At 39.4% G+C, this 144,179-nt stretch overlaps 1 protein-coding gene and 1 pseudogene across 1 annotated transcript; one reads left to right on the plus strand and one right to left on the minus strand.

The window, feature by feature from the left end:
• Nucleotides 1-903: 903 nt before the first annotated feature.
• On the minus strand, nt 904-51,911 carry slco4a1 (solute carrier organic anion transporter family, member 4A1). The gene is made up of 13 exons (XM_066671435.1): nt 51,798-51,911; nt 20,823-21,438; nt 18,958-19,333; nt 16,602-16,692; nt 13,115-13,236; nt 12,752-12,863; nt 11,475-11,629; nt 9,427-9,676; nt 7,491-7,653; nt 6,501-6,676; nt 6,329-6,393; nt 6,015-6,163; nt 904-4,702 (listed from the first exon to the last, which is right to left on the minus strand). The coding sequence occupies exons 2-13, from the start codon at nt 21,234-21,236 to the stop codon at nt 4,535-4,537; spliced, it is 2,241 nt and encodes a 746-aa protein (XP_066527532.1). The 5' UTR covers nt 21,237-21,438; nt 51,798-51,911; the 3' UTR covers nt 904-4,534.
• Nucleotides 51,912-55,693: 3,782 nt separating this feature from the next.
• Nucleotides 55,694-57,764, plus strand: LOC136696475 (perforin-1-like; annotated as a pseudogene).
• The last annotated feature ends 86,415 nt before the right edge of the window (nt 57,765-144,179 follow it).

Genomic DNA, 144,179 nt, shown 5'->3' on the forward strand with positions numbered 1-144,179 from the left:
GCTTGTTTCTCTTTGTTTGTGTGTGAATACATTTCAACAAATCACATCCTCAGAGCTCAGCGCCTGCTGTATCCATGGAAACAGTCTCGCTCCTCAACTTCAGACCCTGAAATGATGCCCTTCATTTTCTGATCACTGATTCTTACCTTGAATCACTTTACAGTTGTTGAATGTTGGGCTTCATCTTATAAGTATGACTAGTTTTGCTCCTGTAAACATTTGTGATGTTTTACCAGAAACTATGGGATTAGGTTAGACTATATGTTGGACATTTTCTGTAAAGATTTGACTTACTGAAAAGTTGTGATGTGAAAATGCACCATAAGCCAACAGGCAGACACTTAGCATTGAGGATGTTTACTCCAGGGTTATTTGCCACTGCTACTGTTCATCCTATTTCATTTCATGCTTTTCTGTGGGAATTACACAAGCTGAGTGTTCTCAGTTAATCAAACAGGCAAGCACATTAAAGTAGCAGAATTTCACAAACAGCAACTATGTCATTACATATTTTAAGTTATCTCTATTATTAAAGGAAAATTCCAGTGTTTTCAGCCTAATATTTACCACTGACTAAAATCTGATGTGGTTCCCTAATTATTAAAAAAATTATTATAGTCTTTGGTGTAATTATGATCATTTTGTTTGGGGACTTACCTTGACTAGACTTAAATTTGACCATAACAATATTCACTACTCCCCCGCTTTATCCTTAACTCCTAAAGTCTAATCCTAAATATAACGTCTTCAAATAAAAATCCTAATAATTTTCACACACACACACACACACACCATGTTAAGAATCAGGACTCAGACTCAGGTTTTTGGATTCAGCTGTTGCTTGTTAAAAAACACTTATCGAAATGTTTGCATCATAAAAGAGATACCAAACAAAAGTACCAAACCAGAAATGTAAAACCCTACCTCACCCAACACCACCCACCCCTTCCCCATGTAAGGTGGCAAAGAATATGATGGCATGACATCACGATTCAAATAAACTAACATCAGTTACAAAGAGATACACTGGTCTTCACACTCACAAGTGCTTTTGAAGTAGGAAAAATGGGTAGAATTACAGAGATGTTGAAATTGCCTTGTTTTTACAGGTATTTGAGAAAAGAGAAAATCATCCAAACATACTTACATTTTGAACTAAACAACATAAAAATTCTTCTAAAATCTACTGTAACCCCTCATAGTCGTTGTCACATTTTTGTTGACATTGTGCAAATCCCCAAAAAGTTTCTAAGTGCATTTGTTTTATTGGGGAACAAACCCAGCAAAGATGTGATTTACTGCACACTTTCACTTTTTCAAAAGCAGTTATCTACATTTAAAACATAATTTTATCAGGAATGCATTAGAGGTGTAAAACAAAAAAAAAAAATAAATAAACAACCTTTTTTACCCATCTAGGTTGGTAAAAACAAAGTATAAATACAATTTTAGGAATACACCAAATAAAGTGGCATTTGCGAAGTGCATTTTGGTTTTTTTCATGGTTCAGCAATGCACTACAACACTCAACTATGAGGACAAGACACTATGGAAATGAGCACTGATAAATTAGTCCTTTCTAGACTGGCGTTAAACCGCCGTGATGCGCTGTAGCTGTTCTGTCTTCAGCATATTTCTTAATGAACTGTTCATCTTCAATATTTTGTCACACTATTGTTCTCTTCAGGTTAAACTGCTTTCATAAAAAAAATGAATTTAGAAAAGCAATGCACCTTGTCCAACACAATCACAAATATTGTGCATTTGCTGTTTTATATGTTTTTCTTGTTTGTTAATTTACATTTGGCTAACAATTCACCTCTGTATATTGTTCATAAGGCTACATGACCTGACCTAAACCTACATAAACATTGTTAAATTTAAATGTTAAATCTTAAACATTTTAGGATTTATTTCAACAAATGTCAGTTGTCATAATACTTTCTAGGAACATTTCTGATGGCTGACGCTCACTGAAATAAGCCTTCACTGAAGTTTTTGTCGGTTTATGTCAATTGTCATGGCAGGCTTATGTAGACTTATAAATGATAACCAGTAATGTGTAAAGTGATACCATTTTTTTTAAGATTGACATTACCAAAGCCATTCTGCACAATCCTGAGGTACAGTATTTTGGCACGGCTGGTACTCCGTTTAAAATATAACATCAAAATACAGGATTTATACATGTCTTATTTGTACTTTTAAGTTTGTGATAGGAAAAAAGCAGTGATATCTCATGAAAAGAGCCATGTGTGTAGAATAGTAAAGACTGACTGAATAGCTTATATGACAATATTAATATTATGGCCTATACAGCTGAGATATATGGTCATCAGTGAAGAAAGAATTTGATTTCAAAGTGCAATTAGAGGAAGTGGGCTAATGAGACTGAAAGCAGATCTAGTGATACGTTTGCTAACTTTATTTGTAGTCTATTAAGGCACTGCCTATTGTTGCAGTCTTATCCTTGCAACCTGCAAGAACATCAAGACAATGTTTGTGTGACTTAGCGGCAATTTACTCACTATCTGCTTCCATTTTCCAATCTTATTTACATATCATTAGTGCTGTATTAATACTTATGTAGATATTAAGTGATTTTAAATAGGACAGGCTTTTCTTTAATAATGTATGAGAAAATTCTGTTAAATGTGTAACTATTAAAAATAAAAATCTTTAAACTTTTAAACTCTGATTATATGATTTCTGGAAAACTGATAGGCTTTAATAACTTTTGTCTTTGTAACTACAATCAGAGCTACAGTACAATGTAACTGATTTCCTTTAGGAACGATGGCAATCTGAGCATGGATTTGTGCTGATTAAAAAATAGCATTGCATTTGAAGTGAAAGTTCATCTGCAATACCTCAGGTTGTCAAAACAAAATCCTAAAAGCCTTTGAAAACCCCACATTAAAGGCTCTTTTGCAAAATATCTGGAAGCTTTTAGGTTTTACTAGTGATTTTTGTGTGTGCAAAAAAACAAGCAACAGCAAATTTGGCATGTCCATAACTTTAGCAAACACTATGTACCCATGGTGTGCCTGAGGTACATGCAAAAGTTTCATACTGTATGGCACACATCCAATAATATTCTGAAGGTTTTAGGATTTTTGAGAAAAAGAACTCTATAAAACAGTTGTCACCAACACTGTAGATAAAGCTTGCTGCAGGTTTCACAAACCCCAGTCTAACACACTATTCTGCTAATCAAGGGCTTCTGAAGGCAGAAATAAGTAGGTATAGGAATTTTAGTCCAATTACAACTTTAAAATATTAAATCATCAATTTAAACAATAGATGGAAAAACCAAAGCATATTTCTTGCATATATTCAGCTAAGTTTTAGTGCATTTTAAGTTGAGGACAAACTGTTCAATCATTTCAAATGTGTGGCTTTTTTTTTTTTTTTGTCATGAACTTGAAGCTTTTGTCTGTTAGATCTATACAGGTTTTCTAATAGAAGCATCCTGCTCTATATGCCAGCCTTGGTTCTTCACAACAGGATTGGTTCATCTCAAGGTTTCTTACTCTTACTTTGAGACAGATTTTCCTTGTCATTGTTGCCCTTGACTTGCTCTTATGCAGACACAGATCTCTTTAAAGCTGCTTTATGATGACATTGGTTGTGAAAAGTGCTTTAAAACTCAAACTTTCATTTTACTGTTTTACATGATGGATCTACACAGCCCTCTTTTGGAGGTCCAACATCTCAAAGTTTTAGATGTAAAGCGCCTAATTGAATTGGCTTCTAACCCACTCACATTTATCATGTTGAAGATTCTCCACAAGGAGGCATGCAAGCACATTTTGGTCCTTGAGAAAAGTGACAATTCTATCAATGACAGTGTCCTTGTTAAATACAGAAACCTATAAGCGCATATGTGTATACTTTATATTCTTTCTTTCGACCAGCTTTACATTTTCAAAATCTGATTCAACCCTAATCATCTGGGGACAGCTAGTGAGTAGTCAATCTCAGGATTCAGGTTGGTGACCACTGTTTTAGAAACACAATATTGATTGTAGCTTTATTCCTGGTTAAGGTGTCAGTATGAACACATAACTCTTGTGAAATGTTCCTTTTGCATCTCCCAAATGTGCATTATCACTACTTTGAGGAAAAAAAAAATATTCCTCTCACATTTGAATCCAAGAGATATTTACAGTATCATGATGAACACCAGTAAAATTTATCCCACTCAGAAATTTGACCTTTGGGTCTCTGCAGACATGCTGTAGTTCAGGTAGCAATTGGGTGAGGAACTTAAGCCACATAGCAAGTAAATGTGGGTATGTGTGTGTTTTGGGGTGTTGCATGTATGTGGGAGATGGTTCCGTTGCTTTCACACAGCGTGCAGTCACAGACAAAATGAAACAGTGTTGTTACGATCTGAGGCTTTGATTAATGAACGGATAAACATATATGGATAAATATTAGTCACAAACACACACACTTGCACATACTCATGCACATGGGATGAAGTAAGCAGGGGTGTGTGTGTCCATGGTCTCAGGAAGAGGTGGGTTTGTCACAACCTGGCATGTACATTAGCTATAATCTCAGGGGGAAGGTCTTTAATAGGAAAGTCTCCACTGTCTCCTGCCCCCTGATCTGTGCTCTCACAGCTGCTCTGAGGAGACTCTGGAGGAGGCTGATACAAAACACTCGCCAACAAGAAAAATATAGTGCCTAAAACCTGAGAGAGAGAGAGAGAGAGAGAGAGAGAGAGAGAGAGAGAGAGAGAGAGAGAGAGAGATTGATTAGAAGAGAATTGGACAGGAAACATAACATTGGAGTATAAGAGAGAATAAAGCAGTACTCAATAATGATTTTTTTTCAATAATGCACAATGCAAAAGTGAGTAAAGAATATGGGTCAGTGGTCCTAAAGCACTGGTCCCCATCTAACTGTAAAAATACTATTAAATAGAAATTCCACCATTTCTATAAATCTGAGTAGTTTAAAACAAATCTACTGAACACTTCACCACAATGGTGACAGAAACCAGACATCTGAAGAGTTTAAAGCATCAAAAAGCTATGAAATATGAAATATAAATGCACACATTGCCTGATCAAAAATACATAATAAGACGATCCAAAGCTCCACCTCTTTTAAGGTGTAATGCTTTTGAATGTTTGGAGTTCTATCCGTTGTCTAAAAAAAAAACGACAGATTTCTTTTCTATACTATAAGCATTGACAGAGGAAGCCTAGTATACCGGAATGAGACAGTTTGTTTTTTACTCATTACTGATGCTGGGGCTTCTTAAACACATTAGACTGGTTTGGAGCAAGCAAACAGACTGGAGAGCTAGCAAGTGGTGAGGAAACATCTTCTGAATGTTATAAAAAGTGTTTTGTGATTGCAATCATAAATGTCACCTTTAATACAGGCATGGTGGAGAGGTATGAGGGAAGGCAATATAGTCCCTCAAAACAGCAATTTTTAGATTTATCACTATTTTATCTTCATCAGCATTTCATTTACAAACACAAGCAGTTTCACTAGTTTTTTTGCATAGTGAAAAAAGAAATGTACACAGTGTAATACTTGATACACATCAACCCGCTGTAAAGAAATCTACTCTTTACAATGGACTGTTTTAAATAAAATCACTAACACTTATTTATTTATTCAGAATTTTTTTTTTTGTTTTATTAAGACACCTTCATTGGCCTACCACAAGAATAAAATGTTGTGGTGCAAAATAAAACTACTTTGTAAGTGGACTTATGGTGTTTAATACCTATAATAATTGATTAACTGTACTGATTAACAAATGTGAATTGTTTAAATTGTGTAATTTAAACAATAAATTGGAATCTAAGTAAATACATTTGGTCTCTATGTTTGAACAGCAATGTGGACATTCCAAAAGACCACTGTTACTCGATGTAGTCAGAAATAATAATTATAAAAAAAATCTTACTATTTTTATAACAGGATAGATGTCATGCTGTGTGAGTGTGCTGTGTCTTAGTAAATATCCATGTATATTGTGCTACCTTGTAGATGATGCCAGCCATTAGTGTGTACTGGCTCATTGCAGAGTTTTGGTAAAGGTAACAAGAGCCATGCTCCCCACACTGCTCCTGCCACAGCAAACACGAGAAGTCGATAACAGACCCGAATGCTATTGGACCTGGGATGCCACCTGCAGGACATGAGTGGATATTACATATTTTAAACTGTTGTAGAAATTTCTTACACTTGTGGAATTTTGGATTTATATTTATTAATGCATTATTTCTACATATATAAATTTGTGCAGGTCTTGAAAACAAGAAACCAATCAAGGTATAACAAGATTCTAGCATACCGAATGTCCGCACCACAATCCACTGAATGCCCAGTCCAAAAGATCTTTGGCTGTCAGGAACACACCTTGAGGCAGAAACAGAGAGCTTCAGATTTAGCTCTACTCACCAGCCTAGGCCACTAAAAAAACACTACATTATAGTTATGTTTCTGCATTAAAGTATTATACTTGCCTGAGCGTGGCTGTGAGAGCAGGAATACTGCACAGGAAGGTGAAGGAGATGACGATGAAGAGGAAGGTTAGGAAGGTAGGCATGTGATTACAGGAGGAGCTACATTTTCCTGATACAGCCACACCCTCCTGACCCCGTGAAACATTCCCCAACACACAACTGCAGCCCGTAAACATCTACACAAACACACACAGACACAGACTTAAATACCGATGTGTAAGCCTTCACAGATATTCAGTTTCAATTCTGCATTGGTACAATACACAAAGTGATGTTTATTATTAAACTTCATATGCAAATACAATGATTTAGAAACAATCAAACATAACACAATCCATCCATCCATCCATTATTTGTAACCGCTTATCCAATTTAGGGTCGCAGGGGGTCCAGAGCCTACCTGGAATCATTGGGCGCAAGGCGGGAATACACCCTGGAGGGGACGCCAGTCCTTCACAGGGCAACACAGACACATTCACTCACACCTACGGATACTTTCGAGTCGCCAATCCACCTGCAACATGTGTTTTTGGACTGTAGGAGGAAACCGGAGCACCCGGAGGAAACCCACGCGGACACGGGGAGAACACACCAACTCCTCACAGACAGTCACCCGGAGCGGGAATCGAACCCACAACCTCCAGGCCCCTGGAGCTGTGTGACTGCGACACTACCTGCTGCGCCACCGTGCCGCCCACATAACACAATCGTTATTTTTTAATGTTAACATTTGAGCATATCTATAAACGGTGGTTTTGTTAAGGGAACTAATTACTTCCAGTAATCAAGTAATATTCCATATGTAATCTTTCTCACTCCCGTTAGGATGCTGCCAACTAGTGCAGGTTATGTGCAAGTGTGTTTTGATGCCTGTACATATTCACAGATGTATTCCTGAGTGAAATGTTAGTGAAGAACTATTAAAGTATTGTGAGGTTAATCCAGGTGATATGAGTAGTGTGTGTACAGTATGTGGAAAGTGTGAAGTACCTGTCTGCCTCCGTGGCTGAGTGTATGGTTGACTGTGCTGCAGCCAGCGTGACAGGGGGAATAATACATCACTCCATCAGCACCACACACTGGGTTATAGTGCTCCTTTACACAGTGGCAGTCTGCATTACAGCCCACCGTCAGATTATCTCCAACAACAAAACTGAGAGCAAGAAAGAGTGGGAAAGTACAGGAAGTAAGTAATAAAGGGGAAAAAAGAGATGAACATGAAAAGATGGGAAATGACAAAAAGACAAGGAAACAAATAGAGAGGAAGATGTGAGAAAATTAAGATAAGTATTGCCGACTGAAAGCTGTGTGTATTTGTGAAGGCACCCAGAATACTCAGTATATAATATGCTGCTTAGTTTGTCTCTCTCTCACACACATACACACACACACACATACTACTTTAAAAATCTTCGAGTTGAAACAAATTAAGATTCCCACTGTGCTACTGAGCCCAGGGTGCTACATGGTGGCACACAACCAGCAAGGAACAAAAACTAATGAGAAACTAATACTCATGGTGAAATAAATACTCCACAGGGACTGGTTCAACCTCCCAAAACCCTCACTAGGGACTAGAAATAGAAGCTCCAGAAAATTCCAGGAATACAAGATCCTAAATACAAGGTCTGGACTTAGAAAGCACTCAGAAGAAAAGGGGGACCCAGGAGAAAACTCTTACCCAATTACAGAACCTGCTTAGCCAGAGTACTCTACAAAGAGAAAAGAAGACTGAGCACTAGGCTGTGAAAGATCTGACCTTAAATAGGTCTACAGGTACTGTCCATTGGTCTTAATCGCTGAAGAGGAGTTATGTGTTTTCCTCTGGTGGATTGTCTGGTCACAGACACAGATTGTCTGGCCTGTGCTTACAATGAGTTTATTGTTCAGAGCTTAAGCACGCTTATATCAACAGCCTTTTTTTTTTTCGCTTTGAATAAAAGGCACATATGGACAGCACAATCACTGTACTTTGTGGCTTTTTTTGTGTAGTTTGATGAGCGGTGACAAGGATATTATACATGGCCAGTCAGGGAGATTATCAGTTGTAGCCATAGTGTGTGGCCTGGAATCGGAATTCAATGTTGAGTTTTGAAGATCTCTGCCTTTGGATTTATCGATTATTAAGTGTACCAATTTTCCTTTAATCATACTGCACAATTTACCAAAGAATTTTACAATAGTTTTTCCAAATAACTAAGAAAAAAAATTCAGCACACCCTAAATCACAGCATTTAGACCAGAGTGATCCCTTTGCTGTTATGTTTGTTTACAGCAAAAGTCACACCATTGATATCAAGTTCAAGTTCCACACTTGGGCATGGTGAGTGATCACACTAGTGGTGTACTGTGCCTGAGTTCAACTGAAACATGCCTCTTCAAGTGGACTTTTTAAACTGAAATTTGTGGGCACAGTAAATATCGTGTGGTGTGAGTACGAAAGGGCTTGTTTGGGTGCCTACACTTTAATTCTTCATGCTCATAATTACATACCATATAGGCATAACATACAGGTAAGTTGTTCCACAACAGCTACCAAAACCTATGTGTTACTAAAGAATGACATGTTAAGGTGATGAACTGAATTGTTTTCCAGCAGTTTGTGGGGCTAAGGAAATAGTAACATTAAATAATTTAATATTTGACAGTGCCATTTAGGAAAAGAAAAATAATATCATGGTACTCTTTATAAGGTTAAAGGGGACATATAAACAAAAATGTATTTGGAGATCTGGAGCTCCTACCAACCTACACCCTTTGAAATAATACATCTCTGTCAGTTTTTTTTTGTTATCAGTTTGATACAGCACTAATTAACAGTGTGTTCTCAACAAGTCTTTTTGATTCTGATATATTTGGCCCACCAATATAGCATCCAGGCCCTAACGCAAAGTGATCAACTGAGTGGTGTGTTGTGTGGTAATACCTGGATGATTGTGGATGATTGTAGAAAGAGACGTTATAGTGGCCCTGTGTGGAGCTGTTGTGATAGGCGGCAGTCACTCCTGCCATGGGCACATTAGGGCAGTTCAGGAGGAAGATGAAGATGGCCATTAGACTGACCACTGCACAGAGCATGCAGAAGCGTATGATGCCCCGACAGCGCAGGTTCAGCTTCTTCACGATGTAGCCACCGAGAAAAGTACCGCCACCTCCAGCAGGCACCACCATGTAGCCTTGTGAGGAAACAAGAATGACACAGGGACTGTTTTGCAAGTTTACTTACAGAACTTGTTTGATACGTGTGTATATGAAAGCATGAGCACACATTTTGTGTGTAACAATATTCTTTTTTTTTTGTTTTTTTTGTGTTTTTACAAAGGTTCTATATTCAGAAGCCCGTGATGATGTGGCATTAATATTTTTTGGGAAATAACTCAATGCATATATCACTATGCATATTGTGAGATCTTGGCCTGTTAGCACATAAATAACAATTCTTCCATAAAAAGGACAAAGGGAAATGTGACAAAGACAAAATAAATACACAAACCTTGTAGAATAGTTACAAATATTACTATGCCTTGGCTATTAGCCTTTTTTTTTTTTTACAAATACTGATTTGTGTGGGCCTCATTCATGAAACATGAGCAGAATGAATTTGAGTGTAAATCATTCATAAAACACAGTTTTGCATAAATATCTGTACTCATCAATATGTATGTAGTCTCAAAATGTTTGTAGGTACAACTGAAATTTACACCTGCTCCTGAAAACACGTAAAAGTGGACGTTATATCTGAAAGATGCTGAAAATATCATCTGGCCTGGTTGAAATTTAAATAAAAACTAATAATCATATTTTACTTATTATCTAAAAGCACTTATCCAGTTCATGATTGTGGGTTAATAAAAATGCACAAATTAAATAAATAAATTAATTATCTAATGAAATTTCACAAATCAGTCCTCTTCCTAATACAGCCTATTATTCACAGTAATGTCCAGTAGCTAAATCACATTTGCTTGCTAAATTATTTTGTTACTCGAGTAGGCAGACAGTTAATTAATGTGGATCATTGCAATATTAGAGTTTTTGGTCTGTACCCTGTGTAATCAGCTCATGTTTAACTTTTGACCTTTAATGTCTTTGGAGATGATAAAGGCTTATGGTTTATTAGCTGAGTGATGTCTCTCTGGTCAGTTCACTATCAAGATCCAACATTGCAAACCTAGAACCCTGTACTATTTCCAAACATATGCAGGAGCTGTCTGTGTTTGGCTTCTTGGACACAGGAACATTTAAAACATGAATTTTTAAGCCCTCAATCATTCAAGCATCATCCCAGGAATTCTAAGCTATGTTTATGTTTTGGCATTCACTAACATACACACATTCTACTAAAAAATCAGGAATTTCAGGAATTATCATTCTTTCATACATTCATTTTGTATATATTGTTTATATATTGTATATATTCATGCAGGATAGCAGCAGGAGAGAAAAAACCTTGAGTATCAATCTTTTTACACGAGTATTGATCAATACCAATACCAGCATTGGTATCGATATTATCAATATTTGGATCGATCCACCCACCTCTAGTATTCACACTGCTTTTTTATCATAAGTTAATGTAAAGAGAGGCTATCCCAAATAATTTAAATGTTTCTGGTTAAAGGAAAAAAAAAGAATAATAATATTTAAAAATATATCAATTAAAAACAAAATGCAAACTGTTTTTGAACAGTGCAAATGTATTTAAATACACTAAAGGCTTTTGATGGTGCTGCAGGTTTGGTGCAATGATATCTGTAAATGAGTCAATTAACAATACACTTTTCAATCAAATTTTATTAAAAGAGATTTAAGCACTGCAAATAAATATGATCTACTCCCAGTAAAACAGGGCCCATTTTTGCAATACAGGCCATTATGAGCTGTCATACATTGGAATCATCAGTAATTCTCAATTTCTGATTATAATACACTTCAGACACATGTAGTGACATGCAGAGAGTGAAGCTGCCTTACCAAACCAGGTGGCTGCTTCTGAGGCACTGAGACTAAACTGAGCCTCCAGAAACTTGGGCCCAAAGGTGGACATCCCAGCTATGAGAGTAGCCTCTGTAGCACCAGCCAGACACAGGAAAATAAATGTTGGGTTCTTCAGCAATAGCAACACTGATCTAGAGAAAGACAGAAGACATTCTTCATATATCAATTCTCAATTACAGTTTATTTGTTGAAATTAAGCAATGGCATTAGCACAGTTCTGCATTAAAAAAAAAAAAATCCTGATTGTAGTGCTTGTTGGCAATGCTAAGGTTTGCCAGGGGACTGTGTTTTAAAGCTTGACTAATGCACTAGTGAACTGCACAAGATTTGGGAAACGTAACCTCTGGTGGCTTGGTAGGTGAACAAAAATAACACAGACAGACCCTACAGTTAATTTGACTAATATACCTTTAAATATATATATTATCATTAAAAAATACAGTTACTTTAATAAAGAAATCAACAAAGATAAATATTTGACCAGAACATCACAACATGTCATTTACACACTGTTGCATAATATAAGAAGTTAAATTTTCAAGGGTTTCAGATTAAGACCTCTAAACTGCACTACATTATTTTTATACTTTGATGACCAATTAAAAGCAAAAGTTGCATAATGAGAGTCCACTTACACAGTCCATTATATAAGCTGATATAAAAGCTGCTGCCTTGCTTTTTTTCTGTAATCCCTGTTACCGTAGTAACTCAGTCCATGCTCCATGGACTACACTTAACCTTATCCAGACTGTTTCTCTGACACCCCCTGAACAACCAGTGATTGTCTTGGCCAATTCTTTGTCAAAATAAACCCTCTTTCAGATGATGTTTAACAATAAGGCCATTTAGAGTCCAGCTCATTCCTAAATAAACCTATTGTCATACGCCACCTGCCCTCTGTGTGTGGTATCATCCTCTGCTGACCTTTTGTTTTTCTTGTCTTTTCTCCATCATCTCTTTCATGTTATACCCAATTCACTCTTACAGCTTTCCCTGAATACAATTCTGTCACCCTTTTTGACGTTTTGTCATTATCTGGTCCTCTTGCTCTATTTTCTCTTTTGTTTCACTTTTCTTTGATTGTAAATTTATTTAACATTTTTCATTAATTGTTTTTACTAAATTACTAATTACTAAATGCTGCCAAATACAGGCATAAGCTTCTTACAAAACATGTGAATCCATTTACTGCATCTTCCTTAAATTCAGTAAATAGCTAACAGATGCCTTGTGATAGGTCAGGATGCTCATACCTGGGCATATCCTTCACAGTTTTGCCAAACTGAGGGTCAGCAGCCGTCACTTGACTGCCATCCTTCAGCTGATGAGCCTCAGACACACGCATGGCCACATAACGCTGAGAACCTGTGTCCAAACCGTACATTTTAAGTCAATCAGCACAAAACAAAGTTTGAACAAAGATAGCACTGCTGACTTTCATTTTACCAAAACAAATGGAAACATGTGCACCATGAGAAGAAGCCATCTTATCTTTTAATAAGAAATAAGACATTTTTAAAAGCAGTTTTATTTTGGGTCCATAAAATTACTGAACTTAAATACTCATATGTAGATCCTGGTGTTTTGTTTGTTTTTGACTAGTACATGTCTTGTACCTGGTAGCTGGGAAGGGTATCCCAGAATGGGCAGAGCGGTGATCAGAGCTGCAGCCCCTCCAGCCAGAAAACCAATCCACCATGCCCCCACCCACAATGGATTCTCTGGAGTCAACTCAGTTCTGGAATAGCGGACAAGGATAAACTGATTTTCATACAGTTCAAAAACTGGGTAAATAATGGCAGACCAAAATTAAAGTTTTTGAGATGAAAATGATACCTGAGACTGAACTATTGTCTCTCTCTAACCTTATATAGAACCACATTAAACCAATTCACAATATCATGCAGGGGACTTTGTATCTAGAACTATTTGCCATTCAACTTGAGAAATTGTAGCAATCTGAACTCCTTCAAAATATCGACTGAAGTCCATTTCTTGTCACACCCATTTATTTTTTGTATCTCCACTACACCACTAATCTTGTTCGACCCCTTTATTCAGAATCTCTATTCTTGTTTTCCTGTACATTTTCTCTGCATTTTCTATTATTTCTCTTTATCTAAACAACTATCTAAATGTGTATCTAATTTAAGTTAGACTAATGTTGGCAAGTGCCATTTGGGTTTTTTTTTTGTATTTTCCCTGCACATTTTTGTTTAATTTTGTTTTTATTTTTGTACTCCAATATTTAAATCTACTGTGCAAATAAACAAATAAATAAATAAATACATTTAAAACAGCAGCCAGTGAAGAAATGCTGAATTGTAGTTTACTAATATCATGTGTTGGGAGAGTTAAAGCTGTATGTATGAATGTATGTATGTATAAACTGTTGTATTATACTTGTAAATTTCAAGTTTAATATTGGATTGCAGTATCTGGTATGAGTTTGTGTTGAAATCAGGTACTAATTTGTATGGCCTTTAAAAAAATCACTATTTCAAAAGGAAACTCCTTGGCGGTAGGGCCCCGGGGGTGGATGAGGTTCACCCCGGGTTCCTCAAGGCTCTGGATGTTGTGGGGCTGTCCTGGTTGACACGTCTTTGCAACATCGCGTGGACATCGGGGGCAGTGCCTCTGGACTGGCAGACTGGGGTGGTGGTTCCCCTTTTTAAAAAGGGGGATCGGAGGGTGTGTTCCAACTATAGGGGGATCACACTCCTCAGCCTCCCCGGTAAGGTCTATGCGGGGGTACTGGAGAAGAGAGTCCGACCGATAGTTGAACCTCGGATCCAGGAGGAACAATGCGGATTCTGCCCCGGTCGTGGAACACAGGACCAGCTCTTTACCCTCGCTAGGATCCTGGAGGGTGCATGGGAGTTTGCTCAACCAGTCTACATGTGTTTTGTGGATCTGGAGAAGGCATTCGACCGTGTCCCTCGGGGTATTCTGTGGGGGGTGCTCAGGGAGTATGGGGTACTGGGCTCTTTGTTACGAGCTATCCAGTCCCTGTACAAACAGAGCAGGAGTCTGGTTCGTATGGCTGGCAGTAAGTCCGACTGGTTTCCAGTCGGAGTTGGACTCCGTCAGGGCTGCCCGTTGTCACCGGTTCTGTTCACAATTTTTATGGACAGAATTTCTCGGCGTAGCCAAGTGGCGGAGGGTGTCCGGTTTGGTGGTCTCAGGATCCCATGTCTGCTTTTTGCAGATGATGTGGTCTTGTTGGCTTCATCGAGCCGGGACCTCCAGCTCTTGCTGGACCAGTTTGCAGCCGAGTGTGAAGCGGTAGGGATGAGGATCAGTACCTCCAAGTCCGAGTCCATGGTACTCAGTCGGAAAAGGGTGGAATGCTCTCTCCAGGTTGGAAGTGAGATCTTGCCTCAAGTGGAGGAGTTTAAATACCTCGGGGTCTTGTTCACGAGTGAGGGAAAGATGGAGCGTGAGATTGACAGGCGGATCGGTGCAGCGTCAGCAGTAATGCGGGCTCTGTACCGGTCCGTTGTGGTGAAGAAAGAGCTGAGCAGAAAAGCAAAGCTCTCGATTTACCGTTCAATCTACGTCCCAACCCTCACCTATGGTCACGAGCTTTGGGTAGTGACCGAAAGAACGAGATCGCGGGTACAAGCGGCTGAAATGAGTTTTCTCCGCAGGATGTCTGGACTCTCCCTTAGAGACAGGGTTAGGAGCTCGGACATCCGGGAGAGACTCGGAGTGGAGCCGCTGCTCCTCCACGTCGAGAGGTGCCAGTTGAGGTGGTTCGGGCATCTGGTTCGGATGCCTCCTGGACGCCTTCCTGGAGAGGTGTTCCGGGCATGTCCAACGGGGAGGAGGCCCCGGGGCAGACCAAGAACACGCTGGAGAGACTATATGTCTCGACTGGCCTGGGAACGCCTCGGTATACCCCCGGAGGAGCTGGCGTCGGTGGCTGGGGAGAGGGAGGTCTGGGTTTCTTTGCTCCGACTGCTTCCCCCGCGACCCGGACCCGGATAAGCGGTGGATAATGGATGGATGGATGGACTATTTCAAAAGCAAGATGTAGGTTGTTGAAGGCTCTAGGACAGACTCGTGTATTCACGTATTTCCTAAAATATGTTTTTAAAGTAAGTGGCTATGCTTAAAATTACAATTAAACTGAATAATGACAACAGTTATAAAAAATACAGATTTGATTGTTTAAAATTCAATAGAACAAAGAACTCAAGTGGGAGAAATATGATAGTGTTATGTTCTGTGGAACAAGTCACCAGTTTCCAGGACAGGCAGAAGATACAAGCTCATTCTTTACATGGAGAAACTTGTTCAGGAATAGCAGCTTTTAACCCAAGTACTGTTACTGTGGTAGTACCATCAAGGGTACAAATTCTGTACCTTTAATTAAAACACATTATTGTACCTTATTCTATTATAATTGCAGATTTAAAGAACGTTGATTTCATATTATGTTGTTTTATTTTACACAGTTCTATAAGGAAAAGTTACACATATCCTTCTCTCCGTTGGGAAAAGAGAATGTAAAGTATCCTTAGGGAACACAACTGGACCCTAAGGCCACATTTCCTCTGTTTGTGACAACAATGTACCTCTACCGTAGCATTTTCTGAGAGTGTATGAGGTTAAGATTTCCAAATTAAAAGTCAAAGAGAATTTGGTGTGGGGTAAATATAATAAAATTGGATTTTCTAGAGAGGCATTTGAAATCTAGGCATATTCTTCAATTATTTAAAAGGCTCCCAAGTTTGTTTGGAGTGAGATTTTAGTGGGTTTTTAGGCTAATTATATAAGAGAAATGATCACATGTCCATTGTGTCTACTTATTCTTTAAGGGAAATATATAAATGTATATAAAACAACTACATTTCATAGGGTAAACAACTCCTTAGAGGACTAAATATATGCATAATCTCAAGTTTTGAAATGCCATTAGATGAAAACTGAATTCATGTTTGAGAAGCATTACTTATATACCTTTGGGGAATTTATATATTTTTTGTTGCTATGGTGTTGTGACTATTTCCAACTGTTTCTACTACGACCTTGGTGAAACCATCTTAAACCTCTGCTGATGCCTTGGGATTAAACCTAAGAAGATACAAATGGACTCACGATTGACCGATTTCTGTGTACATGTTCAGGAAAAATCCACCGAGCAAGTATCCAGCTGCCGGGCCCACAATGGCTGCTGTGTAGAAGATACCTGTGAAAAGAGAAGCCATTTTAGCTTAGCATGTTAGCATGTGAGGATCAGTTTTTTTTCTCATAGATCAGGCCATTTCCCACTGAGCCTTAGCGAAAGAATTTTTTTTTTTCATTGTTTATTTGCTTCCACTTCGCCCACATCTGTGTTGTTGTGTTTTTGATCGATGGTGCAGAGAGTGAGTACTGAACCCCTCTTCCAGGCAGTTTGTATGGGAGAAAGGGGTGACCGGGTTCTCAATTGTATTCAGTGGTCTTTGAAATAGTGGGAAGCCTGAGAAGCAGCACAATTGAAGGACGCTTTATTGATGTTGGAGGTGGGAGCTAGCGGATAAGGCTGATAAAAGCTCAGTAGGTACCAGCGGCGATTGCTCTAAGATTGCAAAGGAAGCTCAGCTTCCCCTAAAATGTAAAGAAAATAATTGATCAAATATATACTGTTGTGTGTACATGTCATTGAATAAATATGCACTACAATGTGCTCAACTTTTGTTCAGAATCTGCTTCTTATCACTGGTAAAGACATGGCTTTCCTCTCAATCATTCCCGCAGCACAGTGCTTTAAACAGCGTGGACGTCCACAGAGTTCAATAGTGAAGCAGCAAAGTGCAGCGAAACGAGACGAGTCATTGGATAAATGCTGGGCTTTGTCCCGCCCATCGGACGCTCAGCGTCTCTGGGGGTCTATGGGGCAGTGGGCTGGACTCGGCTGGCCTGGACGCTCAGCTTCTGCATGATGATTGGATGATCTGTCTGAGGCTGAATCCCTTTTTGATTGAAAGCGAAATGAGCGAATCAGCGATCCTTTGGTGTAAAGATCCGTGGGAGCACAGGCAGACACACTTCACATGGGCCAAGGCCGTTTAAGCAGCCTGGCTCTGCTGGCCATTGAGAGTACACTAGTCAAGTCCCTGGAAAAGACGCCTTGTTGGTACGACAGGGTCACAGATCATTTTCTTAAAAAGGAACAGAGGGTAGAATTTACGTATAAATAACCCGACACATTTTATGATGTAGGCAGAAATTGAGCTTCCCCTCCTTGAAAGATCAGCATCCACCACTGGTAGGTAAATATTAGTCTCAGCAAAATTACAGGGCCTTGCAACATCAGTTTTTGCACAAGTGATTTGCTAACATAATTTAAGGCTGTACACCTCATGAATCACTCTCCACTTCTAGAATATCACAGCATGAGGATTTGCATTTTGACCACATCTTTAATGCCAAAATACAAGCAATGCTACACTAGAGCAAGATGTCTCACCATTTCCACGTGTTTCTACATCAATGTGCTGCTTGGCCCATTTATGTGTAATCTTGCTTTACATGACCTTTCATAATCTTTCATAAGAATGTCTATAATGTCAGAGTAACAAAAAGTACAAATTTAAACAGTAAAAATACTTTTGTTAATGTTTAAAAAAAACAGAAAAATTTTTGGCTAGAGATAAAATCACCTGCTTGTGCTAATGTAGCAGGGCATATAGATTTTACATATTCAGAACAACAGAGCATGTCCAGTTAAAAAAAAAACAGAAATAAGGAGCTCTACCCACACACACACACACACACACACACATCTGTCACATTGGCCACAAAGTTGCAAGTTGACCATACACTTTTAAATAAATGGAAAATAGCCAGCAATGACATTTAGGTTATTAAAAAAAAAACAGATACAGCTTAAATAGTCATCTTATCATAATTTTTACATCATTTTTTCAGAGAGGGGGTGGGGTGAGCGTGTCTTGAATTTTCAAGATGACAAATGACGTTTATCAAACAATAATCATATTCATATTCGTGATGACTTCAAGCTGTAGTTCATCTTTTAAGAGAACAGTGCTTTAATAGGAGTAATTTGACATACAATAACCCCTTCAATAAGTATGGTGCTTTTATTGGAGGTTCTGTGCAGAAATAAATCGCAAAATCTGAACCTCCATGGACAAAGCATAAAATGAAATGGGACAACCTGAAGAAGGGGCACATGAACATGGCTCAACATGCCAAGCTTTGGGCTATGAAGAAGTGAAACTGTTCTCTGGGGTGAAGGAACTCCATCTGATACCTCTGGGATGAGTTGGAGTGACATTTGGGATCCAAAATGGATGAAGTCAGTAACTGACCTCATTAATGTTGTTGTGGCTGAACGCAACCAAATGGTAAATATTTAACCTTAATTATTCTAATACATTATCATGTCCAGCCTGAATAAACCTATTGATCAAGCAAGTATAAAGTCACAAACATGACACACACTCACCTATATAGACTGGTGCATAGCTGGACTTGACATTTTCATCCAGGTAAGTGACTCCGAGAGTGTAAAGGGGTGTAGCCCCAACACCATGCAGGAACTGACCCAGCATGAAGACAAAGCGATAAACAGAGAGGCCACTCCCTTCGCTGTCCCCACATGTCTCTGTGTGATTGGCCGAGCACAATCCTGCATGCTCCTTAATCTTCACCTGATAGGGAGGTGTAGTAAAGTGGGGAAGTGCAAATACCAGAGAGCCCAAAGCCATGATCAGAACCCCCCAGCCTAGCCAGCGAGGCTTATGGCCAGTACCTCCAAAATAGCTGACGAACGCCAGGCACAAACAGGCAGCAATGTCATAAGAGCTAGCAATGAGTCCCGCCTGTGGAAACAGAAGAAAACAAAATAAACCATTCATTCATGCATTCATTTACTCATCCATCTTCTGTAACTACTTCATCCACTTCAATGTTGCCATGGGTCTGAAACATAACTGAAATCATTGTGCGCAAGGCAGGACCACTGAAGAGGGCGCCAGATCATTAGAGTATCACACACACACAAGCAATCCTTTATATGCTCAAACCTATGGGCAATTTCACACAGCCAGTCCACCTACCAATGTGGGCTTTTGGACTATGGGAGGAAATGAAGAAGACGTAAAACTCCTCACACACAGTGAACCAAAGTGAGGATTGAACCCAGTAGCTGTGCGAGAGCGACAATACCTTTTGTGCATTAGTGCTGCCCTTGTGTTCTTCTTTCACAGCAGATTTTATATATCAGAAATATTCTTCCAGCTTAATATGTAGCATAAGCTTTAGGCAAGCAGGGCATATTCCAGGACATTAGTGGCTCTATTCACCCATACACTCACTCTGACATTACCAGGAGTCTTGGAGAATAAAGTAATAATGTCTGCGTACAGCCAGGGACAAATATTGCGAGTGTTTGTGTTTACACATACAGCTACTACGGGTAAACTCTGGAAAACTTCTGGGGTACAGTGTGACCATGTGGATCATGTGTGAAAGGGGCTTTAGACAGCTTTGGCTGTGTAACAATTATGGGATTGTTTCCTGGGCAATCACAGTTTAATTTTACAATAAGCCATTTTTACCAACAAAAAATAGCTAATAATTTACATGAAAATTATTATACACATTTTTTCACATTGCCTTGTGGTCAGTTAAGGAACTAGTTTATCCTCCATTAAGTAGATCTACACATGGGATGTCCATATTTAAAATAAGCTTACGACAGAACCTCTAATACCCACATCCCACTATGGATCTGAAAAGATGTGTAGCAGGGAAAAAGTCATTTCTAAAGAAGGATATAGACCTTAAAAAAACAGAAAGATTCTTAATTCATTCATTCAGTCATTGACTGTAAGCACTTATCCAGTTCAGGGTTGCAGTCAGTCCAGAGCCTACCCAGAATCATTGGGCACAAGGCAGGAACACACCCTGCAGGGGGCGCTAGTCTTTCACAAGGACACACACACTCACAAATTCACTCACAAACTCACACCTACGGACAAATTTGAACCCCCAATCCACCTACCGACGTGTGTTTTAAGACCATGGGTGGAAACAAACACCCAGAGGAAACCCACATGGACACTGGGAGAACACAACTCAAACTCCTCCCAAACAATCATCCGGAGCAGGACTTGATCCCACAACCTCAAGATACCTGGAGCTGTGTGATATAATTTAATAAATATGTATTGTAAATACTACCTGCACATATGTGTTCTGCTTTTGGTTGACACCAAAAAGCCAGATTTACTTTTAAAAAATGTATATTATTAAACAAATTATGAATGGTATTTTACTTTATCTAACTGTTGACTTAAAAAGACAGACCTGGTAGCTGCGCAGATCGAAACGTCTTTCAATGGAGGTGATGACAGTGTTGATGAAGCCATTGATGATCATGCCTTGGAGGAATGAGGCTATACATAAAAAGAAAAGCATCCAGCGAGGAGTGTTGAAGGTCTGGACAAAGCTGGGAGTTAGAGCCCCCCATCCACACAGGTTCTCAGAGTCTGAGGGTACAAATTTCACCCCTAAATGTGGCTCTGTGGGATCTGCCCCTTTCTTTGGGCTCTTGACTGTTGTGTCTCTAGCTGGACTGCTTGGTATGGAACCAGTAGGTGTTTCTCCTTGTGACCCCACTGGGCTTGGGGTGTCCACACTGGGAGAAAGAGGTCCATCCTGGAGGTCCAGGAGCTCCTGCTTGGAGCTGAAAGAAGTGTCATTGTTCAGCAAATGGGGCATGGCCCCTATAGGGGCTGTCCAAAAGTTGTGTGTCTGTTATATTCACCAAAATGTTGGTTTTCTGACGACGTTCTTGTTGGTTCTAGATGTCCTATCGCAATATTATCTGCTCAAGGTGTGATGGGAAATGTAGTCCAGATAACCGTGCTAATCTAAATCTTGAAGAGGCATCCAAGTGCTCTTGAAGCAGGGAAATTTCATTCTGAAACAGATAAAAAAACACTGTGAAAACTGTGAGAAAACACCCACATATATCTCATGACTTATTGCTCAGCTGTGTTTCTTCATAGCCTGAAGTTAAAAGACCTATATCATCTCAAAGAGTTGTACGGTCCACATCCTGAATTCATCTGTTTATAAAATGTCACAGAATCAGCACATTTGAGTAAATCTACCTTTTAAGCCTTCAGATATTTAGTCACAAAATATACAATGTGCTGGTTTTGTGACACTTTATAAATAACTTTATTTACCAGTAAGTTTTGTAATGGTAAGGTAAAAAAAAAATACAAGCTGGACATATGTTCAGTACTAAATATTGCCAAAAGTATAGAAAATATAGTTACAAGAATCTCAGAGCAACTGCCCTGGACTGACCACAACACCCCTCTTGCCAAGTGTAAACATAACAGCAGGCCTGCTTACAGGAACTCAAGCAAATGAGCTGCAGTACTCTGATGATAACAAAAGCATGGCATCATGTAGTAGGTGCCATCCGAGCAATCACATTTATACACTTTTTAAAAAAATCCCATTTCCTTTTTAAATCTTTTTAAAACTTAATTTGTGTATCACAGAAGTACAGAAGTAACTCTTTAATATAAGCTACATAAGCAAATGGCTCATATTCACTCTTTTGTCTATTCAAAACTATAGTACAAAGCAGGACACAAGGCAATGAGCAAAGACTTTTTTGTGAAAAAGAAACCAAAAGTATTTTGTCATACTTTAGCCATTTGCCATGAACTTTTGATAAATTACTGGAACTGTCACAAAATAATTTAAATAAAAAAAAGCCATGACATAACTAAATACATAAACCAGAGCAGCTATTCCCAGGAATTAACACAAGGCTAAGAATAACAGCCACATATGCAAATGAAGAGCAGAGGAACATTATTTTACTATCTCCTAGAATCGATGCAAATTTTTTTTAACAGCGGAACAAAAGGAAAGCAGAGAAAGGTGATTTACACAGCGCCTGGAAAGGGCAAGTGAATAGAAACATATGGACATTAAAAGCTGAGGTAAAGAAGGACACAGGTTTAGAGCCACTGTCTCCACTCAGAGTGTGGCAAAGGAGGAAACCCTATTATGGGGATTAATAAGAAATAACCGTGGCTAATAATGAAAGTGATTCAACAGCTTTACACACAAAAACACATCCTTCATCTAAAGGCATGTGTAAAACAAAAATATACATTCACAGAAATACTCCCCATGGACTTCCTCAAATCTCAGAGGAAACTGTTGCATAATTCTTGAAATGAAATAAAATACATTCCAAAATTAGTAATACTTACAAAGCAGTACTGACAAAGGCTAGCAGGATGACATACCATAAAACACAGATGATTACAATGCTGGATTCCACTGGTTAAGACTAGATCTACAATATGAAAATTTGACCTAAAACATGACCAATTTTCCAGAGACAATAACTGCAACAATAAAACACATAGTGATTTTGTTCATGTTCTCTGAGAGAATGTGTCAACATGTCAGAAGGAAGACAAAAGTACAGAGTGGGACATGGAGGAGTGCAGTGATTTTTGAGAATACCTGGGGTACACTGAACCAAAATAATCCTGGTCATGTGAATGTAATGTGAGTGATGAATACAGCAGTAGAACCTTAAATAGTATTAATACAAATTTGAGTAGCCCCATCATTGTAGATTCCCAATCCTTCTCAAGCTCTGAAATCATTAAACACAAAAATGAACATACTAAGCTTATTAGAGTACACTATGAATTTCTGACACCTACTTTTTTCAAAGATTGTCTTGTTGAACATAACTTTTTCACTATTTAAGGTAATGTAAATGTCAATTACACGCTAGACGGCTGCGTAATTTTTTTAATTCATTTGTCATTTTCAATTATTTATTTTAAAAAATAATCTTTGTTGTGCTTGAAGAAAATAACAATTCATGTTTTTGGCTTAAAAAATAAAAAATCTGTTTTTAGTCACTTTCTGCCAGTTTTTCATAATGATAAAAATCCTGATCTGGAGCTTATAAACAGGTTTTTATATATTCTGCATCACAGTGCTTCTTACACAGTGTGAAATTAGGTGGCAAGGCTACTGTGATTTCAGATTTGGAAACTTTGTTAACATTGCTGCACTCTGTATAAATAGATTTGGGTGAAAGCCTGTAGTTGTTTTCCAGGCCTATAACTTGTAACAGTTAACTGTTCGACTGACATGCTCTACCGTTCAGCCAAACAATACAAACCTGGGCAAAGAAAAAGATTAAGTTAGATCTGGCTTAGATACATAATTCTGGTACTGGTATTTCCTTTACTATTATTCACTCTACATACACTGAACAATCACTGGATTACAAACACCTACCTTGCATCTATACTCACTGTCAATTTTATCTGCTGCATTGACCATACAGGAGCACTTGGTAGTTTACAATTATAGACTGTAGTCCACCTGTTTCTCTGCATACATACTAATCCCCACTTCACCCTGTTTTTTCAATGATCAGGACCCCTACAGGACCATAACAGAGCAGGTATGATTCTCAGCGCTGCAGTGACACTGACATGGTGATGTGTTAGTGTGTGCTGTAATGTTATGACTATACAGCAGTGCTGCTGGAGTTATTAAAGCCTGTAGTGTCACTTATAGACTGAGAGTAGTCCACCAACCAAAAATATCCAGCCAACAGCACCCTGTGTCCATTGATGAAGAACTAGAAGACGACCAATACAAATTATGCAACAACAGAGGCAAGTGCCAATTTACTTTCAAGCTCCAACTGCGTTCTGGATACTGTTCTCTATAAACTTGTCAAGGACTGTTTTCCAGCTCTCTCTTCACCCATTACAATGATAATAAACTACTCTCTCAGTTCTGGCTCAGTTTCCCAAATACTTTAACTGGCTGATGTCACACCCACTCTCAAAAAAACCTGGACTCGATTCTTACAATATGAGTAATCGTCAGCTCATTTCTAATCATCCTTTTCTGTCAAAAATACTAGAAAATTTTGTTACCTCCCAACCTAAAGTTCACCTTATCTCCAATAACTTGTTTGACCAATCTGGTTTCCACCCACAACAAAGCACAGAACCAGCCCTTCTCAGAGTTACCAATTACCTCTCTTCAGATTCCTGACACATCAACATTCTTATCCTCCTCAATCTCACTTCAGCATTCGACACTATTAATCACTATTTTTTTCCACCTTGAATCCTCTCTCAACATCACTGGTACTGCTCTTTCCTGGCTACGATCTTATCCTAAACACTAGAAGCATTAATATCTGCACCTCTTTATCATATCCAGAATAGATTATTTCAACAGCAATATCTATGGCACACCATCCAAAGTCCTCAAAAAATCCTCCAGTATATTCAATTCTTCTACTTACTCACAAAGCCCTTTTCAACCAGGCCCCGTCATATCTAACTGACCTGCTTTACCATCACAATCCTTCCTGAAATCTTTGCTCCTCTGATGCCAAATCATCTGCACCTCCTAGGACTAAGCACCGGACCAGGGGTACAGAGCATTTTCTGTATCTGGTCCATCCCTTTGGAACTCTCTCCCCAAATACATCTGAGACTGCACTGACCTGGCCATTTTAAAATCATTACTCAAAACTCACCTTTTCAGATCTGGTTTTCAAATATGAGCTAATGTTGTTCATTTTCAAAGCTTAGATTTTCAGATTGGCAGTTTATTGTTTGATATAGAGTTGTGTTGTAATTTATTTTACTTCTCTTATTTGAACTGCATTTTATAGCCTTTAATGTTCTTATGCACATTGGTTCTCCCTGATTTATTATGTATTTAAAGTGACTTTGAGTATCTTAAACCATTATATTAATAAAATGTATTATAATTATTATTCATTCATTTGTTATCTGTAACCGCTTGTCCAGTTCAGGGTCACGGTGGGTCCAGAGCCTACCTGGAATCATTGGGCACAAGGCAGGAATACACCCTGGAGGGGGCGCCAGTCCTTCACAGGGCAACACAGACAAACACACACATTCACTTTTGAGTCACCAGTCCACCTACCAACGTGTGTTTTTGGACTGTGGGAGGAAACCGGAGCACCCGGAGGAAACCCACGCGGACACAGGGAAAACACACCAACTCCTCACAGACAGTCACTCAGAGCGGGAATCGAACCCACAACCTCCAGGTCCCTGGAGCTGTGTGACTGCGACACTACCTGCTGCGCCACCATGCTGCCCATAATTGTTATTATTATTATTATGGTGGCATGGTTGCACAGCAGGTAGTGTCGCAGTCACACAGCTCCAGGGATCTGGAGTGACAGTCCCGCTCTGGGTGACTGTCTGTGCGTTTGGTGTGTTTTCCCTGTGTTCACGTGGGTTTCCTCCCATGGTCCAAAAACAGTGATAGGTGGATTGCCAACTCAAATGTATCTGTAGGTGTAAGTGTGTGATTCACCCTGTAAAGGACTGGCACCCACTCCAGGGTGTGTTCCTGCCTTGCGCCCAGTGATTCTGAATAGGCTCCAGACTCACCGTAACCCTGACCTGGATAAGCAGTTAAAGACAATGAATGCTGAGTATTATTATTATTATTATTATTATTATTATTAAAGGTTGGCACTTTTAATATTTGGTAAACAAGAAATCTGAGATTTCATTAATTCATTCATTGTCTGTAACTTCTTTTCCAGTTCCAGAATCACTGGGCACAAGGCAGGAACACACCCTGGAGGGGGCGCCAGTCCTTCACAAGGTGACACACACACACATTCACTCACACACTCACACTAATGGACACTTCTAAGTCACCATTCCACCTACCAACGTGTGTTTTTGGACCGTGAGAGGAAACCAAAGCACCCGGAGGAAACCCACATGGACACAGGGGAGAACACACCAAACTCTTCACAGACAGTCACGCAGAGCGGGGCTCGAACCCGCAACCTCCAGGTCCCTGGAGCTGTGTGAGTATTTTTACATCTACCATGTTGTAGTAAGAAAAGTTTCAGGGACTATTAAGAATTTTCTGTCCATGTAGGGCAAGGCCAGAAACACTATTTCCTGTTAAATGAGTATGACCTTTGAGCCCTCACACAGCACTGCATGTCTTGCTACTGACACAAATATAGCCACAGGGGCTAGAGAGCACTTTATAAATATGTTTTCAATTAATACAGGCCACTGAAAATGGGTTTATAATATTTAAAATATTAATGTTGGAATCATTTTAACAATGAATGCAGGTTTTATTTTAGTAAGGCACACTAGAATGAAGGTAGGGGTGCTTGGGTCACTGCTTAATGCCTCTCATGGTCCATTGTTGAGTCAGCACTAGTACAATCTGTCTCTTAAATCCTGCTGAGAGAGAGACAGCTAATCTTATTGCTTAATGATAATGTGTGGTAATGTGTTCACATTCTCTGTCACAAAATAATCACCTGCCCCTTTTAATGTATTTACTTGCCTTATATGTGTGTGTGTGTGCGTGTGTGTGTGTGTTTGTATCTCTTCTGAAATTTACACTGAAAGTTATGTTATTTTTGTTTTCTCCCGAGAAGTCACATCAAGTATACAAGGTTTTGAGGTTGTTCGGTAAAGCAGAACTATAGTGGGTTACAGCTGAGTGGTTGCACAAACATATTATGTGGTTACACTTGGTGTTCAGAGAGATAATATTCTAACAACAATACCACAGCGTTGACCTGACTCATGGTCTCCGTCCTATCACACCCAATTAACATACATCGTGTCAGAATTTAATGGAAAATTAGAGAAGAAGGACATATGGCTTAAGTGTAAAACAAAACAAAAAAAAAAACACTGGGAAACGGCATAAAATGGAAGGAAACAGAGATGGAGGTGCGGTTTGACTTCACCAGTGCCAATGACTGGCTGAGGCACTATGAACGGTACAGAATAGCAACCGAATTACACAAGATACCAGACGAATTTCAAGTCAATACTTTCATGTATGCTTTGTGTGACGAAGTCGAGGACTTTAAAATGTGCTGCTAAAAAAGGAGCAGAAAAAGGTTCACACGGAACCATTTTGTGAGTAAGAAGTATGGAATTTTTAAAAGCACACTTTTCAACAGAAGAATCCAAGATCTGAGTGAGAGTATGGAATCATGTATTACAACATGTATTACACGTTGGCTGAACAATGAGTTCATTGTGTAATGACACTTTTCCACTGCGCAGAACCTACATGACCCTACTCGACTCAGTTCTTGCTTTTCCACTGGTCAATCCTAGTAGCTGGTCCCTGGAACCAGGCACTTTTTTCAGCCCTTGCTCAGGCCAGGTTTCAACCATGCGGAGTAGGTACTAAATTGTCATGTGTAAACCCTACAAAGATTATCCAAGAAAAACTCAAAGCAGACCCAATATGCACACAGTTGATCAAGTACTGTCAAAGTACTGTCAAACAGTGGTCAGACTGTCAAATAGCCTTTGCTGACCACCCCAGTCTAAGCCAGGTCCTGGCAAAGAGGGGTGACGGATGTAGCTTACCTCAATGTCACCACTATGGTGTACATTTTAGGACATCCTCAGATCTAAGCGTCAGTACTCAGGCATTTAAGAGAACAGTAGCATTCCTCATACGAAACCACTTCAAGTCTCGGGAAAACCATCATCATGGTTTTCAGAACTTGTGTAATTAAAAATCAGGCTTCAGAGCAAATGGCCTCAGACCAAACTCCCTTAGAAAAAAGGCTTCAGGCCAAACGGCCTCAGCCCAAACTCCCTCAGAAAAAAGGCTTCGGACCAATCTCCCTTGGAAAAAAAAGCTTCAGACCAAACTCCCTCAGAAAAAAAAGGTTCTGACCAAACGCCCTTAGTCAAAATCCCTCTGAAAAAATCAGTCAAACCATACACACCCTCAATTCTAGGGAACACAGAGACACACACACTTAAGTCACAACACACACTGACAGCCGCAAACATGCACTTGTGACCAGTGTGCCATATGTGACTAGGTCAGGACGTTTGTTAAACTCTCCCAGATGAATGGATTTGTAGGTGGAGGAAGAAGAAAAAAGAAAAAATATATATCAGAATGTGGTGTAAAGATATGGGGAAGAGTGTTAGATTCCAGTAAGAGAGTTCAGAGCAGAGATAACTGTAAGTATGTGTTACTAAAAAGGGGAGGTGTTTTGAAAAGCGGAACTATAGTGGGTTACAGCTGAGTGGTTGCATGAACACTGCTACGTGGTTGCAAATGGGGTTCAGAGAGAAAATAAACAACCAACAGTGTTGCACTGTTAACATGACTCTCTCTCAGCCCTATGACACCCCAGTAACATAACAAAAGTAAGTGATGTTTATCCAAGAAGAATGGGTGTACCTTGTAAATCAAGATTATTCAAGCCATCACTATACAGTGGAAATATAAATATTTAGTTCCCCAATCATTAAGCATAAGGTACATCTATATACAGAACAATATTAATAAGATTCTTCAAAAACCCTGCATTTATTTGGTATAACCTTTGGTAAAACAGTGTAGGTGCTTCATTATTATACTCTGCTCCAAGTAGTTTGAACTATGAATGAAAACTCCTATGAATATGTATTGAATAATACACAACCGTAAAAGATCAGGGACTGCCCCGTTGATGTAATTATGAACACTAATTGTCAATAATTACTTATGAAGTGACTTATGATTAATGATTAAAGATTTTGTTCATGCAAAAACATGTGAGAGATGGCAATGTTGAGCCTGACTCACAGGCAGTGACACAGTGACTAAGGCACTGTCATCATGTGCAAACACCATTTCCAAAGAATTGGTTAAACCAAGAGTTAAACCTTTTTTATTTAACCAAAAGAATTTAGTTTTACACTTTGCCTCAGACCTTTTTAAATGAGCTTGGGCCAAGAGAAGTTGGTGGTGTTTATGAATCCTGTTTGTATATGGTTTAGCTTTTTTTTGTATTTATGAGTTATAACTTGTGTTTGTGGATGCAGTAACAAACTTGGTTTAGGAAGTGTTTGTGAATCCATGCCATGATTCCCACTCGAGAAACATGTCTGTTTTTAATTCAGTGCCACTTGAAGCCAAAAAGATTGCAGGCAGTCAATACTGATTAATGGCGATGTACACAAAAAAAGAACTGCGTTTATCCACAATCATAGATATTCATAGCTTTGTACATTTTATATAAGATTTCTCCAGATCATTTAATCATATTATGTAATGCAGATGATGACATTTAAAAGTTCTTTACCATTTAAAGTTAAGGAATGTTATTTTTGAATTACTATGAAACGCTATTTTTTGTGCAGTCTTTTATAGAGCTGTAAAGCCCTCTCCATCTTTATTTTTGGAACATGATACTGCCATCAAATTAGAAATGGGCAAACATCTTTTAGAAAATAATAAAATTTCAGTTACAGTTTCAATATTTAGAATATTGACTTTGTGCTGTTTTCCTTTAGGTGTAAGTTTTAAATTGCATTCTGTTTCTACTTTCATTTTGCGCAGCGTCCCTACTTTTTTGGAAATGGGGTTTCTAAATAATAAAGTAGTATTTGAGCACTGTATCTAGGTATGCACTGACATTTGTATTTGGCAGCATCTAAGCAAGAGATTGGATTGTTGCCTATACAAACTAGCTTTGGATATTTTCTGAGTAAACAGTGCTTTAAAAATAGCACTTTTTTAGTCATCCACTAAATGACCCAAATATAAATGTAAAAGAACTGTATCAGCATTAGCATTTTTTTATATAATTTTATATACCTATATTTTTATAGTATGGTCTCTGGAGTATTTGGCGAAAAAGGAGAAAGCCAAGGTAAAATTGGGAGGGCACAAAGGTTAAACTGGAAGAGTAAACATTAATTCCAGTAACATAAATGTAGGGTATGTATTAATTTAATACTAAAATACTCAGGACTACATACAGATTTTTTTCTGGATTTAAATGTATTTAGCCACAAGAACATTAATGAGGTCATATACTGATGAATGATGACTGGCTTTGGATCAAAAGCCTCACTCATCCCTAATAAATTTATGATGCTCCATAACTCCAGTGAACATGGTCCAACATTTTGATTGTATGTGTGCACAACAGATACAACTATTTTCTATATTCTCAAAACTAAAAGAATATCTACAAGCCTTAGAACATACACTGCAGTGTGGGAATGCACACCTATGAGCTTTGAGGTATTAAAAGTATGGCATTTTAAAAATAGAATAGGAAAGTAAGGTAAGTGGTGAGAAAGTCCTTATTTAATGATATGGTAAAGTAATTAAAACCATGCTTTCTATTTTAATGAAGCTTGCATAACCATAAAGACACCATTAGGGACGAATACTAAGTAGGTGGCATGACCATCATTTCATAAATGGAGGAGGGGCAAAACTGGGATTGGACAGATTTTGCTCTGTGGACACAAAGGAATAAATAAAGCCAGTGCCTGTTTTTAGCCTTCAAAAACCTCTATTATTTGTTATTGTGTTCTGCGAGCTGTGTCTTTTCTGAATTCAAAGCATGATCAAACGGAGGGAAGCCAGGATCAGTGAGCAGTGTCTGTGTGTGAGAATAGTCTCAGTGTTTTCTTTGGAGTTGTGCTTCTTTTGTCTTCTTTGAAGCACGGCTGGGTGCTAACAAGTGGAGGGCATGTACAACAGAGTGCAGGAAGCCACAGGGCCAGGCACTTTCACCCAGGACTTCTAGGAAGGAAGCTCAGCTATAAAAGCTTCTATTTTCATCATCTGAGAGAAAGGGTAAAGGAGGTTGTGGTAGAGGGTAAATGTAGATAACTGTGTAATCCAGGTGGAAAATACTGCTTTAATCATGAATCTATTTGAGTCTCAAAACAACCTGATAATTACAAAGCTAAAATGTAGATGTACACCAATCAACCATAACGTTACACTACACTCATAGTATATTCTCTCAGCCCCTGTTAATACACACAGGACCAAACTTGTAATTCTACAATTCCAGACCATAGTCCACCTGTTGCTTTACATATGTTGTTCACCCAGATTCACCCTGTTCTTTAATGGGCAGGACCCTCACAGGGCCAATACAGAGTAGATATGTGGGTGGTGGATTCTGGTCGGTACTGCAATGATTTAGCGTGTTAGTGTGTGTTGTTCTGGTAACAGTGGATTCGACACAGCAGTGCACCTGGAGTTTTTTAACACGATATCCACTCACCTACCTCGTTGGTCCACCTTATAGACGTAAAATCAGAGACACTAGCTCATCTTTCACTGCACAGTTTGTGTTGGTTCTCCTCTAGGCCTACATCAGTAGACACAAGTCACAACCAACAAAGTGCTTCTGTCTGGTTAATAGAACTGAGAGAATGGACAATGAGTGTAGATGCAAGGAGGTGGTCAAAATGTTATGGCTGATCAGTTTGATTGATTGATTGATTGCAGTAGTAGATTGTACAGTTTCCTTAAAAACGTTGGAACGTCTATTTGTAGCCAGAAATTTGTGTAGAGCCTACCTTAAATCATTGGGTGCAAAGGCAAAAACACAACCTGCAAGGCACCAGTCCATCAAAGGGCACCACTTACAGTCACAGTCACTCTCTCACACTTTTTCACAGCTAATTCACCTATGAGCATGTGTGTTGGGACTCTGGGAGGAAACCCATGCAGACACAGGGAGTACACACTTCTCACAGACAGTGACCCAAGGTGGGTTTTGAGCCTCCAGGACCCTGGACCTGTATGAGATACCTGTATGAGAGTGACACTAAGTGCTAAGCCACGATGCTACCCATGGAAAGAACACAATACAGAGGTACGATTAATAGTACACCATTGGGAAGCATTAAACACCATAGAAAGGTGTGCGCCTTTTTTGGTTTTAAAACCACAAGCCTTATGAGACTTTTCCTTTAGAGCTTAATGTTGATGATGGTAAAATAGTGGTAAAACAAAAAAAAATCTTCCTAATTTCCTGTGATTCTCCAACTTGAAAGGATTTTTAAAAATGCTTTAGGCCAAAAAATCATCTTAAATGTATCTCGTATAACAGCTTTCTGAAAGAAAACTTTTACAGAAGTTAAACCCTTCACGTCTTTTTCCCTCTCAGCTTTACTTTGGTAATTTCTGGCAAAGCGTAATTTCTGACAAAGTGTCACTCTAATGCTCTAATTTCATAACAAACCACTCTAAATTGCAAGAAGTAAATATGCAATTCATTTAGTGAATGTTTTCAACAACTGAAACATTTCAAAGAAAAACATATACCAGCAACTTTGCATTTTCCCATGCTTTGTATATCCATTGCTAAGACTGGACAAGCAGCACACAATGACACCTACTCTAAGTGATTTACACTTTCAAAGGGGTAATTCATTTTCTGTGATGTCAACTGATTAAGGGTCACGGTGGGCCCAGGGCCTACCCGGAATTTTTGAAACACTCCCTGGACAGATGCAAGTCCACCACAAGGTATCACCATATGTGGAAAATGATCGGACATCATAAAAGAAACCATATATCATACAGCAAATCTATCATGAAATAGCACACATTAACGGTTCACTCTGTTTTTCTTCCTTTAGTTGACTGTCTCATTATGAACATAAACTTTAAGATGCTAATCCTAACGGAAGAGTTTTGACTGATGAAAGTTCACATATTAGCTTATTTGTTATCAATGCTAATTAATAAAGGGCTTTGCTGGTTTTTTCATTATGAGATTTCAGCAATAATCATTTAAACAGGTTTAAACTGATGTACATAGACGTACTGTATTCATGCAAAGGTATTTTCATGTTTCCCTCTAAAGCTTTAAGCCTCTTGCCATAGAAACTAATGTCTATTTTAGAAGAATTCAGTATTCAAGTATAGGAGAAATCCTCCTCTACTACACTGTAGTAGTCAGTTTCGGTCAACTGCTTCTCCTTCTGTCTCCAACTTGTTTGTTTTTATGTTTTCACATTATATTAAGCTTAATTCTTCCTTGGGTGCCTCAGGCAATAAAAAAATACACTTTATAATAGAAACAAACACCATAAATTCTCAGTTACCACTGCCATGTGTTAGGAACTGTCCAATCCCTGAACATGCCCATATACAAACAGACAACGAACTGCCAATGGATTTAGGTGACTTACAAACTGATAATTATTTAACATTATCTACATATAAGGCTAAGACAAAATCAGCATACTGACTCTCACATAATGTGGTTGGATTAAAATATATGGCATAATATATAGTTAAATCTTTTATTGGCTCTACTCCAGTATAATGACTCCTGGAAATAGTATGCCCAAAAACCTTTTGTCTGCCGTATGAATGAATATACCTTAAGGAACACATGTTGTTTACACTATTTGCAGTGTTGTCGCTCACTGGCTGTCATACAACATGTTTCTAAAACAAATTCTTTAGTATGTGTGAAATACCTGGCCACTGTTACTTAATGGGCTCATCAGCGTCATTCATACTGGCACAGATACTAGGGAACACACTAGAAGTTGTAGTAAGTGTCTAATTAGAGATTAAATATTTCTGCCCATTTCAGTTTTCATTGGGTGTAATATAATTGGTAGCAATTTCTGCATTAGTCACTCGAAAACATAACATTTCACTTAATACAGAGAATACAGCAAAACAACCAAGGCAGAAAGTGAAGGTTCTATTGTCATGCTAATACCATCGACAGCCTCAGTCTAAAAGAAGTCTCAACAAGCCAAAATGCAAAATATATCTAGAAAATAACAATGCTACAATTGCATTTCTATTCATTACACATTCACTTCATATTTTTCTCCATTCTACAATAAAATGTTCATTGGTTACATTCTGATGAACTATTTAAGGAGGAACAGAAAATGTATTTCACAAATGTAATAAATCTAAATAGTGTACAATAAATATCATCTAATCAGGTTATGATACAACCCAGTCTCACACCTACTCGTGATACAATCACATATAAAGGATACTGCAATTCGTGACATAGTCACATATTTTCAACATTTTATGTGACAATATCACAATTATAAGTGTATGGGTAATTACCATACAAACACTCATATCAGTGCCTCTGTTATGTGACAGTAACACGAAAACTCCTACTTATTACAGGCGTTATTACCATCCGTTAATACCACTGTCTTATTTTTATTTATGGACAATATATAACATTACTAATTCATTATTTCCTAAAATATCAAAGCAAATAATGGCTAGAGAAATGTCCTTTTCAGAATTAACCTTTTGGAAATTAGACAAAATAACGTTAAGTGGAAGAAATATTCTTGTCAGAGTTAAAGCTAAAGTAGGACACCAATAATAAGCACTGCTTAGGAGAAATAGTATAATAAAATACTTTATGCCTATGATATGTAATTTGCATTATGCTTTTTTCTATGTTATGCGTAATGAAACCTGTAATGAGGAAGATGTTTTGTGTTACTGTCACCTAGTGTTTGTATGGCAATTACCCTTACACTTATGATTGTGATATTGTTGCATAAAATGTCAGAAATATGCGACTATGTCACTAATTGCAGTCTCCTATATATGTGACTATATCACGAGTAGGGGTGAGTGCGGGTTGTATGATAAGTGTTTGACAGGCACACCGTACATAGAACTGTTGGCACAGTAACATAGTTTAGTGGTTCCTAACCCAAGTACTCGAGATTGCACTGTGCTCTCCCTGCTCAAATTCATAACACATATAATTTAGTTTCTTATATGAATACAGTGAGACGAACATCATGTGCTGGGCCAGGGTTTTAACTGCACAACAAACACAACCTGACTAAGAGTGACCTATATAATTTGGTAGAGGTGTGACAGACAAGAAAATAACAAAGTGAGAGGTGAACTGTTAGGGAGTCCATCTGTGGAAGTACATGTCTGAAACAGGCATTTGTGGTTCTAAGGAAAGCTCTTAAATGCTACAAACTACAAGTCACACCAACAACAGGAACAACACTCAGCATCTTACTAGTGCAATACTATGGTAAGCTCATAGTATATTGAAATATATACAGAAAAAGACTATGTCTAAAAATAGCGACAATGCATATAATGAGCCAATCTGAAATCTAAGATATACAAATACAAACAGTCTGTTTACATTCAGTAAAAATTGTAGCCTACTCACTTTGCTTTTCACTTCACACTGAAGCACATTTGTGAAAATTTGGTTAGCTATTACAAAAAAAATTCTAATAAAAGTATTAAATAATAATTAATAATAATAATATTAATTAAGCTATCTGCAGTAGTATTTTCTATGCATTTTTATCAGGTTAATACGGAATCTCTACAGAAGATTCCATATCTGATGTTCAGTCAGGTCATGGACTTCTTACAGACCATGAAATATTAGAATACTTGAATTTCTACAAACATGGAAAATGATTTGGTGGTCATAACAAACATTCAAAGATTCTAAACCAAATGTAATTCTGAGAGTGCTGTTTGGCTTAATGCAGAGAAAAACTTTTCTACATTATGGAAAACTTCACAGCAACACGAAAACATAGCAACATATGCGTTTTCTATGATTAAAAGTCATTTGATTGTTGTTGGATTTCAAAGACCAGTTACAAAATTTGAAATATCTCTATGACTGCATGTTTTCTTCATCGGATTCCTTCTAGTATCATTCAGATGAAGTGTGCTAGCATAGATTAGTAATCCCAGACTGACAGTGATACAGGTATCCACCAATAAGTTAATAATGTAAAAGCAGTACCTTATGACAAAAGCCCTTCTCCACTGTGTTGAAAAGGAAGAACACATCGCATAATTAAAATAATGACAACCCAGCGGACTTTATACTTAAGACTGACTTCATTTGTTTACCTCTGCTATACTTCCTGGTAAGCACTGGGTAAGAGGCAGATAAGCACAGAGTTAACTAGCTGACACATCTATTACCAGCGGTGTGACTGTGGCTTGCAAATCCAAGTAAACCATTCAATTTTCATCCTGTGCCAAGGTATCCTATTTAATATTGCTTCTGATGCATCTGTGTTCATTTTACAGAAGAATTAGAAACTTCTACTAAAAGCTGAATATGGCATTTGTCGATCTCATGTAAATTTTCCAATACTTTTTAAAAATCAATTCGCTTTCACACCCATATTATTAAGCATATCTAGACTGTGTCACACAGTGGACAGGCACATAAACCTATAGCGTGATCTGATTTGACCAGATTTAATATGGCCTCTGACACAGTAAACTCTTTCCACTGTATTAAAAATGATGTAATTTTAGACAGCCAGGTGATGACTGTTCATTTGATGCCAACATATACATATATGATAATGTGTGCAGACTAGGACTGGAACCACTATCTAATACAATTAAATAAAGATGACCAAACCTTCTCTCGTTATAAAGTGCTGTGGGCTGTTCTCGCCTGTTAATGCAGTAGGGAGTTAACTCCAAAGGAGTAGACTCTTTGACTCAGAACATGTCTAGATCAGTCCTATTTATGAATCAGCAATCATCTGAGAATCACTACAGTATGCAACAGAGTGCCAGTCTTAGCCCAAAACAATTATTATGATCACACACATCCACACATTTCAAATTTTTTGCACATCTCCATTCCTTTACATCATGGAAAAACCTTCTGCTTATAATGAAGAACATAGGAGTACATCCAAAATGTGTCCACAGGCAGTCATTACCAAAGCATATAAGTGGAGAACTGAATCTTACTGACAAGAAACTGAATATGGGAAGAAGACATAAAAATCTTTTAACAAGATAATGACCTCAAACAAACTTTGAAAAGACTCTTACCAAGTGCAACAAAATGCTAATTATTTATTATCAGTGATGCCTGAGCTGGATATATACAAAAATCAATAATCATAAGTGTCAGAGTATTTGTGTGCTCCTAAAGTATGTGTACAAAACACATACTGAGCATAAGTATGAAATCATACTTTGAACTCTCAAATATATTAGGCTTTCTGTTGTTTATATGATACCTATAAACATACTATGATAGGCTACACAATATCATTCTTCAACAGCACATTACATTAAACTCCTGGCTTTTTCAGAGACTGAATAACCATATAAATTAACCCGCCTCCTCTTTCAAGACCACAGCCTAAAGTCCATACTCACATGCACACTCGTGTGCCAAAGCAAATCCAGTGGCCTACTTCTCCAGGGGGCGTGTCTGCTGTCTGGCAGCCTCTTGTATTCTTGGGGAGAGCAGGTGAAACAGAGTGGAATGAATGACCTAGAGAAGCACCCAACACCCAGTCAGCTCACAAAGCCTGGGGTGAATGCAGATCATTATAATGAGATGGTTACTAATGGAACTACACGGCTCTGATCTCTAACATGAACGACTGGACCCTCATAAAATCAACATGATCTGGGCTAGGCAGCACAGTGTAGCATACAGCCCTTAGTTGGGGTAAAAAGGGCCAAAAACAGACCTGAAAAACACCCTATTTAGGACAATCATAAATGAACTGATAAATCAAGCCCTGTATTCTCTGTAGAGATAGACTCATTCATAAAACAATAGGGACACCCAGATCCAATTCAGTGAGTTTCAGTTACTGCAGCAAAGGAGAGAGAAAGTATATAATACCATCTATAAAGTTTTAGAACACAGAACCGAAATATGTACTTCATATGCAGGTTCTAAGCCAATGGTCCACACAGGGTTCATAAACATCCTCATACTCCCTATCAAGCAGGCAAAAGGCATTCATTATTGATGTCAGAGACATTATAAAAGAGGAAACCACTCACTATTTGAAAAACAATATATACGTGAATGCTTATTATGGTCAAGGAACAACCGTTTACAGGGAAAGTCTATACACAAAGAGAACCCGTTTAAATTTTTAGGTATTCAAGGTATAAATGGAAAAAAGCACTCATTTGTTCTTTTCATATTCAATTGAGAACACAAAAATTTGGATTTTACGCTCTAGTCAAAAACACAAAATGAAAAAAAAAAACGATCCATGGGATCAGTGTATTTTCTGGTCATTAAATTTTACTTTTAAAAACAGATATTACGAAATGAAAAACAGATGGTTATTTGATTTTCTGTTCATACTTCAAATACATATAATGTAAAAACTAACAATAACTTTTTTTGTTTTTCTTTGAAAGCAAGTTCATTCATTATTTGTAAGCGTTTATCCAGTTCAGGGTCGCGGTGGGTCCAGAGCCTACCTGGAATCATTGGGCAGGAATACACTCTGGAGGGGGCGCCAGTCCTTCACAGGGCAAGACAGACACACACACACACGGACACTTTTGAGTCGCCAATCCACCTACCAACGTGTGTTTTTGGACTGTGGGAGGAAACTGGAGCACCCGAAGGAAACCCACACAGACACGGGGAGAACACACCAACTCCTCACAGACAGTTACCACACAGACAGGGAATTGAACCCACAACCTCTAGGCCCCTGGAGCTGTGTGACTGCGACACTACCTGCTGGGCCACCGTGCCACCCTTAATTTGAAGTGAAAATTAATAATAAAAAAAAAAGTACAGTGTTAATTTTAATCCAATTTATTATTGCATACATTGTGATGTATTAACAGAAACAGTGCTCAAACATGGGCTTCTGATTCTCTTTCTGATCTGAAGCAGATGTTGTGTTCTCTGTAATATAAAACCTATACCTGCATTTGGATGTGAAGCACAGATTGCTTGACCGTCAATTTCCAAAGCGCCCATAGCTTGAACATAGTGAATCACCTCGTGGAAACTCCTTGTCCATAATAATTCGAAATAGCCGCAGTGCTGTAGAAGATAGTCCCCTCTTGCTATGTGTACAATTGCGTGGTTCTAAAGCAAACCTGCTAACTAACAGCTCTGAAAACAGTAAACTTACAAGAGCATGCATAAAATAATAAAGTGAATGCTTTGTATACACATGCCTTGAGTTCCCTTGATGATGGTGTTAAACTTCAGTGTGAGAAAAATAAAAAGACAGACCATTTTTCTGTTTTTTATCTTTGCAAATTTATTTTTTGATTTCAAAGGGACAAAAAGAAATATTGCTTGTTTTTACATTGTATGGATTTGGAGTATGGAATCAAAAATTATCTGTTATTAAAATGAAAATTGAATGACCAGAATGTACACTGACCTTGTGGACCCCTTTTTTTTTTCATTTTGCATTTTTGATTGGAGCATAAAATCAAAAGTATAAAACACAAACTGTCATTTGTTTTTTGGTATCGGATTCATAAATGAATAACAAAATGCTTTTTCATTTTCTGGTTTTGAGTTTTGAATTGAATATGAAAAAAACAAATGATACATGGATTGGCATGTTCAGTCAAGTTTTTTCAGTGTTTACCAGTGTACTGAGTCTAGTTTCAGTAGAAATATTTGCCAAGATGACCATCAAGTTAAAGGGGACATATTAAAAATATTCTCTACTAGGTAACAAGGTTCTTAATTATACGTCTGTGATTTTCTTTGGCCAAAACAAAACAAGGGTCAAGCACCACAGCAGCATTTTCACTCTAAATAACAAGCCCTATTCAGAATCACCAGTTTGAGCACCTGCTCCTATAAAAGGTAAAGGGTCACTGTTCACCCCAATTCAAGCACACGTGAGTGAGACTTGGAGATGGTCTGGTTTTTAGCCATTTTTTGCTTTGTTTTTGTTATTCTCCAGTCTCATTTTTGCCATTTTGCTCAGTGGTCTTTTTTTCCTGGGCTTGGTGTCTGTTTTGCTCCATTTAACCTTGTCTTTGTGCTCACATAAATGCAGATTCAATGCTATGCTTCGAGATATTTAGATAATGTGCTGATACAATTCTATAGTCTCTGCAAATGGTGGCAGAAATTAATCAAAATCAGAATAACTTATTTTATCCCATGTGTTCTGACAATTTGTTTCATATGTATTTAAAGTATTAAAATATGTATTAGGATTGATTTAACTCTAACATCATATTCTGGATGTTAGTTGTGTTTTTCAGACATTATTACTGAGCACGGCCATGTAAGCTTACGTCTCTAATGTGGATAACACTTAACCCACCAACGCTTGCATGCATGTATTTGTGGACCACTGGAAAGAGATATGGAAATCTGAAGAACAGCTATAAAAAATGACAGGAGTGAGTCGAGTTACCATTTTCTTGGTTGCTGTCACTAAAAAATTATTTATACCCAGCCAGGCAGGGTACAGAAAAAGTAATTTAAATATAAGCAGTACTTTAAATAAGAGAGCAGTGCAGGACTAAAAACTAATTCACATAAGGACAAATGGCTGTGCCTCCAGAGCACATGCACAGCCTTGTTCTTTCTCAATATAGCTGAGTCACTATCCTACTCTCTAACCAACAGCAGAGAATTAAAGCAGGCAGAGAGAGAGAGAGAGAGAGAGAGAGAGAGAGAGCAAAAAAATAATCAAAGGAAAGAATGAACATTATTTTGAAAGCCAAGTAAAATAAAGGCTTCAAATGTCTTACATTACTACAGTGAACTACCAACACACACATCCACAAATACACAGCTATAGCACATAGATGAAATGATACAGTTCCATATATGCTCATTTTAACCTACTGTACTACAATAGAACTGAGGTCCTCACATACCTGTGCAACCCTTCGGAACCAGCAGCTAGAAATTAGGCAGCAGTAAGCAGGAGATTCTTCTAGCTGCTGCACTTTAAGAGAGGCTTAAACAGCAGGAGAGACATCATTAAGATGGACAATTACTGCAGGATTAGCAGATGGGCATCTTAATGACAGGAACACATTAAGACACATGTTTATTCTAGAATCCAGAGAAGCGGAAGATCGCTTGGCAAGAATCGTGGGAGATGGATGTAAGTTGTATAAAGTTTTAGCTTGAAGCAACTTATGGTGTTCCTCCAACTCCACAAAATCTTGGACAGTGGGTAGGTGAAGGTACAGGGGTTGGCATGCTAAAGCATATATCCTATCAGCTTGTAAGGTTAGGTTTGTGCGTGAGGGGGAAAATATTCAAGAGTGTGCACATGCTATGAATATTGGGGTGAAGCATGAGATTGGAAATTGCAGGTGGACGTAAGTAAAAAACTGCAGGTCCCAGAGTTCATTATGTTAATTACACTGAGGCCAGACATGGTGCTCTACTCTGAAAGTAAACAGATGTTTATTTCATAGAGGTAACAGTTTCATTTGTTGATGCAGTACAAGAAGCATTCGAAAGGAAGAAGCTGAAGTACACAGACTTGGTGCCAGAGGCGAGGGAATGCAGGTGGCAGGCCCATGTAAGACCAGTGGAGATAGGTGTTAGGGACTTGGGGGGCAAATCTCCCACATCCCTGTTTGTGCAGTTCGGCATTAGGGGCCGGAAACTAAGGGCAGCTGTGAAGGAGTTATCAGAAACAGCTGAAAGGTCTAATCAGTGGTTGTGGATAAGGAGAACACAGACTAGTTGGGGAAATGTAGGTGCTGTTATGGTGGTTGGTGATGTAGCCCGTGTTGGGCAAGCTACTTGTAAAATGTAGTGAGTTAAGCTATCAGTTACTCAACAATAAATTAAGCTTCATTACACAAACGATACCACTAATAGAAATACAGCAAGCTAAGTTACACAATTATGGAAAAAGTACCTTAGCTACTCAGAAACTACTTCATGTTGTACCAACCTAATGCATACAGCCACTGATTAAAACATTTATCACATATTCTTTTCTCTGACGATTCGACAAGTGTTTATATTTATGCAGATAAGGTCATGTTGTAATGTCAGTGGACTGCTCCACTCACTCTCCTCCTGTCTTTTCCTCCATCCACTTGTAATGTGTGTGTGCTGCTCTCAGGCCGGTCTGCTGGTTCCACTGCTATGCTCATTTGCATGTTTTGATAGACAGACAAGCAGAGTAGAAGCTTGCACATGAACATGCTTTATTTCTGTCTGATTGTTGCATTTCAAAATCACACTACCGAACAAACCTCTGTTTTTCCCAGATATGTCCTGGAAAATGTAACTTTTGTGGATGCTATGTCGCTACTTGATCAAAAAAAATAACGGAACTAGGGTTGGGCAGTACAAAGATAATACCATATACCACGGTACTTAAAAAATGTGGAGGGCGGTATTTATGACGTGTGTGTAGTGTGTCAAATCTCAGTTCTGTGTCAAAAGTCGGCTAAAATGATCATGTGCACTTAAGAGAGCCACAGGGAGGGGGCGCTGTGGGAGCTCAATGACTGCTGATGTCACGGTCTGAAAACGGGTGGAGAAAACTTTGTGCTCAAAAATATAAAGCTCAGCGCAGCCTGAAATACCGTATACCGAGATAATATTTTGAGTATTACTGTATGAAAAATGTGGATACCACCCATCCATAAACTGAACTACTGGAAGGTTATTTGATTCAGAAATCAGCTATACTATACAGAGATGTCATTAACCCTCTGCTAAGGACATTTTCTCAACTCACATTTATAGGCACTTCATCTACATGTTTATGATTTTATATCATGTTATATATATATATATATAAACTCTTTTGGGTCTTTTTCTCAATTTCTGCAAATTTTCTTAAAATTCACCTTCACAAAGTACATGGATTATAATTATATTGCCCACATGTTTTATATCAAAATGTTCCTAAAAATCTCAGCTCACTCATTTAGAGATACCCATGTGACCTAGAGCATTGTATGAAGAGATAATCTGTCTCTAACACTGAAAACTTAAATCCAATTTTAGTGAAAACATCCCTTTACTCGTGTGGTTTAATTGTATTGTGATTGAAATGGTTTTATCAGAGTCTTTGAGTCACAAAAATAGGGTATTGTATGAATTAAATACTGTATAAATGTGTAATAAATATCTAAATTAAAATTTAGTATAATCGTTTATTTAGCAAAAGTGCAATCTCTTACTCTACAGGACAAAATGTTCATTCAACTTTGACAAAATTAAATATTAGTAACACTTACGTTACTGTGTAAAAGGTTGTCTGTCCATAAGTATATGCTTCACTGTGTAAAAACTATAACCAGCTATAAATTTGTTTACCCTTCGTCATGTGCATAAAACCCCTCAGTTTCTGAAACTCCATTCTCCTTGTCACTGTTTTTTTTTTTTTAATGCACCGCATCAACTTCAGTGCATGTAAACTTTTTCAAGCCATTACTCTGACGCTGACTGAATAAAACAGACTGGAGGGTAACTGAAGGAATGGGTAAGTCCTTCGTGATTTCTTGATAGTCTATTGGTCAGTTTCAAACAAAAACACTGATGGATGCACAAATTCACCACTTACAAGAGAGATGCAGATGACGGACAAGAGAATTCACACGGCCAGAGGTAGAGGAGGTCTGCCTCAAGCTTTTTCGCAGGCTCGCAGCTCTACACATTCAGAGAGTGTTTGAAATGTGCTGTTATCGCTAATATATTAATAGAAACATTACAAAATATTATGACACGCCAGCGCGTTCTTCAACGCCAGAGTGTTAAAGTGAGGTGTACACTGGGCTATTACAGCCCAATTTTAAGCCTGATATGGTCACAGCCTACTGGATTTCAGGATCGGCCTGTACTTTGGCTAGATTGGCTTACATTCCACATGCAGTGTGAGAAGGGTAGCGACCTCTGATTGACTATCCAAGTAAGCTCTGATTGACCAGTCAGGTGATCGGATGGATTTCTGACATGTCAGAAATTTTGGCACCTTGTCTCATGGTGTGCGCAGTCTTGCAAGCTGGTTTCTCAATGTCACAGCCTGTTTTCCCAACAGTTTTTGCAGATCTACTCCATATGTCAGCAGGTGTCAACAAATAATGGTGCAAAAGCAAAGCGTTGTGTGGACTGAGTAATTGGAGGCTAGCCCAGTGGAGCTTTGGCAGTATGATCTGTCATCAACCTCCTCCATGACAGACATGCATGTGAAAAAACATGGCAGGAAATAGCCGGTGTTCTTAAGTTTAAATTTTGCTGTTTTAGGTTGTGCTATGCTGATGCTATCGATGCCACACTTAGTTTATATAAGCATCTCCTTCTCTCTCTTTCTATCTCGTGCTGTGTGTGATTGAGATTGATACACAGCGCGTTTGATATACAGTGCACCAGGTTAAAAAGAGTGTATGCAAACAGAACTGTTCCCAAGCTGCAATGTGCAGTGTAAGCACCCACGTTTGAGCACGTAAATCACAGGTGTTATCCGTACACAACAAACGATTCAAACGTGCAGTGTGAGTTTTCACCAACAAACACTACTTTCAAAATCGTACAGTGTATGCCTGGCTTAAGATGGACAATTACTGCAGGATTTGAAGATGGGCATCATAATGGCAGGAACACATTAAGCCACATGTTTATTCTCGGAAGATCACTTGACAAGAATTGTGGGTGATTTAAGCAAGTCGAATTATGTTTTTGCTTGGAGCAACTTATGACGTCCTTCCAACGCCACAAAATCTTGGACAGTGTGTATGTGAAGAAACTAGTTGTAGATTAAGTACAGGGGTTGGCATGCTGAAACATATTCTATTAGCTTGTAAGATTAGTTTTTTTGCAGGGGAACATATTCGAGCCATGTGCACAGGCTATAAATATTGGCAGACGAGGTGAAGCACGAGATTATAAATTGCTGGTGGACATACGTACTACACAGATGATCCCAGAGTGCATTGCGTTAACTACACTGAGGTCAGACTTGGTGTTCTGAAAGTATAGTTACTGATTAAGTATAGTTTACTGGATGTAGCACGTAAAGATCACATGGAACTGGTGGAACTGAGCATGCATTAGTTGTGCCAGTGGGGCTAGGTACAGCCCTAGTCACCAGAAAGGCCAGTGTGGATTTATGATTGTTGATGCTCAATGGTAAGTTAGAACTATAAAGCTAGCTTGGAGGGGGATGGGTCACTGTTGAGCCTTCTGGAGGTGTTATGGGCTTTATTCAGCGAAACACTGATGAGGGGAGGTGCCTACCTGATGACCCCTGTGAAGAGCTAGTGATGAAGTGGGTAGTTTGGGTACTCATGGGCTGGGCTCAATGAGTAACCATAGATATTAAGGGTAGCTGGTTGGCATAGGATATTTTACATGTTATCTTGTGTATGATTATAATTACTTTTTTATATGCACTGTATATATGGAAATGTATTGTTATGGCTGACTTATGTATTTGTATTTATAAACATATGCATCAAAGTGCACAGAGGTTCAATGAAATGCCTTCCAACCTTCTCACACATAGAGGAGGGAAATACATTCATTCATTATCTATAACCACTTATCCAGATCAGTCAACCCGGAATAATTTGGCACAAGGCAGGAATACACCCTGGAGGGGGACCCAGTCCTTCACAGGGCAACACAAACACCATTCATTTTGGATCATGGGAGGAAACCAGAGCACCCGAAGGAAACCCACACAGACACACAGAGAACACACCAAACTCCTTACAGATAGTCACCCGAAGCAGGACTCAAACCCACAACCCTGAAGCCGTGTGACTGTGACACTATCTGCTGCGCCACTGTGCTGCCCATGGGAAATTCTTTTGAAGAGAATAGCTCTGTATACCTGTGTCTTATACATTTATATGTATATATTTGTGAATATGTTGCAATGGCAGGGCAACACAGTGACACAACAGGATTGTCTCGTTCCCACACCTCTGATCGTGAGGAGTTTTCATTTATTGAATATATTTATTCATTCATTCATTCATTATCTGTAACCGCTTATCCAGTTCAGGGTCGCGGTGGGTCCAGAGCTTACCTAAGGCGGGAATACACCCTGGAGGGGGCGCCAGTCCTTCACAGAGCAACACAGACACACTCACACCTATGGACACTTTTGAGTCACCAATCCACCTACCAACGTGTGTTTTTGGACTGTGGGAGTAAACCGGAGCACCCAGAGGAAACCCACACGGACACGGGGAGAACACACCAACTCCTCACAGACAGTCACCCGGAGCGGGAATCGAACCCACAACCTCCAGGCCCCTGGAGCTGTGTGACTGCGACACTACCTGCTGCGCCACCGTGCCACCCCTGAATATATTTATGGCCCTCATAATTAATAATTATTTATATTTTTTAAAAAATGTATTAATTAATAAGAGTCAGCATGTTTAACAGCTGTTGGGATTTCAAATTAAAATGTTTCAAAATATTAATAATACAATTTGCCTAAGAAGACACATAGAAAATCACATAGATCTAGATAAATTATGGCTCAGTAATGTGTGACTCCTTTTGAAAATAATTTGATATTTATTTTGAACTTTTCAACATGATTCAGTTCAGCCCTGGTTCTTTAATCAAGATTTCAGTGTCAGATTGCCCTTAATAGGTCTGGCAATGGCCCGGCAATGCAGAAACTAAAAACCAGTCACTGATTCCAACAGAAACAAGTCAACAGAAAGCTGGGGCAGTGAAGTCTGTTAAGTATGCCAAGGGTGGCCAATAAACATTATTCACCTTTTAGCACTTTGAGATTTCCTTGAAATGTAAAGTGCATTACAAATAAAATGTATTATTATTATTATTATTATTATTATTACCTGTCAAAAACAGGCTATTTTTTTGCATTTGATGGTAGATTAACTTCAGTTAGCCAAACCTGTACCAGGCTACCTAATCATAATCTACACAGCTTAGGCTAAAACAATGTGAGCTCTTTATATCACTGCATGCTATCTAACAATTACCATACATTTTGTGCAAAGAAAGGACATGAGAATGCAACGTACTTTTATACTATATATAAGCTATTTCGTGCTACATGAAATTATGCATTAAGTTTAAACTGTATTTTAAAAAAAGTAGATTTATTACAGGTTTCCTGTGGGGTCTGTAATCACCTCCCCAGCATACAGAAAAACAAAATATAGTCATCTGTTCAGGCAGGAAAGCCAATGCTAAAGAATCCTGTGCAAATGCACCATTAAAATGTAGGCAGACTTTGTGCACTGAAAAATCCAGTATTCAGGGTAAGTATTAGAAGCAGATGCAGTATTAGAGAGCATTCCTTTTAAAATCCTTGTAATAAAACATCCATCAGTGGCGTCCACTAGACACAGCAGGGGTCTAAGGCTAAAATGTTAATTTCTGCAATGTTCAACATCTGTAGAATCTTTCGCTTGAGTGTGTGTGAAAATGTATAAATCCCGTGTAGTACAGAGGAAGCAATATCTACTGATAATTCATATTTTTCATCCTGTTCTATTTAATACAGAAAGAAAAAAATATTTTAGGTGTAAAATTGCTGGCACAATGTTTCAGTTCTATAAGCAAATGAAAGTAAACCATAAATTAATAAATTAAAAACATTAAAAAACATAAAAATGCCAATTGGACTAGTAAAGCATAAGCATAGAAAACTCTCACCATTTACATATTATAACTACTTTGTACTAACCTTGTCTTACTACCACACAAAGCTTTTTTTAGTTAGCTTTCTGGTAACCACAAACCAGAATGCTCTCTCTCTCTCTCTCTCTCGCCTGTGGACGCGTTTTCGCAGGACAACTTTGCCATGAACCTACTAACCCCCCTTACTTTCTCCTGCCTCTCTGTTCCTGCTGCTCTCCAGGTGTTGCTCCAATCCAATCCCCACCCCTATGCATCCTGGACAAGATCTTGGACTTGTCTTATCTAAGCTTGGCCATGCAAGGATGCTGTTTAATATAAGTAACTCTGCATCTTCTTTTACCCTCCCACAGAATCATCAACCACAGAAACCTCCTGCTTCCTCATACTGACGTATAAAGCCCTACATGGGCTCGCTCCTGAATACCTGCAAGATCTTATTTCCTGTTACGAGCCACCACAATTTGTCAGATCACAGAGTACTGTCTTTTTAATAGTTCCCAGAATTCAGAAGGCCTCAGCTGAGGGAAGAGCCATTTCTTTTAAGCACCCCAGCTCTGGAATTATCTTCCAGAAAATGTTCCAGACTCAGACTCATTTGTTCAGTTTAGTTTTTGGTATTTAATGTTCCCCCTTAGATAAAGGTGGCAGATCCAGGGGGTCCATGGACACAGGGAATTATAGTAAACTGAGACGCTGGTGCTGTTGTCCCACCACTGGCACCCGATCACTTAGGATTGTCAATGGTGCAGCAGAGGGATGCCAGTGTCTCAGGGTGCACCTGTGTCTGTGTGGCCTTCTGGTTCTCTCCTTTTAGTTAAGCTGTTATAATCAGATCTGCCAGAGTCTTTAGCTACACTCTGGACATGTTCACATTCTTTATTTTACAAACACTCAAAAAACTACTTCCATCTCCCTACCTTTCTTCTGAGTAACGACTGCCCACCTTTCAGGATGAACACTGATAGAAGACTGACTGTCAAGCTCCTGCTACCTGCTTCAGACCAGCTGTCCACACTCCAGCTACACCGGCACTCGTCTTGGACTAGCTGCCCACCACTATTAATAATAATAATAATAATAATGTCATCATCATTGCTTACATTATATATACTATGATTGTATCAGTACAGATAAGCATAGCAGTACACATGATAATAGATCCCTCTTTGTGAGCCTCGGTTCCTCCCAAAGTATCTTTCTCAGCTCTGAGGGGGATTTTCCTTGCCATTGTTACACCTGGCCTTGCTCACCTGGTGCTTTTATTATTATTATTATTATTATTATTATTACAAAAACATGTTTTTTTTTTGTTTTTTGTTTTTGTTTTTTAACTGCTTTGTGACAACATCATTTGTAAAAAGCGCTATACAAATACATTTGATTTGACACACATGTATCACTAATATTTTACCTTCACATTACTATAATTCATTTATTTCTATCAGTTCACTTTTACTTATGTTTTGTTATCTGATGTGATCTGCAGTGTCGACCCGAGGAGGATGGGTTCCCCCATATGTGTCTTGATTCCTACCTCATGCACTGAGGAAGTTTTTCCTTGCCACTGTTGCCCTTGGCTTGTTCATAGGAGGCTTGGGCCCAGATCTTATAAAAAGCTGTTTTGTGAAAAGCACTATATAAACTATTTCTGTTGTGAAAAGCGCAATATAAATAACATTTGATTGATTGATTGATTGATTGACCATATAAAGGCAAGCTGCCCATGAATAAAATAGCCTTATTCAGGAGAAGAATGAATCAGCCTTTGAATATGTGAACAGTCATGGAAGTTTTAAAAAGCAGAATACTAAATTAGGGGTTTTGATATGCAAATTGGATTCTCTGCTTCATTTCATTCATGGGCAGTCTGAACTCTATATCCCAAAGAGCTGTGTAAAGGCAGTCATTTTAATTTTTGGTTTAGTAAATGAAAAGCTACTGCATATGAAAAATGGAACTAAAAAGTCTTTATCATGTACTAATAGTTTAGACTGAATCTAATAAATCATTTTTGTCATGTAGTTAATTTATCTAGACTGTTATCAGCTAACTGTTCTCCATCTAAAAGTCACTGGTCATCTACAGCTGATGTGTGCAATATAGTACAGTATGTGAAATGCTGACTGGTGTATGTATTTTTTGGAAGTTGCTATGTCTGGGGTGGTGTGAGGCTGAAAACTGCATCATATATATGTATATATATATATATATATATATACACGCGCACACACACATACTTACACACAATATGCACTTTTTTAGATTTAGAAGTATAGTATATTTAGAAGTGAGGATACATGGCTAATAAGTGGCAAGGAACACGATGTATGTTCAGATAGTACAACCAAAGAAGAGGCTGACAGAAGGTTAAGAGATGGTTAAGTGAATTATAATCACCAAACAACAAGACAAACTAACAAGTAAGGTGAATGAGTAACATAGAAACATGGAAAATGTGATAAGCTAATATCTAGAAGACAAAATGTGGACAGTACAAAAGAAAAGATCACATTGAAACAAAACCAATCTAGGATTAAACATATATATATATATATGTTTGTGTCACATCTAAAAAAAATAAATAAAATAAAAAATAAAATAAAAAAACAAGCATAAAAAGAAGCTACTGAAAATTGTATTGCTCTGAACATGCAGAGTCTAACATCTGTCACATCTTTCTTGCTACTACCACTACTAATTTCATAATAACTGTAGTAGTAATAATTATAATTGTAAATATTTTTTTCCTGCTTATTAAATAAAAAAGGTTCTACGAGTGTGGTTCTGCAGTTTCAGTAAATGGGGTATGTGATTGCTACAACATCTAGCTATGACAATATGTCATGGCATCTTCTTTTGAAAAAACTAAATGACAGTTGGTCCAGTTAAAAAGCAAATTTATCATTTATCTGGCAACTTTGATAAATAGGAAGTACTGATACTTTGGTACAGGTACTGTTGTGCTACCCCCCCAAAAGACTGAGCTTTATGAATCAGCCATAATCCATCAGATTTGGGACTATCATCAGGAGATTGCAAGTCCCATTTGACTCCTCACCCTCTTTCCTGGGGTTGGTGGTCTTGTGTGAGACTGAGGAACTTGGGGAGTCTATCTGGCAGGTAAGACAGGTGTAGACTAAAAATTGGGTAAATAAGTAAGCAAAAAACTTGGGTTGGGGTAATAAAATAAACGAAACAACATAAGTGGACCTTCAGGTGATTAATAAAATACCAGAAAGTGCCATTATCATGATTATTGTTATAACCACCTCATCTAGGGTATAGCATAAGGTGGCCCACCAAATATGAAGCATCTCAGATGAGGCTCCCTCTGGGAATTTATATTACCTCCTGGCACGCTTCTTGCACATGTTCACTGAGCCTTTACAACTTAATCTCATTTAGAAGTAGTAGCTAAAAAAGGAATGCCAACCTTTACATAACAGAAGCACTGCAGTCTAAAATCCTCTGCTTTCATGTAAAGACACCTTTAACAAAAAATGCAGCAGGGGAGCATTTTAAGGGAGACATTCATTAACAGTCTCACCGAGCCTTTGAAAATTATGGGTCTGTAGTCGTGGACACTCCAAGCAGGGGCAAATCTTTTATTGTGGACTTCACTAAAGACGACACGCCCCAAAAAGACTGTAATCAACGATCTTAGAAGCTGACCTAGCAAAGCGTTGGCTGTGTTAGCTTAGATTTCAGCTTCTCAGCAGCAGTGAAGGGCTTTATAAAGGCTAAGTTGGGTTGATGGGCTCTGTTGTGAGGCATTGCTATAAAGAATGCCATAAAAACTGAGTCATGGCCAGCGGCGTCTGCTCGTACAGTAACAGGTCTGCTGACGACTCGTTATAGATCCATAAAACAAAAAAAGCGCTGGGCTTTCTTCCGCAAACAGAACCTTAACGTTAAGCCTAGGCGCATCTAGCGGCTGCAGTGATGTCGTTATTCGCCTGCGTTGAAGGATGCTGCTATGTGCTGCAGCTACTGTACCTCACCAAACCGCTGAGGAAACAAACACGAACTGCGTCCAAAATACTCACGTTTTATCCGCCGACGTCTTCCTTGGGAGTGTTCACTGTCAGTGAGACAGGTGTGTGTCTCTCCTGCTTCTCGGTCTCTCTCGGAGCCTGGGATTGTGAGACGCTGCTGCTGACTCGAACGGCTTAAAGCAGCTCATCCTTCCTCGTCATCCAATGAGAGTCCGGCCCTCATGGCCCTATGCTGCTCAACCAATAGATGCCATTCGACCTGGGCGCGACACACCGTGAAATAATGCCGCCCCGAATCCCCAAGTTCAAATTTACGATATCAGTGGTTTAAATACATTGTGATATATTATTGATAATTACTGTTGTTCTAATCATTATTATTTAATATGTAAAGTATTATACAGTACTGCACTGTGACCCAATTTAAGCTGCTCAGAGTCTTTTTCAAGACTAATAAATGGTTTTAACGCGGTTTAGCGAGATATATTAAATGATTGTAGGCTAATGTGTTGTGTGGCATAAAATGTCTTACATCTCTGAGCCCTTTTCACCTTATATATCTAATTGAGCATTAAAACCAAGCCTGTTACTGTACAAGTAGCAGTATAAAGAAACACAAATATATATATATATATATTGTCAGGTGGTGAATATCATGTCTGAGGTTGTCTAAGAACACATAGTTGTTTTTCATTGCTTTCCCATTTTCCAGGTTTTAGGAGCAAACCAGCTCAGCTGTAAGTGCTATTAATCCCAGTGATGCATTCTTCTTCTTCGTTTGCTAACATTTACAGATTAAGCAGACAAGTTTAGTTAATCTTTGCTCTTTCTGGTGAACTCACCAAGGACTAGTTACATCAACAAGATGTGCCCCAGAATGCTACCTATAACAGGTTATTCTTTTGTTTTACTTATAAATCCAAAAATGTTCATCTTTAGCCCAATACAAATGACATACTACCAGCATGTTTATAACATGTTGTTAAACATTACTTTATAAATGTAAAAAGCAAAGTAAAAAAGGCAAAATTGGTACTTATTTATTGGTAATAATTTTGAAAATAGTGTCACAACATACAAAAAAACACTACATTGTAGACTAAGTACATTTTTCATAATGAATGCTCTCAGAATGAACCAGCTATATCTAATAAACAGACATAAATTCTCCTCTCTGAACTCCGTTGCGTGGGTGGTTAGATGCAGCCTGTAAGACTGTGCATGGTGTGAGTCTGGCCTACTTCGTCTACCAGTTGTATCTAAAACAACTTTCCTCAGGAAGTGTGCTCTGCTATTCTCAGAACTTATTCAGCGGTAACTTACACAGCACACTACAGGTGCAGCAGCGACACGGGTTACAGTGACAAAGCAGTGAAGCATATTCACTGCATTTTCTTAGGAGGTAAAGTTATTGTTTCTCTGAGTTGAATGCTGCGTCTCGTACTGAGTATGTTTAGATTTTCTTGCAGAGTCGGATTTCCTCCTTTTGTATTTTACATTTAATAATAACCGCAGTCCCACCATCTTAGTGAAGTTATTTAAAATGCTGAACCATTTCAAACCTATGCTGGACAAAGCACATGTTGGACCACTGACTTAAAGAGTACATGTAAACCTGTTATATAGATGGATCAATGTAGTTTCATTGATTGCTTCAGGACGTGTATTTAATCAGTTTAATCAGTAGAGGGTGGTGTTGGTCACAAAAATCACTCCTCAAACAGCTTTGAAGTTGTCCTGTGGAATGTGGCACAAGATCCAGCAGTAGATCCATGGTCTCCACAAATATATTAGGTCTACCGTGACTTCTGGCTGAATGCCTTTGTGAACAATACTGAAAAACAGGATTTAAATCCACAGGATCCTTTGAGTTTTTTTACTGTCTGCCAAACATTTCTACAGTAACACAACAGGCACCGTGTGAAAGCTTGTGTTACAATGCTGCAACAACTTTAAAATGCTGCATTAACTGAACTAAGCTGGAAATTCACCATTTCCATCAGTCTTGACATAGACCAAAAACATCCTGTAAGAAATAAATAGAAACTTTAGCTAGAGTGTACTGGAGTCTGTGAAACTTTGAGAAGTAAATCTTATTTTAAATATTTATAAACTAGGCTTAAGTTTTAGTGTGACCTGCATGTGTTGTGAGATAAAGAGATGGTCAGATATGCCACAATGAACAAAGAAAACAACAGAACAATCATTACATAGCACCTTTCTAGATACCTAAGGACACTTTTACACTCGACACTGCTCAGAACGCCATTCCATTCAACACTCAGTCCACATAGCGTGCCAGTCCATATCTGGACATACACACATTCACTCCCACATACACTCATTCACTCACATTAGAACAGTTATTAAAGGAGCCAATTCACCTGACGTTCATGTTTTTGGACTGTGTGAGCAAACGGGAGACCCCGGAGGAAACCTATTCAGACACGGGGAGAATATGAAAACTTCACCCAGATAAGACTTGAGCCCAAGTTCCCAGCCCTCGGGAAGTGGACATGCTAACCACCAAGCCACCGTGCTGCCAGATCATGTTTGACTGATCTGCTGACCACATTTCTCTGCAAAATATACCAAACAAATGTATCATTTATTGCTTAAAATTATTATTATTCATGTGTTACAAGTTGAAGTGAGCATAAAAATCAATGGTAGCAACTCCTCACAGTCACCCAGAGCAAAACTCGAACCTATAACCTCCAGGTCCCCGGTGCTGTGTGACTGCGGCACTGCCTGTCGTGCCACCGTGCCACCCAGTTTTGTTCAAATTGAAAGGCAGTTAATAGACAATTCAATTTACACAAGTTATGCATTTCAAGTTTTATTTTTTTCCAAAATGTTAAAACCCAACAGGCTCTCTGCTGAGGATGTGTGATCATTTTAATTTCAGTAACCCCACAAAACATATTAGTTTCTCCTGCATACCTCTCAAATCTGTAATAAAACCATACATCAGGTTTTCACAGTGAAACTATAACAAATCATAATTTTTTACATTGCAGTGCCAGGGAACTTTGCCCAGGAGGAAGTGTGACCCACTGTTTGCACTTATATTGCTCTTAACTCCTTTTATTCTACAAGCACTGACTAGACTTTCTTTCTATATTTGAGCACTGACTAGATGCTGTGTATTGCACTTACTGCGATTTGTTCTTTCTAGGACTCATCATTGGCCCTTGTTATGGCAGCATCTGAGCTCAGAGGGAGATTGGACTCTAACCTATTTGTACTGGCTAGGAAACACATTCTGCCTGAACAGTATGCACTTTTGTGAGTCGCTCTGTATAAAAGCGTCTGCTAAATGGTGTCAACGTATATGTAAGTGTCATACATTATTAAAGGTGGGGAGATCAGTGAATTGACTAAACATGTAGCTGAAGCCTGTAGACAGAATTTAAAGGACGGAGCAGTCAGCTTCAAAGAAAGCTAAAGGTAAAGAAAATACATAGTGGAATTTTGTTTTATAATTTTTTTTCTATTATGAATATTTGTAGTGAGATACATCAATATATGAGCTGTATATAAATTCAGTTGATGTCCTCATGAATAAAGTATAGTAAATCTACACAATATTCTCTGTCATTTTACTTTTTTGGGCCAGTATCCTTGGTGGTTGTTAACATAATTACATTCAAATATAATGTATAATACATTCTCTTTGCATCACAATTTTATTTTACATCATTTAAAATACCTGCAACTCACATTGTGTGGAATATTATGATGAGCAAACTAGAAATAATGGAAATGAGAAATTAATTTTACGAGGTTCCTTTTTTTCCACAATGCAACGTTTTATTCATGAAAAAATTCATATCTTTGCATTTGAGGAATCCTTTTAAAATGTAACACAATAAATTCCATTGCAGTTGTTTTACTATTTATTGAAGTTATTTATTTATTTATTTTTTGGGGTAGGTGACATGTGAATGACCAAGAAAAATACCAAGAAACTGGTCTGTCCAGAAGATCTGGCACTATTCTGTGCACTTGTCTTAATCTTCTCAGGATGTTCCATAAGTTGCAGGACAGTCAGCCAGCAGGAGTGTCTAGCTGCTCTGTTTGTTCCTGGTCACAACTTGGTTGGTGAAGGCTTTGAAGCGGTGACACCAGCATAAAGCTTACGTCAGTGATACGCAGGCATTTCTGACTCCTACCAACTCCTGCACTTTGTGTGAGAACCCTTTCATGAGTAACCAGATTCAGAAAGTCCCCCTGTGCATGCTGGACTGGCGAGCAGTTAACAGGTTCAACCTTCAGATTTCCAGTGTGGTCATTGTGAATGACTGGAAGGTAGGACTGAACCTGCCTGGTGAGGTCAACCTTCAACAGGGAGGCAGCAATCATTTGCAATAACCAGAATCAAAGAGGACAAGACTTACTTCCCCACACACCAACTGAGCTGCACTTACTACAGGTTGTTATTTCACCCTTAAATATAATTCTAATATTAAAAAAGAGAAGTAGTAAAGGATTTTCTGGAGAGAAATACAGAGAAAAGCAGAACTGCAGAATTTATCATCAAGCCTTAACTTGTTTCTACACGAATTGTCCATTTTCTCCACTGACCAAAGAGGTGTACTCTAATAGTATTTCTACTATTGCAAACTGTAATCCAGTTATTACACTGCATACACAGGGCCACCACACGGAGTATTATCTGGCAGGTGGATGATTCTAAAGGCTGCAGTGACACTGACGTGGAGTTGGTCTATTACTGTGTTCTGGGCTTTGAAGAAAAAGACTTTTGTAAACGTAAAAGATGGGCTGCAGTCTGTGATTTTAGACCTACAAAGTGCACCTATATGGTTAGTGGAGCTGATAAAATGGACAATGAATGTAGAAACATGGTGGTCATTTTACCATTATAGCTGGACAGTAGAATATTTGACTTTTAAATATATATGTGTAATTCCTACATCTCCCAGAATTGTTGCACTGTTCCAATAGGCAAGGACATGGTTATATTCAGACATCACACACATGGCCACACCCTCTCATAAACTTGAGTCAATCAGAGTTGCAACGACAGTTAACAGTTCAAAAGTTCATGCTGCCATCACTAACCTGAGCTGTGACGAAGCATGTCATTTGTTCCAAGAAATGTTCATGTGTTCAGAACACCTCAAATCAAGATTTAAAATTGAGAGGGATTTAGATAGGGGGCATAGACAGGGCAGTTAGGACACTTCTGACTGGTGATTTCTATTTTTGGTTTATTTTAATAATGACATACACAATCACTAAGAATAATAATTTCAATTTGACCCTAACTATATGGTTGCAGTATAATAGGACGTTTTTATGAATGAACCTGGCTTGTAACTATTTAAACTCCTTTTTTTTTACAGTTGATTTTCAAACATCCCCCCTCTAAAACCAGAGTTCCAACAGCATCTTCTCTCTCTGCCAAAAAGCAACCCATCCGTGGCTATGCAGGAGTAGCTCTGCTTTTTGATGTTTATGTAACCCACTACATTCGCCAAGTCAATCTTGGTGGGAAGTTTAAAAGAGTGTTTCAGACAGTCAGGTGAAGGACTGTTCGAACATTGGCCTGAAAGTTGGACTTGGGCTTGCTGAAGCTTCCACTGCAGATGAAAACTGTAGAAATATCTTGACAAAACAAGACGGTATGATGAGCTTCAGTGAGGGCTTCATGAACCACATGACTTCAGTTTCTGGAGAAAATGGATGGCCTGGAGAGATTTTGCTGATGAGAAACAATTCCAAAGTCTTTTATACTTGGCTTGGCAGCCTCCAACATACACTAGACGTCAAATCTTACTCAGTGTTCCCGCTGCAGGACCTGGTGAATGAGTAGTGAGACGAAATCTCAAAACCACAATTTAAAAAATACATTGCCAAAATGGGCAACCAAAACAACAACCTTTAAACTGTGGAGGGAGTCAACCCCTCACACCCCAGTTACCCCCAGTAACTGCTGTCTGTCCACCACAGCGGGAGGCTATGGGTGACTGCGATACAGGCCTGGGGTCTTAAGGGTGATGCAATGTCTACTGGCCTGATCCACAGACACTAAATGTTACCAAAAAAATTTTAAATACAACTAAGCTCAACAGATTCGCTTCTGGCACTTTTTATTTATAGGTAGAATATTTTACATTATTTAAACACATCAGCTGTTCCTTTACCAACCAGGGAGTACCACTGAGAACAGAAAATGTCTTTTACAAGAGACACCTGGCCAAGACAGCAGCTGTTGAGACTCACAGTCCAATACAACACATGTGACATCAAATAAAACACATCCAACACATTTCAAAACAGCTACTTAACATAACAATGGTATGTTCATGTTCATAATGATGCACTTAAACTTTTTGTTTGTTTGTTTTTCAAATTATTCCAAGTCCAAACTGCATAACAAGAAAATGCATTTTCCCCAAATCTGTCAAAACCCTGGATACTTTCAAAAGGAACAACCTGGAAGAGTAGCTGATAAAACAGAAAAGAGTACAGAGATCAGCTGGGTGTTTTTCCAGAATTACTTTATAGATTAAAAACAAACAAACAAACAAAAAAGTGATCCCAATGCTGCTGTCTATGGGTGGTCAGTGATGTCCAGCCCACTAAATATACTGATATAACTCCAGGGGCACAGTGGCGCAGCAGGTAGTGTAGCAGTCACACAGCTCCAGGGGACTGGAGGTTGTGGGTTTAATTCCCGCTCCGGGTGATTGTCTGTGAGGAGTTGGTGTGTTCTCCTCGTGTCTGCGTGGGTTTCCTCTCCAGTCCCCCCCCCAGTCCAAAAACACATGTTGGTAGGCAGATTGGAGACTCTGAAGTGTCCATAGGGGTGTGTGTGTGTTGCCCTGTAAAGGATTGGCGCCCCCTCCGGGGTGTATTCCCGTCTTGCACCCAATGATTCCAGGTAGGCTCTGGATCCACCTTAGAGCCTCAGATCCACCTTATCCTGAACTGGATAAGGGTTACAGATAATGAATGATATAACTCCAAATACAGAATGATGTAGCACTGTGGCTCCCTCTAGCGACCAAAGGTCGTCTAATATTACAGTTTCTCTTACACGTGCATCTATTAGCAGAGTAACTGAAGATAAATCTATAAAATATAATCATAATTGTACAATTATGCAATTAGATCATACTTAAATGTCCTTAAGTAAATGTATCTACTCGCTATGTCTCAACTCTTGATAGGTGTAAGTAACCCTGTTGTGTAATTACATAACCTAATAGTATTTACCCTACAACATAGAATTAGTAATCAGTGTCCTGTAATTATAACTGTGTGTGCAATACTTTTATTTATTAGATTTGCCACGCTGCAATGGGACAGCTATGTAAAACCCGATCTTATGAGTAGAACATGTAGTCAGTGATTCCCCTGTTTGGCTCTCTCCATGTCGTGAAACAGCCAGGACAGTGCTTTAAAAGTGACAGCCTCACTCACAGTCGATCATTTTTCTAGACTGAGAGCAATTTACCAACAGGAAGAAGAGCGGATGTGTCAGATTATATATATTACACCTATCAACCAAAACGCCTCCTCCTACACCTCCTTTCTACACTCACAAATAGTTCTTGCTCTCACCGAGCGGAGGTACACTTGTGGTGTTCGAATCGGATGTTTGCTCTGGGCGCTGTGGTGGTGCGTCCCACTCGTGTTTCTCACACGGGGGCGGTGTTCCAGAACTTCCTCTGTGAGTTTGCTGTGTTTAAACAATAATTCATCACAGCCGTTTCACAAACTCTAAAAGCAAATTTTACAGAAGAACATTTTCTCATCTTTTAACATTAATTCATCTTACTTCTATGGGTCTATTTGTTACAAATTGTGATAAGAAAAAACAAACAAACAAAAAAACAGGTTTTAATTTTTTCCAACAGAAAGGATATATTCCAGTTTTCCCTCAGTCGCTTTGGAGCATTTCTCAGATCAGAATTGAATTTCCACGTCATCTCCACGTCCACGTCCACGTCATCTCGTTACGTCATCCACGTCATCTCGTTACATGTCCACCTCATAAAAGACGTTTCTCTCACTTTAGACAAACAGCACATGCTAGGGTTAATCGTACAGCTGTCTGCTCTTTCTTACATTATCAGTTGCTTTTATCATGTTGGCCGGAATTTATTAGACGTGTCCTCTATTGAACATTTCAAATCCGAAATGTAGATCCAGTTCTCAGCTGTGAATCATATTTTTACATTTCTGTGTAATTGAACTGATGAGTAGTTCTCGGGTGAACCATGACTTTCGCTGATAAAGGAGAGTGTTCATCCACTAGTCCTCTAAAGTAGCTCAGAGGTGCATCTCATGAATCTTCAATTGGCAAACATCTGTAGACAGAGCACAACACAGTGTTAGAGTTTCTGAGAACAGAAGAACAATGTAATAACCAGGGTCAACAGCCCGAAATAAGTAAGAGGACAGCCACATACTCAGATGACCTTGCTGGCTGCTATGGATGCAGCATGTGAGGCCATCACAGCTGATGGCTATTGAGGCTGGATAAAAAGTTCAAAAATATTCGTCCCACGCTGCATTGCTAGGAAAGACATCAGATGTGGTGCCGATGAGAATCTGTGGCCCAACAGACAGGAGCGTCAGGAGGTCCAGAAAGACTCCAGTGTAATTCCCCATGCAGCCCTATATGTACATCTCTGCTGATATTTCTGATTTGTCTGATTTTATTTATCTTTTTTTATCATTGGCGCTAAACAGTCTTGTCTTTCTTTTCTGTATCATAACGACGTGGTCTGTCATTGTTCTACAGTAAAGAGCATGAATGTGAATCTGATCCAGTCTCTTTCAGTAAATCTCCCACATACACATTCCGAAAAAAACTTACAGAATTACTGATAAACTGACAATGTGGCTAACATTCTGACTGTCTGTTCATAATCAACGACACAAGGTCTTGTCGTTCTGATGACACTGACATGTTGATTGACATAAAAACTGCATGTTGGGACATAAACTAAATTTGGGATTTTGAGTAAGATACAGGCATTTTCCAGTAATCCAGGGTGTGGTGCTGTTTGTACGAAATGTTTTGAGGAATACACATAATGTTGTGCAATTATAAATTCTTAAATAAAGATTTAAGAATTGCTTCAAAGCGACCGAGAAAAAAAACTGTAATGTGATTATTTTTTAAAGTGTAACCATTTAAGTTTCCTTGCTTTGAATTATATTAAAATTAACTGAATACCAGTATGGAGTAACATCCAAAACTACGGAATACATCTAGTATGACGTTTTATTCAGTCAATAATCTGTAACTGCTTCGTACAGTTCAGGGTGTGTATCTCCCTCTGGTGGCTGAGGCTGGCATATGTTTTTTTTTTTTTTTTTTTTGTATTTGTCTTTAAAGCGTCTTTTTTTCTATGAACATCTATCCTGCTTCTGTGAGTGATTTGTGTACACACAGATAATGATGAGACTGTGTTTATTCTATTTTATGTTACAATATTTTAAATTCCACATGGACTGATGTGGCAAACAAATTGAAATAAACTGAAACTCAGGTATCCCATATTCTGAGAAATTGTATCATTCTTTAAAGAAGGCCTGTGACACTTCAGTGGTTGATTTCATTCATTCATTCATTCATTCATTCATTATCTGTAACCGCTTATCCAGTTCAGGGTCGCGGTGTGTCCAGAGCCTACCTGGAATCATTGGGCGCAAGGCAGGAATACACTCTGGAGGGGGCGCCAGTCCTTCACAGGGCAACACAGACACACACACACACACACACACACACACACACACACACACACGCACACACATTCACTCACACACTCACACCTACGGACACTTTTGAGTCGCCAATCCACCTACCAACGTGTGTTTTTGGACTGTGGGATGAAACTGGAGCACCCAGAGAAAACCCACACAGACACGGGGAGAACACAGTTGTGAAAACTAATACCCATGATTTAGACTGTGGACTGTTATGATTGTTTGTTACAAACATATTTGTATATTGGTTTGTCAGGTTTTTGCTGGTCAGTCTATGAAAAACAGCCATTTTCCCAATTCTGACGACGTAAACATGTTTAACTCTCAAACTCATAGAAAATAGATTTTATTTCAAGGTCATTTGGCTAAAGTTGTTGACAAGTTGCCAGGCTAAGTATAACCCAACCAGACTCCCCTAACAGCTGAAGAAATAAACAATCATATTCTTGGGTTTGTTCCTGTGAAACAGTGAAGGAGTAGATTAAAAACATGGCTTTAAGACCTCTCCAATGCTGTGGTTGGATATGACCATGCACTTCACTAAACAAAAACTTTCTTTGACTGCTTTGCTGGCGTTGCGATAAGCATTCTCGTCCTCCACAAAGAGATGGCCAAGCCAAACAACCAGAATATGTCAACACAAAACAGCATTTACAACCACACATCTTTCTCCACATGACAAGAGTTAGCCTGGACTTTAAACTGAAGATCCTCCTACTGGATGAAGGGCCTGTGAAATGAAGAAGTGTCAGGTATCACTGTGTTTAATGCCTAAGCACAACTGATTCTATACATAGATTTGAAGTGTCAGGCTGTATTTATATTGTTATAGAGCATTGTGATCATAGATTTAATGCGCATGTTTCTTTAATAATAAACAATATAAACACACACACATACAAAAAAAACATGCCCCTTGATTTTCCTTAAATTCTTTTTATTGAACATGGTGTTTTTCAGCAATACACATAAGGCTTTTGATGCTATGGTACCCAGATTGCTTTCAAAAGGTCAGCATGGTTTAGGATTGTGCCAGGAGAACCCTGCACTCCTGGTATTTCATGGTGATCTCTAAAAGTGCTAGAGCAGGCCCGGAAAACAATTTTTTTTTTTTAAATAAAGCTTGGTACAAGCTGTTTATGCAGTTGGAAATAATGTGCTAAAGGGAAACTTTTTAGAGGCCTGTTGCGCTCCTTTACAGTCAAATAAAAACTGAGTAGGTTTTGTCCAGTTGAAGAGTGACCTCTTGTGACACAAATCTGAGCTGCAGAAGAAAACCTACATAAACGTACCTTCAAAAAATATATCTCTGAGTAGGAGCTGGATTAAATGGGCCTTTATTTTTGTGTTCAGCAGCAAATTATAACCATAAATATATTCCTACTCATTTTAAGTGTTCTATTTGAAATGCATTAACATTTTGGAATGTTTCAGTTGATTACACTAGGAGACAGTGCTGGGCGATATGAATGCAAATCAATAACACGATTAATTTAGCATTTTACCACAGTTACAATGAATGAATGGTTATTTTTTATTTTTATTTTTTTGACCCTCATAGTTCAGTGAAGAGGCTTTTACTTTAAATGTCCTCCAGTATTAAATATTGGATTTGTTTCTTTCTGGTTTATTTCCCAGCGTTTACATCTGATTGAGTTATAGTTAAACATTGCAGGTCCAAACCACAGATGCTGTGTTTTTCTTTGATACAAACTGCTCGAGTCACTAGGTCGGCCTCAGCATTTAGGTTGCTTCCATGTTGCAGACAGAGGCAGAATCACGTGACTACAGCTTGGTAGCGTGATTTTATAGGTACTGTACATGAACACACAGTGGGGACCTAACAGAATAAAAATAATCGATGTGGTGGAGAAAATAAATACAAGAATTAAGAATTGAAATCTAACAGAGCATTTGCAGTCAGAGAGTAGTTTATTAACACACAAGAGCACAGAGTACTATGTGAATGTGGACAAAGAAGATGTTTTCACAGAGAGTTTATATAGTTAGTTTATACGTCATATGCGTAAGATAATCACTTTATATTTCTGCAAGCTTAGTTTCCTTAGATACATCTCAGTCTGATATACAAGATGAAGGACAAAATGTTTTGTTCTGACCTCAAACTGACCTGACATACACTTAGTTTGTGGGTTCTGTTGACGGTTAGAAATGAATATACAGTCAAAACAAGCAGACAGGGTCCTTTAACAGAGACATATAAAAATTTCCATTACAATCGATATAATCGATATAGACAAGATTTTGTCGATTAGATGTTCTGAACGTCTATGAGATTATCCAAGTAATTCAGTAATAAATTGCTTAAAAATCTCCATTCTAATTGGGTATTTAAAAAAGTTGACTTGGTAGTGATTGGTGACTTGCCTTTCCTATGCTGTGGCAATGTGAGAACATTTAACTGGAGTCTAACCAAACAGCAATGTGGACATATAATAAAGTACAAAAAAGGTGTTTTGCAGTGTGAAGAAGGCCAAATTATACAGGGAGTTCCAAAGGTCTGGTTTAAAATTTTGTTCGGGTGATGTGTCTGACCTCATGTGGTCCCAAGAAGATAAGCAGTCTTAGGGTGAAGAAGGGGACATTTGCTCAGGAAAGAATGAGCACAATGAGAAAGAAAGAGAGCTGAGAGAATGGGAAATAAATGGGGGTTTAATCAGGTTTTTATATTGATTTGTTGTGCTCAGAGTCTATATGCATTCATCTTAGTCTAAAGCTCAGGAGCTTCAGTGTCATGTTTAATGTTTGCGAGTGTGTATGTGTGTTGACTGAGAAAATAACAGCTCAGCTTTGTTAGCACTGGCTTAATGTGACGCTAATATAATTGTGCTGTGGCTGTATAAACGCTGTGGAATCACACGGCACATGTTCTGGTTTTGTGAAAGTGAGCTGCTGCTAAATGAGTCTAAAGCTAAATCCAAAAGCTATTTTTGGTTCTGGCAGAAATCACATCCACATTAAATGCAGAAGGCCCTGCAGATTAGTGTAACACCCTTTAGCTTCCACAGGATATAAGAGTAGAAGACCCACCAGAGTGCCTCGGTTAACACCATGACATCAGAGCCCTTGCCTCATCCTGACTCATGTGGATAAAAACTGGACCCTAGAGGACTGGTACCAATTGTTTCAGGCCGATAGTAGAGTTTTTGTGTGGCACAGACTCCATGAAGCCATGGATCCCTTCAAGGCACTCTGTTGGGACTTCTGCTTCGATATCCCTTGGAAACTACAGAATGCTGCACTATGTGCGGGATGTGCATGTGGGCCTTCTTGCAATCACTGTTACATATGTGACACTGTGAATCGATGAATGTTAGATGCCCACACAACTTCACAAATGACATGTCCTATCCACCTGGCACCCGCTCTCATCCTATCCTCGAGCTCTGATAATTCATGCCGTCTTGCCATAAGCATGCCGGTCAGTGTTCAGCTTTACTCACATGATACAGCCTCACGACTTACAGATGTTGGTGTTCCCAAGGTGTCCCCTAAGATAACACTTCATTAACCAAGGTACTTACTTCTATCATAATCAGTTTACATTCAGCTATCCCATTACATTTGCCATGTTCATGTATATTTAATATTAGAACATGTGAAATAAAGGTTGACATACTGGATATTAAGTATTTTTTGAATAGCGATTATTTAGTTGCAATGCCACATTTTTAGAAACATTCCTGTGAATTGAACTGTAAAGTAATACTTTATTCAGAGTTATCGTCAGCTACCTTAATTTATTTTAACAGTATTGTAATCTATATTGAAGGTATATAACCGTAGAAAAACAGATATTTATGGTCATTTTACAGTAAGTGCCAGCAAGTGGCTCTACTGTAATTTAACAGTATATTAATGTATATGGTATAACAGTATAACAGTAGAATAACCTTTTTACAGCAGTTTACAGTATATGCCAGCATTTTATATTTAATTAAAAACGTGAATTATTCTTTTAATTCTTATACATCCCCACAAAAAGGTTTAAATCCAGAAGGACAGTCATTTTTGCTATATATATATATATATATATATAATTCCAGTGCGACCACAAAGAAAATTAGCAGAGTCTTCTCTTACAGCTGAGACACATCATCCAGCTCAGCCCGTAAAGCTCAGGAAAACTCCAAGTTTGTCACTAAGTAAGCATGACCATTTTGTGCAGGAATTAAACATAATATAAAGAAAAACAAAAACAGAAACATTAGCCTACAGTCATCAGTACGATGCTGATGGATATTGACTGGACTTGTAAAGAAAAGATGGCTCAAGTTTCTACAGCTTGACAGAAAATACTGTATTACACTGGTAAATTACAGTCTACATTTATTTGTTAATTGCTGTTTATTTACATTTGAAATATGTTTATTTAACAGTAATTTACAATTGTTCTAAAATACACAGTAAGATGCTGTTGTAAATCCACAGCAAATTTACAGCAATTTTTTACAGCGTATGTATTTTGATCATTTTAATATCACTTGTTTTTTTTTTGATAATGAAGGCTTTGTGGGTTTCAGTGATTTTTTTTCTTGCTGGGACATGAGTGTGTGTGTGTGTGTGTGTGTGTGTGTGTGTGTGTGTCTGCATCATTGAGTTCCTGAAGTGCAAACTCACTTGTTCTCTTAATTTATCATCCCCAGCCGTACTTTCAGAAGTGGTAGCAAATTTCCCCCTCTGCACTCATTGGTTAGTCCCCAATGGTAAAACACTGCTGACCCAGAGCCACTTCATGGTTTTTCTCTCATGTGGAGGTCAGAGGCCTCTGTGTCTGATTTTATATTCTGTTCAGCAGAAACCTTGAAGTGTTCATTTCCACAAGCAGCTCTCAAAGCATCTGACACTGTCACGGAACTAGTCGCTAAAACTTAATTATTAATTCTCAGGTTCAGATGAAGTCAGGTTGTTACTATTTTATAGTCAGGATCTTTTTGACCTGTACATGTATACACACACACATACAAATTCACAGACACACAAAGACGCATGCCCATAAATGAATGGACAGTGAATATGTGTGTGTGTGTGTGTGTGTGTGTGTGTGTGTGTGTGTGTGTGTGTGTGTGTGTGTGTGTGCTGCATGGTCTTAGTGCCAAAATATGTTTGGTGTGTGAACGAGGACAAAAGGCAAAGGAGAGAGAGAGAGAGAGAGAGAGAGAGAGAGAGAGAGAGAGAGAGAGAGAGAGAGAGAGAGAGAGAATGGCTGCTGATCAAGCGTTCCACAGTGAGAGAACTGCCTAATGCTGTGGCTGTGATGGAGAATATTAAAGTTTGCTTATCCGTGAACGAGCTGCTTCCCGAAGGACATTTACCATTTCCATAACAATCAGGAAAGCGTATGGGTGCAGAAGGCACGGTGCCACACTGACCCTGGAAGAAATCATGGTCAAAAGTTTGTGGCCACTTACTGATCCAATATTACTGCATCAGTTTGCCCTTCTTTCATTCATTAAAAGCTTGTACTCTTTGAGAAGGGTAGAATGGAAAATTTAAATATATTTGAATATTGTTATATTTATATTATTTTAAATAAAGGGGTAGCTGGTAAAATGCTGGTAAAAACAGAAAGTGGTGATTAGCAAATTCCATTTAATTAAAAAAGTACAGTTTTCATGTTTGATATTAAAACCATGCCTGTTTGACATGTAGGTTTTCTTTTGGAAATATACTGTGGAGACTCAAAGAATGGTGCAGAGCTGGGGGGTGGGGAGGTGAAGGGGTGGAGCTCTGCAGAGGTGCTAGCGTGCCCCACACCCCCAGTTAAAGCAGTGCTGTTGTCTTGTTGTTGTGTTAGTAGATTTGTTTACAGTGATTTTGCTTCAGTATGTTTTGTTGGTTTGTTAATGCAGTGCTTTTAATGCGGTTGTCTGGAACTCCACCGTCCTCGTACATCACTCCCTAAACAGTTACTCACACCACCCTGTGGTTTTTGGCTGCTGAGTTACGGGGAATGGTCACAGATTTCCTTTTTAAAAACTGTTGGTCAGTAACACTTCAAACAGTGCGTTTTATATATATCACAAATATGATGCTTACAGCACATTCTAAAAAACTGAGACAGGAGAATCAGCATCACATTTCCTTTTAATAATGCGTAATAACCACTTAGGGAGAGAAGGCGCCAATTTTGAGCGTCTCAAGTCTTCAGCTGTACTGGCCATCATCAGCTATGTTGTTGACAGAGATTTCTTGAAATTTCTGAATTCATAGGATATATTACAATCTGTATTGTGTATAATAATGAAAACCCCTGCACATTTAAACGGTTAGATTGTCCATTGGAACATTTTTGGTAAAGGGAAGTCCCTCTGAATGAGCGAAAAGTACAAAAAAAATTAATTTATAAAGAAATTATTAAAAATCTTTTTAATAGTCTTTCTGTTGTTGGGTTTAAGAAATAGAAATTGTGGTCTGTTCCCTGGAGTCAGTGCTTTCTGTTTTATTTCTTATTGTAATAAATTAAATTTAAAAAGTTTATCACTGTTTTGCTCCAAAAATAAAAGCTTCCTAAATAGTGAAAATGAGACACTCAGTTGTCGATCTGAATACACTCTGAAAGTCCTGGTCCTGCTGACTGTGCTGTTCAGACTGAGTAGCAGTAGATGGGTTTATATTAGGTTTGTGGCAGCGCAGGGTGGATATCTGTCAGCCATCAATCACTCTAAGCCTGTGTGTGTGTGTGTGTGTGTGTGTGTGTGTGTGTGTGTGTGTGTGTGTGTGTATGCGCAGGGGGATCCCTACCCTCACAGCCCACCCTCTCCATTTCCCCTTTTCCATTTTCTCGTCCTGTATCACTGTCTTCTCTCTCCATTTCACTCAGTGTATGATGCAGAGGTTGATGCTGCAGAGTTCACTCCATAGATCCACCCTTTTCTCTTTTACCTGCATCCAGTTGTGCTCTCTCTTTCCTTCTTTTCTTACTTTGTCAAACTATGGCCATCTCTCTCTCTCTCTCTCTCTCTCCTCATGGGTCTCAAGGGAGGCGGAGTATCAGAGGTGGTCAGCTGAAGGACTTGAAGCAGGGGGAAGTCTGCAGGTCGTCTCTGTGTTCGTCAAGAGCGGAGAGTTAAAAGGACTTGGCCCATGTCTAACTCTGACCAAAGCTTTTTCTCTCTCCACCATCATATCCACACTGCTACAGGATGACCTGTTTTACTAAATCATTTGACATATGACACTAATAAAGTATGCATAGTAACCGATCTGTAATTAAGAATACAACCCAATTAATTTCATTACAAAAACACACAAGGTACACAGTGTTCACATAAACCCAACTACTGCAGCATTCATATACACTCTATGGCCAAATAAAGAGTCAGGAATAATGAGTATAATATGAACAGTGCTGTATTCATATAATTTCCTACCATTGGCAGTGAATGTGTTGCTACTCTAGAGTGTGGCCTTCTACACTTAATGCTCTCCCGTGCATTATAGAAGCTCAACATACGTATGTGTGCACTGTTGCTGCACCATATAGCCAGTTTTACTAATTATAATACTGGACATGTGTGTATAAGACTGTAGGGACGTGCACTGCTGAATCCTGTGCGGTCCTCTCTCATATAGCTGACGTTCATTATCTGAAACTCCACAGGGAGTTTTAGGCCATTTCTAACAGAGGGCACAGGGACGTCCTATATATAACACCTCCCATGTGCCACAGAGTTTCGGTGTCGTCATTTAGAATTTGTCTTATAGGCTCGAAATTGGATTGATTTTTTTTTTCCTTTTATCTTTTTTTGCATTGTCCTGGGTTTGCAGATAATATCACTTACTTGATAACATTTACATGATTGCATCTATTCCTGTGCTGATATTGGGCATGTGCAGTAGAGGCTACAACTGTTTAGACATTTACCCACTAGAACCAGATATCGGGAACAAAGATTTTTTTTTTAAATAGATCTTTTTGCAGTCAGTATTGTGGTAGTTTTATTTAAAAAGTTCTTTAAAGAATTACATACATCTATAAGAGTAATAATAATAATAATAATAATAAGAAGAAGAAGAAGAAGAAGAAGAAGAAGAAGAAGAAGAATACTGGCGTTTGTGATTTATCACTTAAACTATTAATTTCTGCATTACCTTTACACAATTTATTTAGGCTCCTTGTTTGTTTTAATCATTAGTTGTTGCCAAATCCAGCCTCTAGCTTTCTAGGGTTCTACCTGTCATGCACAATCCCACTGACCAAGGTCAGTGAAAGTAAACGTATCCTCCCTTTGTGAAACCAGCCACTGCTTCTTTTTTAACTGGAGCGGACAGCAGGGTGTCATCCTAACCTCACAGAGAGCAAGGCCTGTGGTGCAGGCTAGGAGTTCAAGACTTGAATGGCTAATTAATCTGCAGTGATCGAACTGGTATTATGGTGATGATAGTTCCAATGCCACCCTTAAACACATACTTTGTTTGACCCATTTAATAATGTATTTAGTATTAAAATCTACATGCAGACTCTTCAGAATAATCATTGGAGTGCTGCTTAATGAATATTTGTAAATCAATGAGCAGCAAACTAACAAAAGCAATAGTAAAATGAAAAGCTCCAGTGTAATAAGGATACTGTATGAATTACAGCAGGAGAATGAATGAATAACATTCATTCATTATCTGTAACCGCTTATCCAGTTCAGGGTCGAGGTGGGTCCAGAACCTACCTGGAATCATTGGGCACAAGGCGTCAGTCATTCACAAGGTAACACACACACTCATACCTATGGACACTTTTGAGTCACCCGGACTGCGGGAGGAAACCGGAACACCTAGAGAAAACCCACACGGACATGGGAAGAACACACCAAACTCCTCACAGACAGTCACCCGGAGCAGGAGTCGAACCCACAACCTCCAGGTCTCTGGAGCTGTGTGACTGCGACACTACCTGCTGTACCACCGTGCCATGTTAGAATAACATTCCTAAGAAAAATTTCCCTTGGGTACATATGCTGAGGGCTGCATGTCTTCCCACAATGCCTTTCAATGTTGTAAACAAGTTGTAAACCTTTGTAAACTGAGCATGATAGTGTTGGTCTTTATATGACCTTGATATGACCATCACTTTGAATTTGACCCCCCATGCTACATCTCCTCATTCCCTTGTTCATTTTCATTTTAGGCTTAATTCATATGGACTCCAATTAACATTCACACACACCACACACAAACACAAAGGCCCTAATAAATTACACTCACATACATGCAGGTCCACAATCCCAGGCTAAGTGAGGTTAATTACAGTAATATAACCAGCAAGTTGAAGGAAACATTAACGACAGTGATTAAAACCAGGGCCAAATGCAAAGGTGGCCTATTGTTTACTCTCATGTGTTTCATTCAGAGTGGTCCCCTCCACTTTAATTTCACAGCACAACCTTTTCCTTGTATCTTGTCTATCCTTTTACATTGTAATATACTCAGTGTTTCCCCAATTCATGATTTCCAATAAAAGTATTTGAAGAGCTGTATTTTATTGCCTACATATTTGTAGTGCCACAAACTACAAATATGTAGGCAATAAAATACATAATAGGAATATACTTTTTACAGGCTTTAGTGGCATTTATCAATCAGAGGACACAGTGTATCTAAAAATATCAGCAGAATATTGCTTCTTTTTTTACAGTAAGAGAAGACACAGTAGCATAGGAAATTTTATTACATGTCAAACATCAGCTATGAGATTTAAAACTGTTTGGCATTGGTCTGTGGTGCATGAGCACATTTGGAATGAGTTGGAGTAGTTTTGTCAAACACAATAAGGTCCCGACCTCACTAATGTACTTGTGGCTGAATGCCACAGAGGACCACAGTGGAAGCCTTTTTATTTTATCTTCAAGGATTGAATGCTTATAATGACTGCTGAATCATTAAATAAGTTAAATCAATCAATCAATCAATCAATCAATCAATCAATCAATCAATCAATCAATCCAGCCATCAATTACTCAATGTAAAACCATAATAGAAGTGTTGAAAATGCTCCTTCAGGGTGAACTACCTTTTAAAACATTTCATTTCAGAAGAAATTTTGGATAAGCAGGTGTCCAACAAATTTTGGCCATAAGTGTAAATGTGTGTGTGTGTTTTTGTGTGTCTTGATGCATATCCAGGTACATACAAACTCAATTTCCTTTGGCAAAAATGGACAATAAAATCTCTTACATTTACTAAGAAAAATGGATGTGCTGACACATCAGTTCAATAGAGCATCATTGCCATCGACTCCTCCATCTACGGCAATATTGCTGTAAACTTTCCGCTGAATTTTATGAAGATTAGAAAATATTCGGAAGCGTTCCTGCATTGCTGATTGTTAGTGCGGCCGAGTTATGAAGTTGCCATGGTGAAACGTCCGCTGGAAAAGACCTAATTTAATCCCGGTGTATAATAACTGCTGCCGAGGCTAGTGGTGAAAAAAAAAACTTGACTGTGTCCCAAAGAGCTCATTCAGCAGATTCTCCATAGCGTGCGGTTTGACCAAACAATATCTGTCCTAGGAGCATTTTTTTTAAAGCCATGGTCATCTGTTGTCATTCATTCAATTGGGATGATCTTATCAAAGGGTTCTAGCTGACCAGTTGTGACCGCAGACTCATGAAGTCCAATATGAAATCACAGCCGTTATTAAATTCGGATATTTGAGTGTCAGCTGAGCAGTTGTGACAAGGTTAGAGAATACAGGACAGTAATTATTTGTACCCAAATGCCAGACAAACTCAAGAGTTTCAAATATTTGTTTGTATGTAATAACACCTGACTACTCACAACGTTTCACATTAGCATTTCTATTTTAGTGTTGAACATGATCATAATCAGAAAAACAAACAAACCAAACTTGTATCCACAAAAGGGTCACTGAGATATAATTAGAAAGAAATATTCCACAAACCCTTGAGCAGAGGTGACCTCTCACGTTTTATTCTATGTTCTAACATTGCATAAATCTGAAGACGTGGAGCTCCAACCCCCACACATACTGAAATGAAAAAACACAGCCAATGTTTGGTGATACCCAAGTCTGAGAACATGTTGCGATACAAAGACTGACTCTGATTTTGTGCCGCACCTTATGCAGATAGCATACCCTATACATATGTCCCACCTTCCATTCTGTGTCTCTCCCATCACAGCATTACACCCACAGAAATAAATGTACTGTATAAATAAGACAAAAAAAAAAGAACTGAGAAGAAAGAAAAAAAGCAAAAGTGGGTAAAGGTCCACACTCCTCACTGGTGGGTGCCTTAGGTTTGGTTTACACAGAGGTTCTCTGTTGTATGTCATTCTGAACAGGACTGTTCAGAGAGGGCATAGTGCTGTTTTGTTTGACCCTTGTGATATTTTGACCAAAGCATTGCATAGACATTTTGTTAGAACCACAAGGATCTGTACTGAGCTGTATAATATGTTCTTTTTCAAAGAGTTTTTAATCTGATCCATTTCATTATCCATTTACCAGTGAGTGAATTTTTCAGTGAGTGAATCAAACTCTTTACATATGTTTTTGAGCTGGGTGTCAGGTTTGGACTGAAATTTAGTTTGGTTAATTTTAGAGTTGGACTGCGGTCAGAGAGGTTGTATTTCAGTTTACTCTCTGGCTTCACCCAGCCTCTTCAAGTGTGAGTCTGTGCATGTGCGTGCATATCCAAGTGAAATGGTTAATCACCATTTGAAATACTGCAGAAAAAAAAATGAATCGCCCACTCCAGCTTTAAAGGTCTGTGTTGTGTCTGTCAGAGATGAGACTGAGATGAGTTGGCTCTGTGTAGGCATTTGTGCTAAGCTAAAACTGTGTTCTTAACCTTTCTGAGAGAATGGGTTCTGTTCTCTGAGGCTGGGGCATATCTTGCTTAATTGCTTCATCTAATCGCTTTAAAGCTTTGTGTGGCTAATTACGCAGTGAGTATTTCTTTTCCTTTTCCCCCTGAAATCTCTATTGTCCACATGTGAGAGAAATAACAGCATTAATTCTCAAACATTCAGCCTCTGTAGAGTAATTTTTAGTTTCTTTGTCCATATGGCAAACAAACTGATCTGGAGGGTATAGACTTCACAATGACTGTAAATGGCCATTGCTGGAAGAGCCCTTTATCTTTTCTTTTGGGTTTGAGGAAACATCAATATGTGTAAACCTTAAGATCTAGATGCCCACACTGAACCACCACTTCCAATATGCTAACTAGAACAGTGATAGAGAAAATATCTAATTCTGATTGTTTTTTGTTTGTTTGTTTGTTTTAAAGCAATAATGCAATTGCTATTTAAAATGCATTAAATTCCAATCAATTAAAGTCCAAGTCTTGTTTAAGTAAGAAAGCATATATATATATATATATATATATATGTGTGTGTGTGTGTGTGTGTGTGTGTGTTTGTCAATATAACTGGTATATTACTACTATGGCCCTCATGTTATTGTAAAAGTATTGTGTGAGTTTTCTTCACTGGAAAACTCACTCTGTGATAAATGTAGTCTACTGCCTTCTGCAGCACTGGCCTGGAGCTGTTGATCCATCAATCCAGTGTTAATGAGTGGAGTTATATTGGATCAGAGCAAATGCTGCCTTAGATCAAAGGCTTAATAATGCATAATTACCCATTAGATATTGGATTTCACTAATTCATTTGCATCTGTTTGCAAAGAGTTTTCAGACATGAAATATTAGGCTCCAGGGATGAGTGTTTATTATCACTGAATATTCGGACAGAGGCGCATTTTCGGAGAATCTCTTTTCTGGTCATTTTCTTTGGTTCTGTGTGGTTTGTATACCTTCACCTCGCTATTCAGTGTGTGTAAATATTTGATGATGTGCCCTCTTGTTGCATTAATTACAATGAAACTTAAGTTGATTTTCTGTGAACTGTACCTAATTGAAAGACTCTAAAGGTTTGTTCACACTTGGCAAGTTTGTTTCATTTAAAACAAGCCCTGGATACAATTACAAAAGGACAGTAATTGCCAAAAGTTCAAAAGCTGGTGTGGACTAATAAAGTAAACTAAGACACAAGACCTTTGTGTGTGTGTGTGTGTGTGTGTGTGTGTGTGTGTGTGTGTGTGTGTGTGTCTATACTATGTGGGAGACCTGTTCACCCACTGGCTTTCTCTCTGCTGGCTGCAGTGTGTCAGATAAGCTCAGTGGATTAGAAATGAAAAACACTTTATTTATGACACAGCAGATGAAGTGTCACTACATTTTTCTCTTCTTTTCAGAAAGGACTTATTGAGGAAAAGAGAGAGTGAGGGTCAAACATAAATCAATATATGTTTACAGAAAATCCCACTGCTGACACGTCTCTCTCTCTCTCTTTCTCTCGCTGGCTCTCTTTGTTTCTTTCTAGCTGGGGCAGCCACGGCCTGGTGGTTAGGGAATTTGGTTTGTAACTGGGAGGTTGCCGGTTCGATCCCCAGAACCGGCAGGTCATGACAGAACCTCCCTTGAGCAAGGCACCTAATCCCCCAACTGCTCCTCAGACACCGTGGCTAGGGCTGACTAGGCATGTGTGCTCACTGCCCCCTAGTATTCCCTAGTGTATGTTTCACTGCACAGATTGGTTTAAATGCAGAGAACAAATTCATCTCTCTACAAGCACATTGCCCAATAAAGTGATTCTTATTCTAGTTTGACAACTGTCCATGTCCTCCATGTCCCTCTCTTCCCCACCCCTTCCCTCATCATCCAGTTTGAAAGAGGCTGATAAAAGCTGATAAAATGTACAGCAACTTGAATTTATTTGAAAAGTCCATTTTCTTTTCAAATACACTGCTGTTAATCTGGAGATAATAATGTGAATCATTATTGTGTTATCTCCCACATAGTAACACATTAGAGGACCAAAAACACTCTATTTATTCTGTATCATATTATTCTAGCTATTTTATTACGTTATATGAATAAGAACAGTGTCTATGTACAAGCTGTATTTGTGTGACTTTAATGACCATGTTCATAAACTAACCTACACACAGTTAGTCGGAATGAAGAGCAAAACCTCATCTAGTCTGATCCCATAGAAGGACTGATGGAGTGTGTCCATGGGAAGGCAAGACTAAAGAGACTTTACGTGATGTTCTGTGTGGAAACCTTGGGTCATGGCATTCATTCTTTTGTTCATTCATCGTCTGTGACTGCTTATCCAGTTCAGTGTCGTGGTCGGTCCGGAGCCTACCCAGAATCATTGGGCTCGAGGCAGGAACACACCCTGGAGGGGGCACCAGTCACTTCATGGCAGTGGTGTTCCCTAATGACAGTAGCCTAATTCTGTATAACTGTGCTCCCTGCCACTGAAAAAAACAGTTGAGGAATGGCTTGAGGTACATGACGTTCAAGTTCCCCAGATCTTCATCTGACCACATCTGTGGGATGTGCTGAATAGCAAGACTGATCCACCATCAGAGGTCTCATGGAGTCTGTGCTTTGAGGTCAGAGCCGTTTTTATGGCATAAGGGGGACCAACACAAAATTAATACGTAGTTCATAGTGAATGTTATGGCTGATTTTATATATAAAAAAAACAGACAGCTACCCTGGGGACCTTTCCCCATGTTATTCTATTATATTCTACATTTTTTACTTAAATAATAGATACATTTAGACTTCTGTTTTTGTAGCAGATGGAGTTGGTTTGTATTGGTGGCCAGAAAGAGCAAGGGTACTGAGGTAATGTCATTTTACTGCACGGAGTCATAATGGATAAGAAATCTTGGTGTGAATAACAGAGGTGGGAGTGGCTACTTTGTTTATGCATGTGCTAAATGTGTGCTAGTGCTGTGCCATATCGTATTGTTCACTATAATATTGTTAATAATTGTTTAAACGATATATAAAATGTATATAGTTATAATAGTGATATTCTGACTTGTTTACATAATGACATTATGCAGTTACCCATAATATGGCCTACATTCTTTACATGAGTCATTTAGGCACAGTGAAGTATGGTGGAAAGTGGCTCTGAGGCGTAGGAATTTGCTCCAAAAAAAGGGAGTGATTCAGTCAAACGGAGGTGGTTTGGTTACAAAATAACTGATGTACAATAAACCAGGTTATTGTGTCAAATATATTTTATTTAATATAATTAATAGTAATTCAACATTTATTTTGTTGCAATAGTGTGTTTTTGAAATTAATAAAAGTATTTTTCAGTGTTTTGTTCATATCGCCAAGAATATTGTTATCACCAAAACACCCTGACATATCGTGATGTAATTTTATGGTAATATCGCCCACCCCTAATGTGTGTTCACATGTTTTTCACAAGGAAGATCAGACACAGCAGAGCTACTGGAGATTAAACTGTCACTAGTGTCACCAACCAAAAACATCCAGTCCTAAATTACCTCATCTCTAAAATCACTTCTAATAGAGGTTCTTCTACAGCATTGCTCAAAGAACCCTTTGCAGCCCTTTTTATGAGAGTAGGAAAAAGGCTCCTGAATCTTTCCGGAACCAGGAGCACACACTCTGAACAAACAAAATACAGTGGATATATGATATATTCCAATAATAATTATACCCCATTTGCACAGTACCATCCTGTCCAACCAGGGCTTAAGTTACATGAGAGTAAATGTGTAACACTTTGCATATGTGTGTGTGTGTGTGTGTATCTTTATAGTGTTATTGACCGGTGTCACTATGAAAATCATGAATGTGTTCAGACATCAATACAGTGTGAGTAACAAGGCTAGACTCTGCATGTTGACCATGTTTGTGTTTATTTATTTATTATTATTACTATTATTTTTTTTTACCCCTCAATCTCAATATTAAAATGTCTTCCATTGTTTTATGCGGCTTGGCACGCTGCTTTCTTATCCCCCAATGTCACCTGCAACATAAATCCACCTTCCGCAAAGGACAGCCTTATCATATCATATTATGGCTGAGTTGCAGTGTGTGTGTGTGTGTGTGTGTGTGTGTGTGTGTGTGTGTGTGTGTGTGCTTGCACATGTGTATGTGCATATGTGTATTCCGCTGTTAGTGTGAAATATGCTCTGTCTTGTTGTCTATTGGACTCTTCCAGCAGAGCTTCACCTATATTTGTGAAAAGCTGACTGAGTAAAAACCTGAATGATTTACAAATGTCCAGCGTAAGAGCACTCATTTGAGCTACAGCCAGAGATTTCCAGACTGACCCTGGGTGTGCTATTTGAAGGCATGTTAAATAAGAACAAATGAGAAAATCCAAAGGATTATTTTTTAAATGGTGTCATTTCTGGTTCACACTTGACTGTGTACACTTCATGTACACTACCTTTTCAAAAGTGTCCTTATTATTAGTGAATTCGGCTCCACTGTGGGGATCAATGTTCTATGGAGTCTAAACAGCTTATAATCTCTGATGTGTGTGTGTGTGTGTGTGTGTGTGTGTGTGTGTGTGTGTGTGTGTGATAAAAGCAGTAGAATTGGATGAGTATTTGTGTTAGAAATAACTGATACATTTCAGTAGACACAAAATGTTTAATGGATAAAAAATTCTCACAGAAGATATCCACAAAAATACCAGCTCATCGCTTAAAGTTAGATGAATAACCACCCTTTTGATCCTAAAGAATACAATACATTCATGTTTCTGTGAGGAAATGTGTACAGAATCAAATCTATTCAATATAAAATAATGTTTAAGAAATAGAATAGAAGCCATATGCCCTGGAGGGTACCAGCCCAGTGATAGTTCAATAACTTTTTTAATTTTATCTGTTGGCTGTATGTGAATTCTAGTACTCTGTGTTAAGCTGCTAGTGAGCAGTGAGGTGTGAAAGAGGACAGGTGGAAATTCCCTGCTTTAAAACAGTTCACACCTCTCCAAAAAGCAAACAGAAAACAGAAATAATGCTGTGTTCAGATGACAGAGAGCATCCCACTGTCTCCACTTGTACAGACCACGCTTTTCCAGCTGTGAGGCCTTACAGATATTATCACCACTCGTAGACACCACCCAGCAACTTTGCTTCTTCTCTGCATGCAAAGGTTGTCACTGGCAGGTAGCGCATGGCTTGTTTTTAGCAGAATACAATCCTCAGAACACACCCCAATATAGACACATCTGAAGCTTTCTTCATATCTAAAACTGAAAGCAACTGCAATTTGCTTTTACTTGTCATTGCACAATGTGCCTTCTGCGTTTAACCCTTCTGTGGCAGTGAACACACCCATACCTGCCCATACATATTTGTTAATTATGGTCTAGCATTAATGGATAAAGAATGCATAGCTCAACATATTTGGAACTGCCAAAATATACTAGGCTAATGTGGTGTTTGGAGACTTGCCGAAGAATTGTATCAACGCAGCACTGTATGCTAATCCGGGCAGAGATGCACCTAACACACCACACCAGCCACTTATTCAGATGGTATAGTAAAAAGACCACAATAACTGTAGACGTGGAAACATTCATTCTGCCAGCCCATGGCACAATGTTACAAGTCTGAAGTTATTGTGGTCAGTGTTGTAAAGTGAGATAGGTGCCGTTTTACTGACCCTAGATATTTGATATAGCATAAGGCACCCCTGGTGTATCTGTGTGAACTATTTCTTTCACTGTCAAAAATCAGAAGGGGTTAAATTTTCAGTGTCTTGGATTAGAATGAATGGCCTGTTGACTCCCTGTAGCACACCTGCATCAGCATCTACTGGAGCATCCAGTTCCAGCGCTAAGCCATCCATACATTTCTTGTCTTCTGCATTCTTCCGCTCCATCATGTCATCCTGCCCGCTCCTGTCGTCCATGCATCCGTCTATCTTCCCTTTCTTCCCACCCCCACCCCTCCTTTTCCCCATCAGGAAGCCCACACTTCAAAGCAAAAACCACTTCAGCACTTTATGGACCTCAGGATGAGCTTTTATTGATCAGACGTGTGCATTAAGGATCGCGACAAGCCAGAAAAGGAGAGGAAAAAAAAGAGGGGAAAAAAGGAACGATTGCTTTACTTATTCAGCAGCCTGACGTGTGGCCCTCCCCCTCCCTCCTGCTCCTGCTCATCCCTCCCCATCTCTCTCTCTTTCACCGGAGAGACAAGAAATCAATGGGCACCCATAAAGAGCGGCTGGCCCATATCGCAGTGACAGTGATTTGGGTTGAATACATAATCAGGGATTATGGCTCATAAATAGCAAAAAGGCATGACATGGGTAATACTCACCCGGGTTTTAATAACCCTCCGAGTGTTTAATCATGTTACTAGGCATCGTAAAGACTGGCTTGAAATGTATCAGATGGCTGTTGTGGCTGGATCAGCAACTCCATGCTGTCATGCTCCCGGGGTGGGGAGTCAAATCCTGCCAGAGCGGGTCAAGAACCCCGATGAGAGAGAGTGAGTGTGTCTGTGTGCCTATAGGGGCAGGTCCCAGATCTTCTCCATTTATGTCACTGTCCTTTGAGGTGATCAATGCACAGCTACAGCTGGTTGAAGGGGACCAAATCCATAGAACAGTTGATTTGGTTCCATTTTACCAGCTTTAGCAAAGCATTTTAGGATGGATGGTGCAGTATAGCTGTTTTTGGGTTTTTTTTTTCCACAGGCCAAGAACATCAGAACCTGTAAAAAACATCGGACAAGAACTAATCAGAAAAAAACCTCACTGGACAATTGTAAGCTTAATATATTTAATGTGCACCAATAGAGATGTTTGCAGTTTCAAACAGTGGTGTAAAGTGGTGCAATCTAAAGTACAGATGGCCCACAGTATTGTTATTAGGCCCAAATTTACACAGTTTAACTCTCATAAAATGCCTGTAATCATCATTAATGTACCTATAATTTGTATTAGAGTATAAATTAATTATAATATTAATAAAGTTAATTATTTTTCCAGTTGAAACAGTGGGTCTGTCCCAAACCTAGTAAGCTGCTGTTTAAGTAGACAATATTCAAACGGTTGTCTGTCCTTATAAGGCAGATTACTGAGACGCTCTAGTAAGAGAGCGATTGCGTCACGGGATTTTCCCGCCCACCGCACGCAATTTACCTCAGCGGCTAGCGTCGCAACTGTTTCAGCGGTGGACTCTAATCTTCCCATTTTTATCACGATTAATTATTTTTCTCTTGGAGAAGAGCGAAATGGACGGGAGTTTTTCTTACGTTGCATCCTGACATTGCGTTCGCGGTTAAGGAAGGGTTCAATGCCGACTTAAAATTCGGCCAAATTGAGATAATGAGGTATCTGAAGAATTGGGACAGCCAGTTTCTTTCAAATATATTATTATCTAGTATCAGACCAAAAATAGATAAATAAAACACACAAAATGTTACTATACAAAAGAAAATATACAACACAAGCTTGACCATTAAATACTATATCAAAAATGTCATACCCCCAAATCTGAAATGAAACAGTTTAAATATATATAGGGAAAAGAAACCAAAGCACAATGAAGTGACTAGTTACAAGGACAGACACTGAGACTGATAACAGAAAGAAGAATTTATCATTATAAATTATAGCAAATAAATAAAACCCAAGAAGGATACTGTTGTTATCCAAAATAAATCTCCTAAATGGTAACTTTACAGGTAAAGGTAATGGCAGTCTTCATTTTCAATGCAAGTCAATATTACATTCCTTCTCTGCAAGTTAATATATCTTCCCATCTGTGACAAAAATTAAGAACCACATCTTCATTCCCCCCTGTCCAAACAGCCCTGTTCAGAAACAGCAGTTTCAGTTCCTTTCAGAGTTTCGGACTCAGTGTACCTTTAAATGATAATGAGCCACTGTTGCCCCATCCCTGAGCGGTCAGCATTGTGAAGCAAGGCACTGAACCTTGTTTTCACCATTTTCACTCAGTTCTTTTCCCAATGTGTAATCTTTGTATTCACATAACAGCAGGTATAGTACACGCAAACACACACATGGACACACACAGATACTTGGTATAATCACCCTCCTGCTGTCAGAAGGAGCAAATTTATAATGGATAATTGAATCCCATGTTTTATGATTTAGACATGCGTGAGTGAACGCTTGTGTGTGCATGTTTATGTGTGTGCATGTGTGTGTGTGAGAGAGAGAGAGAGAGAGCGACAGACAGTGTTACCCAGCACAAAAGCCTAGAAACGATGGCTGTGGACAAAGTTCAGAAAACAGTGAATTTATCACAGGTCTGTCAATACAGCTAATGAAGCCAGAGGAAACAACTCTGGCAGAATTAACTCCCACTGACCCCACTCTCTCTCTCTCTCTCTCTCTCTCTCTCTCTCTCTCTCATTCTCTCTCTCAATTTTCTTTCCTCTAGTCTGCTTTATCTGTGTCTTTTTTTTTGTCTCTCCCTTTTGTCTTCCCCTTTTTTCTCAGCCAGCTTTTCTTTACTTTTTTACAAGCGATCTACCAGCAGCTCTTTTTATTTAGCACTTCATGTTAGTGCAGCCCTTAAGGGTCCCCCACTCAAATCGCTTTTAAATTAGCATTAGCTAATCATTTTGCCACAAGGGAACCTGGTCACTGTTTATTCTGTGGTGCCTGAAAGAAAGAGAGAGAGGGGGGGGGGGGGGGCTATATATACATATATATGTGGATTTGTAGAGCCACAAGAATACAGAATGTTTGCTGCAGTTGAAGATTAATTTGGCTGAATATGTAATAAACATATACACTGTACGTATGCAGTGTCACATTTATAACCAAGCGGATATATACAGTAATGTCAAGAGTCATTTATTTATTCAGTTTCAGGTCAAATAATTATTAAAGTAATTGTTTTTTTCTGGATGCATTAAGGGGCGGCACGGTGGCGCCGGTGCCGCACGGTGACAGGTAGTGTCGCAGTCACACAGCTCCAGGGACCTGGAGGTTGTGGGTTCGATTCCCGCTCCGGGTGACTGTCTGTGAGGAGTTCTCCCCGTGTCCGCGCGGGTTTCCTCCGGGTGCCCTGGTTTCCTCCCACAGTCCAAAAAAAAAAAAAAAACACATGTTGGTAGGTGGATTGGCGACTCAAAAGTGTCCGTAGGTGTGAGTGTGTGAGTGAATGTGTGTGTGTGTCTGTGTTGCCCTGTGAAGGACTGGCGCCCCCTCCAGGGTGTATTCCTGCCTTGCGCCCAATGATTCCAGGTAGGCTCTGGACCCACCGCGACCCTGAATTGAATAAGCGGTTACAGATAATGAATGAATGAATGAATGCATTAAGCAGGGAGAAGTCAAAAATAAATTAGGAGAAACCGATGCGTTTAAACTGATGTCATAGAGTTATTGGGACAATAATGCAGGGTCATTAATGCAAGTGGTTTCATTTCTGTGAGACTTGGGTCTGAAAGGGTATGTAGGAGCTGCTGGTGTTTTCACAAATGCAACCAACTTTTAAGACAGAACGCTGGAGTTGTGGAAACATGTCACTGCACTTTATATTGATTGGAATTTAAACAAGTTGAAATAGTCTCTGAATTCTGTGTACTGTGTACAATCCCCTTACAGATGAAAAGAAAAACTGTGGTCCAAAAATATTACAAGATACAAAATCCCCACAAAACCTCCCACAAACACTCACACACACACACACACACAATAGAACTAAGCCATACACTGCCCAGCTTCTTCAAGCACTCTTCAGATTCTTCAGAGGGTGTGACCTCATTGCTAACCCCCCCAACAGTTCCAGCCACTCGGCTCACTGCTGCTTTTAAAAATATACACAGCGACGGGACGGAATGAGCATATGCTGCTGGACAACGCTGACACCTCCAAACAGCTAACCTCGATTTGTCTACAAGTGTGTGCGTGTGTGTGTGTGTGTGTTTGTGTGTTTGTGTGTATGTGTGTGTGGACTTTCAGCCAAGTGTCCACATAACACTCTGCAGTGGACTTCCATCACACACTTTAAACACTGGTTCTAAGTTGTTGTCAGTTTGCTATTATTCATGTGTCATTACATTTGATGACGTAGTTATTATACAGTGGGCAATGCACATAATTTTTATATACAGTCAGCTACGTACATTCTTACCACAGCTTTTAAGGTCTGTATGATGATTGTATAGTCAATTACATGAGAAGAAATGCAGAAGAGGGTGGCTGCTAAAGGATAGCAAATATTTAAGGCCTATACAGCTGGAAAAAAAATAACTGCATTTTGATTCTGTCTATTTTCTCTTAGTTTCTTGAACATTGTAGCTGTTTAAGTCTAGAGAGGTCTACCCTAAGACCATTGCCGTAGCTCATCTGTATCATTAGCCATTCATTAATCAGTTATCAGCTGACCCATGTACTGAACAGCACACGTGCATACAGTTACGCACTGAGGTAATATAGGCGTCCACGCACTGCAGAGAACAGGAGTGATTACAGAGCGCTGAATCACACCCTGCTCTCCAGCAGCCGCATTAAAGCCACTGTACCCTGGAGGCCTCCTTACATCTCTCAGACTCAACATCAGCATTAGTTTGCATACGTAATTAAACATAGAAAAATGCATCACTGTAATTACTGTTTTATTTGTGGCTTTTAAAGGTTAAATGTGATAAAGAAGATGCAGGAATAAAAAACAGTGTGGATTCACAGCTGGCCTGTCTTTAGAAAACCTCAGGACATTTTTACACCAACGTCAATCTGCTTAAAGCCTTCATATCAAATTCATATTTGATTTTCATTGTCTCCACATTATATCAGCATCACATAGCAAATGGACTGTTAGATATTTGAAAAGGAATTATGGTATAGATTTTGTATTGAATTGAAACACCTCCCACCCCCAAACACACACACACCCACACACACACACAGTGAGAGATATGGTTTAACTCCATTAAACTAGCATTATTCCTAAAGAGGATCTTTGTTGCTATTTTTCCTACGTTTTCCCTCTAACAGTGGTCCAGGTTTGAATTTGGTAACTGTGAAATTGGACAGTGAGTGTGTGTGAGACTTTAGAGAGTGTGCTGGTGTGTGTTTGGTCTTCTCTGGCTGGTATTAGCGAGACGGCATGCCCTGATCTATTCTGAGCCGGTGTATCCCTCTCTCTCGCATTCCGTTCCTTATCTTGTCAGTCAGGTTTCAGGACAGCTGAAGCCCTTAAAGTGTGTGTCTGTGTGTGTGTGTGTGTGTGTGTGTGTGTGTGTGTGTGTTTGTCCTAGACTTGTATGTACAGAATGGCTTCCTGTGAATGACTACATGATCAAGCGGCAAACTATTTGTTGACATCATTTGACTTCAAAAATAAGGGAAGGCATTATTCTTGTAGCTCTGCTTCTATTTTCTCATGTTTCAATTTCATTTTCTTCCCTTTCCTTGTCTTTCTCTTGTTTCCATTCTCTCTGGTTTTCCATCTCTCTCTCTCTCTCTCTCTCTCTCTCTCTCTCTCTCTCTCTCTCTCTCTCTCTCTCTCTCTCTCTCTCTCTCTCTCTCTCTCCTTATCTGGACAACTCTGGGGCTCGGTTAAAGAACGACACCTGCTCAACCATGTCAGCCTCATCCCGTCACTGCTTTTAGATTCTGGCTCCTATCGCAGTGCCCCCCGTCTCCATGACAGCGCTAGGGGACTGACCCTCACACAAAGTGCCTACGGAGATTTAAGGTGTTTTTAGAGCTAATCCAGCACAAGAGTAGAGTTCAGTCACAGGGTGAAGTCTCAGTCATTCATGTCTAGATAGAGTCATGTCTCCAAAGTTGTATCTAGCTGATAGAGCAGCTTTGGGAGTTCCCCTTCAAGTGTCCAGAGCTGTCCAATGATAACAGTGCTGGTCAAAATGTCCTTCTTTATATAAATAAACATAACCTACAGTCTTCATTAGTTTCTGATTAAGTCTTAAACATAATAACTGAATGATAAGTTGCAGTTAAATCCTTAACTCTACATGTACCAGGTTTACATCATGTAAAGCTAGTACTTTTGCTGTAATTTGAATTTCACTATGAACAGATCAATAGAAATTGTCCAAAATTAATAGGAAATGGTTACATTAATATCAAATTACAAATCATCCTTTTACTGTAAACTGGAGATGTAAGGTCTTACTAATGTTGCCAAAAGCTAAAATCCACACCCATTTACTGTGAGTCTCTGTGTGTTCCCAGTGATATATACAAAGTGTTGACCTATACACATTTATCACAGCTCCAAGTTTCAGCACTCCATAGAGAAGAGTAAAGCTCCACGCTCTGAGTGAACCTCTGTCTCCGCTGGTTTGTCTTAGCCCTGCCGTCTGAGCTAATGGCGATTTAGCAGGTCTGACCTCTGTCAGGGGAGTGGTCACTGCAGGCTAACATGACGTCTAGCAACACAATGCCATGCTTCAATCAGTTAGGCAGGCTAATTGGGCTAATTCACTCCCGGCTATTTATCACGCTGACTCCTGGCCCACTCGTAAACTTTAATAAGTGCCTGCTATCAGCGCGCCTCTTATTTATTCACTCCGGGATCCTATTCCCCAGGAATGCATCCCTTTCTTCAGAGGCACTATAAGAACTCAGAACGTCCTACTCCTTAACCAACACAAACTCCACGGTTTGAAGTTGGAAATAAAAAATAGATGCTTTGCAGAGAGTGTGCATTTGTTTTGACTCCTGTGATGGGTTTTAAGGAGCTCACAAAGCTTCCACACTGGACTTATTTAAACCCACGGTGGTGTTCACACTGGCTTTATGTACAAAGAGCTTCATTATTTGTAGGCTGTGGTCATTTAGCATTAACGGCCTTAAATGATATCGCACAGAGTGCACTGTGTCTCCCAGTTCTCCAGCTCTTCCATATACATGTGCAAAAGTTAAAGGCATGCAATCTAGACTCAGATGTTCAAGTGCTCTCACATAGCTTGTATAACTTCCAGAAAAAAGGCATGGAATGTAATGGGCATGCTCTGGAAGCATGAGGTCATTGTGCTCAATGCCAAGTGTGGGCTACAGTGTATAAATTAGAATTAGCATTTGAATCTCTTTATTGGCCAATGTGCTTGCACATTGAGGAATTTGTTCACCATATTTAACCCTAATCCGTGCAGTGAAAACACATTTACACACACTAGTGAACACTAGTGGGCAGTGGGCCGCCCGGGTAGCACTTCAAAAGCACTTCAGTCATGACCAACAGCTAACCACCACAGCTGCCCCATCATTTTTTTTAATATTATTATTTATTTATTTTATTTATATATATATATATATATAATGTTTTTTTAAAGCACCCGTGCTCTGAAATAATCATCCCACATCAGTACCTAATCTCAATAATGCTGTGGCTGAAGGCAATCAAATCCTCGCCAAACTGTTTCCAGCCTACTTTTGATTAACATGGTTTAGTCAGCGTTGTAGTGTGAAACCACAGTCCAGCCTTCTCAAGGCAAAAAGGCCTTAGCCTTCAGTGCTAAAGCCTGGGTCTGGAGTAGTGGGACGTCCCATGCCAGAATGAGGAGTGTTAGGGTGGACGTTTTAAGTGCTGCAGTGCGTTTGCAGTACTGGCTGCACTCCTCCCCTCTTCTGCCTGCATTCGGACGTGAGCTCTGGGCCCGGCCCTTACTCAGCACTCTTCCAGCCCCTGATCGGCTGATCCAGGCAAAGCGCTACAGTAACACAAGCTTTTATGTGTGCCCATGTGTCTTGCTCTCTTCTACAGTCAGAAAAGTTAGAAAAGCCAAAAATATAGTGTTGTGAAAGAAATAAAAGAAAGAGGGTGTTTAAAAAGAAAAAAAAAATCATATTTCTTTTTTTTTTCCAGAGGATTTTTCCACTTTTTTTTTTTAATCAGTAAAGTTAATTGCAAGAGCAAGCAACCCATATAATTAAGTATCATTTAATCAGTTGATCTGTGATTATCGGAGGCTCTATTTTGCAAGTCTTTTCGACATTTTACTTGGACTGATTTAATCCCTCGAAAGCAGTTTTATTTCCTAACATTTTAACCTAAAGGTAACTGCCTTTAAGGAAATCAATAGCAATTTAGATGATTTGTTTATTTTGTTATTTATTTATTTCTCTACATTCTCTCTCTCTCTCTCTCTCTCTCTCTCTCTCTCTCTCTCTCTCTCTCTCCTCTCTCTCTCTCTCTCTCTCTCTCTCTCTCTCTCGCGCGCTCTCTGTCTGCAGAGGAAGTGGGGACTAGAATATTCACAGATCATAGATTCAGTTTGCATCTGGCTCATTGTAATCTCACTTAATGGCAGTTTACTCAACAATGTGGCATTTATCTTGCATCCTCCCCCTGTTGTGAAAGTCTTTCTTTATCTCTTCTTTTACCCCTTCTTTTTTTCTACTGTAATGGGCTGTGTATATACGCTTTGAGGTGCTGTTAAAATCTTTCAAGCTGAGGGGCCTTAAAATTGAATTGCCTAGATGTTATTAGTTGGTTCCATATTCACACACAAACACACACACACACACAGAGAGAGAGAGAGAGAGAGAGAGAAAGACAGGACCCGGGTAAAATGATGGAGCTACTTTAGCTCTAAAGCCCTCAGTTACAACTTAGAGGTCAAACTTTTAAAGCGGTAAGACGATTGGAAAAGCACAGAGGCAGCGCTGATCATTTCATAACGGCAGTATGTACACAACTGTGTCAAAGTTTGGAGTAAACACTGTAACTGTTGGAATGAATGTGTTTAAAAACAACTGAGTACAGGTGTAATATCCAGAATGCCTCAAATAAACCTCAGGGAACGTGTTTTTCTCTTGCCGTCTCCAGAGAATCAAACCCTGATTTGCCATGTGGAGGTAACACTGTTATCCACTACGCAAACCATCCATTTTCTCACTTTCTTTGTACTACTTCTCGACCAATATACACTTACAACACTTACAATATCTTAATGTAAATCCAGCCGAACCGTGTATTAGTCAAATCACATGTCCATTAACGAAAGCAGTAAGAGCACTGTAAAAGACCTCCATACACATTCACATGCACCCACAGTAGTCCAGAAGTCCAGTGTGGTAAGAGACAGTGAGGTGAATGGAAACAGAGATTAAAAAAAAAAAAAAAAAAGAAGTAAAGGTAGTGAAGCAGAAAAAAGCTCTGGCTGACACCTTTTCTATTGTAACTCTGCTCTATACTAGCCCCCAGCAGACTACCTATGACTCTCTCTCTCTCTCTCTCTCTCTCTCTCTCTCTCTCTCTCTCTCTCTCTCTCTCTCTCTCTCTCTCTCTCTCAGTATCAACCAAACTGTGTTTAACTGTGTGTCATTCTAAAATAATGGCCATGGGACAGTGCCCAGAAGAGGAGATGGTGTGTGTATGTGTGTGTATTCCGTGCTAATGGATTTACATTGTTTCTACACCTTCTAAAGTGGGCTACCATTTCCTAAGCCCTCCACATTACTTCCTCATCTCACTTGTCTGCTCCGCACATTTTTTTTTCCTCTTAAAGGATGGTTTGGTTGTGACTCACCTCTATCTCCTTCAGATGGCTGTCAGAAATACTGCACTGGAGTGAGTGACTAAGACACCACCCCTCTTTCTCTCCACATTAAAGTTTGATTCTGTTGGGTGTGAGCTCTTCACTCTCAGCACCGATTGGCCCAGAACTTCACTACATCCCTTTACACCCTACACTGAGGCTGTCAGAATGTACCTATATCACATTTTACTGCAGGTTTGAACTTGGGTTCTCTGCTTTTTCTGTTCTGTCTTATTAAGAGTGCTCTGTTTTTATATTAAACCATTTCTTACTTTTTATCCAAGAATAAAATCACGTCTTCCAGTGAGTATTATGTGTTGTAAAAGTGATTGACTGAAACTGTTCATTTGCTTCTGCTTCTTCCTTTTTTCAAAGAATATGTAAAAAATTGATTTCCACTCTTTGGTTGTTTTTTTTTTTTTTTTTTTTTGCATTTTGCATTTGCATTAAATTTTTAAAAAATTATTTATTTAAAATGGGCGGCACGGTGGCGCAGCAGGTAGTGTCGCAGTCACACAGCTCCAGGGGCCTGGAGGTTGTGGGTTTGATTCCCGCTCCGGGTGACTGTCTGTGAGGAGTTGGTGTGTTCTCCCCGTGTCCGCGTGGGTTTCCTCCGGGTGCTCCGGTTTCCTCCCACAGTCCAAAAACACACGTTGGTAGGTGGATTAGCGACTCAAAAGTGTCCGTAGGTGTGAGTGTGTGATTGAATGTGTGTGTGTCTGTGTTGCCCTGTGTTGCCCTGTGAAGGACCTCCAGGGTGTATTCCCGCCTTGCACCCAATGATTCCAGGTAGGCTCTGGACCCACCGCGACCCTGAACTGGATAAGCGCTTACAGACAATGAATGAATGAATGAATGAATGAATTTATTTAAAATTTTTAATAAATTATTTAATTTCTCTGTGAAAACTGGAGATATTAAAGGTTTTGTAAATAGAAAAAATGTCTGTTGGATTAAGGTCTAATTTTGATATTTGATTTTCAAAGTTTTTAAAGGTTTGTCTTGCAGAGGAATATGGATACAGAACATCAATCAGGTTTGTTAGTGATTCAGTCTATAACTAACCTGATATAGATATGTAATTATGGACAGCTAATGTCCATAATATACATTATACTGTATAGCCATTCTAATCGGCTAGTGTTCAGTTAGTACATGTAATTAATGCTACACTATTCAACAAACATATGCATTGTAGAACTTAACTTGGCTCAGCCAATCAGATTTTCAGAACCAGAAATATCCCATGATTCATATTGTTTTATTAAAGTGTTTCCCCACAGGAAGCATAGTAGCAAATGCTATGTTTAAGATCAATGGGCCTGTCAGCTTTTTATCATTTAATATTTGAGGTCTGTTTTCAACGCCTGTCTGTTCTTGTTTGCTCTGCCTTCTTTATGACCATGCATTTTCTTTAATACATTCTTATTTTTTTCTCTTGCTTTTTCTTCTTCTCTGTCGTTTTTCCTGGTTCTTTCATTCTCTTGGCTTCACTATGATGCCCCATCCCATTGCCTTTCACTCTATCTCTCATGCTCTGCTTCTTACATGCCTCCTGTCCTCCTCCTTTACCTCTTTCATCACCTCATCTCTCTCTCTCTCTCTCTCTCTCTCTCTCTCTCTCTCTCTCTCTCTCTCTCTCTCTCTCTCTTTCTTTCTAATGCTCTCAGCTCTTGGCTTAAACCCTGCATGGCCGTGCTTGAATGCCAACTAGACTCTGTCTGACTATGCACTATTCAACTATATAGTCATTTAACCCTTTAAGTCTGTGACACATTCAAACACTGAATCATGATATGATTTGGGGTTAGGCTTCGGGTTACGTTTAGGGTAAAGATTAGACTAACTGTAGTTTGTAATTGCTTACACGCACACACACACACACACATGCACAGACACATAGTAAGAGAAGTTTGCATACACACAAAGAGCACACACCCATTTACAGACAACAGGAGAGTTGTGATGTGATTCCGCAATAAATAAATAAATAAATAAATAAACAAAAAAATTGAACACATCAGCAAAATAGAACCTATTCATTTGATATTTGTTTTCCTTTATTCTATCCATGATTCTCTTTTAAAACTTTCATTCCCAGACTGCGTCCCTGACACTAAAATAATAACCTTTTAGAGTGTGTGTTTTCCATTGAGGAAAATCTAGATGATTTTGCATTTATCTCAGACAAAGGAGCTTGCGTTGCAGGTGCTTGGGAATACAGGCATTTGAAGAACAGATGGAATTGTCACTGTGTTCTTTTTATTTATTTATTTATTTTTTTAGTACATACATATACAGAAAGTGAGCTGGTGTGTGTTGCTGTGTCTTGAGTACAGTCAGTTGCCATGTGCAGTTATTTTCAGAAATTTCCTTGCACTTAGTGAAAGAGCAGAAATCTGTATCTCACTTCTAGAAAGCAGTAGGCATGTTTACTGTAAATGTAATTTGAGCAATCTTTTTTTTTTTTTTTTTTTTTTTTTTTTGCTGTTCCTTTTCAATTATGAGGAAATTATTCTCTGGGTTATTATTGAAATACATTAGACAGACATTAGGATGAAAAATGGTGGACTATTCCATTCAGTCTTCATCAAAAACACATTAATCAAACAATTATTTGGGTATTAAATGCAAGCAAGCACTTTCAGGCATGAGTAAAAACACATTGATTAAACACATCTTTCAGCACTTAAGATCTTAAGCCTGGATAATAATTCATTAATAAAACAATTATTAATGCATTTACACCGCAAGACTTTTAGGCTTGAGAAATTAAATATCAGTTTAATAATTATTAATGCCTTTACACCTATTTGAACAGTGTTTAATACGTTTACATCCATGCATATGTAAGCCATGGATAATGAAAATATAAATATTAGTTAATAATACCACTTACTGAAAAATGAGCCTAACCATGATAACTAATTAGTGCACTTAGACTGAATAATAAATATGCCATCAGACTACAATAAATTAATTATATAATAAATATAATAAATATTTCTTCCAGGAAAAACTATTTCATTGTAAATACATTGTTATTAATGTGTAATAAGCATTTATATCACAGACGAGATGCCTCTGGCTCTCCTTGAGACTTGATGCAGCGTGTTGGACTGCCGCAGCGTGTCCTGCTGCCTGTCAGAATGGCGAGGAAGAAGCGTTTTCCTTGTCATTGACAGGCGGAGGCCTCCACTGGAGTGCCCTTGTTCTTTTAATTACTTCCTCCTGGTTTACAGCTCCAGTGAATTTTAATTATCCTACATGCTAATGTCAGGGAAGCATGTGTGTTTCATAGCGGGGAAGTGTAGGCTAAGCTGGATGGATAACTAAAGTGGAACGTGTCCCGCTAGATGTGACTGTATATTGAATATGGATCGTAAAAAAAAAATCATCCGGCAAACACCAGGTGAAGGAAAATAAGTTGTAAAGTATTACGACATCAATAAGCAGTGGCTCTCTCACTCCGCCGCAATGTCCTCATCTCAGCTGAAAGAAATATTACAGTCAGTAATAATAAGTCCATCTGTGATGCTCTGCTATGGTTTGATTCCCATAATTACTTATATACCTTCCTATATCATGCTTGTCTAATGTAGTAGATGGGATTGCCCGTTATTGTTGTTAAATTTGAACAGATGTCGCTTTAATTGATTGAATCAAACTATCTAGGAATTGATTGTGAGTGTGTTGCTTCATGTTGATTGGATAGTTCCAGATCGTGAACACATGTCCTATGTGCTGAAGCCTTTAACTGTAATTATGGAGACTGTTTCAGCAAGAAATATGCAGTATAGACATTGAAAAATAGCTGAGGTTAATTTGAAGCATCTGGGATTTGAATTGAAACTAAATTATGTTCAAAGTATTTATTACAGTTTATAATAATCCTCTTTGAGGTGTCTTGACACATTACAGCTGTAAGATGTGTGTCCTGTGAAATCCTAAAAGATGACAACTTTGTGTCAAATACACTTTTGGATTACCACCTTTATGGTGTCAAGGGGCTTGTTAATTTATGGGCTGCTGTCTCATCTTTGAGACCTCAGTGGGGGCATTTGCCAAACCTGTGAGCCACAGCTTTTAACAGGGGACACTGAAGCTAACACTGCCTGACTGACAGCTGGACACTTTGACAAGAGAATTGTAGGTAACAGTGGCCCTGGGAGAACTGAAACAGAAGGATTTCACCCAGCGTTGATCTTTGTACTCACTTTAAAGGCTTGACCTTTGACATCATATCTGAGGCCTGGAAATGATCTCTGAGCGCTGTCTCTGGAATATTAATCTGATGCTAATTGCACTGTATAACAGGGATGCCTTGCATTTACTTTGTTGTCGTCAGTGTTGGAACACAATCCTGCCTCTACATCAGAACTCCAGTTACGAATTATATTAATTACAGTTGTGTAGAATGCTACATAATCATTCTTGAATAACTGAATAATAAAGCAGTATGGTTTAGTTTATGCAGCAGGAATATGTTACTTGTAATAATCAAGTTAATTCAATGCCATATATTTTTATACCATTATTAAAAAATCTTTCAGCATCAGTAATGGAAACATAAACCAAACCCACTGATTCAAGTCCATACACACACCTCAAAGCTCAAACTCTACACAGTACTGTTACAGCATGCCACACACAGATTGATAAAGCCACTCACACACTGAATAGTGTCCTGAAGCACAGCAGTTGTCACACACAGCTTATAGTGTGTAATGGCACATAGTGCAGCCTTCAGCAAGCCTCTGTGTTTAACCCACAGCTTATATATATATTGTGCAGCTTATATATATATATATATATATATATATATATATATATATATATGTGTGTGTGTGTGCATGATATACAGATGCTTGCTTGCCCAGTTTGCTTGCCTTGCCCAGTTTATACTGCAGTACTGCACTTAGGCTCATGTGCAGCTGCTATATATATAAAGAGAGTGTGAGAAACATGTTAATGGGCTATTTTTATTTATTTATTACTCCATAGTGCATTATTGGGCATTTTACTCCATATTTCTATGAAAAAATAAAGCCATTGAAAAGCAAGTGACAGATTGTGGACTTCTTAATGTTCCAATCATTGACGTGTTCCAAACATCAATGTGCAGTGTACACTTTAAGTTACAGTAAACGCTTTGTTAAACCCTGTGTATATAAGCGCCACAAATCAAAAACACCCCTGGGGCTAAGACTGCACTCGGGCGCTTTCTCCCATATGATCAGTCACCAGAAACCAAACCATGATGTATTTTAAATGTGAAATGTATATTAAATGATTAAAATGTGCCATGCTTTAATTATTCTGACTAGAATTGTATCACGGTCTACAATCATCCTTACACTCATCCAGGCCACACAATCGTACCCAGCAGTCTCATTTGAATTCCTCTGTGACAGCACACAGTCACTTTATATTACTGCAGTACATCATTATGCCACTCTGGATTAGTCCATGACTTTTAATTCTTCAGTGGTTTCATTCCCTGGTGTTCTTTTATTCCCGGGTCAGCCTCCTGCTGATGTTGGAGAGCATGTTCACAGTTCAGGACTGGGTTTTGAGGTAGAGTTGGGCGTGGCTATTCAACCGTGCCGATGTTAAAACTAGTCCTTAATCAGACATTTTCTATTGAAACATCTTTCCAGGAAACTGGTACTGAACCAAAGTGGGGACTTCTTAGATGCTGGATAAACCGTGTCCACATATTATTGGACATATATTGTATGCAAACTATATGCTGGATTAGACTTTTCTTTGTGGTTTAGTTTTAGGACTTTTCAGGTTTGTTGGGTGATTTAGGTTTAGGTGTTTCATGGCTGAAGCATGTTTAATGGTACTAAAGATCGTGGCAGGTCTGAGGTCTAGGCTGAGTTTAAGCTGGAGTTAGCGGGTTTGTAGCAGGTTCTGGGGCCTCATTTATAAAGGGTCTAAATTGTGCGTAACAGAAACTGTGAATTATGAAGAAATACTATGCGTACAAATGAGCGTATATATAAGCAAGGTTTGACCCATGCACACTCATAGAACTTTACGGAGAGAGTGCAACTTGGTAAGGCATCATGTGGTAAAATAGGGAATTGCAAATAAATGTGCAAACCATCCTCACACATATAACACATATATAACACATAAAGTTTAGAAGAATAAGGAAGATAAACACTTACTTCTTTAAAATTTCCATTGCTTGCTTTATCTCTTTCTACTTTATTTGTAGTATTGTTTTACTCTGTATTTTATTCAGATATTTTCATTTTATCTCACTGTAATACATTCTTTTGCAAAACGCTTTTTAAAAGTGCCATATGAGTTTATTATTATTATTATTATTATTATTATTATTACAAGAAATTAAGATAAAATAGACAGAAGAAATTGATAAATAGACAGTAAGTCGTTATGGGCTGGTAATAGTTGTAGATAATTACAAGCTGTACAGCTGCAAATAAGTGAGAGGCTGATGCATTTCTGTCGTAATGGCTTTCAGAGATCATGAGGATTTTTTTGCAAACGATGATGACTGGTTAATGAGCCGAGTGAACACTGTTTACTGCTGCAGCCACATGTTGTCACTTATATAACTTGCGTTTGTTTGTAACGCCACGACTCATGCCACCAAATGACACATTTTACCTCGCCTCGACCTCTGCAACTATAACGTCTACCGTGGAGTCTCCAAAGCTTCTCTTTTTTGTCTTTCCGTCCTCAGTTGTCTCCACACATGTGAAAATGAACAGAGATGCCTGTATTTAAATATTGATGAGGTAATTTGCATTGGCCATTTCTAGGTAAATGTGGGTGTTATGGAGGAGGAACATAAGGCTGGTTCACATTTTGAAGAAGGCTGTGATTTATAAAGAGAAAACAGCATTCAGGTGCTCGTACGGTTTTATAAATCAAATTTTTGGGGGGATGCATGCTGTTTCTGGCTTTGTGTGCATGCACACTTTCACCCCAGAATCCACGCAGAGGTTTATAAACGAGGCCCCTGGTGTTAGTCTGGGTTCAGCAGGTCTGTGGCTGGTTTACTGTCTCGGAGTCTTTATCTGCTCTTGGTGGGTTATCTGCTAGTTCAGCTGTAAGGCCAGGTTTAAGCCAGTGTTAGTGGGTTTACTGCAGGTTTAGGTGTTGGGCTGGGGTTAGTGGGTCTTTGCAGTGGCCATAGTGGGCCCCCTGGCCCCTGGCTTTTTTTCTGCCTCAGCACACTCACTCGGTCAGCATTGTTGCATATTTAATGTCCTGATGAGCGCTTCCACCTGCTGACACAGGCAAAGTGACAGAACAATACACCCCTCTCTCTCCACTCCCATCCCTCTCTCTCCATCCCTTCATCCCTCTATCCATACTGCCCGGAAAACCCTCATCAATCTAACCTCCCTCCCTTCCTCTCTCTCCCTCTCTCTCAACCTCTCTCACCCACATGGTCTCACATGCTTACGTCCTTTACCTGCTATTTTTCTCCAAACCCAGTAGTCCTCTTTTGCCTTATATGTGTGTGTGTGTGTGTGTGTGTGTGTGTGTGTGTGTGTGTGTGTGTGAGTGTGTGTGTGTGAGTGTGTGTGTGTGTGAGTGTGGCTACAAAAGTCCCACATTCTCTCCTGCAGCCGTGCTCTATATGTTCCATCTCTCATCTCGGTCAGCCACTCGCTCTTTCCCATTCCCATGAGTATCCTATCCCACTTTCTCTCCCTCACCCTCCCTTTCTCTCAAATTCAGCCTCACCCTTTTTCTCCATTGTTCATTGCCATTTCCAGCAACACTTTTACCTGTTTAAACCAGGTGCATCAATGTTAATGCATTTATAAAGTGTTAATAACATCTCAAAATCACATGAATAAGGTATTAACACGGTAAATAAGTCTTTTATTAATAAAGATGCTCACCTCAAATCGTTCTGCATGAAGCTAAGGTGCTTGCGTGCAAAGCTGATGATGGTAGCCCTCTTGCTCAAATACAGCTGAGATATACTGAGTCAAGACAGCACTTTCAATGATATTAGCACTGAAAGAAGCCTTTAGCAGGGTGTGCTAAACTCGGATTGTGAGATTGTAATTAACAATCAAACAAAAACAATGTGGAAACCAACGTGTTTTTTTTTTTTCTCAAAACAATGTGGTGGTGTGAAAGATTGTAAAAATAGTTTCGTTCACTGGATCACCTTGGGTTTAATTGATTCTTTGAAACATTTTACAGCCCTGTCACCTCTCACACGTATAATTCTGCAATATTTCTTCCTCCAATCAGGCCACACACACACACACACACACACTTGCAGTATGTCAGACTCAGCTGTTCAGATTGTGTAAAGTGAGATTTCTGATCCTGTTCTCAGTGGACTAGCCCTGAAGGGCCCTGTCACTTACTGACCACAGAGTTTCCCCTAACACACCTAACACGTTTGATGTGTGTGGGTCCACTGTGGTATACACACACACGCACACACACACACACACAAACACACACACAAGTTGTGCCCTGATGTTTGAGGCTAAGTGGTGATCCCACTGCAGCACTTACACTCTCATACAAACACAAACTCCCACACACACACACACACACACACACCGCACACTCGCAGGATTCTCACCGTCCAAATACAGTGGGTACAGCCCTCCATAAAGTAAATGATCCTAAATGGATTCTAAACTAATTCTAAACAGCACTCTACATCATTTAACTAAGTCACTCTCATTGGTTTTCTCAGATATTCTCTAATGTTGGACCTAGAAAATAACTCCAGTAATATCATATCAGTATCAACACTATAATGAACAACGGTCTCCCTCATTCAACACCCCCCTGAAGAGCTACTTCAGCCGCTCAAAGGTGTAGATGGGGCCCAAGAAATTATGACCTGGTTTAAAGGGCATTCAACATTCAATTTTCTAGAGTGCTATTGTTTCTGTGTAAATTCTTTTTTGGCTTGGTGTGATGTCATTGATTTGTACATTGCTCTCTCTCTCTCTCTCTCTCTCTCTCTCTCTCTCTCTCTCTCTCTCTCTCTCTCTCTCTCTCTCTCTCTCTCTCTTTCTCTCTCTCTCTGAGTGTATTATTCTTTAGTAAGCATTTGTTCACTGCGCCATTTGGATTGGATTGGCTGCCTGCATGTTTCTGTACATGAGAAGAACACAATCACATTTCCAATAATGCTGATCAACCCCTTCCACTCGAAACAATTGAAGGGATTTTTTTCCATTTTCTTTAGTGTGCACAGAGCAAGTTTTCTATGTGAAGTACCCTCACACCAATAGACTATTGACTCACTTTTAGCAAAACCTTTACCATGCCATTAATTCTGACTTAACTCTAAGCTATATTCAAAGAAAAAAAAAGCCCATTAGGTTCTATCCACAAAATCCATGATATTCTTCTTTACCTCCTTGCTGCTAGAAGTGTGTGTTGGAATGTGTGCGTTTGTGTCCAGTCCTGGAGCCCCGCTTTCTCTCCTGCCTGGGATACATACTTCTTTACATTCCATAGTTGGGCTTGTTCATATGGGCATATAAAGAAGTATGTCCCCCAAGCAGGTTTCATGGGCTCAGGTTTGCAGCACTGTCCAAGGACCCTTTGGGTAAAGACGCCCCCCATGGGCCCACTGTTCTGAAGTGTTTATTCGGACAATAAATGAATGTTATATATAGACACCATCTAAAAAGTGCAGTATCTAAAGAGCAAAACACATTACTTTACATTAAGTTAATGGAACATTTTTTTTTACCCAGTAGACATTTTTAAGCTTTTTGATTGGTCCACCATTACGAAATGTCCACACAGGGTACAGAACAACTGCTGTGTTCAAATGATGCCAAGAATTAAAACCTTAAAGCTGGACGTATACTTATATACATGGACTGCTTCAGTGGTGATATATAGAATCAGTGTATTGTAGTATTTTAAAAGTGCAGCTGTATCAGACTTTAGTAAACTTTATCCACTTCATCCTGTACTGCGAAGATGGGGCATCGTTTCCTCTCCAGCAGATTATTACAGCTCAGCAAGTGTAAAAAGTCCATGTTTCTACTCAATTACGTTCTCCTGTCTGTTTGTGATCCGATTACTTCACAGGTCAAGTGGTTAACGCCTCACACTTTTCCACTACATTTCTCAGCCAGATAGCTCCTCAAAATTGGCCAATCAGATGGAAACACACACCACGAGATCTACACAACACTCACAGACGTCCACCAGGTTTCTTTTCCTTCTATGGGTTAACTTACAGATTTCACCATTCCCCATTTTATAGTGTTCTCCATGAAAAGCTGCATTGCTGCACACGCGCGCGCACACACACACACACACACACACACACACACACAGTAGGATGTGCCAGTTTTACTGGAAGAGCATTTTTTTTTAAGTCAGGCTAACGCAGAGCAGCAGCACACGCAATTCACCTTGACTGTCAGCCCTGGAGGTGCAGCTGCAGCAGTGAGAGGGCGAGAGAGAGAGAGAGAGAGAGAGAGAGAGAGAGAGAGAGAGAGAGAGAGAGAGAGAGAGAGAGAGGGAGAGAGAAGGTAGGCTTGGTGCTTACCTAGCGGGTAGCTGTCAGCTTCAGTCCCCCAGCTTCAGACGGGCCAATGCACCAAAGAAGAAGAGGAAAAAAGAGAAAAGGACGAAGAGGAAGGAGTGCAAGATCTCCTCTTTTCCTCTCCCCTCTCTAACTGTCCCAGGTGCTGCCTCTGCAGTCTGTTCTTTCTCTCTCTCTCTCTCTCTCTCTCTCTCTCTCTCTCTCTCTCTCTCTCTCTCTCTTTCTCTCTCTCTCTCTCTCTCTCTCTCATTCTGCTACACAAACTCTCCTCCCATCTCTCTTTCTCTGAGAGCTTGAGACTCCCTCATTCAGCCATAAACTCTCTCTCACTATCTCTCTCTCGCTCTCGCTCTCACTCTCAGAGTCTAGGTCTTTCTTTCATTCTAGTTCAAACTCTTTCTCTCGTCCTCTTTCGCTGCCAGAGTCTAGGTCACTCACTTTCTACCTAGCGAACTCTCTCAGGGCAGAACGAGAAAGAGAGACTCTGCCCCTCTCTCTTTCTCTCCCTATATCTCACTATATAAGGGTCAATCATTCTGCCTTACAAACTCTCTCTCTCTCTCTCTCTCTCTCTCTCTCGCTCTCTCTGTCTGTCTGCCTCTCTGTCTCTGTGGTGAGAAACTTTCAGTCGTCTGCAGGGCTGCTCAGTGTTGGGGAATAGGCGCTGATGTGTTGGTAATATGGTCCAGAGGAGATAAGTAGCTATCTGCTGATCTATATCACTGACCTCTCCTCACTGCCGTCCACCACACTGTCCAGCGCTCACTTTATCAGTCCATAATGCACAGCCTATAGAGCCTGCACCTCACACACCCCTCCTCTCTCTCTCTCTCTCTCTCTCTCTCTCTCTCTCTCTTTTTTTTTTTCTCTCTCTTTCTCTTTGTCCCGCCCCTTACTCTCATTGACCCTTGACAGCCTCTCTCTCACTCTCTCCCTCTGACACACACACACACACATATGAAGGCACTGATGATCTGATGAGTGTAAATGGTCTTTTATAGACAGAGAATGTAATATACATTGCAGTGTATATATAATATTGAGGTTAAAAAGGGCATGCTGTTCCTTACACAGGGCTGTGACACTAACCTGAATGGGAACAACTGTGGAATTTATTCATTACATTTAATAAAGGTGGCCAGATTCTGATGAATGCCACATATTTGTGATTTCATGATGAATGTTTTATAAAAGAATGCATTTTGTTCACTTTGCATGGCTCTAATCTATTGGTCAGCGTGTTTTTTCCAATACTGACAAAACGTTAAAGCAGCTGTTGTTTTCAAATTATATTTACAATGGAGATTTTTGAGATTTTTAAATGTCATTACAAATTGTATGTAAATACATTATAGTATACCACTGTAACACAGTGGAAATGTGGCTATGCAGAGAATGTAAATAAGCATGTGTCTTTGTGTGTGTGTGTGTGTGTGTGTGTGTGTGTGTGTGTGTGTGTGTGTGTGTTTATGTGTGTCTGCAAGACCCCCTTTTCCTCCTTTACCCCATCCCCCTCTCCGCCTGATCAATACCAATTTATAAGCAAATAGCACATAGTTGACTTGGCCCTTTAATGAATTAGCCCATCGCTGATGTCACTGCTCTAATGAAGCCCCTCACTGCGGCCTTAAGTAAACCTTGCGGAGATTCATAGTGTGCGAGTGTGTGTCCGTGTGTGTGTGTGTGTGTGTGTGTGTGTGTGTGTGTGTGTGTGTGTGTGAGAGAGAGAGAGAGAGAGAGAGAGAGAGAGAGAGAGAGAGAGAGAGAGAGAGAGAGACAGTGCGAGAGAGAGCATGCACGTGTTACCTGTGCATAACACACTCAGTTTGACTGATAATTACAGCAGAGGGCAGCCAGAGGAGGAGACATCTATCCTCAGTAGGCCAATGCTGCTTGGACAGTGTGTGAAGTGTGTATATGTATGTGTGAGAAGCTATGGCCACTTCTGGTCCATAATTGTAATTACATCATTATAACTGCAGTGTTAATATAACAAGAAATTGTCTGTGTGTATTATTGTGTATGTGTTTGTTCAAAGCATGTTTTAAAGAGAGTGAGTATTGGTATTTAGTTCAGAAGGTGTATGTAGCACTCATAGTTACGTCGTTGATTTTTTAAAAATTGTTGCATTAATATCAGTTAATTAAATAAACAGCTGTAAAAGTCAATTCTGAGTACAAACATCTGGCCTGATTTGTCATGCCAAAGTAAGACTTCATTTTAATTTTAGTGACAGTTGCAGTATTTATAGGTTTTTTACTTTTTGCATAAAATAGGAAGTACATCACAGAATTCACTGTTTTGGCTGTTTTTTTAGAGTTTGTGATTTTTGTCATGGTGCAGTATGTTTTAGTGGAAGCTTGAGTGAAAGGCCAGTGCTAAACAAAGCAGAGAACACAATGTGTGCTTCAAAGACACACTACATAGATGCAGCACGCATACAGAACAGCACACTTCTATGCATGTGATTAGACTTCCGCCTCTCATTTACTCCCCCCCCCCACACACACACACACACTCTCTCTACTCCTCCACAGCTTGAGTAACACACACATGTACATTCTACCACTCTGCCATGCTACTGCAGTACATTTTCAAAGGGTTACCTACTCCAGCAAAGTCAGGGTCTGAATGGACTAAACATATTTTTACATTATCTACATATTTCCACATTTTCTAAATAAAAAAACATTGAGGACATCAAATTTATCAGTTTAGTAATGCATTAATTACACCTTAACAACATATTAATAAAGAATCTGTAAATGCTCCCATATTTTAATTCATCCACAAGTTTTTAATTTCATACAATTTATACAACTTTAAACAAAACACGCAAAGAAACCCCTTCAGCTACTGCAGTTCCTGAATTCATCAGTGACATTGTTTGCCATGAGTCTGAACTGTCATTCATAAGCTAAACCCTCCTCTGATGATCAGTAATTTGGAAGATTGCTCTGGACACAACTCATGAAAGAACTATGGATAAATCAAAAAGCAACTTACATAAACCACAATGTACAGTTCTCCTTATACAACACAAAATGTAGCGATTTGGGACCTGCATTGACCTTATTATCATCTCGATCCTGTTTTCAGTCTGTGATTTATTATTGGATTATTGCAGGTAATAAAACACCCTAATTAAGCTTGTTGTTATTGTTCAAATAACTAACAAATGCCTTGTGTATTCTAATGAAATTTCTTCAGTCCGTTTCAGGTTGCTATAGCTATACGGCATTAACACAATATCATGAAAAAACGAATGAAATGAACGAACAAATGAAAATAAATACACATACGTCTTATGAAATTTATTTACTTCTGCTTTAATCTCTGGCTTATGGCTAATGCTGGAACAGTAATGCTCTCTCTCTCTCTCTCTCTCTCTCTCTCTCTCTCTCAGCCTCTGTGTAATTAAACTGAAAGTCTTCGTCATAAATCACCACTTCTCTCCCCCCTCTTTTATTTCACCCCCACTTTATTTTTCATCCCTCCTTTTCCTGACAAGACTAGACTTTGTGTAAATTACCCCTCCCCCACCAAAGCTCTCTTTCTTCCACTTTCACAACCACTCTGCCAACTTTTAATGTGAGCTTGTCTACCTTTACACCAAACATGGAGCCATTACTTGGAAAATATGCTTATGTCACCACAGACATACACCCTCCCACCCAAGCCCTAGTGGTCCTCCAACCTCAGCAGCTGTCCCATCCCAGAAACATCCAACTGTCACTCGATCCTGCCGGCTCTGGTTCAGTCCACTTTTAAACATGGCTTGGATCACCAGGCCTAACTCCTGCAATCAGGCCATAAGAGTAAATATAGCCGCTACAGAGCTGACCGGCCTTTACAAAGCATCTAGGAGGTCATGTGATTTGACCCCCACCCATAGCCCACCCCTCCTCACCAGACCACTCTCTGAGTATCATTTATGTGGTGACACTTAAGGGCATTCGGGCAACGTGGATTAAACGTGTATGAGACAACAGGGAAAACTTTGTTCAACACTTTCATTGGTATCAGGATATGACCAATTTTTACACAAAATAATGAAACCTGAAAACAAGATTTTGAGAATTAAAAGGTCATAGTATGTTGCAAATTAGAGAAGCATACACAATAGACATATTTTTAAAAGACAGCTACAGTGGTACTCTTCAGTTACATGAAACATGTTTGTTTGTTGCAAGTCTTTGCTTTCATTTTTCTGATAAAGTCTTTTGCTTGTGCTTTACTTTTTTTTATTCTGACATTGGCACAATTTTCACGAGTCCCAAGGCACTCACCTTGAATCTCCATTAGTGATCTGAGTTTTGACTGACAGGTGCAGTCTGAAACTGAGCCACACCCACCCCATCATCATCGGTGTGTGCCCAACATGGTGGCAGGAAGTGGTTTATACAGGAAGAGCTAAACTAAATATTTGCATTAAAATGTTGACACAGATATTATAATTAATATTTGAATATTTTTTAATAAAAATAATTTGTGCATATTGTAGATATTCCTATTTATATATGTATTATTATTATTTTTAAATTATTATTATTATTATTATTATTATTATTATTATTATTATTATTATTATTAATAATAATAATAATAATAATAATAATAATAATAATAATAATTTTTGCCTGCTTCTAGTTGGCTAGATCAGCAAAGTGTGTGTTATAAGTTTTAGACAAGGTTTAGTCACTCAGTCCAAACTCATTTGACCAGCTGAGATTTAAGATGAGAAGTGTCACAAGACTCAGAAACAAAAAAAGAAAAAAGGGGGAAAAGGCATAAGCAAATGAGAGATTTCAGAATAAATATATATTCACCAGCAAAATCCAAAAAATAAATAAATAAATAAAATAAATAAATTAATTAATTAATTAAAAAAAAATAATTAAGCAAAGACTGGCCAAAGAAAACTAAATATCAAAAAACTGCAAAAATATTAAAGTAGATAAACACCTTGTAGGAATATAAACTAAACAGAAACATGTATTTTGCATTTGCAACATATATGTTTTTCCTCTTGATTCTGCAAATTTAATTATTTTGTGTTAAACTTTGGCACAAAATTAAAACTGCACACATCCCCACATATTATTGTAAATGAACAATTGCATTGATATCGGGCCATTCATCAGAAATGTTTTCTAATAGCAATAGTGAACTAAATATAAAAACAATTAAGAGTTGTAACTTGGCTGGTTTCCTCCATTCTCAAACTTGACAAATGGCCTAAGACCATTGCACTGGTGTTGTGTGGTATAGTAGTTAGTGAGCTTGACAAATGTGGAGTCTAAAACTCTTATCTATAATTCTGAGATTTTTCCCTTTAGTAAATTAAAAATGTTTATTACACAAAAATAATACAAACTAGATTTAATTTCCAGTTTCTGTACTTTGACCATGTGAAGACCTTTGTTAAAAAAAAAAAAGTATTTTCTACTTGTCATTGGATCAGCTCAGATGATGAGTCCTTATTTTCACTAATCAAACTGATATTAAATTATATATGAATGCAGCTTTTTGGACACCAGTGGATTTTAGCCTGAAGAATAGGTCAGTAATCAACCTGCATCTGATCAAACAGACGACTTGCCCCTAAACATAAAGAACTATGAAGAACAACAGTGTGACCCCCAGTCTAAAAGTCTGAGGACTACCTTGCTCTGCTATAGGGCTATAGCCCAGGCTGAAGTGTGATGCAATAATACGATGAGGATGCTAGCATCTCCCTCAGCGCTAGCGCTAATGTAACTTTGACAGGACGGCAGAGCTCAGGACGGCAGAGCTTCAACCTCCAAGAGCACATTAACCAACACATAGGCACAGAAACAGGAACCAGGCAAAACACTGTTCGTGCATACGCTCACACATTTACTCTCACACACTTCCTCTCTCACACACATACTTTCACTTACCGAGAGATGCGAATGGCAGGAGGAGAGTCCGTACACCAGCAGCTGATTCAGCGTTTGAGAGTTTAAGGACGAGAGCAGAGAGAGGGGGAGGAGAAAGGAGGAGGGGAGAAAAGGAAAGAGAGAGAGGGAGAGAGAGAAAGAAAAGCCAGTGATGTCGGAGATGTGTGGCATCTTCGTATCGGCACGGTTGAAAGTTGAACAAGAGAAGAGATACAATGCAGGACTGGACCAAGGTAGGTCCAAATAAGCAAACTCGCCAATCACAGGCCTCCAGCCCGATCTCATTTGGCCCAGTGTAAATGTGATACGATTAAGCCACACCCCCCTCCCCCCATCCCTCCACCTGTCCTGAGAGAGAACGCAAACCCCAATGGTACCTGGAGGAGAGTATGGATGGTATGCTGACACTGGGAGAAGAGAGAGAGAGAGAGAGAGAGAGAGAGAGAGAGAGAGAGAGAGAGAGAGAGAGAGAGAGAGAAGAGAGAGGGGTAGCGAGTGAGAGACACTGACAGAGAGAGAGTGGGAGAGGTGAGTAAAGTGGGAAAGGATTTACAGAGAGAATGAAGATATCAAAGCCGCATAAAAGATAAAGACGGGGTTGGAGAGATAAAGACATAAAAGGGCAGCGTGAAAGATGGAGCAGATAAAAGGTTAAGAGCGAGGAGAGTGAGGAGAGCAGCAGCATTTAGAGAAAGACGAAACAAGAAAGAAAAAATGCGCAGGAAAAAATGCATGCTCTTAGTATATTCTCCAGTGGTCTTCATCAAGTGTCGAATATCTTTCTTTTTTTCCCCAGGTTCTCAACAAATTTATTACCATGGTACATCCCATACCGTCACACACTCTCAGCTCCAAAGGCCAACCACGGATAAAAAAAAAAATATAAAAAAAACGATCAAAACACTGGTAACCGATAGCAACGAAACACATGACATCACTATCTCAAACAGCGGATTGACCTCAGGTAGGAAAGGTCAAATTTAAAAATCTCAAGTTAGGAATTAGACAGGTATGATGACCTATACGCGCAAACAGAAACACACAGGATGTGTGCGGAGGGTAAGGGGTGGTCAGCTGAGCCCACCCCTGCCCCAAGGCTTTTATACCCCCAAGGTAAAAAGGCAAACGAAGCCCCTCTGGCTCTTCACCCACTCCCCTCACTCTCTGGCCTTATTTAGTGAAGCAGGGCAAAAAATAGCCTCACAAGTGCTGCTGGCTTATTCTGACTCACAAGAGGTGGGCTTAAAGTGGGAGGGACTTGTGCAAAAGGGAGGGGCTACAGTTGAGACAGATGGCAAACAGATCAATGAGTGGTCTCAATAGGCCATTCCGTTGATTGAGGAGTTTCTGTTTTCTATTACATAATGTTTTACCCAATTTCTGGATTTTGTCTACAGCTGCCATTGGTTGGGTGTAATATTTTTCATTAAAACTAGACACAGTGGACAAACTTTTCCACAAAGCTGCAGTCTAACGCTGGACACACCTCCGCCCTTTTCCTATGGGAGGTATTTTTAGCCCCGCCAAATAAAGAGGTGTGCACCCCAACCCAGCCTTTGTTGCAAACGACTGACTGGTAGCAGCCTGGGCCACTCATCTTCGCCTGCTATGTATGGTCAGAACTGATGCGTTTTAACAGTGAGAGGGAAGGAGAGAATCACACAGACATAGTCTATGACTGTATACACAAACATACAATAGTATTGAATCACTAATATCAGTCATGTCTCTTATATCATTTCAAATCTATTTCAAATTTTAAACAGTTGTGAAAATATACAGATATTCAACTTTCCGTCTGGATTAGAGAATCAAATGGCACTTTAAGGTACACAACTGGACTTTAAAACCACTACTGTACCTTTGAAAGGACATTTACACTCATTTTACGGTCCGCGAACAATAATGTAGCTGCACAGGATGTTTCTTTTCTGACAGTGTAGGTGTAGCCGTGTGAATTTCAGAATTCGGTGGCTCAAAAACATGACCCTGAGAAGTCTGTGCACTGATTTGCATAAGACACCTTTTGCTGTGATACTGAGTAGTTGTAGGATGTGTTTAGGTTAACAACATAATACCAGAAAAAAAAATTAAACGAATATGAGTATGTTTGCCACATATTGTAAATACAGCGAGCAAGTGTACCACATTTTTGTTTAATAACTTTTCAAAACAGCTTCAAATTAAATTATATAATGACTCTTATTATGATATGTCATTCCAACCTTTGGAAGATAACTGTGTTTGTTTGACCTGTGTTTCTGAAAGCACACTGTTTATATGTCGCACACTCTTTGTGTTGTTGTGTTTGTTTGCCCAAGTAAAGCACACTGCAGTGCTTGTATATGAATGTGTTCTTGGCTGCTGTTGGAAGAGCAGTAAATCTGTTACGCTGTTGTGTTTCCATGTGGACTGATCTGTTTATTGTTCATTGAGTCTGTAGCCATTTGTACAGCAGTGTGTTTGGGTTTCTGTGGATTGCAATAGGAATGTTCAACACTCTGTAAAACCTTATTATATTTAGAGGCCTGGCTGAAGAGTGCTAGCTTGTAATATTATACCACATTCTTTCTATCACTTTTTACTGTTGTACAAAGGGAAATCGTATGCGTTATTTAATACACACGTGCTGTTTTAATTGGAATCTGAAAGGGAACATATGAATAACTCATCTGAGGATCTGGAGTAGCCACCAACCCATGAACCGAGAAATAAGAGAACCCTCTCAGTTATTAGGTTGCTTAAGAAGCTGCCTTAAATTGAATGGGTCCACCCCCTTATTTGAATAACTCCAATACCAGCACAGAAACATTCTTTATGTGAGACTCCAAAGGTGGGGTTAAACGATGTTAAGCAAACACAACAAGTGCAGAGAAATAAGGCAAGTTTTTAGAGCGAACCCCCTGAAAATGAAAAGTTCTGCTCCCTCATTTCTCTCACACTCAGAGGTGTGGTGAGCTGTGTGTGGCTCATTATCGTTTAAAGGAACAGGTACGGAAACCAGCTGTTCTTAACAGGGGTGTTTAGAAATTGTGAGAAGAGTGTGAATTCTTTTCTTTTCTGTTATGGTAGGTTTAATGTCTGACTTAGTTTGAGTTTTGTATTTGACTAGAGGTATGCAAACTATTTCTTGCAACTGCAAATTGTTTTAGTTTGTAGGAAATTAGCAACATTGTAATGCAAAACAGTTTTAGAGAACCTGATTTCATAAAGGGCGGTGGCATGGCAGGTAGTGTCGCTGTCACACAAATCCAGGGTCCTGGGGTTGTGGCTTTGAGCCCCGCTCTGGGTCACTCTTGTGTGTGTTCTCCCTGTGTCAGCGTGGTTTCCGCCTGGTGCTCCTGTTTCCTGCCACAGTCCAAAAACACACTTTGGTATGTGGATTGGCGAATCAAAAGTGAGTGTGTGTGTGTGTGTGTGTACGTGCGTGTGTCTGTGTGTGTGTGTCGCCCTGTGAAGGACTGGTGCCCGCTCCAGGGTGTGTTCCCCCCTTAGCCCAATGATTCAGGGTAGGCTCACAGACAATGAATGAATAAATGAATGATTTTTTATGAATGAATTTCATAAATTATTGTTTTGTTCAGAGAAAGCCTAGAGTTTAAAGCTTAAAGTTCCTTTGCCTTGCATTGCCTTACATTTTTTAAGCCTACCAGTGTGAAAAATTAGATGTAATCAAAATTTAACCATATCCCATAGACTATAAGTTTTAAAACTCCCATGAGTTCCAAAACTTCTTCTGTGCAACATTCTCCCAAAGCAGCTTACAGAACTTATCTATTTTTTATTATTTTTTAATTTTTTTTTCAGAACAAAGAATGGGAGTTTGCTTAGTAAGTGCAACATATCTATGAATAATAATGAATCATAGAGTTGTAAAGAATATCTGGGGTGTCCTGGAGATGTTGCTTATTGCAGTTATTTCTAGGCAAGTTCTACATCTGTGTGAACTCTATAGTTAAAACTTGCTACAAGTGATATCAAAATGGTGGGTATATTTCAAACTGTTTATCAGAGTTAGAGCAACACAGTATAATCGAATGAGATCTTTGATATTTCCCAGTACATTACATATTACATTTATACCAGGCAGCATCTAAAGCACCATTTTACTACAAGCAAAGAAAGCATTATTTCAGTACACAGTCACAGTATCATTGGGGAGTTTACCGTGGCCCTCAATGGGCCACTCAGGATTTTTTCTATGCCAGGTGGGTCTCCAAGGCAATACTGCAGTTTTTTTGCTCTTCATACGTTTTTAAACGCACATGATGCTATCATGATGAATGATATTTTCTTTCACTCTCATCTGAGTTGTATAGAGCCTCTTTGGAATGTGGGCTGAAAAGAGGAGAATGAAGGGGGACTCAGAATTGAGAGGACAGCAGAAGGAGGGAAGAAAAGGGAAAAAAAGATATTGATTTCCACCTTAAAAAGGCAATCTCCACAGCTCAAGTGCTCCTGGGGAAAAAAAGACGTGTGTGACTTGTGCTGAGAGAGAGAGAGAGAGAGAGAGAGAGAGAGAGAGAGAGAGAGAGAGAGAGAGAGAGAATGTATTACAAGAAAATCAGCAGTAACTCACTGCCTCAAAACTAAGGGCACCTGATTATAACATCCTACTTTTTTTTATTAGTTCCCACTTCCACCACCAGACAGAATGAGCCTGTGATTTGATACAGTTTACGTATCAGTTATAATTTTACACTCAGTAATGAGACTAAGTGTGGTAATGAAAATGTTAATGTATTTAAAGTTTTCCTTTTCTGTATTAGTAAAAAATATGTGTTAATGGAACAACTTCATTGTCACACTTCAATCAGACAGTGAAAAACACACTGAAAATGAAAATGAAAACTAAAGCTAAAAAAAAGAAAAGCACACTTCTAATAAAAGTTAATGTAACATCATTGAGTTCTGGATCATTTCTATTTATCTGTTCTTCATGAAATTTTTATACGTTCAGTAGAGTGTTTTCCCATCAGTGAAAATGAGAAAATAGAGATATTAGGTTTTGTTCTGACAGTGATGAATACGTAATCTGCAATGTAAATATTAAAAATATTTAAAATATTGAAAATAATAGGTTCAGTACATTTTAGTCTCATTTCATGTGTTTTCTCATTTTACCAATTTTGCTGAATGTATAAATGAATGAATGAATATAGGAATTTGGCATATTTATACCATAGAAAAAGTGATGGATGCCAGCTACAGAGTCACTGAACTTTGTATGTGTACAGTTTTGCATACATACATATATACATTCATCACTCTAAGCTTTTTGATGGAAATTAAATACATTGGTATTAGTTTAGTATTTTTTTTTTATTCTATTTTTTATATTATTTTTTAAAAACAACTAAGGTGCTCTACACTTTATAAATGTAATAACTGAGGAATGTTAGTAGGATGCTGGATGCAACAAAGTGCAGAGTGGATTAGTTTAGGAATAGCACTAAATCAGAGTCAGAACAAGCATGACAGACAATATAAAGATTCATAGTCAAATATCCTAAAATAAAGCAGGAGTGTAATAACAAGGAAAACACAGACCAAAGTAACAAGTTAAACAAGGGTCTTTTTGTAACAGCCTTAATGAGACTAAGGGGTGTATTTGCAAGGGGTGAAGCCAGAGAGCTGTGGCAGTAATGAACCATGTTTGAATAGACTGAAAAAACTTGCTCAATGTGGAAATCATTTTCTTGTGCGTTTAATCAGCTGTTTATCTTGGCCAGCGCAAGTTAAATAATGTTCACCTTCAGAACACCCCCCACTCATATTTTTGCTGTACATGTATTTTATTTATTTTTTATTTTTTTGATTAATGTGGAAGAGCTTCCGTAGCAAAACAACAAGCACTTTCTGAACAATAATGCTGAGAAACATTTGTAAGTGACTTTGGAGGAAAGACTCTTGTAAGGGACACTTTAGTTTCATATTTTACTTGTCTAGTTCTTCATTTGATGTATATGTATTTATGTAATGCCTGATACAAAGTGCATCACTAGTGGAAAAATAGAATCTAACTCCATTATTTGAACCTTCCCCACATTTTATTTATTTATTTATTTATTTATTTATTTATTTATCATTTCACACTACATACAACAACTTTTTTTCACTGCATTTCACCCATCTGTGGCTGAGAGCACACACAGACACCCACACACACATACACATTAGTATACTAGGTGATAGATGAGAGGATTGTCCAAAAACTCTTGCTTTTAACCTTAAAAAGGCTGAACTAGGGGCTTAGTGTGTACTACCTTTGTGTATGTGTGAGAGAGAGAGTGTGTGCATAATACAGAGTGAGAGAAAGGAGCCAATGACATAGGACAGCAGAGCAGTGACTAGTGTGACCAGACCCCAGAGTAACAGCTAATAATATCAAACACTGGAGACAGAGAGAAAGAGAGAGAGAGAGAGAGAGAGAGAAAGAGAGAGAGAGAGAGACAACCACTGACCCCTGCTAACAAAGAGTTATGATTCTTTTAATCTCAGTTCTGTCAATACAACATTAATACACATTTCTTCACATTTCATACGGACTCTGTGCACATTTTCATTACTCTGTTCGTATGGATCTCCACTTACAGTATTTCATCAAACACTGTCAGCCACCGTACATTTATTACACTGAAAAATTTATCTCCTTGGTTTAATATAAACCTTTCGACAAGTTCTTCTCTCCTGTTGACAGTCAAAGTTCTGTAAATCCGAGGGAACCTTTATCACGCAGAACCACTATTAGTGGACATATGTGTAACTGTGTAAAAGTATTTTTATCAGTTGTGTAAAAGTTAACACAGTAATAACACATTTACACAAAGTAATGAATGGCTATTTAGATTTTTTTTATGCAATTTTACCAGATTGACTCTGTAAACCTTCAATAATTATTGCTCTGATGATGCCTCAGCCTTGAACTATCCAGTGGTGATGTGTTAGTGGCAGGTCAATAAGATGCTGTCCCTGGTTTACACATCCCACTCTCAAAATCACCCTTACACCCACAAGCATGTCACCAGTTGCAGTTCCAATAGGCAGCTACAATGTATTAAAACACTGTGGGGAGGTAAATCAGAGAGCAGTTTAGTAAATATTGTTATGATGTATATGTTTCTGTCCTGTTGGTTTTCTATACAGATACAATCTACATTTCGAGCTTAAGTGTTTATTTCTTCTAAAAAGGTCAAAACAAAACAAAGTGACGCCTCAACCTTGCACCACTTTGCCAGGACATTTCCGTGAACACTGATGCCCCAGTACCAGGCTGGTGAAACTAACTTATGATCAATCTGATTCACTGTTGGCTTACTGTCACCATTCATATGCTCTCAGAAAGCTGTCACTGTGGTGGGACACTGGACTGTACATGTTCCTTCCTTTTAGTTAGGGAACATAATTGTATATTTTTAAGTTGTGTTCACTCTCCATTTCATGTCCGAGACTTATACTTAATTATTATTTTACACAGTTCTATAATGAAAGATTAGAAATGTTCACCCCTCCTTCTGGAGAAGAGAGTGTAATGTACCTTCCTTTAAGGAACAAAGCGGACTTTTAAACCACTATTGTACCTTTAAAGGTTTGTTTACATTATTTGTAACTTTGGTGACAATAATGTACCTGTACAGCACATTTTTAAATGAATACCAATGCAATGAACAAGTACTTGGTATTAGATCAGCCCTAGAACACGCATCTACCACAGACACTGTATGTGTGTGTGTGTGTGTGTGTGTGTGTGTGTGTGTGTGTGTGTGTGTGTGTGAGTGAGAGCGGCAGAGGGAAAGAAATTGTGTGTGTGTGTGTGTGCGTGTGTGTGTGAGTGAGTGTATTTGCGCGTGTGTTCTAGAGAACAGGTGACTCTAAAGGAGACAGCAAAGGTGACAGTGAGTGGAGCTAGAGCTAGTGACTTGTGGAGGGAGGGAGAGGGAGAGAGAGAGAGAGAGAGAGAGAGAGAGAGAGAGAGAGAGAGAGAGAGGCCCCGACACAAAGTGTTTACCTCCCTGATTTTTGTGTGTCTGGCGTTTTGCTGGGGTTTCTGCACAGGGTGCAGTTAACTGTCCCCAGGGAACATTACTTTAGTGGCGCTGTGCAATGGGCTACGAGATGAATGCTTTCTCTGCATTACCTCACAGCAGGGAAAAGCAATGGATACACTTCTCCACTGGGGCACAGACACACGCACACACACACACACACACACACACACACACATTCATACTTCTGGACACTTTTTAATCTGAGAGTGTGTTTGTTGGGGAAAGAACATTTTTCCCCCGTCTCTTGAAGGGTGTAAAATACAAAACCAAGCAGTAGTTTGTAGCATAGGTCAAAGCTGAAAATCATCCGGAGCCACCCTTAGAGGCCGTTTGTCATATGAAAACCCACCTGGCCTTGAGCTAACCTGGTCCATTGACAAAATGTGGATATTTTTTTAGAGCATGCCTAAAGGAGAAGGGAAAGGGAGGGCTGTGAGTCTTTTTGGCAGGCCCAAATTTAATTAAGCAAGATGTTGGGCGCTTGTCAGTGTGTGAGAGGCAGAGCAAACAGCTGCTGTGGGCAGCAGGGGTGTGCATGGGCACAGTGGAGGTTAACTAGCTCCAGGGATGGAGTGAAGAGCTGGCAGAGGCGACAGAGATGCCCTTAGATTGGCTTTGCAACTGCCTTTCCTAACAGGGCCAGAGAATATGGATCTGTCAGGATTCCCCATCATCACCAGCTAGGAACTGACACTGGATCAGGATTCAGGAAGGAGCAGAAGAACACAACCAGAAATGGTCGATCTGAATCAGGACATAGCTCAAGAACTCTGACAAGTTTATGACTGGTCCCAGTCCGAACAAATGAATCAAAACTCAAATGTGTTGCAAGCCCATGTTCTTGTCAGAATTAATTCTAACTCCCGCTTGATTTAAAACTTCATAATAATAATAATAAATCATTGTGAGGGCAGCAGAGCCCAAAATTTTGCATTGAGGAGGTTCAGCAGCAAACCCCATGTATTGACTTTGGATCAGGCCAGAGCTTGTTCTGGAGTGTGCAGCAGAGTATAACCAGAAATATATTTCAAACCAGAATATTGCAAAAGATAAAAACTGTCCCAAATCTTAAATCAAACCCCTACTGTAGTCTGAAAAAAAAATCTTTCTGAAACTAATGACTGTAATTGTGAATATTAATGACGATAATAAAAGTGTCTTCCTATAAGTGAGCAGTAATAAAAATGTAGAAGCTAAAACTGAGTAACTGCTGTGGAACTTCTTGGTTTGTACAGCGTCGATGCAGGCCAGGGTCTCCTTAGCATCATGGTGGCACGTTGTGGTGATTGTAACTGCTCAAACACACCTGATAGAACTTCGTTTCGTTAAATCCGTTTCCAGGTTTAGTGGGTGTCTTTCAAAAGGGGAATCACCAAACTTTACCGGACCCTGCCCCTCCAGGCCTGGATCCATGCAACCCTGGTGTAGGCTCTGAAAGTTTTATACGTCTAGAACACTAAAGCTTCAAAATCAGAGGTGTGGAAAACTACAAAACCATGATGCTGTCATCAACAAAATAGGATTAAATTGAACTCAGAACAGAAATGAACTAATGACTATGTATAAATAACTGAAATCTGAGTAAACAATAAATTCCTTTACTCACTAATATACCTGAGAATAAATATTCAAGTCCTCAAATATTTAAATAGGTAGATCAAATGTTTACTTATAGACATGTATTTAATAAACATAAGTAGTTACTTTACAACCTGGGGACAAATTAGTCCCTAGAATGTGACACAGTTATAAATCGTATTATTAGTTGTAGTATTTTAATACATATATATACCGATACACTAAAGAAAACTGCGTGGATTGACACACATGCTGATGCTTACAGGAAGTGATAGTGATAGTGCGAGTGAGAGATAAAGTGAGAAAGAGAAGCTTTTTCATCATATTTCTCTGTGTACAGTTTCCTTCTCTCTCTCTTTCTCTCTCTGTGATTTAGTGACAGAATAAAGGCTCTCGGTTGCCGCGCTCTATGAGTATGAGGCAGATATGGAGTACAGACAGCACAGTGTAGTGTGACAGAGTTCAATCGATAGAGACAGCTAAATATAAACTTGTGTTCTGGAGCAGCATTTTCAACGACGCTTCATTGAGAGAACTGTAAAGGAATGGGCTGGACTGTGTGTGTGTGTGTGTGTGTGTCAGAAAAATATCACATGGGAACCAAATCCTGTTTACACACTCACATTGTATTTGTGCTCCTTCTTGGGACCACCAGCTGAAAGCTTGATTAGGGTTAGTGTTGGAGTTAATCTAGTTGTACTTATGGAAACATTAATGGTAAGGTTTGTAACTGACAAAAAGAGCTCTCATATTAATGTTCAAAATTCATGGCACGGTGGTGCAGCAGGTAGTGTCGCAGTCACACAGGTCCAGGGACCTGGAGGTTGTGGGTTCGATTCCTGCTCCGGGTGACTGTCTGTGAGGAGTTGGTGTGTTCTCCCCGTGTCCGCGTGGGTTTCTTCTGGGTGCTCCGGTTTCCTACCACAGTCCAAAAACACACGTTGGTAGGTGGATTGGCGACTCAAAAGTGTCCGAGTGTGTGAGTGAATGTATGAGTGTGTGTTGCCCTGTGAAGGACTGGTGCCCCCTCCAGGGTGTATTCCTGCCTTGCGCCCAATGATTCCAGGTAGGCTCTGGACCCACTGCGACCCTGAACTGGATAAGTGCTTACAGACAATGAATGAATATCAATCCATTTATAATGATAACGTTAAAGAAAACTGTTTCTAATTTTCATTTACTGCATTCAACGAGGGCATTAGAGATTATTCATTCATTCATTCATTATCTGCAACCGCTTATCCAATTCAGGGTCGCGGTGGGTCCAGAGCCTACCTGGAATCATTGGGCGCAAGGCAGGGAAATACACCCTGGAGGGGGCGCCAGTCCTTCACAGACCCACACACACATTCACTCACTCACACCTACGGACACTTCAGCAATCCACCTACCAACGTGTGTTTTTGGACCATGGGAGGAAACCGGAGCACCCGGAGGAAACCCACACGGACACTAGGAGAACACACCAACTCCTCACAGACAGTCACCCGGAGTGGGAATTGAACCCACAACCTCCCTGGACCTGTGTGACTGCGACACTACCTGCTGCGCCACCGTGCCGCCTTGCATTAGAGAGTATGTGTCAGTTAATTTGTACTTATAATATATTATAGTATATAATATATACAAATTATATGACAGGAGTGATGTTTTCTTGGACTTTAATTTTAAATACGTAACAAGCACATCATCAATAGACACAGATAAGTGTCAAGGTTAGAATTAGATTTAGGCTTGGAATTACTGTAACATGTGTGTGTGTGTTTCTTTTTGTGTGTGTGAGTGTGTGTGTGTGTGTGTTTGTGTGTATTTGAAGGACAGGTGCTATAGTGCAGAGGGAAGCGATCTCTGACACTCTCTTCTATGTGAAGCTGCCAGTGTGGTTCTCTAGTTTCTCAGGCTAACACATGGCTGTCCCACCAGACCTGACCTGTGGTTTTCTTTCATTTCATGTGGCATGTTGGAAGTGTGTATGCGATGTAGGTGTGCAGTCATTAAGGCCAAGTAGACTTCACACAAGCCCTTATAGGTAATCCATTCACTCAGCAGTGATTTCTACCACTTTAATGTGCATTCATTGTGGAATATGCTGTTCAAATGTGTGCACATAACACTCTTAGCAAAAATAAAAATAAAAAAGTGCTACAAAGGGTTCTTTGAGCGATGCCATAGAAGAACCACTTTTGGTTCCATAAAAAAAAACATATTTGTTTATTTACCCATTTAAACATACAGTGAAACTTTGACTTACGAGTGAATGAACTTACGAATTTTCCGATATACAAGCGATCGCTCTGTTGATTTTTGCTATAAGATGCAAGCCGAGATCTGAGTTACGAGTGAGTGAACTTACGCCTCCCACCTAGCCCAGTGAGTGTTCAGTTCACTTGGATATCTTGCTGTGCATCTCTGTCGTATCGTTGTTATTTGTAGCATTAAGTGTGTAGCGAGTATGTTAAGCAATAGAGCAAGAAAAGAAAAACACTCGCTAACCTTCTCCACAAATCTCTTCCACCTCCGCAAGCATATTTGTCTGATCTTCAAGAAAAATACAATTAATTGAACCAGTTTATTTCTTTACTTTCTCTTTTATTATGTATTAGAATTTTTATACATAGGGCGGCACAGTGGCGCAGCAGTTAATGTCGCAGTCACACACCTCCTGGGACCTGGAGGTTATGGGTTCGTTTCCCGCTCCGGGTGACTGTCTGTGAGGAGTTGGTGTGTTCTCCCCGTGTCCGCGTGGGTTTCCTCCGGGTGCTCCAGTTTCCTCCCACAGTCCCAAAACACACGTTGCAGGTGGATTGGTGACTCAAAAAGTGTCCGTAGGTGTGAATGTGTGTGTGTGTCTGTGTTGCCCTGTGAAGGACTGGTGCCCCCTCCAGGGTGTATTCCCGCCTTGCGCCCAATGATCCCAGGTAGGCTCTGGACCCACCGCGACCCTGAACTGGATAAGCGCTTACAGACAATGAAATGAAATGAAATGAAATTTTTATACATTATTTGTTATTTATGAATTGCATTTTTTTTATTTAAAAACAAAAAATGTGTTTTTTGGGGGTCTGGAATGGATAAATATTATTCAAATCCATTTTAATGGGGAAATTTTATTTGATATGTGAGCAAATTGAGTTATGAGCTCGGTCACAGAACAAATTAAACTCGTAAGTCAAGGTATTACTGTATTAGCAAAAGTGGTTCTTTATGGAACCAAAAATGGTTCTTCTATGGCATTACTCAAAAAGCATTTTGTAGCACCTTTAAGAGTGACCTTCCATGTATAAATGGAAGAAATTAAATGTGAAAAACTGGAGGAGCTGCACATAAGCTTGAGGCAATTGTCAAGTGTCAGTGTGAGGAATGTAAATTCCCTCAATATTAAAGTCTGGAGCAATCGAACTGCATTTCTAGAGCAACACAGTTCCCTTCAGTACTTTTTATATGAGAGGTAGTGGCTTTTGTTATCCAGAACTAATCATCCAACATCAGTACATGACCTCACTAACTTTGTGTAGCTGAATGCAATCACTTGCATACAGACATGTTCCAAAATCTAGTTTACAAAGGCTTTTAATGCAGCAAAGGACGGACATGATCTATAATAACACCCTTATTTTCAGACAACTGAACAGGTGTCCACAAACTTTTGGTATATGTGTGCCTTAACTGACTGACTATATTTACAGTAAGAGGGGGAAAAACATTTATATTGTAGAGCTTTTTCTTTAAGCACCTCCATATTTACATTGATGGCCTTGCCATTCTTCTGAGCCCCGCCCACTCCCAAAGCCCCTCCCTCTCGAGGCTCCTTCCTCAGTCTTTTCCTGTCTGTCTGCAAATGGACACTCAGCGCTTTTGATGCTGTGTGTGCATGTAGCGCACACACATGAATAGATATGGTCCCTGTGTGTGTGTGTGTGTGTGTGTGTGTGTGTGTGTGTACACATTTGTGTTGACCAGGCCATCAGTCAGCATGACAGGTGTAGCTGATGCTCTCCCAGAGGCTTTAATAGACTGGCATTCCCTTCGGTAACATAAGATGCTAACCCTGTCTCATTTTACACTGTGGCCTATATGTGACAAGGAGGATCCTCAGTGTTTTCCTCCCTCTCACTTTCTTTCCTCTGATCCCTTCCTCTCTCTCTCTCTCTCTCTCTCTCTCTCTCTCTCTCTCTCTCTCTCTCTCTCTCTATCTCTTTCACTCTGTCAGTGTCCCTCTCTCTTGCAGCATTGCAGTAAGCAAGAAAAAAAAATCCCTATATGGGCCAATAGAGGTAGCAGTGGTAAATCAAGGCCTGCTTATTAGCACTGCTGTGAGCTCTCCCACCTTTAACCTTTACAAGTCTACAGCTTTGCTGTTTTGCAGTACGCTACATTCAATTTACATCACACCATTATTTATACGTGATAACATAATCAATCATGTTGTTGTATAACTGAACCTTTAAGGCAGATGCAAAATGTGAAGATCTCTTGTTCATTCTGTGCTTTTCCCTATTTAATCACCAAACCTTAGCAATCAGGTTTTCATTCTGCCATTTTCAAACTGTTTTATGGGCAAGAAATGATATTGAAAAGAATATTGAAGTCCTTCATAATCTTAAATCCAATTAAACAGCACAGCTCCAAGGATTCTCCAGTCTGAACATCACCATCAACAGGAGGATGAGCACATGCACTTGCTTCTTCCAAGGCTCATGCCAACCACTGCTGTTCTTTTTGCGCTAACTCAAATTAAACAGTCACTGGACAGCCCAATGCCCCACTGGAGAGCACTGAGTGCCCAGGTGTGTCGCATCAGCTGACAGACACCAATGCTGTAACAAATATTACCTCCCCACCTTCCATCTACAATTGCTCAGAGTGATTTCTCTAACACAAAGGTGACATGTCTCAATACAAACATTTCCTACCTTTTTCATTTTCATCTGTCACAGGGTCCTGGGGTTGTAGGTTTGAGCCCTGCTCTGGATGACTATCTGTGAAGAGTTTGGTGTGTTCTTCCTGTGTCTGCATGGGTTTCTTCCGGGTGCTCCTGTTTCCTCCCACGGTCCAAAAACAAAAACACATGTTGGTAGGTGGATTGGTGATGCAAAAGTGTCTGGAGGTCTGAGTGTGTGAGTGTGTGTCGCCCTGTGAAGGACTGGTACCCACTCCAGGGTGTGTTCTGCCTTCTGCCCAGTGATTCTGGGTAGACTTAGGACCCACTGTGACCCTGGACTGGATAAACGTTTACAGACAATGAATTAATGGATGAATGAATGAATGAATGAATGAATGAGCAAAAAATCCTACAGGCATAATTTATGCTCTAATTCAGCTCTTAATAAAGCATCGCCCTCTACTTGACAAAAACAAATCTAGCATAGATCTAAAGTGCAGTTGGGCACCTTATAAGCTGAGACTAAAAATATATTTAACAAAAGGCATAAAGCGGTGATTGAATGTGTATATATCTATATAAAGGAAGATAAATATGTCTGTTTACGTGTGTGTGGTTTGGTAAACAGCGTGTGTTCTGATGCTCCTACATTCTTTTCACATCCTTTTAGTTCAATGTGTGTAGTGGACCCATCATTCTCCGCTAACACACTCCTAAACAAACCATAGTCCATTGTCAAAATGACACACACAAAATAAAAATAAAAAAATAATAAATAAATAAACCTGCATCAAACATTGTCCTCCTTTTGTGCAATGGTTCACAGCCCTGTTTGACCTTTGAACCTGTTCTCATTTCATTCCTTGTCATCCCACTTTACAGATAAGAGCAATTCTCCTGGAGTTCAATACTAAGTTTGAGACAGGTGTGTGTGTGTGTGTGTGTGTGTGTGTGTGTGTGTGTGAGTGTGTGTGTGTAAAATCTGTCTGTATTGTAGGGGAGGACAGTACAGATGGAGTGAGTGAGAGCAGCAGAGTGAGGAATGAGGAATGAAAAATGAATAAAAGTGGAGCACTAATGGCATGATGAATCTGTGTGTATTTTTGCAGTGGCAGCTTTGATTTATCACCAACATTTTATTCAAGGTCCTGGAATTAGTGAGACGCGGCACAGGATAGAAACGAAAGAGAGAGTGTGTGTGTGTGAGAGAGAGAGAGAGAGAGAGAGAGAGAGAGAGAGAGAGAGGGGAGGAGAAAGGGATATCCAGGAGTTGTCTGAGCAAATGGAATGTTGCCGTTTGATTATGCTTTATGTATTCCCATCTCAGCACAGCTTTTCAATCTCGGGTGTCTGTTTTTTCACAAGTGATGAACACCAGGGAGACAGCAATGGAGCGGGAGAACCTTTGGCGATGTTAGCATCTGCTTGTGATGATTACTTTCTGAGCTCTTCCAGCTTAAAAAATGGAAAGATAATAGTAGAGTAGATATCAGTAATGGAGGAGTGAAAAGGTGGGGGAACAGACGGTCAGACAGTTGGGATTCCTTTAAACCTAGGAATGTTATAACCATACAATATAGCAAACAAACACCAAATTATTTTGGCCACTTGACTTGTTTGTCAGATGGTATTATTTTCCATTCCTAAATTGGATAGGCTGATATATTTGAATATCACTTTAAAATCTCTCATCATTAAAAGATCTATGCTACACAAAATAAGCAGGAATTAATTAATTATTAATTATAGCAGGTAGTGTCGCAGTCACACAGCTCCAGGGGCCTGGAGGTTGTGGGTTCGATTCCCGCTCCGGGTGACTGTCTGTGAGGAGTTGGTGTGTTCTCCCTGTATCCACGTGGGTTTCCTCCGGGTGCTCTGGTTTCCTCCCACAGTCCAAAAACACACGTTGGTAGGTGGATTGGCGACTCAAAAGTGTCCGTAGGTGGGAGTGAATGTGTGTGTGTGTGTCTTTGTTGCCCTGTGAAGGACTGGCGCCCCCTCCAGGGTGTATTCCCGCCTTGCGCCCAGTGATTCCAGGTAAGCTCTGGGCCCACCGCGACCCTGAATTGGATAAGCGGTTACAGATAATGAACGAATAATTAATTATTTTAACATACACAGTACAACTAAAGCATCTGGGGAAAAAAAAAAGATTTTACCAGGTAGTTTGTCTCTCTTTTCCACAGTAACAGCCTTCATGCTTCTGAGAATTATTTATACTCTGGAACACTGAGTTCAGCCACAAGACAATTAATACCAGGTCAGAGACTGGTGCTGAAGGATAAGTCCTGGATCACAAACCTCACTCCAGCTCACTGGATGGAGTTCCATCACGCCAAAGAACATAATTTCCCTGCTCTTCCGCCCTGGTGGGGGGTGAGGGGGTGGGGGTTGTTATACACTTCTAGCCTATATTCGGCATTGAGCATAGTCACATTAGAATTGCGTGGCTGGTACTGAGCATTCTATATACATTTATGCTTACGTTACAAGCTGGATCCTGCTCAAAGGAACGCCTGTTCACAAACGATCAGAGGTGGGGAGAGTAGCCAAACATTGTGCTCAAGTAAGAGTATTGTTACTTTAGAGTAATATGACTCAAGTAAAAGTAAAAAGTAGTTACCCAATGAATTAATCAACTACAAGTAAAAAGCATCAAGTAACGTTTTTGTTTAATAATCAGGACATCAATAATACACCTGAATGCACAAAAATATAAAACAACAATGAACACATTCAGAGCCGGAGAATCTCTCTTAAACAACTGAAACAATAATAAATTAAATCTTTACAAAGTAACATTAATCAAATTCAGCCACAGTAATATTACTGTATAGTATTATATTACTGTAGTAGTATATACAGTAATATTAAACAATAGCCCATTGTTTAATAACAAAACAATGGACTCAATACGTATAGGTTACAAGGAATAAAAACAAGAAGAAAAAGGCAGTCTGTACATAAACCACAAACTCTGTGTGTGTGTGTGTGTGTGTGTGTGTGTGTGTGTGTGTGTGTGTGTGTGTGTTTGCATGTTCGGTCCATGAAGTGTCTATTCAGCTTTAACAGCAGCTGGCTCTCAAGCTGTGTTTGATTGGTGAAATGAAGTCAAATGGCGCAAATGGCTACATTTGATTGGTGAGACATAGTCATGTGAGAGAGCCTCTGTTGGAAGTGTCGACAAAACAAAACAAAGACTGTGCATTTGACGGATCGATAAAAATAAGTAGCAAGTAGCGAGCAGAATGTAGCTCAATGTAACAAAGTAAAAGTACCGCTTCTTCTTCACAAACATAGTCAGGTAAAAGTTAAAAGTACATTAAAACTACTCAATAAATGTAAGGATGTAAATGTAGTGCGTTACTACCCACCTCTGAAAAGGGTTCCATCTTAATGAAGCTGATATAACTATCTGAGAAGGGGTATTTACAAATCTTTGGACAAACAGTGCTCCATATCTACCATATGCGAGTGTGCATGTGAAATCCTATGCTGTTTGAGGCCTGCAGAGTGTAGAACCAAAAACAGAGTACAAGCAGAAGAAAGAGCTCCCTGGAATTTGTTAGTGATGTTTGGTGTGATATAGTGCAGTACATCAGCTACAGGAGCAGTGCATCACTCCTCTCTCCTTCACCTCTCCCTCTCCTACCTTCCTAAACCACAGCCCTACCTTTACCCTTACTCCCATCACATCAGGGCCTGTGTTTTCAGGGTTTCAATTTGTGCTTTGTAGATTTGATTTTCTTTCTTTTCCTGAATTGCGTGTGTTCATGTGTTTGCACTAGATGGGTTTTAGATAAAAGTCAGCTCAAATGATCCTCAGTTGCATTGTGAGGATATTTGTTTTTGTGCAGTATGCTGGGAATGTGAGGGACCTGACAGCTTTAACATGGCCTTCATTCTTTCTAAAATCTTTATTTGATTCTTAAATGAACACTAGGTAAGATTTGATATTATTGATCCTGAGCACCCCCTACAGTTGCAGTGTGTTTCACATTTACAGACAGTCCTGAAATCGAGTGGGCAGGGGGTGTTTTCCACCCCTCCTCCAAATGTTTGTAGGGCAGCTTCTACAGTGCTGAACTTGAAGTAGTTTGATAGCTGCTCTATTCTCCCTATTACAGGTGCATCACTTTGATTTTGAAGCTGATAAAAATTCTTCCTAGTGTTCCTTTAATTAATATTAATTAGGAACACACCAACATGGAATAAGTTTGTGCTCCATGGTTTTTGTGGGTGAGCTGAGTTCTGCGTGTGCTCTCTGAGCTCAGGGCGTGTGAATTTTGTGAGCAACTTTGGCACAAACCCCTCACATGGGTGGGTTTTTTCAGCAGTGCATTCACATTGGCTAATGAGTTTTTGAGTGACATCTCAGTGCCATGGATATCACTCAGACCCTGAGTGCAGCAAATGTGTGTATTTTGGTTTTGGGACTCCACAAGTACAGAATATCATGCATGTAAACACCTACTGCACTCTGTGTAGACCATAGTGGAAATTTCTGTCCCCTCCACTTTGTTTTTAGCCCCTCAAGAGTGAATATGTCACTGGCATATTTACACTGAAATAGCATTACACCTGTTTGTGGCATTGAGATGGGGTTTTTTATTTGAACATGGGTCAATCCTTGTGTTTCGCGTTACATCACTGTAAATAGTAGCTGACATTTTAAGCACAACTTAAACACAAGCTGAAATATTTACTTTGTTTAATTGTTTCTTTCCAAATCTTAAATTCCCATCTAGACATTAAAATTAATCCCTGGCCCATTTATCCATATTTGTAAACAGAGCCCTGTTCCTTCAGTCAGTAGAGAGAAGCTCAGTCTGCATCCCTATTAGCACCATACTCCCTACATAATGCACTTCACAGATAATAAAGCTAAGGCTACTACAGCCAGAGAGTGCACTACTGTCGGGAGCAGCATTGGGGTGTATGACACGTGAGATTCAACTTTAAGCCAAAACAGGGAAATCATTTAGGCAGACAGACAAAATAAAACATACTCCAAGAATCGGTTACATTCTCAGGGCAGTAATTCAACCAGTGAATAAAAACTTACAGACAACATAAACGTCAACCAGGAAAAAGCTACAGCCTGCTTCTTAATCAGACACACCGGTCCACCTTTAAATATACTCGGATTGAACACTAAAGCCAGGCGTGAGTTTGTTCTGCTGTGAGAATAGCAGTTCTTCCAGACTCATCTGTTGCCCTCGAAGGATTTTTGTTGGCTCGTCTAAGATACAGTAAACCAGACTCTGGCCCACACACACACACACCACACAAAGCTGGGGCTGTCAGGAGTGTTACTCCAGCTCTATCACCTCATGCTTGTCATGGCCTTATGGTGACTATTTTTTGCCTGGCCTCGAACGCTTGTGCCTGTCACATTTCATTGCCACCACACAGCTGACCAGCTCTAGCAGACACTGTGGTTCATGTGCACATTCCCACTCACCAGGCATCAAGGTCACTACTCCCTAATCGCTGAAAAACCCTGGAATACAAGCCCAGAACCATTCTTTACTGTATTTATACACAAATGAATGACCATCTATCCTCTTCCTGATATGATAAGACATTAAGAACATTGCACTGCTGATATCCCAGCCACTGAGATACACTGAAATATGATGAATTCTCGACTGACTACATTATTCATCTTCTACTCACTCACACATACACACACACACACACACACACACACACACACACACTAATACTTAGATTTTTTTTCAGTAATTACACTAAGCACATGTTTTAAACATTCTGACATTTTTATGTCTCTTCCACCAGAATTCATTTTCCCGTTCATAAATCAATGACAATAAAAAACATTAAAAACCAAGTCGTTACAAAAATCGGCAGTTTTAAAAATCAATACCATTCGCACTGGTCTACTTTTTTTTTTTGTGTAGTTGCCCACTAATGTACAGTCTCATTAGGACAGATGTGATCATCTGGGGACATCCGTAGCATATGCTAGTGCAAGGTGGGTGGGAATACTCACTTATTTGAGTGGGAACCAACTAAGTTGGAAACTTCCACTCTTATCCAAAGCCTTGTGGATGTGGATCTCAAAACTGAAAAAGTTATGGGAAGCATAGAGATTTATTGATTGTCCTGCATTCGTACAACAGGTTATCCCAGATGTTTGTTGTCATTACAAGATCACATCTGGCACTAAATACAGAATTCAGTTCACTCTCACTGACTCACTGACAGGTGTTTATTCAGTCACACCCACCTGGAATAATCTACATAGCTATGCACTGACAGTGTGCACATCAGCCTGTGGTCACCATGCCCAAAGTCTAGTGTAAGCTTGAGGGCTATAAAATCCCCCAGTGCTGGGCTGTGGCACAGTGGAACTGTTCTCTGGAGCGATGGAGGTACATTCAATACCTTTGCAATGAGTTGGATTAGTCTTTGTGATCCGGAACTAATAGTCCAATCTGGCTAATGCTCTTGTGGCCAAAGTCAAATCCTTAGAGCAAGTGTAAGGTCTTCCCAGAATAGTTGGAACTATCACTGCTCCAGTGATTCGGAGGAAAATGTTGGTGTCTAACAAACTTCTTCTCACTTCAAGCACATCACTTACAAAAGTTGTAATGATATAATAAATTAGCCCTTAATATGGGTCAGTCTTTTTCAGTATGCTTTGCAAACAATGGCAAAATTAAGAGAGCATTTTTATCATTACATTTGTTGGATAATTTAACACCAGAGAACATTTAATAACATTCCTTGTTTCTGGTCTTTTCATAGCATAAGACACGCTTGGCAACAACACAGATTAAATTACAGTTAAAGCCCATTTCACAGAAAGAGAGAGAATAAGAGTGTGAGTGTGTGTGTGTGGGTGGGGTGGGGGATTCTGATTCATTACATAGGATTAAATGGCTGTTTAAGTACAGCGTGGCTGCTCTCAGAAGCACAGGACTGGCTGAGGCTAGTGGAGCATTTAAAAGTTTAATTAGACTCGTCAGCGTTTAGATCCGAAAATGTCTCCCTTTTACATTTCACGCCTGTTGATCTGTCCCAGATAGAGTCTTATGTGTCTGTTGAAAAATGACGGCACTTTATGCCCACTCAGAGAGCTGGACACTATTGGGAATAATGGAACAAGATATGTGGGGCCCTGTTTAAAAGTGCTGTTAGGGCATTATCACAGTTACTGAAAATAGGAAGGTGGATATTCAGCAATAAATATAAATAGATACTGCAGTAGCATGTTACACTGTTATCAATATGTACATAGCGGATATCTGTATAAACATAATAAATTAAACTCAGACCCAAAAATATAGGTGATTAGCCAAAACTTGTTTAGGTACTTTAGTCTTTCACAGACTTCAAACTTGTCATGAAATTGTCATGTGTTTGAAACAGAGTTCTTATATGGACTGTATGATTGCCTGAATGAGCAACAGGTGAGAATGAGGAACTGCTGGGCTTTGCAGTGATACTGACCTCTGTGGCTTTAGAAGGGAATAGCAGATATAACTGTTTGCTCCCACTGTTTTTTAGCTAGAAAAAAATGCAGTTGTTTTGTTTTATAGATTAAAGTGGAAAGGCAAAGTGATTATATATATATATTTATTTATTTCCTTGCATGCCTGCCAAAATATTCCATTGTGACACAAAGGCCCAAAAGGTTTTTGGGTAAAATTTTAGTCATTGAGCTTTATGATTTATGACTGTGATGAACATGGTTTGAAGTATTCCCCAGTTCTCCAATTTAACCAACTCTTCCTGATTCACTCCTCATTGCTCACTAGCAACTCAATGTTTCATGCACAGACAGCAAACAGTGTGATCATTTTCATTCATTCATTGTCTGTAACGGCTTATCCAGTTCAGGGTCGCGTGGGTCCAGAGCCTACTGGGCGCAAGACAAGGACACAACCTGAAGGGGTCGCCAGTCATTCACAGGGCAACACATGTTCACTCACACACTCACACCTATGGACACTTGAGTGACCAATCCATCTACCTACTTGTGTTTTTGGACTGTGGGAGGAAACCAGAGTACCCAGAGGAATCCCACGCAGACATGGGGAGAACACACCAAACTCCTCACAGACATTCACCTGGACAGGGGCTCGAAGCCACAACCCCAGGACCCTGGAGCTGTGTGAAAGCAACACTACCTGCAGCACCACCGTGCTAACCTATTATTTTTATTTAAAATATAATTGGGTTTACATGTAACCTCAATGTATTGTAAAGGTTCTATGCCTGTAAAAAGGTTTTCTTAAAATTGTCTATTACATTACATACAACAATAGTGGCCAATTAGGTCCAGAAATTAATAGTGATTCCCAGAATTTTGCATCATGTGAGCATTTTTTTTAGTGTAATGAGTATGAACTGGATGATGTACACACTGTAAAAATCCTGGGAATAGTCCATGTGTAAAATAAGTAGGAATTCACATTGAAACTACACTGCACCCAACACCTCAGAGAATGATCTGAGATGATTAGAGAAACTAGGCAGTTGAAGACTTTTGCCATCTCTGCATTACAGTAGGCATCACGCAATCTCATCAAATATTTTCTGTAGTCCAGGTCTTCCACAATTTAACTGTTTTGGATCCATATTGCTGCCTTATTTTTTTTTAAGGTAACCTATGTACAGTTCGATCCAATTCTACTTTTTCCACATTCTAATTTGTTAACCTTCGTCCCCTTTTCTCAGGTAGAAGAAAATTAGAGAAAGAAAAAGAAGAGAGGTGGTTAAAGAGGGTCAAGCAGATGGAGAGGGAGAGGTAGCGGAGGATGTTGGTGGCTGGTTGGATCAATTGCTTATGAATATTCTGATCAGTGTCCTGGCTGGCTAAAATAATGTCAGTTTAGAGTGGGGCCGGTGCATCAGAGTAGAATGCAAGCAGGAGGAGGAGCAGATATAAAGTGGAGACATCTCTGTAGAGTAATTATATATTTAACCTGTAAACCCAAAGCTTTTATTGTAATTACAGTCATTTATAATAAAAAAAAAAGCTGATTTTGGATGGACAAACCTCTACATGTGGACACATCACTAGGAAATCAAGAGTTCACTGGGAGACCTTCCCCCACCCTGTGGTCAACACGTTGCTATCCAGTGTGAGTGCCCATTAGCTGACATAACAGATCTGGGCAGTTAGCATTTTTGTTCAAGGAGGTAGCATTTTTGTTCAAGGAAAACACTGTTTCACAGCAACACTACCTTTGTGCCACCCCTAGTGAAATCAGTCTAAACTCAATGATGTTTTTAATCTGTTAGCTAACTTAACAGACCTGTGAATATTAGGTTCCCCTCTAAGGGTGTTGAGCTCTCCAATATTGTTATGTTAGTGGTAGTATTATGTGTGAAAAGAAGCAGTGGCTTGGATACCTTCACTTGTATTAACTGCACAAAGCTGATTTTCAGGTTGCACTCAAAATCAACATAAGCGATAATGTATAAAAGTGGACAGACTTGTCCTACAAGCTGTGTTTATGAGTGAATGTGTGCACTGTGAAAGTGGACCTGCCATGTCTCAGGGTGTAGATGGAACTGTGCAGAGGGAGGGGTGGAGCATTTCTGAAGAGGGACTGGACTTAGAGCTCAAAGACAATGCAAGACCATGAACATAGACACAGGTTAGTTTCACTGTCTCTACCTATATCTACTCACTGTAACTCATCTAGAGAGAGAGAGAGAGAAAGTAAGAAGGAGAAAAATCACCTCAATTACATACAGATGACATCATAGAAAAAATCTTTGGGGTGCGTGAGGTTGGGGTGGTTGTGCAATCTCATTATGATCCTAGCTAATGCAGTCTAAAGCTGCTTGTCCAAATCAGGTGAATATACAGTGAGACTGGACTGTTACTGGCATCCCCCTCAGCAGCCACGGAAAACTGTATATATATATGTGTGTGTGTGTGTGTGTGATTACATTTGTAGAGTATGATTTTCATGAGCTTTGTGTTCATATGAATGACGGTCTGTTCTTCAGCTTCTCTTAAAAGATGGTGTGAGATTTCTCTTTCTGTACCCCTCCAGTTCCCTCTCTCCCCCCTCAAACTCTCTCCTTTCTTCATCCCCCATGCCCCATTCACCCTTATCGCAAGGAAACTGCACCCAAATGGAGAGAACCATCTATCAACAGCACTTTTCCTCCATCTGCACCTTCTCGCTGGCCCTCTATCGCTCTGCCCTTGTTTCCAGCCTTCCCTATCTTTCTCTTTTTTTTGCACTTTCTTAGTTTTTCTCACCTCTCTGCTCCTGTACGCGCTTTATCTCAGGTTGTGTGCTGCCTGTACTCTTTTACAGCTCTCGCTTTACATTCACAGGAGCATCACTCTTGCAAGAGATGATTCCACTCTATGACCAAGCTCCAAACAACTCTCTCTCTCTCACACACACACCACACACACACCACACACACTCACACTCTGATAATCAGTAGTGAGGCTGTCTCCATGTTCCTGATCACACTGTTTATTAGCTACATTTCACATAATGGGACAAAAAGAAAACATAAAAGTGGTCATTGAAAAGTGTATGAGACATTAATTCACATTTGATTTGTCTTTCTGCTATTAAACAGCAAATGTACTGACTCCCAATGGCCTGGACGTATCAGATTTTACTTAAGGCCATGCTGATGTGAATGACCCACACTATACACTGACTGAAAAAAACTGTCACTGTGGTGGTATCCTCAAGGGAACATATGCAGTACCGTAATATGGGGGCCATAATTGTAACTTATACTTTCATAATTGTAGATTTTTAAATTGTATTGATTTCATACACTCCATTTCACCTCCAGGACTTATGTTCTTTTATGTTACACAGTTCAATAATGAAAAATTATAAATATCCCTCTCTGGACTCTACACCACTGTGGTACTTTTTAAAAGGTGCATTTACACTTTTTGTACCTTCAGTGACCAATAATGTACCTCTACTGTACGTTTTTACAGTTTTGAATATGAGTTCATATATTTAACCTGGAAAAGATGTTATACCGGATGCCCTTCCTGACACAACCTTCTCATTTATTTGTTCTTGAATCCAGCAATTCAACCGCATCAGCATGTACAATCCCAGTGGCTGGGGCCAGTAGTGCAGGGAGCTGTAGCTAGGGGAATGATGCTCCCCCACATTTTTCAGGAAGGGAATGTGATCCCCCTGTATTTTGTGAAATGCAAGTAAAGTTCAGACTGACTTGAGCTACGCGGAGTTTATTAAAAAAAAGGCAAAGCAGAAACCAACAAATGAAAATCAAGCCAGGGCCAAGCACAGGAATACACACAGAGAAACACTCCTGAACTGAGGATTGGCAAAAAGAGGCAAAAAGAAAGTGAAGACAAAATAGTATTATAAAGTGATCAGTATGCTGAAATAAAAAATGTGGCAACACCATTAAAGTTTTAAAACACCATTTCTGTTAAAGGTGTGAGGGTGGTGGATCCAAATGCAGGGCAGAATACAAGGTATTATTTTAATTTAGAACATTAGAATATGTTTTATTTTATCATGGGTTGGTTATGTGGCTTTTTAATGAAGATAATTTTATGGTTATAATGTATTTTATCATTGTAATTTGTTTAAATTAGTTGTTCATAATTGCATCATCATTTAGTCAGTCAGGTTGTGCTTATGCAATTGTTGTGAAGCATGTACTGTGTGGCATTCGAACTCGCAAGCCTGTACTAAAAAAGGCGGGAAAAGGTTGGCATGTGCAAACAAAATATGGCTTTCTGAATGAAAATGACTAAAGGAAGCCAAACTCAAACACACCCAAAATCAAAACAGACTGCACAGAGTTCAGCCTTCTCTTTCTTTATTTACTTTCTTTCGAGACTTACTTTATTATTCTTATTAATATTATTATTATTAGTAGTAGTAGTTGAAAAACCACCTTTACCAGTCACCCCACTACAAAGGTCTGACAAAGAATGAGGCTTCAGGCTGGGTTTTTATAGTGTGCTATATAGCTATGGCTGGTTGGCTCTGATCACAGCCTGGACTTCTGGGAATTGGAGTTTTAGGACCCAACTCCCCAGTGTCTTTCCCTGCTCTGACTAGTCCTCCTGCTGGTGGCCAGTGGTACAATACCGCCCATCACAATTTAACACTAGAAACCCTTGGCCTGCTTATATCTAGAAGCGCAGGGAGCCACTCATTTTACCATTTCAATTTCTGTTTTCACCTAAGGGCATAATTGATTGATTACTTTTAAATTGCCTTCTCATATTAGTATTTTAAAACTTTTTAAAAGAAGTTTGCTCAAGTTATATATTTTCTCTTAAATGTATAATCATGTTTAAAACAATCAGTTTAGATGGTGTTTGTAAAGTTTAGACGGTGTTTGTAATCATTGTACAATAATTGCATGTGAAACATGCATATTTAAAAAAAAACTTTAAAGAGTAAAGAAATTAAAACATATATAAATGCAAGAAAGGGCAGCATGTTGGCGCAGCAGGTAGTGTCGCAGTCACACAGCTCCAGGGACCTGGAGGTTGTGGGTTCGATTCCCGTTCCGGGTGACTGTCTGTGAGGAGTTGGTGTGTTCTCCCTGTGTCCGCGTGGGTTTCCTCTGGGTGCTCTGGTTTCCTCCCATGGTCCAAAAACACACGTTGGTAGGTGGCTTGGCGGCTCAAAAAGTGTGTGTGTGTGTGTTGCCCTGTGAAGGACTGGCGCCCCCTCCAGGGTGTATTCCCGCCTTGCGCTCAATGATTCCAGGTAGGCTCTGGACCCACCGTGACTCTGAATTGGATAAGCGGTTACAGATAATGAATGAATGAATCATAAATGCAAGAAATATTTTGTTGGGACACTTACTCACTTATAGTAGTGGGCAATTTAACAGGCTTGGCCTTGGACTTTGGGGCGAATCTGGAGCATCTGTAGGAAATGCATGCAGACCCAAGAACACACCAAACTCATCATAGACAGTGACCCAAAGCAGAGATCGAACCCAGGACCCTGGTGCTGTTTGACAGAGACACTACACAGTGCAAACACAGGAAATTTCTGTTGCTCAATCCCTACCCTCCCATCAGTCTCCACCAAGGATAGTGACAAGAGTCCTTCAGTGAAAATGTCCTTCAGTGGTTTGCCCCTTCCCACTACTGACCCTCTGTCTGCTGCAACTGAGTCAGCAGCCTGGAAATGGACTGAAGTGTTAATGGCTCCACTTCATTTAGACACTTTCTCTAAACAGGGACAGATGCTGGAGGTGCCCTAATATCTCCAGAGCCATCCAATCATCTCAGCTGCACCAGATTATGTCTAGTGTGCCTTCATTATACTAAAGTCTTTATATAATTCATACTCACACAGTATGTATTACAAAAGAAGAGGCTCCTCTTAACAGACTGAGAAGAAGATAAAAATGCAGAAAAGGGGGGGGGGGGGTGCTGGGGGGTGATAACAACAACAAAAATACTCCAATGTTGGATGAGAACGTGTCTATTGACCTGCCCTGGAATGCAGCTATAGCTTTCACTGTAGACCACATGGTGTTGTGAATGGGCCTAGTATTCACCTAATGATGATTAATAACAATACACAGTATGTTTCCTCACAAATTTCACAATATTATGTTTCGGCTTTAATGGTGCATTTAGATCTCAGACCAGCTACGCGCCATATGCTATTGCAGCAGAAACACAGATGGACCATTGTTCCATGGTCACGGTAGCTTGCGAGGTTTAGTATCAGACCATTACCTCGGTAACACAGTGTATGAACGTAATCCCCCAGGTCACTAGGCTAAATGAAAAACAAAATGGCTTTCTACAGTAGGAGTACGAAGTTACACTGGGGACAGGTGCCTCTGAAACAACCTTAAAGGTGTGTTTTTAAATGAAATACTTGCAGGACAACTGCTTTCTCATCGCCGAGCAGCCGCCCAAGGTCACACTTTATAGAGAGTGCTGTAAGCTTGCCAGTATTAACTCGATTTTACCTGGTTCCAGCTCAACTGCCCTTTTTTTTCTTCTGGCTTTTCTCTCATGGGAGTCTAACTAACAAACCCTCATCTAATGTGCTATAGAAGTGAAAATAACCCAAGAATTTAGCCCCTTAGATATTTGTTTGGATATGATTCCCATCATAACTTCATTGATTCGCCATTTTTGGTCTATAATTCTCTCTAAGCAGAACGCTATTAGTATTGTGATGCTGCTGTTTTGGCTTTGATTATTTCTGTAATGTGTATTGACAGCAGCTGTAGATTAAGTTTGGGGTGAATTTCCTGCGTCCTTTACACCTTCCTCCCCCTCTTCCTCCCCCACAACTAAGAGAGCAGGAATGTCATTGCAGTCACTGATAGAAAGTCCCTTCTCCAATCCCTCCACTTAATGTTTAAGTTGTGATATTTGAATTCTTTGGCCCAATTTGTTTCATTGTTTAAATATTACTTCCAAACTGGCCATCTTTATGTAAAATCTCATTACAGATTCGTAACCCCCAATTTACAGCCAATGTCATGCTTGGCCAAAAGTCTGTGGATACATAATTATGCAACATGCTTACTTAGTTTTATATAGAATAATTCATTCATTTTCTGTAACTATGTTGATCAGGGTTGTTATAAGTCTGGAGCTTATCCAGAATCAGTGGACGAAAGACATAAAAACAACCTGGACAGTGCACCAGTCCATTACAGGGCATCACAAACTCACCAAACTCTCGCAGTCACTCACAGCTTTAGCATTAGGATTGTGGAAAGAAACCAGTGCTCCGAGGAACTCCATGCAGACTCAGTTAGAGTAGATAATGGCACTCTGACGAAGCACCTCCGGTATCACTCCGCAAAATGCATGTAACCTAGCAATGACACCAATGTTTACAAGATTTCTGATTTGTTAACAACTTAAAATCACAAGGAAATAAAAATGAGGAAAACACAAAGTTTGTGTGGTTTCTGTGGCTGTGTTCAGCTCGTATCGAAGTGCTATTTTTTTCTACACTGCTCTCATTCTCCAGACATCTCTGGAGTCATACTCCAAAATGTACATATTGAATACTGCAGGACTGCATGACGGAATGTTTATTTACTTGTTTATGGTTAATAATTTTTTCTGTCTCCTTTACCTTAAAACCTAATAATAAATGGGGATAATGAATTGGCACTCGAGATTTGTGCTATCACATGAGATATTAGCACTGGTGAACTGATCTTCAACACTCTGCCTGTACATACCAGTATACCAGTGCCAACATCTCACACACTCCCCTCTCGTGAATTATTCATTCATTCATTATATGTAACCGCTTATCCAGTTCAGGGTCACGGTGCTTCCTACACGGAATCACTGGGTGCAAGGCAGGAGCACACCCTGGAGGGGGCACCCGTCCTTCACAGGGTGACACACACTCACACATTCATTCACACACACTTATGGACATTTTTCTGAGTCGCCAATCCACCTACAAACCTGTGTTTTTGGACCGTGGGAGGAATCCAGAGCACCCGGAGGAAACCCATGCAGACACAAGGAGAATACACCAAATTCCTCACAGACAGTCACCTGGCATGGGACTTGAACCCACAACCCCAGGATCCTGGAGCTGTGTGACTACCTGCTGTGGAACCGTGCCTTGTGTAATATTGCTTAATTATATTAATATTGGATGATGACTTTTACATCATAAAGGGCACTCCATGCTGTTCCACTTCTTCACAGCCCACTTGGCACTGTTTGAGGTGAGCTTATGTGCCACTGCTCCAGTGTTTGATTGGTTTTGACTTTTTTCTTATGTGGACTGCACAAGCTGTGTGTGCACACCTGAAGATCTTTACAAAGAAGTGGTGACTTCAAGTAATTCCCTCAATCCCAATCCCCTTCCCTCTGCCAATTACACATACTACATTGGACACCAAATGCCATGCTTTAGAGGTTAACAAATGCATTTGATCCTTTGAAGGACATAGGACTGGTAAAAAAAATCCATTAACACTGAGAAACAATGAGGCAATGGTGACCTTGATATTTTAACCAGCTGTAATGGACTTTTGCCCGGACTCCATTCTTTGACCTGCCATTGTGTGAATTCATTCAGTGGACAGGCCACTGTCCAGAGCTTAGACATATTTTCGTGGACAGGTGACAAATGAGTTTAGGTCAGTTTAATGTTGCCACCTGCCATATGCTGCTGCTATCACATTGTATCATATATCAGGCCATGTGTGTGAGAGAGATGGGATTATATTGCCCTTAGAACTGTAGGTTATCATTTATAATGTGGTACCAAGAGACATATACAATGTTTATATATAAGGGCTGTCACTTATTATATAAGCCTGTGAGTACTCTACCAATTATTCTAGTGATTAACTGAGGCATCAGAGTTCACTTAGTAACACTAAAACCTTAACATCTATGAGGAGTGTTCTCTATGTGTCTGGTTGGGTTTCCTCCAGGTGTTCCTCTTTCCTCTCACAATATAAACACATATGTTGGTATTTGAACCGGTTATGTGAAATTGTCCACAGGTGTGAGTATATAATGTTTGCTCTGTGATGGACATTTCATCATGAATCATGAATGAATTATTTTATTAATTTATTGTTTGTAACCGCTTATACAGTTCCAGAGCCTACCCGGAATCACTGGGCGCACGGCAGGAATACACCCTGGACGGGAAGCCAATTCCATTGCAGTGCACCATACACTCCCACATTCACTCACACACTCGCACTATATGGACACTTTTGAGTAGTCTGTCCACGTACCGGTGTGTTGTTGGACTGAGAGGAAACCGGAGCACCCGGAGGAAACCCACATAAGTACAGAGAGAACACACCAAACTCACAGACAGTCACCCGAGGAGGGGTTCGAACTCACAACCCGAGCATGCTGGAGTTGTGTGAGCGAGACGCTGCCAGTTGCGCCACCGTGCCACCCTACACATATTGTTAAAAATGCTTATCCATCTACCTATTAAGTTAGAGTTAGGTTATCAATTATTATATGCATGAATAAACTCATGAATGCAGTGAGATTTAAGGTGTAGGAATATGTAGAGCTGATATGTACATATGTGCGTACATGTCTATCTCTCTGTGTGTGTGTGTGTGCATGCACATGTGTATTGGGTTTTAAACGCACACTCGTGTGTGTGTGTGTGTGTGTGTGTGTGTGTGTGTGCGGCTGTCGCCTCTCCTCTTCCCTTTTCTGGGCTGGTTACACAGGGGGCAGCTATAAAAAGAAAGGACCCTGTCAGGCCTATGATTTAGCTCTGTGCCTGCAGGGGCCAGAGGGGCCAGCTGAGTTTACTAAACTTTCACAGGGGACTGAAATAGCCCAAGTGTGTGTGTGAGTGTGTGTGTGTGTGTGTGTGTGTGTGTGGGGAGGTGATCACATTTTAGTGTATGTGTGTTTGTTTTCACCAATCTGTAGATCTGTATTTTAGCCATCTCCCAGGGACCATATGTTGTACCTTTTCTCTATTTCTTCACAAGGCTACACTGGTATAGGAAGATTGTATTTAACCCTTTAAAACCCACATACTTGTCAACTCATCCATTTCCTATCCACATTCTAATAACTGTATTGGATTAGATTCATATAAGAAACTACAAACCCCACTTACAGAAAAATAGATAAAATGCAATAAAACTGAGATCTGTAATTTGTTAATTCATCTGAACTTTGATTTAAAAGATAAAATGATTAAGAAATTATTTGACAAAGACAAACAAGAAAAAAGCTGGACCACCAATAGTCATATAGCCATATAGCCATTGTCACGTGTGTTTTTCTGGCATTTCAAATACAGAAAGTACATACCCCTGTCATTAGAAGGTCTGCTTTGGTACGTCATATAAGTGTCTTTGTTTTCATGAGGTTTTTATTGTATTGTACAGAAAATAGAAGTACAGAACTTAGAAGAAGCGTTGTTCTTAATATATAACACCAACATCAGTGTTTTTCTTGTTCATTTTTTAAAAATAAATCCTAGATGATCTACCACCAAAGAACAAAGCAGACCAAGAACATTTTGTTGATTTTAAGAATTAAAATTACTTATTTATTCAATGTAACAGGTTAAAGCATGTGAAGTGTAAGGAGGTTGTGCGCAGCTATATAGAGTTTTATAAACACAGTAACACCACAAAATTTCTCCCTACCACTTCCCTTTACAATATTTCAGGCACAGACACATACTCACTTAAAATAATACAAATTCAGCAGTCCTTCTCTCTTTGTGACATATAATATATGTGTAAATGTTGCAGAGGTCCGTGCTGTCCTGCTGAGCTTGTGAACAGCAGAGTAATGCAGCCAAACACAGCCACAGAAACACACACAAACGGAGCATGTTCCTGTTTTATTTCCTATTATTTATTATTATGAAACATTGTAAATGATTACATCCAGCTCCGTTGGGCCATACCCTTATGTTTGAGGCTCTGAGCTCCTTCTTGAGTGACTGAACGCCCAAGGACAAAGCCACGGTTCACGCTGAAGAACCTACTCTACTTTGGTTTCAGCTGGAAACATATTTTGGTAGTTTGAGAACCAGTTTATGTCGGTGGAAATGTGCTGAACGGTTCCAAACTGGAAATGTTCCCTCATTGGTGGAAAAGCTCTATGTGAAATATGGCTGAACTAACAGCAGAAAGTAAAATAACATTCCTGAAAACACCTCTTCTGGTAGGCAGCCTGTCAAAAAAATGCAAAAGAGGCATATCACCATTTTTCTTAGTTAAATGTTATATTTCTTAGGGAATTTGTTGTTGATGTCTGCAGTCATGAGTCCTGAAGATCCCCACATGTTTGGATAGTTTGGGGCTGATAAGGGGGTTATTTGTCAGGGGGGATTAAAGTTGATTTGGGGGGTTTTGTGATGTGTGTTTGGGTGTGCTTGGTAAGCAGTGAGATGTGGTGTTGCCTGGGGATTCACAGTGCCAAAGATGGGAGTCTTTAAATGTGCGGTACCCCTGCATCAGAGAAGCCCAAATTGCTTTCTCTATGCTCAAGGTGTAATAAAGAGCAGCCTTAAGCAAACATAATTGTCTCCCTGTCCACGCTGGCTAAAATATAGTTTCAGTGGCAATGATTCTCCAAGATAATCCAGAACCCATGGGTATGTCTGTATTAATAAATTTAGTTTTGAATTATGAACTGTTGAATGGAAATCTGTTCACAGACAATGAGCTATAATGTGTAAATTCAAATGACTAAAATGTAGCCATCAAATTCAGTGGAACACTATTTACACATCCATCCACATATATCTTAAGAAAACAGTAAATGTAACTGACTGAAGAAAGCAGGGGTGTGAATGGGGGTGGGAAAGAGAGAGAGAGAGAGAGAGAGAGAGAGAGAGAGAGAGAGAGAGAGAGAGAGAGAGAAAGAGAGAGTGAAGGAGGATGATAAAGTCATTGCAGAGGTGGCAGGTTGCAGGCTGCTTGTGATCGGGAGCTGATTGCTGTTAAATTGACTCTTCTTTTGGGGGCAGTGGCAACATTGCTGGGGGGCGACGGGGGCTGTCTCGGTGCTTATACGTGGGAGCATCTCCTGCTCTCTATCAGGTCCTCCTCCATGGCTTGGAAGATCACTCGGGCATGAAAAGGACAGCCTGACTGATATCAGCCCTTCAGAGGCTAACACACGAGAATGCTAATGCAGCACTGCCATTCAGGTATGAGTCCTATCAGTAGAGTCAAACTTATCTGTACATTTTTACAACCTGGTGGTGTCACATAGAAGCTTTAGAGACATACAGAATTAAAACAAAATCAAAAGTTGCAACAGCAGCAAGCAAACATTCCCTCAAAAGAATAAGACCAAGGTGTGTCATCAATACATTTTAAACAAAGAAGACTGTATATGTAGATACAGCTTTGGAGTCTATATATTAGTGGAGGTTTTTAGTATGGGACTGTGCTGAATCACTCCCATCAAATATCCAGGAGCTGCTGCATGAGGATGACAGATGCCACAGATGTGGAGTGAAGGATTGGAGAGTATGGAGTGTAGCAGATGCCAGAAATGGAGGGCAGATATAAGCAAGTGAACAGAAGAACCAACAGTAAGGCTTGCATTAGCGCCCCAACGGACAGGAGGGCAGACATTAACTTAAAGGGAGTAGAGGGACGGCATTAGTTCAGTTTGAATTTACGCATTATAGAGAATATGATTATTGTCTGAGAACAGCACGGTGTCGCAGTCACAGGGACCTGGGGTTTGTGGGTTCGAGTCCCACTCTTGGTGACTGTCTGTGAGGAGTCCTCCATGTGTCCGCGTGGGTTTCCTCCAGGTGCTCCTGAACACACGTTGGTAGGTGGATTGGTGATTCCATAGGTGTGAGTGATTGTGGGAGTGTGTGTAACCCTGTGGAGAACTGGCGCCCCCTCCAGGATATGTTCCTGCCTTGTGCCCAGTGGTTCTGGGTAGGCTCCGACCCTGAATTAGATAAGCAGTTACACACAATGAATGAATGAATGAATGATTATTGTCTGAGTGTGACTATAGTGATCTAACTATAAAAACCTAACTAAAAGTAGAGAACCAGAAAGTAACACAGAAATGAGAGCACCCTGAAACACTGCCATCCCCCACTCCACCGTCATTAAACCTGAGTGACTACACCAACACCAACATCTCAGTGTAGCCCAATTCTCTGTCTCCATGAACCATTGTATCTACAGCCTGTATCTAAGAGGAATGGTTAATTACTAAAAGCTAAACAAGTAAGTCCTCAGCCTCGACATTCCAGATTAGTGGGCTTTATTTGAAAAAAAGTATTTAAATGAGGCAGTCTCCGTAATGCACAAGCAGTTTGTCACCTGCCTGAATTCCATCCATGCACACTGTAGGACCCAGAGATTTTAGACACCTGCTCGCCCAACATTTCTTCAGGAATCGACGGTATCAATACGTTTATCCCCAACAACACCACTCTTTATTCTTTTATAAAGGCTTTAGAATAGATAATAGAACATTTCTGAGAGGATTTGAGGGCATTCATTCACAAAAAAAAAAAAAAAAAAGATTAAACTGTCTGACCTATTCATTTACAGCGGTTTAAAAAGGTAGAGTATTAGTTGTATACATTGATCTGATGGTGCTCCTTAAACTGCAGTTATATATGGTAGGTAATAAACAATTATAAACATTAATAATAAACACCAAATGCATTTGTTTTTCTTCAGGGATGAAAAGGGAAAATTAAAGGGAAATATATTCTCAAGTCACATTTATGTATCCTGTGTTAAGTCATAGAAAATTTAACCAGCTGAATCATGAGGACATTAGTTTTTTTAATGAAATGCATTATGAAATATCAAATATTCTCACGATTCAATGTGATTCATTTGCTATGGTTTTGTATGGAATGCACAGATATGGCAGGAGAAAGAGTTTAAAGAGTATTTTTAAAATATAAATGTTGTGAGGTCAGAGATTAGAAACCTAAGGTGCAGGCATATTCTTGTTTTCATTATTCTGTGGTTATACATCAGGGGTTCCAAGAGGAACAAATTTGTGAACCTAAACAATATGCATATAAATAAAACAGTATTTTATATAAAACAGTAAAATAAATATAACAGTAACAGATGTATTTTATTGTTTGTGTACAACTTTAGAATAATACTATATTTACCAAAGTCAGCATGCTTTGGCAATTCCTTTCATTAATGGATATAAATTAAGTTGTTAACAGACTAAAAGTCATTAACAATTAGTTGCAACACATAGATAGAAAGGGTAACAGTGACCTGCTATTTGCCAAATAGTGAACCCATATGCATCCACATGCATGCACTGTTAAACCTCAGATCTTGCCAAATACATTAACCCTGCCTGCTTCAGTACATGCTTGTTAATAAGTGTAACCACAAACAGATTTTCTATTGATGATAATGTGGTGTGTACCTAAACATAAGAAATGACCAAATTCACATCCTCATATATATATATATATATATATATATATATATATATATATATATATACAACTAATTCTGGCATTGATCTGAAGACCCTTTTCTCTATGTAAATGTTCCTATGCAGAACTCATATTTGTAAAGAGAACCACTACCTTTACTAAAGAACCTATATATATATATATATAGGTTCTTTAGTATATATATATATATACATATATATATATATATATATATATATATACATATATGTATATACATATATATATATATATATATGTATATATATATATATATATATATATATATACATATATATATATATATATATATATATATATATATAGAGAGAGAGAGAGAGAGAGAGAGAGAGAGAGAGCAGGAAATCTCTGTGAATGTAACCCACTGTTTCAGTTCTTCTTTTTCAGAGCTGTGAGATACCACACCCAGGCGATGCAGCAGAGCAGAGCTCCATTCTCCCATCAGTTCAGTACAGCACACAAACTCCATCACTGCCTTCTGAAAACACCAGAGATAGTATGACAATGATGATTAAATCACCAAGTTTCTGTAGATCTGCAAACTGTTTATGCTGTACTGCAGAGAGAGAGAGAGGGAGGGAGGAAGGGAAGGAAGGAGGGAGAGAGTACAAAAGAGATTAATATGTGAGAAGTAAGAATGAAAGTTAAAGGAATAGAAAAAAAAGTGAGAGAGAGAGAGAGATGAGTAAGAATTAATTAAAGCAGTGAATGAAAATGAAATGTACAATGTAAGAAAAGGAGTAGAATAGCAAGAAAGAAAATATATATATAGAGAGAGGCAAAAAGAAACAAAAAGCAAAAAAGAGTGAGTAAAGTGATACAGAAAGAATATAGAAGAAGAAAGGGGAAGAGGACAAGAAAAAAAGGGAAGATGACAAGAAAGAATGAAAAAGCAAAAGAGGCAAAAGAGATAGAGTAGGCAAAGAAAGCACAAGAAACGCGAAGAATATGAGAGAAATAATACAGAAAATAAAAAAAGAAAGAGACAGATGAAATGAGAAGATATATTTGGTGTCACTTGTTCAGCATAATGTGTTTGATCAGTTGTTTATTAGAGGCTTGGGAGTATGATTGGGGAAACATGCAGTTATGGTTTAGAGTCTCTCTCTCTCTCTCTCTCTCTCTCTCTCTCTCTCTCTCTCTCTCTCTCTCTCTCTCTCTCTCTGAGGGAACTCTCTTCTTTTGGGACTCATCCGTGCACAATCCAGTCCGAAGGCAGCTCCTGCAATGCAGTAAGCAGGCAGAGGGCAAAACTAAAGCACACACACACACACACACACACACACACCGCTGTGCTTTATCAGCTGTAGGGGGAACTCTCTGGGCAATACTCTGCTCACGGATGTTACTGACTATAAACTGTTGTTTCCCTCAATCAATCAATCAATCAAATTTTATTTATATAGCGCTTTTCACAACAAAAAGTCGTCACAAAGCAGCTTTACAGAGATCCGGGTCCAAGCCTCCTATGAGCAAGCCAGGGGCAACAGTGGCAAGGAAAAACTCCCTCAGCACACGAGGAAGAAACCTTGGAAGGAACCAAGACTCATACGGGGAACCCATCCTCCTCGGGTCGACACCGGAGACACAACAGAGAACAGAAGTAAAAGTGAAATGACCGATGAAGGGGTTATAGTAATATAAATGTAGTATATTGGTGATGATGGAGAAGCAGAAATGAAAATGGTGAGGATGATGATATTAGTGATGTATGAGTCTGATGAAGGAGGAGGTGATCAGGGATTCAGTGTGAGTTAAAATTAGGTGCAGAGTTAATCTGAAATAAAACAGCATGGCCAAGCATGATAGTGTAGATGAGACAAGGACAGGATCTTGTACAGGACACAGGGGCTGGATCAGGGCAACACCTGGAGAGCAGCAGGACATCTCAAAGCATGAGAGAGAGACAGGAGAAAGAAAGCCAGACAAAGGGAACAAATAAAAACACAGAGGTTAGTAGGGTCATGGTAAAGAACGGGGAAATTTGTCCTGCGAAAAAAGCTTCCACTGGTCAGGCAAGAGAACCCAGCGACAGACAGCGTTGTTGGCGGTTACTACACAGCTAACTAAGAATGCTGTAGCTATGGTGATATGACAGGGTTAACACAGAACAGTGATAATATGAAAACCAGCCCGAACACCAATATAGAAGGAGTAACCTGAAGGTGAGTGATTAACCAAAAGCTTGTTTAAAAAGGTAGGTTTTTAATCTAGATTTAAAGATTGAGAGTGTGTCTGAGCCCCGAACAGTAACCGGAAGGCTATTCCAGAGTTGAGGAGCTTTGTGAGAAAAGGCTCTTCCTCCTGCTGTGTTTTTCTTAATGCGAGGAACAAAGAGTAGATGGGCATCCTGTGAACGAAGTGTACGTGACGGGCGATAAGGTATGAGAAGTTCAGTAAGATACTGCGGGCCTAAACCATTTAGAG

This window comes from Hoplias malabaricus, chromosome 5 (assembly GCF_029633855.1).
Source record: "Hoplias malabaricus isolate fHopMal1 chromosome 5, fHopMal1.hap1, whole genome shotgun sequence".
NCBI lineage: Eukaryota > Metazoa > Chordata > Actinopteri > Characiformes > Erythrinidae > Hoplias > Hoplias malabaricus.

Coding starts and splice junctions, on each gene's coding strand:
- slco4a1 (XM_066671435.1), bottom strand. CDS start 21,236: ATGCCCCATTTGCTGAACAATGACACTTCTTTCAGCTCCAAGCAGGAG. Junction 9,677..11,474: donor AGAAGCAGCCACCTGGTTTG/GTAAGGCAGCTT, acceptor TTTCCTCACAAG/GCTACATGGTGGTGCCTGCT. Junction 4,703..6,014: donor TGGCTGGCATCATCTACAAG/GTAGCACAATAT, acceptor TCTCTCTCTCAG/GTTTTAGGCACTATATTTTT.